Source organism: Myotis daubentonii, chromosome 18, assembly GCF_963259705.1.
Source record: "Myotis daubentonii chromosome 18, mMyoDau2.1, whole genome shotgun sequence".
Lineage (NCBI taxonomy): Eukaryota > Metazoa > Chordata > Mammalia > Chiroptera > Vespertilionidae > Myotis > Myotis daubentonii.
The window spans coordinates 27853366-27986767 of record NC_081857.1 but is presented as its reverse complement, the minus strand read 5'-3'; the positions used below and the strand labels follow the sequence as shown (position 1 = coordinate 27986767).

Below are 133402 nucleotides of genomic sequence, written 5' to 3'. Positions count from 1 at the left end.
ATAAATGCTTAAAGATCAGCATCTGGGCCCTAGCCGGTTGCTCAGTGGTTAGAGCGTTGGCCCCAGGACAGAAGGGTCTCAGGTTCCATTCCGGTCAAGGGCATGTGACTCAGTTCCGGGCTCCATCCAATCCATGTGTCTCTCTCACATTGATGTTTCTCTCTCTGACTCTCCCCCTCCCTTCCACTCTCTAAAAATCAGTTTTAAAAAAAAGATCAGCAGCTGGAGGCGGGGACCGGACAAAGCCATCTCCTGTCCCCTTCTGCTCAAGGGGGTCTCCTTTCCCCTCTCCCCCTTGGAACACCACTGCCCTTACCGAGTGGCCTGAGGCTCCTGTCAGCATGGAGGGTGCGCAAGGCCCCTCATCCCCAGGCCTGGGCCCTGCCCCCCTCTCCCTCACCCCAGAGCCAGGGAGGAGCAATCTCCCCCCGCCCCCAGCCCCATCACTTTCAATCACCTGCCCAGCTCCTGCAATAACCCACGTTCCCCACAGCTCCTCGGGGCTAATGGCATGGCTGCCTCATGTCCCTGGGTGCACAGCTCTCCCGCACGGTGATTCAATCTGGGTCTTATCACCCCTAGGCCTAGCCCAATGGTGTCTGCCTCTTGTCCAGGCTGGTTAGTGCTAATGGAGGTCTGATCAGGGCTGCAGGCTGATTGATGGGAGGCCTGGCCGCTGAGGGCAAGTTCTCAGGCCTCTCCTGCCCTGGGGTGGGTGGGCTGGTGTTGCGCTACCCCAGTGAGGGAGGCTTCAAGCAGGTGGAGTCATTGGGAGGAGAGGGGGTGGGAACCTGGAGGGAAAAACGGGGGAATAGACCTGACAGGTGAGCCTAGGGACAGAGAGACGGTGCAGACAGATGGGGACAGGACCTACAGGTGTGGAGGCACGTGGAGACTGCAGAGAGAGACAGCAAACAGAGTGGAGATGGACATACACACGTGGGTGGACAGAGGAGGGACAGAGAGACAGATGAGTGGACAGCAGCAGAATCAGAGTGTCCTGGAGAACAGCATGGACTCCCGGGCACTTTATTTCACCTGCACTCCCACCCTCCCCGCCTCTTCTGCCCCTTGAGCCTCTCTTCAGGGTGGGAGGTGCGGTGTGTGTGGGGGGGGTCGGGGGGGGGGGCTACCAGCCTTGGAGACTCTGTGTTAGGCTCAGGGGCTCTGAGTTTCAGCCAATGGTTCAACAGGACTGAAGCAGAGGGGATGGAGGGCAGGTAGCAGAAGGGACCTGCCAGGGCCCCGGTAGCATTCCCAAGGTCAAGAGCCTCAGAGACTTAAAATCACAGCTGGAGGTCTTGCTGGAAAAGCTGGGCAGGTGAGGTGAGGGGTTCACTCCAGGAGAGCCTGGGGAAGGAGCTGGGCAGCTGTTATCTATCTGGGAACAGGAGCTGAAGCCGGTCACTCCGCCCCCTTCAGGCCATCTGGGCCCAGAGCCTTGTCCTGGGTGGTGAAGAGGGGGGCTAGCACCCACATGACCAGCTTCACTGATGGACATGCATAGCATAGCCACAGACACTGGCCAAGCCCACACAGCCAGGCTCACACACACACAGCCCTCCCCCCTCACTCAGAGCTGGGGGGTTGGCACCCCCCGCCCCCACACCCTATTGTGATGCACGCCCCCTCCCTGTTAGTTACCTCCTGGCTGTGCCAAGTCCATTAGCTGCACCCCCCCCACACACACACACAGCAGGAGCTGAGCACCAGCGGAGATGGACCAATGGAATGGATCAATGAGGACCCAGGGGGAGCTGGGACAGGACCTGAGGCTGTGGGAATCAGACACCTGGGTCCTCTGGGCCTGGAATCCCCCCCCCCCCCCCCCCCCCCCGCATCCAGCTCTTCCTCTCAGAAATGCTGTCCTGGAGGGAAGGCAGAGGCTCAGCAAGGGTGGTGGGCACTGCCAGGCACCCAGCATCCAGGACAGAACTCAGAATGCCTCTCTCTAAGGAAGCTCCTGCCAGCTCCCCCACACCGACTCTGAAGAGAAGGACTCGGTGCAGAAGCCAGGGGTTCCCCAGCCCCCCACATGGGGAGTTCCTCTAAAGAAGCCAGGGGCTCCCCAGCCCCCCACATGGGGAGTTCCTCTAAAGAAGCCAGGGGCTCCCCAGCCCCCCACATGGGGAGTTCCTCTAAAGAAGCCAGGGGCTCCCCAGCCCCCCACATGGGGAGTTCCTCTAAAGAAGCCAGGGGCTCCCCAGCCCCCCACATGGGAACAGTTTCCCTAAAGAAGCCAGGGGCTCCCCAGCCCCCCACATGGGGAGTTCCTCTAAAGAAGCCAGGGGCTCCCCAGCCCCCCACATGGGGAGTTCCTCTAAAGAAGCCAGGGGCTCCCCAGCCCCCCCACATGGGGACAGTTTCCCTAAAGAAGCCAGGGGCTCCCCAGCCCCCCACATGGGGAGTTCCTCTAAAGAAGCCAGGGGCTCCCCAGCCCCCCACATGGGGAGTTCCTCTAAAGAAGCCAGGGGCTCCCCAGCCCCCCACATGGGGAGTTCCTCTAAAGAAGCCAGGGGCTCCCCAGCCCCCCACATGGGGACAGTTTCCCTAAAGAAGCCAGGGGCTCCCCATCCTGCCCCAGAGGACGGACAGTCCTTCCCAGGCAGCCTGGCTTCCTTCCTGTCCTGCTCCCTCAGGGCTGGATCCCGACAGGAGGGCAGAGCTTCTGCTCTGGTTTTCAGAAACCGTGTGGGCAAAGCGCTGGGCAGCCTGGGTAGAAAATGTCCTGAGCCCCCTGGGACCCCCAAGGTACAAAGGGTTCCTAGAGAGAAGTCCAGTCTCCGTGGGCCCTGGGCGCTCTAACTACAGCTGGAGAGAGCCCCTCTGGCCAAATTCCTAAAGTGAAGTGGCCTTGAACAGGCTGCTGGGGAGGAGGAAGTGAGCCCGGGAGGAGCCAGGACTCGGGAATCCTGACTTTCAGCGACTGCCAGGAGGACCCACCAGGCAGCCGAGCTCCCCCACTGCCCTTTCCCCGGGAATGAGGTGACTCCATTACTTGGAGCACCAGTCCCCTCCCAGACTGTCTCTCTCTGTCCCCCACCCCCACCCCAGCTCTGACAGCCTGTCCTGCTAAGACGGAAAAGTTTGAGCAGTGTTGGCTCTGGGGCACTGGGGAGGAGAGAGGTCTGGAGCCAGGAAGGACAGAGACAGACAGGGCCAGAGCTGCAGGCGGGGCCTTCAGAGGGGCCCAGAGCAGCGCAGAGGAACAGATTGTGCATGCAGAGGGCACGGGGCAAAAGGGAGAGAGCGCAGGTGCAGAAGGGCAGAGCCGTGGTCTGTGGGGGCAGAGCCCAGGGCAATACTCTGAGCCCACCTCCCGCTAAATGGGTGCCTCCCGCTAGTTCCTGGCCTGGCTTCCCTGGAGGTGAAGCCTCTGGACTCTGGAGTCAGAGTGCCTGGTTCTGCACTTACCAGCTGTGTGATGTCAAGCAAGTTACTCAACCTTTCTGTGCCGCAGTGTCCTCTACAAACTGAGGGGTGAGAATAGCACTAACCTCATCGGGTTATGAGGTTTAAACAAGTCCCCTGTGTAGAGCTTCTGCAACGGGGCCTGGCCTGCACTCTTTCCCACTCCTCCTCCTCCATTTTCCTTCTCCTCTTCTCTGTCCGACTCCCAGTCCAGGCCCCAGCCCTGGTCTTTGGAGAAGAGGCAGGACAGGCGGGCAGGGGTATATTTTGGGGGGATAGGGCTCCCAAAAGAGAAGCTCGTGCCCCCTGATTCCAACCACCCCCTCCAGCTGCAGCTGCTTGGGAGAGGACTTGCCTGGTGGGGAGTGTGAGGTGAGGAGGGGCTGCAGGTCCCCCGGCTGCCCCAACAGACCCTGTGGGAGGAAGAGCCCAGGTACTGCTGGGAGGGCAGGGCCAGAGTGCTCCCTCTGGTCCCCTCCATCAATTCCGGTCCCCTGACGCCCTGATTTTTCCCAGTGGGAACTTGCCTCCCAGCTCACCTCCTCCGGGGAGCCCTCATGGATTAGACGCGGATTTGGTACACTCGTAGGTGCTTCCCAGGTCACAAATCCTCAGACTCTCAGGTCTCGAATGCGTCCACCCAGGAGTGGGAAAGATCTTCCGAGGGTTCTCTCCCTAATCCCCGTGGCCTCCCATTCCTGAGTGTCAGGAAGTCCTTGCTGCTATCTCCCTCCAGCTTCCTACCTGGATCTGAAGGGGTTAGTCAGCTCCAGCCCCCCTCCCCGCCCCCCACCACTGCAGGTCCCAGCTGCCTGGGGCCTGTGGTCAGAGCTAATGTAGGTGAGAGTTAGCGGACAAGAAGGGATAGAGTTATTAGCGTCTTTATCTTTGAGGAGTATCGATTGTGGGGTCTCCAGGCTCGCTTGGTCTTATAACGGGGCTCACGGGGGGTGATGGGAGGGGCTCAGGAGATCCTCCTGGAACCTATGGCCCCTGTAGTGGGTGGGAGCAGGGCTGCTGGGTCTTCTCAAAGGAGGACACAGGGAGACAGACACATGTGGGAGGCAAGGGCTCCGGGAAGGCAGAGGGACTGAGGGGAGCTGGGTCTGTTATCCTGGGCAAGGCGCACACACTGGGGGGGCGGGGGGCGGGGGGCAGACAGCTGAGGTGGGCGTGGCTTGGTGTCATTTCACTACACTTTGCTTTAATAGATGCACACTCATGTGCGTGTGCGTGAGAGACAGAGAGACAGAGAATGCTAGAGAGATTCAAAATGGCAGCACAAGCGGGGAGAAGGCATGGATCCCTCCTCCCGAGGCTCATCTATATGCAAGTGACCCCCAACCTCCCCCCACGGAGGCGGCCTCCACAGACTTGGATGCTCTGTGCCCCTCGCCTGTGCCTCTCCAGGCAGCCATCTCGGCACGTGGCGGTGGTGGCACCTCACGGGGAAGCATGTCCCCTTCTCACCCCCAGGGTGACTGGCCCCAGAGCGTCTGGTTTTGTGTTTGCAGGCGACAGTCCTGCGTGAAGGTTTGTGCAGACTTGGCTCTCTGCACGCGTCTGTGCAGATCCCCATCCCCAAGCTGCAGTCGGAAGAGATGTAGGCAGGGGCGGGCGCAGGGCCCTGGCCCCTTCCCAGCCAGAGGTTCTCCAGCTCCGGGCTGACCGCTGCTTCCCGGATGGAGCTGGGGATGGAGCTTGGGCTGCAGAAAGTCTCCACGGGGTGAGCACCTCAGAGAGGGAGGTATGGGGGTGCTAGAAGGACATGACCGCCCCTCCTTCCTTCTCCCTCCCTCCCTCCCTTCCTCCCTTCCGCTGGATTCCTCTCTTCCTCTCTTTTCCTTCGGAAGTTGGGAGGAGGGGGCAGGAGTGGCTTCTTGGGCAGGGGGTCAGGCCCAGTGCCTTCTGCCCCAGAGGAGCGACTTTCCCTCTGCGGCTGGAGGAGCGGTAATTAATGACAGGGAGGCCAGGAGGGGCGTGTGTTCAGGGCTAATGTTGGTATTAATGAGGAGCCGGTCCCTAGTGAGGGATAGGATTCAGCTGGGGCACTGTGTGTGCCTGTGTGCGTGTGTGCGTGTGTGCATGTATGCGTGTGTGCGTGTGTGTGTGTGTGTGTGTGGCGGGGGCTATGGGGAACCAGGACTCCTGATGTATCCAGTCCCCTCCCTCCCCTCAGGGCCCCAGCACCCCACCCCTTGCCTTTGTTTATCTGGAAGTCCCTCCTGCCATCTGCCTTCCAGCCTCCTGCGGAGGGAGGGCCAGGATCCCTCCCCAAGTCCAAGTCCACCCTGGCTGTGGGAGTGGGCAGCCCCCTCACCCTTCCTCAGTCCTTATTGTGGTCAGGGGAAGGGGGGACGCATTAGGTGATTCCCAAGGCTGTCAGCCCTGCTAATTGCCTCTCAACCTTCCCCTCATCACCAGGGCGCCCCCCACGAACTCCATTAGCCTCCCCTTCCCCTGATAGCCCCTAAATCAGCCCCAATTATTCACAGGAGGGGGGTAGGAACTGAGCTGTGATTACAGCTAGAGTGGAGGGGGTGAGGGATGGGAGCTTGAGTGCCAGGAAGACTGGTGGGCAGGCTGTAGGCGGGGCTGGGAGGGGGAGAGGAGGGGATGGGGGCCTGTGGGCAGATCCAGGCCAGGGACCACTAGGGGCAGGGACTGAGAGCTGGAAATAGGGAGGGGAGGCCAGGCGGAAGGTGGGCAACTGGGATTATAGCTTGTGTTTTAGCCCCGCCCCCCTACCCCCCAACACACACTTAAGACCCAGGAGAGTTAGGGAGTGGGTCATCCTGACCATTGGCGTCATTGCCAAGTGCTTATGCCAAGCTTATGCCAAGGGGTGGCAGCAGGGATCTCTATCCCAGTGGTTCTCAACCTTTCTGGCCCTTTAAATACCGTTCCTCATGTTGTGACCCAGCCATAAAATTATTTTCGTTGCTACTTCATAACTGTCATGTTGCTACTGTTATGAATCGTCATGTAAATATCTGATATGCAGGATGGTCTTAGGCGACCCCTGTGAAAGGGTCGTTCCACCGCCAAAGGGGTCGCGACCCCACAGGTTGAGAACCGCTGCTCCAGTGGCTTCCCCTCTGAGGCAGCACAGACGCTATAGCCGGCCACAGCTGACAAGGTCCTGCAGGATCTGACCCCCATCACACCTCTGTCCTCAACATCTCTTACCAGTTCTCCTCACTCACGGCTCCCAGTCCCCTAACAGGTCTTTGAACATGGCACATGCTCTGGCCGCAGGGCTTTGTACTTGCTCTTCCCCCCAACACCTGTGTGCCCCCCTTCACCTCCTTTAGGCCTTCACCTGGAGGTGACCTTTTCAGCAAGGCTTTCCTTGACCACTTTTCCACACTGCACCCCAGCACCCCTATCCTCTTCCTATGTTTTGTTTTTCTGTATTTTTCATGATCAGACTTACCATCATCTAAGGTGTCAGTTTATTTAGCATCTCTCCACCAGCACCACCCCTGGAATGTAAGCTTTATATTTTACTTCCCATATTTGGAAAGAGATTTTTGTCTATTTCACTCATAGCTATAGCTCCAATGCCTGCACATAGTAGGTGCTCAACAAATCTATTCAATGAATGAATAATTGATCCTTTCCCCCACTAGCATGTGAACTCTTTGAAGAAGGAAACCTTTATTTTTTCCCTAAATAAGTCATTAAATATAGACATCTTAAAAGAGCTAAATTAGCCTGGCCAGTATGGCTCAGTAGTTGAGCTTCAATCCATGAACTAAGAGGTCACTGGTTTGATCTCCAGCCAGGGCACATGCCCAGGTTACAGGCTTGATCCCCAGCAGAGGGTGTGCGGGAGGCAGCCGATTGATGAAGTTTCTCTCTCGTTGCTGTTTCTATCTTTCTATCCCTCTCCCTTCCTCTCTCTCTAAAAATCAATAAAAACTTTTTTTAGAAAAAGTTAATAGTTGGCATTAACATCATCAACTCATTTTCTCTGTATCCTGGACATCAGGTAACTACAAAGTGAATACTTGTTGGACAAAAGCATGAATGAGGACCTTGGGCCCCCTGGTACTTCCCTCGGTCCTTCTAGCTAGAGGACTGGACCCAGGAGCGTGTTGGGGTCCAGACTGCTGGAGGAGCATTGCACAGTGGCATCCATGCCCTATAATGTCCATGGAGCACTCACTTTGTGCCAGGCCCTGGGATTGCAAAGATGACTTCAACCTGGCCCCAGTCTTTGAAGAACTCAGAGTACAGGGAGAGAAGCAAGTGAGACTTTCATTTGCAGGTGGGGTGGGGAGGGAGACGCAGAGGCTGGAAACACTCCCAGAGAAAGGGCAGTTGAGCTGAGTGTGAAGGATGAGAACAAGTGAGCCAGCTGAAGGCAGGGAGGAGCTCAGGTTCCTTTTCTCCGATCCTTAGTCTTCCCATTTGCCCCTTGAAGGTGATGGATCACGACTTTCAAGGTCCCTCTGGCTTTTGACATGCTGCAACTCTATGGTCTTTGGCCTCCGGATCCTGGAGCTATGCGCTGGCTTCTGCTGCCCCCTGCTGGAGACTGTTGGTGGCACAACAGCTAACCTTACCTTTTCCTTTCCTTCCTTCCCCAAAGTGGCCAACACCATCCAATCCGCCACACCCTCTCGAAAAAAAACCTCCCACCTCTCCAATAAGAAATTAAAAAACACTTGCTTATTTCTCATATAGAAAATATTTTCAGTACATATTATTTTTTAAATCTTTATTGTTGAGAGTATTACAGATTCTGCCCCCATCATTGGCCCCCTCCACCCGGTTCCCACCCTACCCCAGGCCTTCACCTCCCTATTGTCTATGTCCATGGGTAATGCATATATGCATATAGGATCTTTGGTTAATCTCTCCCTGCCCCCCTCTTCCTCTGAGATTCGTCAGTCTGTTCCATGTTTCCATGCCTCTGGTTCTATTTTATTCATTATTTTATTTTTTTCATTAGATTCCTTGTTCATTTATTTTGATTTTTATCAATTATTGATAGATATGTATTTATTGCCATTTTATTATTCATATTTCTCCTTCTCCCCCCTCCTCCTCCTCCTTCTTCTTCTTCTTCTTCTTCTTCTTCTTCTTCTTCTTCTTCTTCTTCTTCTTCTTCTTCTTCCTTGCTCTTCTTAAAGAATATCCTTCAACATTTCATGTAGTACTGATTTGCTGATGATGAACTCCTTTAGCTTTTTCTTGTCTGCAAAGTTCTTTATCTGCCCTTCAATTCTGAATGATAGCTTTGCTGGGTAGAGTAATATTGGTTGTAGGTCCTTGCTATTCATCACTTTGAGTATTTCTTGCCTCTCCCTTCTGGCCTGCAAAGTTTCTGTTGAGAAATCAGCTGACAGTCATATGGGCGCTCCCTTGTAGGTAACTAATTGCTTTTCTCTTTATGCTTTTAAGATTCTCTCTTTGTCTTTAGCCCTTGGCATTTTAATTATGATGTATTTTGGTGTAGGCCTCTTTGGGTTCCTCTTGTTTAGGACTCTCTGGGCTTCCTGGATGTGTAAGTCTATTTCTTTCACCAGGTAGGGGAAGTTTTCTGTCATTATTTCTTCAAATAGATTTTCAATATCTTGCTCTCTTTTCCTTCTGGCACCCCCTCCCCCAGAATTTGTCCCAGAGGCTCCTTACACTATCTTCATATTTTTGGATTCTTTTTTCTTTTTTGATCTTCTGATTGGGTGTTTTTGTTTTGTTTTTGCTTCCTCATATTTCAAGTTGTTTATTGAGTCTCAGAATCCTCTACTCTCAACCTTCTGTTGAATCCCTGTAATATATTCTTTATTAGTGCTATGTAATTCTTCATAGTTACTATGTCTTTTCTCAAGCTGTTGAGCATCTTTGCCATCATTATTCTGAACTCTATGTCTGGTAAATTTCTTATCTCCATTTCATTTAGCATTCATCTTCTGGAGAATTATCTTGTTCTTTCTTTTGGGGATTGTTTTTTGTCTCCCATTTTGGCTGCTTGTTTGGATTTGGGTTTATGTATTAGATAGATCTGCTATGCCTCCCAATCTCTGGTGCCGGACAGCATCAGACACTGTTTCTGACGGGCCCTGAGTACTCTGTTTGGTGCTGTCAGCAATCCATAGCTTGTGGCTCCCTCTGCTGGGCTGGGTGCCTTTGGAAAGGATCAAGACGTACACCAGGATCTGCTTTTCCTAACCCAGGCCCAGAAGAAGACCAGTCCAAGACTCAAAGCCTCCAGAGATCCGCCTCTGCCTGCAGTCTGATTGTTATTCTCAGTCTTAACTTGCTTGAGGCTATAGACCACAGGATGGGGCAAGAGGTCTTCCAACAGGGTGGGGCAACTGCCTTCTCCCCCGGGCAAAAGCCACCTGGATAGCAAAGGTCCTCAGAGAAAGATGTTCTCCGCAGCATGAGAGAACGGCTCAGCACAAGTAACTGGGATGCCTGCCCTCTGAGCTCCAACCCCAGGGCCCCCAAACCTGGACTCTCCCCACACAGCTTCAGTCCACTCTGCCCTCCCTCTGCTGGAGCCCAAGATGCGTGGCTGCACATAAAATTTTGTGCATGAACTCTTTAAGAGCGTGCCTGCATTTCCAGCCATCTCTCGCTGTCAGACAGCAACCCTGCTGCTTTTCACAGCCATATGTTCTGTGGGCTCCTTGATCAGTTCTGGTTTTCAGGGCTGGGGAGCCCAGCTTGGGGTTTAGACCCCAGAGTTCTCCGTGGGAACCTCTACTGCTGAGCTATTCCTCCGGACCTTCAGCTGCTGTCTGTGGGAGCCTGGCCAGCCCTTTCACACCTCCGCACTTCCCACCAGCCTCTATGCGGTCTCCACTTTCCATCCTTGGTTCTCAGGGTTCTCTCCAGCGAGTCTTCAGTGGATTTTTCAGGGTGGCTTTTCTGTACTTTAGTTGTATTTACAATTTGGTCCTGGGAGAGTGTCCTTGTAGCTTCCACTTACTCTGCCGCCATTTTTAATCTCTCTCTCGATACATATTATTGACAAAGGACTTAAAACCAGACTACATAAAGAATTTATAACCATTATAACCCAGCAATCCCACTCCTAAGTAGCTACTAAGATAAAGAAACATGTATGTCCACACAAGCTTTTACGCAAATGTTCATGGTAACTTTATTCATAGTATCTTCAAATCGAAAAACAACAAAACAGTGCCCACCAACTGGTGTAAAGATAAAACAAATTGGGGTAAATTCATACAATGGAATGTCACTCAGCAATAGCAGCAACAAACTACTGAACAGCCGTACAGTGAGTGAAAGGAGCCAGCTAGGCACAGATGTGCAAATATTGTATGAACCATTTATGTAAATTCTAGGACAAACAAATCTACAGTATTGAAAAGCAGATCAGAGATTTCATAGGGCTGGTTTGGGGAGGTGAGATGGAGTTGGGGTGCAGTGTTATCTGCAAAGGGCCAGAAAGAAGTTTTGGGGGGAAGGGAGTGTGGTTTAAAAAAATATTTTTATTAATATCAAAGAGGAAGGGGGAGAGAGATAGAAACATCAATGATGAGAGAGAATCATTGATCAGCTGCCTCCTGCACGCCCGTGGGATGGAACCTGCAACCCAGGCACGTGCCCCGACCAGGAATCAAACCGTGACCTCCTGGTTCATAGGTTGATGCTCACCCCCTGAGCCATGCGGGCCGGGCTTGTTTTTTTTAATTTTTATTGGACTGGTGGTTACACAGATGAACACATTTGCCCAAACTCATCAAACTAAGTGAAATGAGCCAGACACAAAAGGACAAATTTGTATAACTCCACATTTTAGGTACTCCGAGGAGTCAAATTCATAGAGACAGAAAGTAGCATAGACCTGGGGGCTGTGGGAGGAGGAATGGGGAGTTACGGTTTAATAGGGACAGAGTTTCCATTTGGGATGATGAAAAAGCTCTGGAGGTGGTGATGATGGCTGTTGCACGCTATGAATGCACTTAATGTCACTGAACTGTACACTTAAAATGCTTAAAATGGTAAATTTTATGTTTTGCCTATTTTACCACAATAAGAAAAATCTAAAAAACCATCATCAGAGTGTACACTTTTAAGTGGTTACTTTCCCATCATATATCTATTTTACCTCAACAATATAACGTTGATCTTTAAGAGCCGCCAAGGAGGAGCGTGCCTGTCTTGCTCTTCCTGAAGGATTGCAGACTTTTCTGTCGCAGGCAGCGGTCTGCCCTGTAAACAGACTGACCGCAGACCTCGCTTCAGATTCTGCGTCTGCCACTTACTGGTGTTCTAACCACTCGGGACGCGGGTCCCGTCTTCTACATGCAGCAGTCTGGCTTTTAGGATGAAATGAAGCAGTGCACTTAGAGGGCGGATGATGAGGGCAAATGTTACAAAACTGTCTTTGTCCCCTCAGAGGGCGACTGAGAAGGGAAAGGTGCGCTCGGACGGGCGGGGGCAGGTTGCCGACCTCCGGAGCGAGCACATTCGCCCGCCCAGGTCCGTCGGGCGGGCTGTGCAGGTGGCCGCCCGCCGCCAGGTAGCGCCCGGCCGAGGCCGCAGACCAGGAGCTTTCCAGCATCGCACCTGCCCAGGCGGTGTCTGGGGGCGACCGGAAAGGAGAGCCCTCCCCTGCTGGTCCTGACCGGGGTCACGGTGCGATCTCACGGACCCTCCTCCGCAAGCCCACTCTGCAGACTGGAAGGCTGAGGTCCGAGAGGTGCAGCCGGGAGCCCTGGCCGCCCAGCCGGCGGGGGGCTGCTCTCCCGTTCTCATCCCGGTCTGCTGCTCCGGTCCGGTCCGGTCCGGTCCGCCTGCCGGGGCCTCTCAGTCCCACCCCAACACCGCTTTCCCCCTCCCGGGCTCTCTGGGCTCCCGGCTTCCTTGTGAAAACTTCCTGCCGCGGCGCGGCCCGAGTCCCACCTCCTTCCTGCCCCCCGCCCCTCCGCCTCTCCCCGCCCTGCCGGCCACAGCCTTCGGCTCCCGCCGCCCCGCAGTTGGGCTGGGGCTCCACGCGGGGACCCTCGTCCCGTCCTCCTCCCTGGCGGGCCCCCCAGGCCGGCAGAGAGGTCGGACCCCGGGCAGGTGAGTGACCGCGCCGCGCCCCGGGGAAGGGCGAGCGCGCTCTGAGGTCCCGGCTGGACTGGAGCCTGAGCCCCCTGGGCGGGGAGTGGGGACGCGGGAGAAAGCGATGCGAGTGGGTGGTTGCAGTAGAGGCCCAAGGGCACGGGTACCTGACAGCAAAGGAGGCTGCTGCGGCCGGTGAGTCCAGGGCAGCCTCCCCCCGCCCCTCCCCGGGTGCAGGGACAAGTCCCGGGTCCCTCTACTTGGCTGAAGGGAGCGGAGCGTCAAGGGCCCCGCAGGGGAGTCACGGCTGCTAAGCTGGAATCGCCACTCTGCTCCCGACCAGCTGTCGGACCTTGGTCAGGAGGCTAAGCTCCGAGCCTCAGTTTCTCTTTTCTAGACACACAGCCGACCTCGTGGGGCGGTTGTTGGCTGGGAAGAGCTAAAGCATGTCCCCGTCAGTGTTTATAATATCAGTGTGTGAGGAGGCTGTAGGGGAGGGACGAGGTTGCAGGTTTCTGGCGCTCCCGGCTTTGCCTGTTTGGAGGGCTTAGGAAGTCGACCGGAGGTCACAGGCGCTGGGTCCTCAGAGGACCCTGTGGGCTTGGGGTGATCTGAGGTAGTGCCAACAGCAAGACGGGTGGGTGCGGCAGGTCCGGCTCCGGGAGACCCAGCAGGGCCAGCCCTCACCCCCACCTCCAGCGTCCAGTAGTGGACTCTCTGCTCTCCTGGCCTTTTAGGAGTGGCCTCTCCCGGGGCTGGCCTGCGCTCCCAGTCCCCGGGGATGGGAACAGCTTGTGCTGGCCTGAGGTTCCCAGGATCAGCCAGACCTCAGCTCCAGGCAAGATTGGGCAAGGGGTCAGCTCTGGACCCTGGCCGAAGCTGGGCCTGGGGGGCAGGGAGCTGTTCTCTGAACCCCCTCCCACCCTAGTCCAGGATACAGGACCTGTGTGTGTGTGTGTGTGTGTGTGTGCACGCGTGCACGTGAGCCAGGGTGTGGGCTCAGCTCTCCTGTCTCCTGCCATCTGTCCCCTGCTGCTGCCCTTCCCACTTTTGAGGTCTCCCCAAGTCTCCTCATCATACTTGCTGCTGCAGTGGGGGCTACCTTCTCTGCCACCTGGCAGCTGGCTTGGGGGCCAGGCTCACCTCTCTGTCTTCCTCTTTGCACTGGGAATGAAGCCGGTGGTTGGATCAGTTTCTCCACTGCTCCCACCCCCGCCATTCCCTATCAAACTTTCCCAGAAGAGGAAGCTCCAGGCAGCCCCATCCACCAATCGGAAACCTGGATAGAGATAGAGGTCACTGGGCTTCTGTCTGCCCCCCCCCCCCCCCCCCCGCATCAACACGTGCTGCTGGGGAGGGAGCCGGGCCTGCAGTGAGGTGCTCCCCAGCCGCTCCTTCCAGAAGCCTTGAAGCCTTGAGAAAGAGGACTCCTGGGAGACCGAGGGGTTCCGGGGCCCATTCTAACGGGAGGAGGGTGTTGGCTCCATTCTTGGCACATGAGCTTTGGGAGGAAGCCAGCAGGAGAAGGAAGAGGAGGCAGGGACAGAGAAAGAGATAGAGAGACATAAATATGGAAATAGAGAAAGAGCCTTAGAGACTCCCGGAAACAACAAGGCTCAGAGCGGGTCGGGGGTGGAGGGGAGGCCAACTTAGAAAAACAGAGCAGAGACCAAGAGGAAGAACAAGGCGGGGAGACAGAGGAGAGACAGAGAGTCCGAAGACCAAAAAGAAGCCACAGGGAGAGAAGGGCCTCAGGGGCTGCCCAGGCTGGTCCAAGCCCAGGGACTCCGCGTTCTCACCTGGAGCAAACTCCTAACCTCCCTGGAATATTTCTTCACCTACAAAATGGAAGGCATAACAGCGCCTGCGTTCTAGGATTGCTGCGAGGATGAAAAGCGAGGATCTAGCCCACAGTATACATTTAACAAGGGATAGTGATTGGTATTGCCGCACCCACATGTGGCAAGATAGAGGTTTCCAGAGAGGAACCGCATGTGGGGGGGCCTTAAGGCCTCCTGGGTCCCCTCTCCTGCCTCTACCCCCTCCCCGCCCCCGCCCCCGCAAGACGTGGCCTCGAGCCTCTTCCCTCTGTTTTGGAGGAGGTGTGGATGGACAGTGAGGGGACATACGGGTGACACTTCCTCCTCCCCAGGTGACTCAGTGCTACACTGAGGAGCACTCATCCCATAGGAACTTGGAGGCCAGCCCTAAGGAATTCCTGCTAGAGGTCAAGGGGTCAGGTCTGGAGCTGCCTTTCACTTTGCAACAAAGGAAGTTCTTTCTGAAAGTCCACCTTCCGTCGTCTTGCCAATGCTGTGTCTTGAGGGCCCTGAAAGGAGGGCCCAGCTCCGCTGTCTGGTGAGCCAGGGAGAAGCCACAGCTCCCAACCCCTCTCCCTCGCTCCCCTTCCCCACCAAGGAAGACCAGGTCTTACGGGAGAAGGAAGGATTTCGGGGCTAACCAGTGAGATGTGTGGTGACGGCTGGCCGGTGCCCGCACCCTGGGTGCATGCATGTAGGTGCTGGTGGTGCTGGGGATGCCGTGGAGAGCACGGTGGAGAAGGACCCTGACGCCTCGCAGCTCCTGTGGGGGAGACTTTCCTGTAGCAAAAGCATAATGACTGTGGGATGGGAGTGAACATCCAGGGGGCAGTCGCCGACACACTGATGGGGCCTAGGAGAGGAATTAGATAGGAGGGGGGTCCCAGACTCACAAACCAGCAATCGCAAGGGGGGTCTCATCACCTGACCGGTCCATCAGACTTGAGGTGTTCCAGGGGCTGTGAACTTCTGGGTGGGCCTGGGATAGACCCACCTGCCCCCAGAGGAGGGATACCGGTACCAAGCCTTTGGCTGGGGTCTCGGGAAGTATTGACCCATGTCCGGTTTGGAGTCGGCCTTAGGCAAGAATTGGGGGAGAAGAACAGCCAGTTCACCTTTGGGCAGGGGGACTGGTCGCGGGGGGCGGGGGCGGGGCTGTGCTGATGAGGGCAGGCAGGAATGGCCGAGGTCTGGAGCCACAGAAGGGGCTTCCTGGGTGAGGCCGGCCTGAAGGATGGGCAGGACCTGGGCATTTCAGAGGTGGCCTGGGCAGAGGCGGCAGTGTGGTGAGAGGCAGGTGGGGCAGCGGCCGTGCAGGGTGGTGGGAGCCCAGGGGCAGAGGCCCTGAGGCTGGACATCTGGTGGGGATCACCCCTTGGAGCCCTTTGCTGTGGTAGGGGGCGCATTAAGAGGGGCGCTGGCCAGAGCAGAGCGGCGCTCTCTGAGGGTACCTGGGGGTGGCGATGAGCACCCATTGGCGGTGGGCCAGAGGGGAGTTTTCCACTGGAAAGAGTGGCTCCCTGGCCCGTGTCGCCCCAGGGGTTACTCTCCACCCACTGCTTTGGTTTTTCAAGGGGATGCTGGTCCTGCAGTTGCCTCTGACAACCAGTCAGTCCTTGGGCAAATCATCCTACCTGAGACCCCACGTCTCACCGTGAAGTGGGGGTGACAGTCACTAGCACCTACGGGTGGTGGCGAGGGTGGGGACTGGCGCTGGCGCCAGCCTCCAGTAGGCGGGGAGGCGTTTGGTGAATCAGATCCCTGCAGTTTCCCTATTTCCTGATGAGTAAACAGGTCGGGCTGAGGACCCTCTAGCTTCTGTTTCCTGAGCCACAGAGAGCATAAGGCCAGCCCCTCACCCCTGCCCCCTTCCCGCCCCGCCTCTGGCACGAACATGAGCGTGCAGGCTTCCTGTCCCTCCATCCGGCAGACATGCCTGGTGTGCCGGCGGCCTGGCTTGGCTGGACATAGGAGGGGCTCTGAGCTCGCATGTGCAAGCGTGGGTATGTGCGCACTGAGCGGCGAATAGAGCTGGGTCGGAGCGCATTCCTGTGTGGGAGGAAGGGGGAGTCTTCAGCCTGGATCTCACTGAGTGGAGAGGCCTGAGGGTTCCTATCTCCATGGCAAAGATAAGTTAGGAAAGGGCACAGAGAATCAGACACAGAGACTGGGAGAGAGACAGGAAGACAAGAGATTCAAGGCAGGGCAGCCTGGGCCCCAAGCTAAGGCACATGGCTCAGTGAGCGGGTCGTGGCTGGAGTTCAGCTTCCGCCTCACAGTTGAAGGCACGTTCCCTGGTGCAGTGACCATACTGCACAACTGTACCCGGCAGCCTTGGTGTCGGAGAGGAAGGAGAGACCAAGAAACTGATGGAGGAAAGAAACCCTCACTGGGCCCTGGGACATGGGAGTTATTCTCCCACTTTACAGACAAGGAAGTGGAGGCTCACAGGGCTCAACTGCCGCCTGAGGTCACATCGCCTGTGACAGAGAGAGAGGGGGGGAGAGAGAGAGGAAGAAGGGGCCAGCAGAACCACGCAAGGAGTTGGAGGTGGTTTTCAGGGTGAGGGCTGGGGAAGCAGAATCTAGCAACCTGCTGGTCAGCGCCTTTGGCCTGAGGAGGTATCTGGTGGTCAGCCCATGGTTCTGGGGGTTAGGTCTGGGGGATCAGGGCAGGCTCCCCCACCCCCCAGTTCCTCTCTTCCTGTCAGCATCTAGGGTCCTATTCCTATTCCTGATCATGCTGGGGGTTCTTCAGAAAAACACACAGCTTTTCCCGGAATTAACACTCGAAGGGTATGACAGTGCCAGGGGACGCGGTGGGTGCAGGGCTGAGACAGCTGATGCTAACTGAGCTCATTATATATGGGCTCTCAGCGCATTATCTGCACTAACTCAGACTTCAGTCTGCCCAGCAACCCTACCAAGGGAAGAACTCTTCTCCTCCCCATGTTATAGACGGGGTTCATACCCAGGCTTGAGCCGGGTGGGAGGGGATGCAGAACTCAGAGGGCATTCTTTGCTGCGCCACTTCCCAGAGGAGAGAAGCGGGGAGGGACGGTGCGGAAGGTCCTCTTGCTGGCCTACTCCATCAGCCCCGCGCTCGCCGTTTGCTCTCTCTAGAAATGGATCCTCTGCCTGCTAGGAGCTCTCCCAGAGGCCTCGCCTCACCCCCCTCCTCCTAGCAGGGGCTGTGGCACAATGAGGGCAGCGGGCTCCCCGCTGGAGAAAATCAGGCTGAGCTTGGAGAAGAGCAGGGGAGGATGAGCTGGGCTGGGCTCGGTGTGGGTTTGGGGGTAGAGAGGGCAGATTGCGGGGCTGCTCAGACAGGACTGGGGCCGGGGGCCTGGCCCGGAGCCCCCGAGGTGGAGGAGAGACGTGTCAGCTCATTCTCGACTGTAAACACATCCGGTTCCCACGCCTCTGACTCGTCCTCGCTGCAGCCCCGTCCCCTTCGCCGCCAGGCTTCCCCGCTCTCCACCGCGGAGGCTTTTAAAAAAGAGATGCAAAGCCCCTGGGATTCCTGCCTGGGCTCCGAAAAGACTGGAACCAGCTCTGATGCGACTGGCTGTGTGGCTTTGGGCAAGTGACTCGCCCTGTTGCGCCTGTGGTTCCTTATCTGTAAAGTGAGTAATAATACCCACCCCATGGGCTGATATAAAGCTTTAATCAGCACCCCGCCTTGCTCAACACGGTGGCCCACGTGTGGGCTCACATTATCCTTCTTGTGAGGGAAGGGGCCTGGGTCCCTCAAACCAGAGGCACAGTGGAGGACGGGGATTACACGTGCGGGGGGGGGGGGGGGGGGGGCCTTCGGCATGGGAAGGAGCCGTGGCGGGTCCTGGGGGCACATCTCAGTGAGTGAATTGAGGGCCCCTGGGGTGGGATGGGGCGCCAGCAGTTCTCGGATTTGACCCCCTTGAGGGGCTCATGTAATCACATGGGCCCAGTGCTGCTGGGACTGGAGGGGCCGGGAGAGAACGGACCAGGGTCTCAGGCTCCCTTGCCCCTCGGGAACAAAAAGGCTCCGAAGGGAACAGTCCTGGGAGGCCAGGCTGGGGCTCTGGGCCCCTGGTCAGGCCTGGGCACCCTCCTCAGGGGCTGAGGCAGGTTCGGCCAAACCCTTCTCCCTTCCAGGCTCCCCATCCCATCTCCCCGCTCCCTGCTGACTACCCACTGGTCTCCCAGACCACACCCTGCCTTCCAGCCCCACTACCAAGTGGCTGATACACTCCCATCCTACCATGAGGCCCTTTGGCAATGCGAGCCCAGCTGTCCTCAGGCTCCCTGCCCACCTCCAGGCCTCTCAGAGCCCCTGGAGAGCCATCTCCTCTAAGGGTTGGTGGGAGGAGGGCATGGTGGGAGGGGCTGATGGTGGGAGGGGCTGATGGTGGGAGGGGCTGATTGAATGGAAGAAGGACTTTCTGTGGGACAGGAGCTCAGTCTGCAAGGCCCCTCCTCCTGCCGCTGTCCTTCCTGCTGCAGGTTTCCCCACCTCACTGAGGCCTCTAACTGGAGACAGATCCCAGCCAGGGGGAGCCTGGGGTCCTGGTGTGGCTGGAGATGAGGCTTACCCAGGGAAGGTCCTGGATCCAGACAGATGAGTTCCAGCCTGAGGACAGGGACCCCATGCCAGGGCCACCGTGAGGGCTCAGCAAGAGTGGAATGTGGACAGGGCGATGTGTGGAGGGCTCAGGAGCACTGGAGGGAGACGTGGGAGGTCAGCTGGGAGCAGACAGGGCGAGCCCTGGAGGTAGGCACTGGGCCGGGAAGGTGGCTAGAGCAGGGCAGGGGCAGGGACAGAGGGAGTAGCAGCTTGGGGACGTTGGGGGAAGGAGCCAGCTCTGTTTGGGAGGGGGGTGGTGCACTGGGACAGGCTATGGGATCTGAAGGACGCTACTGGTCCCGGAGGACAGGCCGAGTCCCCTCACCCACTCAGAGTGAAGCCACTGGAAAGAGGGATCCCCCACATCCCACCTGAGTGGAGGGCAGTGGGAAGATGGAGCCACCCCACTCCCTGCTGCCCTCCCCCAAATGCACATTCTGTCTAGTCTCCACTTCCTGTTTTCAGGCTCCATATCCTGAGCACCAGGGTCCCCCAGGACACTCTCTGGCCTTGAGGCCGCGGTGCCCTACCACACAGACAGCACAGTGCTGGGCTCACCTGAGTTCCGGGTGCTGTAGGGGCCTGGGGAGTTACTTGTAGTGAGTTAGTGGGCCCTGAGGCCTGGGGGGAGGAAGCACAAAAGCCCCAGGGGGAGATGTGCCCCCAGGGAGCTGATGGGACAGTAGCCAGGGTGGGGGTGGAGTGCTGCTCTGCGGGACCAGAGGGTGAGGGTAAAGATTGCCAGTGGGCTCTAACCGGTTTGGCTCAGTGGATAGAGTGTCGGCCTGCGGACTGAAAGGTCCCAGGTTCGATTCCGGTCAAGGGCATGTACCTTGGTTGCGGGCACATCCCCAGTAGGAGATGTGCAGGAGGCAGCTGATCTATGTTTCTAACGCTCTATCCCTCTCCCTTCCACTCTGTAAAAAAATCAATAAAATATATATTTTTTAAAAAGATTGTCAGTGGGAGGGAGGCCACCGGGAGGAGAGGTGCTGCCCTTGTGTGGGGTCTGTCCTTCCGGTGAGACGGAGGGAAGGAGGGCCGCCCTGACTGGAGCTGGGAGCAGCTCTGTGGCCCCTGGGAGTGTGTGGGTGGGGGGCATGGGGTGGGGCCAGGCATGGAACATTCCAGAGATACTCAGGGGTACAAGGGGCCAGCAGCCGACCTTTCTGCTCCAAAATCAGAAGCAGATGTGGGCGCCTCTGGGAGGTGTAGAGCAGGAACCAGGGCAAGTTTTAGGAACATTAAACATGGAATCTGAAACCAGCAGCGGGGGCGGCCACTCAGGAGCTCAGCCTCCCAGAACCGACTTCATCTGAGTCCTGACCCGCTTCCCACCCACTGGGCGAGGCTAGGGGTGGAGGAGATGGAGAGGAGTCCGTTTCCAGATGGCTGATGGGGGCTTTCCTTAAACCCGAGGCCAGGTTGGGGGCCCCCTCGGGTGTTTAAACCCAGGGCCAGGTTGGGGGCCCCCTCGGGTGACAGCTCTTGGAGTTGGGGGCAGTGATGCGCTGGCAAGAGTTTAACAACTGACTTGGTGTGTGTTTGTGTGCGGCCGGCCTGGTGTGAGCTTGCCAATTTCCATAGTGTAAATCAGGGGTCCTCAAACTACGGCCCGCGGGCCACATGCAAATACAAATACTGTATTTGTTCCCGTTTTGTATTTTTACTTCAAAATAAGATATGTGCAGTGTGCATAGGAATTTGTCCATAGTTTTTTTTTTTTAAACTATAGTCCGGCCCTCCAACGGTCTGAGGGACCGTGAACTGGCCCCCTGTTTAAAAAGTTTGAGGACCCCTGGTGTAAATAATCCCCCGTGCCTGACTTCAAGCTACTTAGATGACATCAGGAGCTGGGAGAGGAGCACCGTGGGTCCTCATGGGTCCATCTGAGCGGTGCCAACACACAGAGGTTGGGAGGGGCCGCCTTCAAGGTCGCCTGGGCCCAGCCTACCTCCTTCCATCCCGTAGCGCAGGAAGCCTGCCAGGACATCAGGGCGGTTGTGGCCTCTGCCTGCATACATCCAGTGATGGGAGCTCACCACCGAGGTTGCTGATTCCATTCCTGAACTGCTTTGACTGTTAGAAAGTTCTTCCTACAACTGAGCCCAAGTCGGCTTCCCTCGTAACCTGCCCCCATTGGCTCTAGTTTCGAATCTTGGTGTAAATATCCAAGTGCCCCGGGTAGGGCTGGGTTGGGGCTGGAGATTCGGAAAGAAAAGGCACTGGTCCCTGCCTCTAGGCCATGATCAGGAAATAGGCACTGGAACAGTGGTGTGCGTGTGTGTGTGGGGGGGGGGCTCCAGAAGGGATGGGTGGGGCAGTCTGCTAGTGAGGGTCGAGGAGCAGAGATGCAAGGGTGGCACTTGGGGCGACCTTAAAAGGTGAGAACTGAAGGTGCAGAACAGAGGGAGGACGGCTACGCAGAGGAGGCAGTGTGAGCACGCCCCCCCCCCCCCCCCCCCCGCCCCAGTCAGGAACGAGACCTGGGAGCTGGGCCAGGGGAGGCAGAGGCAGCAGCCTGTTCCCTTCTGCCACCCTGCTCAGGTCTCCGCAGAGGCTGGGTCCTCGAGGCTGTGGCTGCAGTGCCCCTCGCCGGCCACGTCATGTCGCAGGCCTCTGCAATGTCGCCACCTCTGCGCTCCCTCCTCCTGGCCCTGGGCCTGGGGCTGGCTGGAACCCTCAAGCCCAATGACCCCAATACCTGCAGCTTCTGGGAAAGGTGAGAGGGGCCCCTGCTGTACCTCAAGGGCTCCAAGCCCCCGGCTCCCCATTCTCCCCACTAGGGCCCCTCTTCCCTGACCTCCCGCCCTCCCTCCAGCCTTCACTTCCTGCCTGTTTCTGCTCTGCTCTCTCCTCCCCTCCATGGCTGCCTCTGACTCTCTCCCCCATCTCTGACCTTGTCTCAATCTCCATCCCAGCTCTGACCCTGTCTGTCCCTTCTTTATCCCAGTCCTTTGGTCTCGGTGGGAGTCTGGCTGCAGGACAGGGCGCAGAGTGGGAGCCATTTTCTGTGCAGGGGTGGGGTGGGGGTGGAGGGGGGAGCAAGCAGAGGGACCGGCCCAGGGGGTCATAAGGACAGTGTTGGGAAACAGGCCTAGGGCAGGATTCAGCCAGAAATGCTGAAACCCACAAGTTGGCGGTAGCTCCATCTCCCTGCATGGAAAGAGGAGGAAGGAAACATTGCCAACTCTGGTCCTATAGGGTGAGAAGGGGCTCTGATGGGGGAGTGGGGGGGTCCCAGGAATATTCTAATTCTGGGAGGATCCCTTCAGATTGGAGGGCAGGATGAGGGTTCATTCTAGGTTTGGGGGAGCAAGCCCAAATGTTGGGGTGGTGATTCCTCACTGTGGCCAAGCTTCACACCCCTGCTTCTCACGGCCCCCGTGCCAGCTCAGGCCTCTCCTGCCGGGGCCCTGACCCCTTCCTGTCTTGCAGCTTCACCACCACCACCAAGGAGTCCCACTCCCGGCCTTTCAGTCTGCTCCCCCCGGAGACCTGCAGTCGGCCCTGGCAGAGCCCCCACTCCTGCCCTCAGCCCACGTGAGTGCCCTGCCTCCCCCCCCCCCCCCCGGGCCGATGGGCTGCCCCTGCTCCCACACACCCTCATTCTTTTCTCTGGAGGAACCTTTAGGGTTTGGAGGGAGCATCTGGCCTCCGGGCCCTCAGGGGCTGGTGTGGTCTAGCTCTCCCAGCCCAGAGGGTTGGACAGGCCCCAGGCCTCCCACAGTTCGCTCTGTATGGGGGCGGGGGGGGGGGGGCTCCGCAGGGAGACTGACGGCCCTTCCGGGCCTCCCCAGGGTTGTCTACAGGACTGTCTACCGCCAGGTGGTGAAGACGGACCACCGGAAGCGCCTGAAGTGCTGCCAGGGCTTCTACGAGAGCCGTGAGGCCTGCGTGCGTGAGTCCTGGGTGGGGCGTGGGATGGGAGGGGCCCAGCCCACCCTTTCTAGGCCTTCCCTGCATCCACCAGGGCAGGGCCACTCCTCTGCCCTTTGGGTGTCCCCCTCCTCCCGCTCACCTGGCGTTGTCCCGAAGGACACAGCTGCTGCCGCTAGCTGACCCCTTTCCCCTCCCTCCTCATGCCCCTCAGCAGTCTGTCCTGCCTCCTGTCTTCCTGCGCTCTCCCTCTGTCTCTGGTCTGCCTGTGTCTCTCACTGGGGGTGGTGGGGGGGGGAGGGTCCTGTCTGCGTCTGTCGCTGTCTCTTCCTGTCCCTGTCCCTCTGTCTCTGACTTGTTGCTGTTCAGTCTCTCTTGTCCCTGCCTCCCCGCCCCCAACACCCTGAAACCCCCAGACTGGGGCCTGCTGTGCCTCTCTCTCCTTGCCTCACCTCTGGTCATCACCAGCCCCTGCCAAGCCTGACCCACCTGGGCCGCAGTCTCTCTCCGGACAGCATCCTGTCTAGTTGCTACCTGAGGACCCTCTCCCGTTTTCTCAAGGAAGGGGCCTCGAGAATTTCCCAGGGGGGCCGGGGAGCCCGGAATCCTTGTCCCTCAGCCTTTCTGCGTGTTGGAGGCAGACATGCTGCTTGGAGAGCCCCGGGCCCTGGTGTGGGAGGGAGGTGGGGTCAGACTTCAGGGTGTGAAGGTGGGTGCGGGCAGGCGTGCAAGCCTCTTCCCACTCCCCCGTCTCTGCCCCAGCACTTTGTGTCCAGGAGTGTGTGCATGGCCGCTGTGTGGCCCCCAATCAGTGCCAGTGTGTGCCAGGCTGGCGAGGTGACGACTGCTCCAGTGGTGAGTGGCTGGTGACTGCAGGGCCTCGGGCACACCCTCCTAGCCTGTGCCCGGGCCCCCGGGGCAGTTCCCACCAGAGCCCCTTTGGGATTCTGCGCCAGCGGTCGCCAACCTTTCGGACCTCACGGACCACCGGTTGGCGACCGCTGCTCTACGCTGCCTTTTCCGGGGATGTGGTAGAGTTTGGGCCAAGCCTGACATGGCGTCTGTGGGGGATGGGAGACAGAGACAGGGATTAACTGGAGGCTGGGGTGGGGGGTGAGACCCCTGGTAACCTCTTCCACCCTCCTCATCTCACAGACTGTCCCCCGGGAGTGTGGGGACCACAGTGTGACAAGCCCTGCAGCTGTGGCAACAGCAGCTCCTGTGACCCCAAGAGTGGGGCATGTTCCTGCCCCTCTGGGCTGCAGCCCCCCCACTGCCTTCAGCCCTGCTCCCCTGGCCGTTATGGCCCTGCCTGCCAGCTCTCCTGCAACTGCCACGGGGCACCCTGTGACCCCCAGACTGGAGCCTGCTTCTGCCCCCCAGAGAGAACGGGGCCCAGGTGCGTAGTGGGGGGCAAGCACACTAATGGGGTCACAGGCACAGGATCGCACTGGCACACGTGGGCATAGGCGGGAACTCCAACGGGTTCCAAATGTAGGGGTGGCGTCAAGGGGCTGAGATCCTAGTCCCTGCTCTGCCCTCACTGGTCGAGTGACCTTGAGCAAATCATTGACTTTGTGAGCTTGGTTGCTGTCTGTGCTGTGGCAGCAGCGTTATCCACGTGGGAAGGTTCCTGTGCAGATACCACGAGAGAGCCTGTGTGTGGAAGCGTGTCATAAAGTGGGGCTGAGACAGGGAGCCCTGCGGCAAGGCCAAGTACGGGGGGGGGGGGGGGGGAGCAGGGAGCCCCCGGAAGGAGAAGGTTCACTGGGTGGGAACCACGACCAGCTGCAGGGAGGAGCTCCGGAGCTGAGGCCCCCACACAGGCAGGGGCTCCCCCAGAAGGAACAGCACGCGCCAAGGGGGAGGTGGACCGGCGTCTGGGGCCTCCTGGTGGTGCTGTGTCCCCGCCATTTCCGGTCCTGGAAAGCTTTGCTTTCTGATGCCTGAGTCCCCTACCAGGGGAGCAGCGGGGGGCGGTGCTCACGGAGCCCTGAAGTCAGGCCTTAGGGGCAAAGGGGAGGCGAGTACTGCTTGCTCACACTGACCCACACTGACCTCGCCTGCTCTGCCCGGCAGCTGTGAGGTGTCCTGTCTCCAGGACACTGTTGGCTTCCACTGCCCCAGCACCTCTCCTTGCCACAACGGGGGTGTCTTCGAGGCCTCCCGAGGCTCCTGCAGCTGCCCACCTGGCTGGATGGTATGAAGGGCGGGGCCTGTTGAGTCGAGGTGGGGACCTGGGGACAGTCCTGCAGGAGGGTCAGATAGGGCTCGAAGGAGGGTATACGCCAGCGGTTCTCAACCTGGGGGTCGCGACTCTTTCACAGGGGTCGCCTAAGACCATCGGAAAACACATCTATAATTACATATTGTTTTTGTGATTAATCGCTATGCTTTAATTATGTTCAATTGGTAACAATGAAATTGGGGGTCACCACAACATGAGGAACTGTATTAAAGGGTCGCGGCGTTAGGAAGGTTGAGAACCGCTGGTCTACGTGAAGTGGGTGGCTTGTGGGCCCTGGAGGGGTTTGAGGGCTCCTGGTGTGGGAGTATTCAGGGTCCCAGAACCAGCAGGAGACCCGGTGCCAGGGAATCTGTCAACCTCTCGCTCCACAGGGCGCCATCTGCACCCTGCCCTGCGCCCAGGGCTTCCATGGACCCAACTGCTCCCAGGAATGTCGCTGTCATAACGGTGGCCTCTGCAACCCGTTGACTGGGCAGTGCAGCTGCGCTCCTGGCTACACGGGGGAGCGGTGAGTGGCTTTGTGAGGGCGGGGGCGGGCGGGACGGGCCAGGAGGGTGGGCGTGGCCAGGCTCACTCAGCTGGGCGCCCAGGTGCCGAGAGGAGTGCCCGGTGGGCCACTTCGGACAGGACTGTGTGGAGACGTGCGACTGCGCCCCCGGGGCCCGCTGCTTCCCCAACGGCGCGTGTCTGTGCGAACACGGCTTCACCGGGGACCGCTGCACCGAGCGCCTCTGCCCCGACGGCTTCTATGGCCTCAGCTGCCAGATGCCCTGCACCTGCGACCCAGAGCACAGCCTCAGGTGGGCCTGGGGCCTCGGCCAGGGACTCAGGAGGCCCGCGGGAGAGGCCTTGGGTGCTGACGCCACCTGAGTCGTGTCCGGGGCATAACCAAGGGCGGGATGGATGTCACCGAAGGGAAAAGCGGGTAGCGGGGCGCTCTGGGAACAGCGCCGAGCCTTCCTTATGGCCCCCTCCCTTGGCAACGTGGGCTGTCCCCCGCAAAGGGGTCTGGGTTGGCCCGAGGCCCCGGCTCAGAGCGCAGCGCCCGCCTCGCCCGCAGCTGCCACCCGATGAGCGGGGAGTGCTCGTGCCAGCCGGGCTGGGCCGGCCTTCACTGCAACGAGAGCTGCCCGCTGGACACGCACGGGCCCGGCTGCCGGGAGCATTGCCTCTGCCTGCACGGCGGCCTCTGCCTGCCCGACAGCGGCCTCTGCCGGTGCGCGCCCGGCTACACGGTGAGGCGCGCCCCGCGGACCGGACGCGGGTGAGGCGGGGCGGGAGGAGCGGAGGGGCCGCCGCTCACTAGTGCGCCCGCTGCCTGCAGGGCCGGCACTGCGCTAGCCTCTGTCCGCCCGACACTTACGGACTCAACTGCTCCTCTCGCTGCTCCTGCGAGAATGCCATCGCCTGCTCCCCTATCGACGGCGCCTGCATCTGCAAGGAAGGTAATGGGGTGCGTCCGGGAGGGGCGGTTTGGGGGCGGGGCCCCGGAGAGAAGGGAGGCGGCACGGTCAGGGCGGAGCTGCTGGGCAGCAGCTGGACCGTGGGAAAGCAGCCAGGCTACTTCCTTCCTGGAATCTCCACTTTGCTTTTTCTTCTGCTGCAGGAATCCCACTCCTCCTTAAAGGCCCAGTCCAGGAGGCCCCTCTTTGGTGAACCGTGTTCACCCTCAGCGATACATAACCAGGGCCCCCGGGATCTCCCAGGGGTGCAGGGTGGCAGTCTGCAGGCTGGGTTCTGACACAGGCGTGTTTTGTTTGGCTAGCTCCCTATTACTAGTATGTTTAACAAACCTCCAGTCTCCAGTTCCCACTCTTCCCTATAGTCTTGCACATGGTCGGGATAATTCGTTTAGTTACCTGTTGGGGCCTCTGTAAGCATTGGGTTTGCTGCCAACCCCCTTCATTTTGCAGAAGAGGCATCCAAGACCCAGAATGGGGTGGTGCGTGGCTGGCGGTCATTTAGCCTTTTGTTCCACATCTAACAGTTTATATGCTTGTCTCTTTTTAAAATATATATATATTTCTTTATTGATTTCAGAGAGGAAGGGAGAGGGAGAGAGAGATAGAAACATCAGTGATGAGAGAGAATCATTGATTGGCTGCCTCCTGCACTCCCCGCATTGGGGATCAAGCCCGCAACCCAGGCATGTGCCCTTGGCCAGAATCGAACCTGGGACCCTTCAATCCGCAGGCTGACGCTCTATCCACTGAGCCAAGCTGGCCAGGGCTATGCTTGTCTCTTGTAAGGGACCATGAGCACCCCCACTTCACCCCCAACTCATAGCACGGAGCCTGGCACAGTCAGTGCTTAGTGTGCACTCACCCGGGTGGGGAGCTGGGTCCCCCTGCCTACCTGCCCACCTCCCTTCTAGGTTGGCAGCGTGGTAACTGCTCTGTGCCCTGCCCACCTGGAACCTGGGGATTCGGTTGTAATGCCAGCTGCCAGTGTGCCCACGAGGCAGCCTGCAGCCCCCAGACTGGAGCCTGTACCTGCACCCCTGGGTGGCACGGGGTCCACTGCCAGCTCTCCTGTCCAGTAAGTGCCCAACCGCCTGCCTGCCTCGGGGGAGGGAGGGCATGGCATCCCTCAGCTGACTCGTCTGCCCTATTCTCCACTCCCTCTCCAAGAAGGGGAAGTTTGGTGAAGGCTGTGCACATCACTGTGACTGTGACCACTCTGATGGCTGTGACCCTGTTCATGGACACTGCCAGTGCCAGGCTGGCTGGACAGGTGAGCATTCAGGCCCCAGGCCCCTGTGGATTGGGGGTATATACCCCAGGAAATGTGTCCAGAAGAACCCTTATGGGAGGGGTGGGGCGGGCCAGGCTCACCCTATTCCTCTCTCCTACAGGTACCCGCTGCCACCTGCCCTGCCCTGAGGGCTTCTGGGGAGCCAACTGTAGCAACACCTGCACCTGCAAGAATGGGGGCACCTGCCTCCCCGAGAATGGCAACTGTGTGTGTGTGCCTGGATTCCGGGGTCCCTCCTGCCAGAGACGTGAGGCTCCCTCCCTCCCTCCCACCTGTCAGCGTGCGGCGCAGTGTAGTGTCAGAACCTTCTACTCTGCCCGTCTTGTTTTCTTCCACTGATTCCAATCTTTGGGCCGGTGGGCAGGAGGGAGGGAGATAGTGGCATCAGGGGCTGTTTGCCCCCAGTCACCAGGAGCCCTTTCCCCCCAGCCTGCCAGCCTGGCCGCTATGGCAAACGCTGTGTGCCCTGCAAGTGTGCTAACCACTCCTCCTGCCACCCCTCCAATGGAACCTGCTACTGCCTGGCTGGCTGGACTGGCTCAGACTGTTCTCAACGTACGTGGTGGCTTGTGTGTCTGCGAGCATGTGTGTGCCAGAGGGTGGGCTGAGAACCAGTGGCTTCTGTTCTCCTGCTCCTGGGTATAAAAGCCTCTGGACCTGCCTTGATTCAGTTAGTGACATAAACAACATACACAAAAACGCACTGCGCACCGCCTCCCTTCTGGGGGCTGCGGATGCAGCAAGGAACAGCCAGGAGAAACAACTCCCTGTCCTTCTCCGTGGGAGACCCAGGAAGGGCAGTACAGGGAAGGGGGTGAGGGAAGCCATAAGCTCATTTCTTTTTGTTTTGTTTTTTAGTGTTTTTATTGATATTTTAGAGAGAGAGGAAGGGAGAAGGATAGAGAGATAGAAACATCAATGAGAGAAACATCATCGCTCAGCTACCTTCTGCAAACCCCGCACTGGGGATCAAGCCTGCAGCCCGGGCATGTGCCCTGACCGGGATCGAACCGAACAGCCTCTTGATTCCTGGGTCACTGCTCAACCGTTGAGCTACACCGGCCGGGCCACAAGCTCAGTTTCTTATCCATTAATTAATTAATTTATGGCTTCTTTCTCATATAAATATATGAAGAACATCATGGAAAAGATTAATGCAAAGCAACCAAGTGAAATAGATTTTGAGAATGGAAATGAGAGGCTATTACTATGAAACAGGCTGGATGGAATCTCATTGTCAGGCCGGGTAGAGAAAAGTCATCCTGGTGAGGAGTTTTGCCATAGAATTCAGGAGTAACTACTCTCAGATTATTTGCTAGCAGCAGATACACAAAAATTATACCTTCAATAGCGTGAACATTTACTTCTGTCACGTTTTAAAAAGCATTTTTTTAAGTGTAGAGCTACACAGCGCAGGGTAGTTTGGACGGCTCTGGCCGCCTGGCCCTGCCACGCTGTTCGGAACGGCCATTGGACAGCCAAGTGCAGGCGTTAAGTAGGCAGCTGGGCACATGGGTCTGCCGGTCCGCGTTTGTGAGTCATCCGAGTGTAGATACTGTCCAAAGCCTTGGTGCCCCCGGGGAGAGAGACCAGCGCTGTGGGGAAGATTTCAGTGTTGTTGGGGCCCAGGATTCATCTGGTGAGTGCGGAGGAGGGCTGGGCTGGCACACCAGGCAGGCGCACCTTGTCTCCGCAGCATGCCCTCCAGGACGCTGGGGAGACAGCTGCGCCCAGCCCTGCCAGTGTCACCATGGCGGGACCTGCCACCCCCAGGATGGAAGCTGTTTTTGCCCCCCAGGCTGGACCGGACACCTCTGCTTGGAAGGTACCAACAGAAGCCGAGCTCCATGCCCCTGCGCCCAAGTCAGCCCTAGCCCTGTGTCCTGGCAACCTCTGATCCCCGCCTACCTCCTTGGCTCTCTCCCAGGCTGTTCTCCAGGGATGTTTGGTGCCAATTGCTCCCAACCATGCCAGTGTGGTTTTGGAGAGAGGTGCCACCCAGAGACCGGGGCCTGTGTGTGTCCTCCAGGGCACAGTGGTGCCCCCTGCAGGATTGGTGAGTTCTCCTTTGGGCCATTCATATCCCCAGGGAACGAGGACATGGGCACCTGCCCGGGTCTCTGCCAAGATCTTGGCCCCTCACCTAGGAGTCTCTCCCAGGCATGTCCCCCAAGCTCACCAGCAGAGCCAAGACGCTGTTTTGAATGACTGCCCTACCCACTAGGAAGCCAGGAGCCCTTCACCATGACGCCTACCTTTCCAGTGCCCTATAACTCACTGGGGGCCGTGATTGGCATCGCAGTGCTGGGGTCCCTGGTGGTGGCCCTGGTGGCATCGTTCATCGGCTACCGCCGTTGGCAAAAAGGCAAGCAGCACCAACACCTGGCAGTGGCGTACAGCAGCGGGCGACTGGACGGCTCTGAGTACGTCATGCCAGGTGAGCGTGCCGGGGGCAGGGGACACAGCCCAGTGGCTGGCTCATAGGCCCGGGGCTCCTGGGTCTCTCCCTGGACCTGGAAGATGGGAAGTGAGGAGTGGGAGGGAGGAAGGGAAGTCAGAGGGGCTGATGGCTGATCTCCGGGGTCAGAATAGCATTCCTGGGCCCAGGCCTGTCTCTGACTGGGGGGCTCACCCTGCGCCTGGGTCTGTTCTTGCAGATATCCCTCTGAGCTACAGTCACTACTACTCAAACCCCAGCTACCACACCCTATCCCAGTGCTCACCTAACCCTCCACCCCCTAACAAGGTCAGTGCTGGGGAGGGCGCGCTGGGGAGAGATGGTAAACACCTGCTTCTCTGGAAAGCTCCATCCTCGCTCCTCCCCCGTCAGGTTCCCGGCAATCAGCTCTTTGCCAGCCTCCAGGCGCCTGAGCGGCCAGGTGGGGCCCATGGGCCTGACAACCACACCACGCTGCCTGCGGACTGGAAGCACCTGGACAGGGGTAGGGGCCTAGAGGCCAGGCCTCGGGTGAGGGCGGGTGTGTGCAGCACCGCGTCCTGCTCCGTCTGAGTGTGCGCATCTGCAGAAGGGGCTTCTGGGCACCAGGGTTAGAGGAGACGGAGCCCAGGAGTTTGATGGCGGGTGGCCTCCTCCTCCTCCTCAGGTAGCAGCCGCTTGGACCGAAGCTACAGCTGTAGCTATGGCAACAGTAATGGCCTAGGCCCATTCTACGGTAAAGGTATGAGCGCAGGGGCAGGGGTGGGGGGGTGCGTGAGGGAGCTGCACGGGTTTGTTTAGGAGCCAGTGCCTCCCCTGAGCCTGAATGCTTTCCCCATCCTCAGGACCCATCTCTGAAGACGGGCTGGGGGCCAGTATGGCTTCCCTGAGCAGTGAGAACCCCTACGCCACCATCCGGGACCTGCCCAGCCTGCTAGGGGGCCCCCGGGAGAGCAGCTATGTGGAAATGAAAGGCCCCCCCTCAGGATCTCCCCACAGGCAGCCTCCTCAGCTCCCAGCCAGCCAGAGGCCGCAATACCCCCAGCCACAGCCACAGCCGCAGCCGCAGCCGCAGAGAGACAGTGGCACCTATGAGCAGCCTAGTGTTCTGCCCCATGGTGAGCCTCCTTCTCCGCGGGGGCAGGGGCTGGAGAGGTGGAAGGGAGAAGGGACAAGGGAGGGAGAAAGGGACAGAGGAAGAGAATGTGGAGGTGACATGCTGTGGCAGCAAGAGCAAGGCCTTGGGGGTCTGACGGGCGCCCAGGCCAGGCATGCTGTTGGGAATCACGGTGCCGTGTAGAGCCTGAGCGGTGGACCCCGCCTCACAGGGCTGAGGATGGAAATGGAGGTTGTGTAGCACCCGGCTTGTGGAGTCGGTCCCCAGACAAGTGGGGAACCAGGCAGGGGGTGAGCAAGGGGGCTGCATGGGCAGGTGACCAAGTGTCCTCATAGCCTGTGAGGTGGGCAGGTCAAGGTGGCCTCCCCGGCTGGCAGCTGGGAAGCCGCACAAACTGCCCTATAGCCAGGCACCCGCTCTGTTTGGGCAGAAGCGTCTGGAGAGGGGAGAGGAGGAGAAGGGGAGGAGCCACCTCCTCCTCATTCTGTCCCTTCTCTGTCTCCAGACCCAGACTCCGTGGGCTCCCAGCACCCCCAGCCTCTGGGCCCGACCCCCGGCCACTATGACTCGCCCAAGAACAGCCACATCCCTGGACACTATGACTTGCCTCCTGTACGGCACCCCCCATCCCCCCCACTTTAGCGCCGGGACCCCTGAGGGGCCAAGATGGTGTGCAGAGGCCAGCGCACCTGTTGTTGCTGCCCAAGGCTGGGGACAGAGCCGGCTGAACCCTGCCAGGAGCAGGGGAGGTCTGGCAGGCCGTGAACATGAACATGTTTATGAACAAGTTTAAGAGAGGAAGTGACGGAGAGATGGGAGCCTGGCTCCCGCCTCCACCCTGGGACCCTGGTTGGCAGGAAGCCTGCAGTCCCTTTCCCCAACCCACTGCCCCCCAAGGCTGCCAGGGCCTGTGTGCATACACTGGTGGGTTGGACATTGCTGGATAACTCTGATTTCATATTGATGTAAAAAAAATGTATACTGAGCACCTTTTCTCTGCACTCCCAGGCTGGGCTCTGTGTATGTGTGTGCTGGTATGTGTGCATATGTGAGCTTCTGCGTGTGTGTGTGTGTTTTCAGAGGGGTACCAGGGATAGGCCCTCTCCTATGGCTCTCACCATTTAGCAGAGAGGCAGCCCCAAGCCGGTTAACTGGCCGCCTGCATTCACTTAGTGCCTCTTCCAGCCAACTGCTCCAAATACAAGCTGATGGGGTGGCCGCTGTCTGAGAGTCTTCATGCTGTTCCATTGTTCCTGGCCAGAGTCAAACTGTTAAAGGTCTTAAGCCAGTGGTTCTCAACCTTCTGGTCCTTTAAATACAGTTCCTCGCATTGTGACCCAACCATACAATTATTTTCGTTGCTACTTCATAACTGTCATGTTGCTACTGTGATGAATCGTCATGTAAATATCTGATATGCAGGATGGTCTTAGGCGACCCCTGTGAAAGGGTCGTTCGACCGCCAAAGGGGTCGCGACCCACAGGTTGAGAACCACTGTCTTAAGCAAAGGCTCTGCTGGCTTCCTCCTGTGCCTTCAGCCTCACCCTGAACTGTGTTCGCTGTCACTCTGCCTCAGTAACTCTGGCTTCTAGGTCCTCCTGTCGGCCACACTTCTTGCTGCCACAGGGACCTCACGCGTCTGGCATGCTCTTCTCCCCCACTCACCTGTTAGCCTCCATTTGTCCTTCACACCCCCTCCTCTGGGAAGCACCTCTCTCATAGCGCTAATGACAGCTGCATGCATCCCCCCCCCCCGCCCCCCCCATGCCTGCAGAAGGCCTGCAGGGCACCAGGCACCTCTGTAATGTGTTGTTTCTTTATGTGATTCTTTGATGAATTTCTGCTTCTCCCACCAGTCTGTAAGTTCCCTGTGTTTATGTTCGACATTGGTTCCCCTTGGCACATAGTAGGCACTCAATAAATGTTCCCTAAAAGACAGAGTGGCTGAGTGAATTCAAAGTATCAGTCACACTGTGGTAAGTGCTCAGATAGAGGGGAGGTGGCACGTCCTGAGAGTTAGTAGACTGCACAGGTGGGAGCCTTCCCCAAAGACGGGCACTTCTCCAGGGGAGCTGCATCCGGGCTGAAAGGTGGGAAGGGCTGGGAGTGGCCCTGGGGCAGCGGAACTGATGGGGTGGGAGAGGCTGGAGGCAGGAAGGCGGATGGGAGAGGATATACTCAAACCAGGGTCCAGCAGGGTCTGGACTGCCTGAGCACTTAGAATTCAAGATTTCTAAAAAGCATTACCAGACGCATTAACTCATCAGCAGATCAGCTAAGTTCCCAGACCCAGAGGAGGCCAAATAGGTGCTGCGGAGAAAGGAACCCAGCTCCACACCAGCTCACCCCGGGTCTCTCTGGGCCTTTTCCACCAGGAGCCCCTCCCTACTGGCTAGGGGGGCAGGCAGACCCAGAGAGCGGATCTGCCCCACCCCGACTCTCCCCAGATTCCTCAGACACCCCATTCCTGATAGGCTGAACCAGCTCCCACTTTCTCGGGCTCGGTTTCCGGGGGGACTTTGGGTGGCTGGACGCCCGCCGGCCTTCGCCCCCACCCCTCGTTCTGGCCTCGTCTAGCCCTGTCCCCTCCCCCCTGGGTCGGGTGGGGGAACCTTGGCTCGCTCCCTCCCCAAACGGTTCTCAGAGCCGGACCCTCTGGGGCTCACCTGCCCCCTGGATCTCTGCCGCCCAAGTCCTGCCGCCCCCCCCCCCGCCCCGCCCCGCCCCGCCCCCGCACCCCCACCTTCGGCTCCGCCCCTCCCTGCTGTGAGTCGGCGGCGCCCCCTGGCGGCCGCGTGCCGCGTGCGCTCTGCGGTTGCCCCCTCTCCGCGGCAGCCCAGCGGGTCGGCGTCGTTGCCGTGGAGAGGGACGCGGAAGCTACGCCGCGGCCACTGCGGACACACCAGGCTGGCGGATGCGGAATAGAGACCCCCGAGCCGGCGTGTCCACACCTGCTTCCTCGCCCCCGGGGGGGTCCCCAGAGTCGCTGCGGACGGCACCGACATGTCTGTCGAGGGGGCTGCGCAGGGAGCCTCCCCCAGGGCCCCGCGTCCCGGGATCCAGAAGTCGTCGGGCACGGTGACCAAGAAGGGGGATCGCGCAGCCAAGGAGAAGCCTCCGATCGTGCTGCTGCCGGTGGGCGAGGAGGAGCCCAAAAACCCTGGTAGGCTGGCGGCGGCGTTGGGGGGTCGGGCCTCGAGGCCTCGAGGCTCTGTGTGCCACCACCAGCCTCTGCGGCTCCCATTAGCCAGGCTGGATGGCGCGCTGCTGTGCCAGGCACTGACCTGGAGTGCTGGGCGGGTGAGGCAGGTGATCCAGGAAATAATAATAGAATGTCTGGTGCCAAGAGGTGCTGTAGGGAAAGGGCTCCACCGGCTGAAGTCCATTGTGTGAATGTACCAGCTCCTGGCACATGCGAGTGTTATTCGTGGTCACCATCCTTAAGTGTGTGGCCGTGGGCACGGCTCTTCCCTGCCGCATGGAAATGTGAGTCATGCCCTGCCCATTGAGTGAGGAACAAGGAGCTGATGGTGAAAATGTGTTTTGTCGACGGCAAACTCACCTGTCCGTTCAACAAGCATGCATTGCACACCCACTGTGTGCCGAGCTCGCTGCTCCATCTTGGACTATGAATCCCAGTTTGACTCACATCACAGTCCTTGAATCTCAGCTTGGCAGACGTTTGAATTGAATTGATCTTAAAGAACCCGCACTCTGCGATGCTGACAAAGACAATAAGATGTGATAGGATGTATGAGAAAAGAAGGACCAGGGAGGATAGGAGGACCCCGGGTGGGGGGTGGGGTGGGGGGTGGGGCTCCCAGAAGGTGCCTGCTCTTCAGCCAGATGCAACACAAAAAGAAAGCTGGGCACAGCCCTGCGTGCATGGAACTTACATTCTCTGTGGTAAGAAAATCACGAGAAAAGTCTAGGTAGGAGTGTGGCTCTGTGTTGCACGTGGTAGGACCCCAGCCTAAGTTAGTGATCCCCAAAGGGGGGTTATTGGACGGCGTCTTGATTCACAGCCACAGCTTTGCCACCCGAGAGGGGCAGGAACTTGCTGTTCCCGGAATCCCCATAAAGCACGCTGAGAAGGGTTAGGAGGCCTTGGTCAGGTGCCATCTCCTGGTCAGTGCTGGTGGCTAAGGGGAGGCAATGATGAGAGCTGGAGAAAGAGCATTTTCCAGGAGAGAGAGGACAAACCCCCGTGCCATTAAACACGCACACACCCCACTCTGTATGGAAAATGGAGTGGAAGGGGAGAGAACGGAGGCGGGGAGATGGGTTATGAGATATTTCAAGAGTCCAGGTGAGAGACAGTGGTGGTTGGAATGGGGTATGAGGGAGAAGGGGTTAGGCTCCTGGGAGAACTACTTCAGAGGCAGAAGTAATAAGAATTGGTGTACTGGATGGGGTGGAGAGAAAGGAACATAGCAAGAATGATTCCCAGGTTTCTGGATTGAGGAGGCAGATGGAGATAGGAAAGCCCAAAGGAAGAGTATCTGAGGGAGGACCCAATATTAGAGATCTTTTTTAAAAAATATATATATATTTTATTGATTTTTTACAGAGAGGAAGGGAGAGGGATAGAGAGTTAGAAACATCGATGAGAGAGAAACATCGATCAGCTGCCTCCTGCACACTCCCTACTGGGGATGTGCCCGCAACCAAGGTACATGCCCTTGGCTGGAACCGAACCCGGGACCCCCCAGTCTGCAGGCCGACGCTCTGTCCATTGAGCCAAACCAGCCAGGGCAATATTAGAGATCTTAAAGGGGGAGGAGCTGGCAGGTTCTCCCATTTGCCAGGGGCCCCCCTCCCATCTCCGGGAACCACTTCTTCCTGGAGCAGGAAAAAGCAGGGTCTCTGGGGACGCAGCGCCTCAGGTTTGAGTAGTGGGATGCGGTGGGCATCTGTCTGAATGACTTAATATTTCTAAAGCTTTTGAACAGCGTGGGAAAGGAGTAAGTGCCGTACAAATGTTTGCTAAATACATAGAAGCCTGCAGCTCTGCTGGGCCTCGGGGTCTGTGGGTTGGGAGGGGAGTGAAAGGTAGTTCCTTCTTTTGCCCCATCAGGCCTGGCTGGGCTGGGGACACCCTGGGGAGGCCCCCCAGGGAGCTGGGAGCCAGTGGAAGCGCCTGACAGACTGGGTGGGAGGAGAAGCCAGCACATTTCCACTCCCTACAGTCCTTTCTCCCACGTCTTCATTTCCCGCTGTTTTCAGCGTGGGGCTGACATTTTAAAATGCCTGTAAGACCATCCACCTCAGGGGGGGCCCACGCACCCTGAGGCCAAGCCGGCTGCCCTCCCTCCCGCAGAGGAGTACCAGTGCACCGGGTCCCTGGAGACCGACTTCGCGGAGCTCTGCACCCGCCTGGGCTACTCGGACTTCCCCAAGGTGGTCACCCGGCCCCGGCCGCACCCGGCCTTCCTCCCTTCCTCCTCTGTGTCCGAAAAGCCCATCGTCGGTGAGTGACAGCGGAGCTGGGGTGCCCGCCGGGCCACCTCACCCATCCCCAGCCTCCCATTGCGCGGAGGGCTGAATGGCGGGGGGCGCAGGGCAGGGTGGGTGTAAGTGGGGGGGGGTGGCTTCAGGGGGCAGGTGGGAGTGTAGGGGAGTCTCCCTCTAAACCCGGCAGACCCCAGCCTGGCCCCAGCAGCGGGGGGGCCGCCAGCATCTCCCAAACCTTCCTCCCCGCCCCGCCCCTCACTGTCTCCCGGCACCTCTCCCTGCTAGACGACCAGCGCCTGTCAGGTTCCTGCAGCCTCAACAGCATGGAGAGCAAGTACGTGTTCTTCCGGCCCACAATCCAGGTGGAACTGGAGCCCGAGGACAAGACCGTGAAAGAAATCTACATCCGAGGTGGGCCCCCCCACACTGCCCTCCCAGCCCCCCACCAGCCCCTCCCCGAGGCCCGAGGCACCTTCTCTCTCTCCCTTCCCAGGCTGGAAGGTTGAGGAGCGGATCCTGGGCATCTTCGCTAAATGCCTGCCCCCCCTCAGCCAGCTGCAGGCTATCAAGTGAGGGCACGTGGGGGTGGGGGAGGGAGGGGCACTGTGGGGGACGGCTCAGGGGAGGGAACTGAAGAGACGGAAGATCTGGGAGGATGGGTGGGGAGGTGGGGGGTGAGGAGGGTGTGGCAGGGAGGGCGTGTGGGAAGGAGGCCATGTTCCAGCTGTGCTCCTGGCCGTCCACCCACAGCTTTTGGAAGGTGGGGCTGACGGATAAGACCCTGGCCACGTTCATCGCCCTGCTGCCTCTCTGCTCATCCACACTCAGGTCAGAGGGGAACGGCCGGCGGGGAGGCCCAGTGCCTGGCAGCCAGGCCGGTCGGTGGTCAGAGGGAGCCGTTTGGGGCGGGAGTGGCAAGTCCCTGTGGAAGAGGAGCGTGCAGCTGATAGCCGTCGAGTTTTGAAGCTCCTGTCTGACTCGGAGCCGAGTCCCTTTTCTGCCTCTACCAGCGCCTGAAGAGCCTGGCCTTCGGGGCCTCAGCCTCTCCTCTCCATCAGCCCTACCACCACTCTCTCCCCGGGGGGGGGGGGGGGGGTTTCCCCGATGCCTGGGGCCTGACGCTGTCCTAAGGGCTGGTTCTCGCCCTCCAGGACCTGGCAGTCCAGGGAGGGAGGGGGAAGGATGTAGGAACAGATGCTGCAGGGCAGCCTGGGGACTCGGGGTGAAAGAGTGGTTCATGGGGAGAGGGAGCGGGAGCAGAGAGGTAGTGCTACCCCATGGGAGGAAATTTTAAAATAGAGACATTTCTAGCCATTAGTTCAATTTGTGTTGTGACTGGGAAAAGGCCTCCGTCCTCTCAGCGCCGTCGAGAAGCACGGCCTGTGGATAGGACATACGTTAGTTAGTTATTGCTGTGGAACAGATCACCCCTGGATTTAGGGCGTAAAACAACAGACCTCTCACAGTCTCTGAAATGAATCGGGATGCAGGTCAGTGGGTGCTGCCGGCTCAGGGTGTGCGTGAGGTTGCAGTAAAGCTGTTGGCTGGGGCTGCAGTCATCGCACCTGGGTTTGGAGCATCTGCTTCCGAGCTCACTCAGTGGCTGTTGATAGGTTGCGGCGTGTCCACACCTGAGTCCCTCGTAGGCCGTCTGAGTGCCCTCACCACCTGGCAGCTCGCGGGGACCCAGAGGGTGCCAGAGGGCACCCAAGGTGGAAGCCATGGTCTTTTTGTAAGCTGACCTTGGAAGTGACATCCCATCACTTCTGCCACATCCCATTCATCAGGTGTGAGTCACTAGGTCCAGCCACACTCCAGGGAAGGGGGTTACACAAGGGCATAGACACTAGGAAGTGGGGGTCCTCGGGGTCATTCCAGAGGCCACCCCACCATAGGTCGCTAATTCTGGGGAGTGGGCCCTTCCCGTGGCCACACTTCTGGATTTTTAGTCTGGAGGATTACATATAATTTAGTTCTGATATAATTTCCTCTTTTGGGATCCATCCTTTAACTCTGTCTTCAAGCTGCTCCTCAGAGCCCCACACTTCCTCTGTCCCTTCCTTCACTGGCCTCAGGGGTGCCCCCTGGTTCTCAGACCAGCCCCACCCTCAGGAAGGTGTCTCTGGAGGGGAACCCACTGCCCGAGCAGTCCTATCACAAGCTCATGGGACTGGACAGCACGTGAGTCTCCTTCCCACCCCTTCGCTGGGCCTGCCCCCATTCCGAGCCAGCCTAGTCCCCACCCATCCTTGCCCCTCCTGCGCCTCCCCAGCCACCCTCAATTCCTGCCCTGCAGACTTCAGATCCCATGACCCTCCTCATGCCCCAGGCCCCGGCGTTTCCAGTGACCGGTCCCCTTCCTCTGCCCAGGATCATGCACTTGTCTCTGCGGAACAACAACATCGATGACTACGGGGCGCAGCTCCTGGGCCAGGCCCTGTCCACGCTGCACACCTGCAACCGGACCCTGGTCTCGCTCAACCTGGGCTTCAACCACATCGGAGACGAGGGCGCGGGCTACATCGCGGATGTGCGTGCACAGGAGGGAGGGAGGGACCCCCTGAGCCCACCGTCTGTGGGCTCACGCCCCTCCCCACCCTCAGGGCCTCCGGCTGAACCGCTCCCTGCTCTGGCTGTCCCTGGCCCACAACCGCATTCAGGACAAAGGCGCCCTGAAGCTGGCCGAGGTGGGTGTGCGGTGTGCCGGCTGGGCGGGCTGGAGGAGTGGATGGGGCTCACAGGGTCTGACAGCTGTGCCTCGGCCCAGGTCCTGCAGCCCTTCGAGCTGACACACACGGAGGTGGTGGAGCGCCGGCGCCTCCTGCTGGGAAAGGGGACCCAGGAGCACTTGCGGTCGGTGAGCTGCGCCTCCGCCTGTTTCTCAGCAAGCTGGCCCTGTCGCAGTTCGTCTTCTGTCCTGACTGTCCCCCGGCCCAGCTTCTGCACTGGCCTCACAAATGTTCGGGCTGTCACTGCAGAATCCCTCCATGGGCAGAATGTGTTGGTTAAAAGAAAGGAGAAGCCCTGGCCAGTGTGGCTCAGTTGGTTGGAGCATCTTCCCATACACCTAAAGGTCATGGGCTCGATTCCCGGTCATGGTGGGTGCAGTAGGGAGCTGATGGATGCTTCTCTCACATCGATGTTTCTTTCGCTCCCTTCCTCTCTCTCAAATCAATAAAAACATATCCTCGGGTGAGGATTTTTTTTTTTAATTAAAATAAGAAAGAGAAAGGAGTAGATTTAGACTGCTCGAACTTGAAATCCCGTGTGACCTTGGCACGTTACTCACAGGATTGTCGAGAGGATTAAATGTGTGTAAAACACAGGGAACAATGTGAGAGTCTGAGCCCCTGCCCCCACCCCCACCCCCGGGTCCCTCTGCCATTTCTCCCCAACAGCACCACCCTCCCCAGAAGTCCCAGCACTATTTTAGCCTTTAGGCAGGCAGCTGGGGCGGGGAGGGGGGGTGCTGCCTGGTGGACCGCCACCCAGGCACAAGGCTGCCCCCTCCCCCTGCTGGGGAAGGCGCGCTGGCTTCTGCCTCCATTCCCCCTGTTTGTGGGCACAGCCTTCCTCGTCTCGACACGGGGAGTCCAAAGCAGAACGGGAGAAGAATCTGCTGGTGGGAGTCAGCAGCGTCGCGCTGATAGACAAGGCGGACAAGACGCAGACAGCAAAGACCCTGAAGGGCCTGGTCAAGAAAAAGGAGAAGGCAGGGGTAGGTGTGCTGCGGGCAGGAGGGCCTTGGGCAATCTTGAGAGCAGCAGCGAGGAAACCTCACGGGACACGGGGGGAGCGGGAGGCAAGAAGGCTTCAGGCCCAGGGGTCCCACACTGGCCTCCTCCCAGCCGGCTCCCCACCCCCTCAGGAGGGAGGACTTTAATTTGTCTTCTTCCATCCTTCACAGGAAGTGGTGAAGAAAGAGGAGAAGTCGGGGTCTGGGCAGTCACCCATACAAGGAAACCTAAAGAAGGAAGACGCCGCCAAGACAAGCAAGGGGAGTAAGTGCTGGCACCCCTCTGAGGCGTGGAGGCTGTACCACTTCTTGGTGTGGAGGAAGGAGCGGGGGGGCAGGGTGCCGGAGGCACGCGCTGGTCTTCTGGGCACATCCCTTTCTAGTCCGTTTCCTTCCAGTCCCTTACCCTGACCACTGCAGCTCGCTTCCCTGGGCCCGACCCCGTGGCCTTGCCCTGAGAAGAGGACCCCCTCCAGCTGGGGTCCCCTCGAGCTCCGCTTCTGTTGCACCCAAACCCAGTTTGAGGAGTCGCCTCCCTGGCCCAGCCCTTCTCTCTGGGGACTCTGGGTGGTAACAGGCCCGCACTGTGCGTTCTGCCCTCTTCCTGCCCCAGAGGTGACCATCCCCGAGCAGAAGCCAAGCAGGGGGAAAGGGCAGAAGACTGGGAGCAAGGAGAAGCGCAGCATCCTCCTGGAGTCAGAGGTGGGCTCCGGGCGGGGGTGTGTGTGGTGGGGGTGGGGGCGGCGCGTCCTGTACTGTGGCAGCGGCCACTTCCACATGACACCCCCGTCCCGGCCTGGGCTTGCGGGGGACAACAGGATGCCCCTCCCTTCAGGCTTGAGGAGCCCCGTCCCCCGCTTTTTCCTTGCTCAATAGGAGCTCACACTTTTGATCCTGCCTCACCTCAGTTTGCTTCCCAAAAGGCCACTGACGGACCATCACCACCTCCACGTTCGCTGGGACAGCTGCCCTGGGCACAGGGCATCTATAGTCGCGCTGTTGCCCTACTGTGCGTGAGGCTCCTCAGACCCTCCTTGCCCTGGAGTCTCCCTTTCCCTCCCACTAGGACCAATTTGTTCCTTGCTTCCCAGACTGTCACCCATAGCTCCCTCCTGCCAGCCGTCCTCTCCGAGAGGTCGTCTCTGGCCATCAGGAGACCTTCCCTCTTAGGAGTCCTCTCTGGCATCTGAGACAAGACCTTGCAAAAGAGGATGGTCAGGTAGAGAAGGGGGTGAGGTGCCTCGCACTCCGTTGTCCCGTCTTGTCCAGGCTGCTGTTTCTCCCCAGGACTATGGCGCTTTCTTCTCCTCCTCTCTTCACCAGTCCCTCCCATCACTGCCCTCGGCACGCTAGCCCTTAGGAAACGGGAAAACCCGTGTGCCATGTACTGTTTCAGGCCTTTACCACCTGCTTTGTTTGCCTGGAACACCTTTCTTCTCATCTTCATCTGGTATCTACTGGGTACCATTCAGACTTCAGCTCACAGGCCACCTCTGCTGGGAGACCGGGCTAGTGGCCCTCCTCTGTGCTCCTGCAGTACCCCGCGCTGACCTCTGCCACTTGTCACGCACGCATACCATATTATCATTTCACTTTCTGCCCCCCACACCCCGTTGCTTCTTGAGGATATGGGCATATTTATTTCTGTATCCCCAGCACCTAGGACAGAGCCTGGACTATAGCCAGCCCTCAAAACATGTACGTTGAATGAATGAATGAGTGACCTGTTGACCAGCCTCTCCTTTGCTGCAATTACTATTCTACTTTAGCAGCTGATTGTTGAAGCTACCGAGATGGTCAACCCTCTCTTGGAACCCGTGGAACACCGAGATGGGAAAGTTTTCTTGCTTGGGAACAAGGTCCTTTTGCACCTCAACCTCCTCCGTAAGTGTGCCAACCAGCCCTGCCTCCTGTCCCAAGGCTACCTGAGGCCCATACTGCCCTGAGGGCGCCCCCACCCCCCCCAAACCTGGTTCTCCCCCGGTTGGAGAGACACCATCATGATGTCGGAGGCCCTTTTGAGTGAGAGGAAGTCAGCTCCTGGGTCGGGCAATTGAAGGGAGTGAGAGGGAGAAGCAGGGGTGGGGAAAAGAAAAAGGCTGAGGGAAGGCAGAGGAGTCAGAGCTGGCGAGCTGGGAGCGAGGCTGTGGAGGGTGTCCCCTGAGGGTGGTGGTGTAAGAGGCACTTTCGGCTCCTTCCACCAGGAAACCGCATCACCGAGGTGGGGCTGGAGGGCTTCCTCAACGTGGTGCGGTACCAGGCGCAGTTCTCCAAGTCCTCCAAGAGTGCGGCCAAGGGCCCCGTGGGGCTGCTCTGGCTGTCCCTGGCGGTGAGTCCCTTCACTGCCCTGCGCTGCTTCTCTAGTTCCTAGTTCTTTTTATCAGCACGTGCCCTCCGTCTGTCTTGCTCTAAGATCAGCACATACTCACTCTGCCTTTCGTCCACGTCCTGCAGCCCCTCACCCATCCTGACCAGAAGACTTTTCTCCCAGAAAACTCATTTCCATCCCTTTTGTCAGCCGTCGGCCTTCCTTTTCCTCCTTCAGAAAAACAACTTCTCCCCGCAAAGCCCCATGTACATCATGATGCAGGAACTGATGCTGCCAAGGGACCCCATCAGTAAGGCCAAGCACAGAGAGGAGGAGGCCATGGCGTCCGCCACCTAGGCCCCCCCCTGCCCCCCACCTCCCGCTCACAGGCTCTGGCCACAGAAGCATCTCCTGCCCGGGTGTGGGCTGACCTCCCTAGGTGAGATCTCAGGTCAGTAACAAGGCCACTGCTGTACTTCCCCCTTGAAATTGTCTAAAAACTTTGTTCTGGAAATACTTGGACCATTTGGACTCTTGAGTCTGTTCATGTAACGGCCAGGAACGGCGGAATCGCCCGCTGCAGTCTGCCGGGCCTTGCTCTCCTGCCTCCTGAGGGCCTAGCTCTTGCTTGCTCAGGCCACAGCACTCTCTCCTGCGCTCCTCGAGCACCTGCACCTACAGATGTCTGCAATCCTAAACCAGGACACCCAAATGGTGCGGGGGCCAGAGGAGTCAGGAGAGCTGGGGGCCCATCAGTGTGGCTCCCTGAGGACCTACTGACAAGGCGGAGCCACAGGGCTGGCTCCTGGGAGCCAAGAGCCACTTTACAGGGAGCTTCCAGGGAAGTGTCCCTCCTCCCCCCCTGGGCAGTTAACCTGGTCCACCTCCCCTCACTCTGTTGCCTCGACAGAGCTGTGCTCTCCCTGCCGAGAACGCTCTTGGTGACGTTCAGTGGCTCTCCAGGCTTCCCGGCCTCTGACCACCTGCTCAGCCCTGGGCAGCTGGCTGAGCTGCTGCAGGAAACCTGGCCAGCGTTAGATTCCCAACACGAGAACACGAGCGGTTACAGGTGCCCGGCGAGGCCTAGTCCCCTCAGCTTCTCCAGTAGTTCCTACCTGAATCCTTCTAAGGCAGTAACCTTCCTCATGCCGCGACCCTTTCATACAGTTCCTCATGTTGTGATGACCCCCAACCATAAAATTATTTTCGTTGCTACTTCATAGCTGTAATTTTGCTCCTGTTATGAATCGTCATGTAAATATCTGATATGCTATATGTGTTTTCCGATGGTCGCGACCCACAGGTTGAGAACCGCTGCTCTAAGGTAAAGCTTCTGTGAACCTTTCCGGCCCATTCTTATTCCGGCACTTAAGCACCAATGACTGTGCCCAACTAGACCATCAGCTCACAAGGTCAGCACCTGGAATCGTGATAGGTTAGCAGGGAGGATATATTAGGGCTGAAAGAGAATTTGTCTCTAAGGCCAACAGTGAAGGCAAAGAGATAGTGAAGATTTGGATGGTTGGTCAGAGGATGTGGCTGTGTCGGTCGTGGCTGGCTTGGGGGTGCAGAGCCTGCAGGGGGTGCAGGCTGAGATGCCCCTCCCCTGCATGTTTGCCTTTAAAGCCCTGCCACTCACTGAGGGCAGCTCAGGCGGTCTCGTGACTTAGGATCCACCGCTCCTGTATGTATGTGTGTGTGTGTGTGTGTGTGTAAGTGGGTGAAGTGTCTTTTTGTGTTTTGGCCATGGGGCTGTGTAACTTAGTTTGCCCAACTGTACTTCAGTGAGCACACCTTTGGAGCTTGGGAGAGAATATGGCAAGAGCTGGGTCTGGGACTGACATCGGGTGAGGGGGGGACATCCTTCTGTCCCTCTATCCAGCTGCAGGGGGAATAACCACAATACTTTTTATCATAGCAGTTCCAAGAATCACACACACACCACAACAGTTGAAGAATATTTAACTTTTCTTAAAAAAAAATCTTAATCATGAAAGGAAGAAAATAAGAGTATACATTATTTTAACAGCAGAACAGTCATTTCCATATCTGTATTTTATATATTATATATATATTTATATATGTATATATACACCTAGCACAGTGTGTATATTCTGTGAGTCAGTGGGGAGTGCCATGGACATGGTAACAGGGGCCAATGTTGCAGTGGCTCCTGGGGTGGTCCTGGGTGAACTTAGGGACTCCAGCATTTGAACCCCCTACTCTGGGGCCCACCCAGTTTTTAGCTCCGTACCTGATACACCGATTTTCTGTAGGGAAAGGGTGGACACAGGTGGGGTAAGAAGTCCCCTGAAGACGGGAAGTCCAGTGGGGAGGGTGTAGCTTGGCCCTGAGCCGCGGAGACCGGACTCCCGCGCTAGGTGGGCCCACAAGGGACTGGCTCGACCGTCAGACCCTGACCCAGGAGCTGGGCGAGAACTGGGAGTTGCACCTTCTCTCCCCTTGGCAGTGGCTCTGTGGCTGCCTCCAGCACGCCAGGAACAGAAAGGTCCAAGTTATTTACAACAGCAAAGATGCACGTACAATACATACATATTTATAGGAATCCACGTGACGGAGAGGAGAGGTGGAGGCACCCCCCTGAGCCTTGGGACCCTGGGGGGGGAAGGAAGGGGAAGAAAGTGCATTTACACAGGAGCCTTCCCCATTCCCTCGCATGCCTGAGGTACCCACGCGCACCAGTGGCACGCACATGTGGGACAAGGGGGCCTTAAAGATGCAGTCAGCATGCACAGGACCGGTGGCCTGAGGGAGGGGAAAAGACCCTGAAATTGGCCCTGGCCGGTGTTGATCAGTGGTTAGTGTTGGAGTCCCGGTCACCCGGGTTGCAGGTTTGATCCCCAGCCTCTGGTCAGGGTGCCAGCGAGAGGCAACCACTCGATGTCTCTCTCCCCCAACCCCTTTTCCACTTTCTCTTAAAAAAAAAAAATCAATGGAAAATATCCTCGGGTTGAGGATGAGCAAGACACTGAAACTGGACTCCCAGGCAACATGCGGGTCTGCCCCGGTAGATCCGTCTCCTGAACTGCCTCTATCTACCACGGGCGGAGGCTGGGTATCCCCACCCTGCGCCCTGCCCTAGGCCATCCCGAGCGAGGAGTGGGGTGCAGAGGACCGGTGGTGGGCACAGCTACAGTCCTGGGGGTGTGGCTGCGTCTGCCACGCTGTCTTCCCGGGGGCTTCTGGTGCCTGTGGAGGATGCAGTGATGACTGAGGAACTGACCTCTGAGATGACTCCTCTCATGTTTTGCCCGGAAAGTCCTCAAGCTCATAAGAATGGGGGGATTACCTGTACTCAGGGAGCAATGAGACCCCCCCCCCAGAACCCCTTTTTGCCTCACACTGCACGGCAGCGTGTCCTCACTAGCGGACGCTTCCTCCCCTGGGCTGGTACGAAGAGGAAATCAGCTTCACTCACTGTCCTCGGGGCAGGGCCCCAGCTCGTGGCTGTCCCAGGAGTCAGAGGGCGGGGGATCCTTCACTGGAGGGGACAGGGAGCAATCTGCCCACTTCGCCGCTTCTGTGTGGAAACTGCCCACAGGCGTGGTGCCGCCAGAGGACTCGCCCCCGAGGGACCTGAGCAGCTCCCTGTAGGCCAGCTCCATGTCCTGGAAGAGTGCGGAAGGTCCGGTTCAGAAGGTCCCTGGGTGCATCGAGGGGAGCCCTGGCAGGCCAAGAGCTAGGGCTCCCATGGACACACCACCAGTCCAAGCTACCCCCCCCCCCCAACGACTGAAAACAGGCTGCTCCCACTGCCTTGAGGGCCTGAGCTCCAGTCCCCTCACCTTGAGCTTGTTGAGCTTGAGGGTGAGTTGCTCAATGGTTTGGAAGATTATGCCCATGTCCTTGACGGCCAGGCTGGGGGGCGAGCAGCTGGGGCGCCTCGGCTCTCCATTGCCTCCCCGCGGCTGCGGCTCGGTCTGCCAGACAGGGAGGCCGTTGGGCTGAGAGAGGTCGGTGCTGGAGTCGGGGGGTCCTGCTGGCATGCTGACATAGAAACAGTTCCCTGTCCCCATGGCGAGAGGGAGAGATTAGGATACAAGTGCAGAGCAAGTGGAAGCCACCCTCTCGCCCTTGGCGCTTGCCGCGCTGCCTGACGGGGCCAAGGAGCCGGTCCTACGACGAGCTCGGAGCACTCCGCCTCCTGCTGCCTACTGCGCGCCTGGGCGCTCCTCCTCCACAGGGCCTTCTGGATGGCAATTCTGCTTAGCGTGTCCCATCCCCGGGGAAGACACTCAGTGTGACAGTTAAGGCAGGAGTGGCAGGGTTGTGTTTCATTTGGGAAATGGGGAAGGGCTCCCATTCCTAGAAGGAAGGGTAAGGAGGTGGTGGCTGGTTTAGGAACTTGTGAAAAGCCATGGGCAGTAGCCTCCCTGACCCTGCCCATCGGTCATTTACTTCACAATCCGGGAGATACCTCCACTCATCATTGGGGGTCAGGCAGCCGGAGGAAGGACGCAGAGGGTCCCTGCCCGGGCAGTAGGCATAGGTGGACGCCAAGGAACTGTGGTGTGGAGGGCACGTGAGCCTATGTCCACCGTGACACTGGAGTAGTGGCTGGTGTGGGCAAGAAGTGGCTCGCCGTCAGGCTCTTGGGTAAGGACACTGGGCACTGGGCCAGGCTTCCCACCCACATGGCAGCACAGCAGCTCACCCTCCTGCTCTGCAAGACACCTGGGCAGCTCTCGACAAGGGGGTGGCACAAGGCCTGTCCCTGTCTGTGGCCCAGGGCCCGGCTCTGCCCTCTGGGCCCCACTCTCTGGCTCCCAGGAGGGGTTCATTACCCGTAGCCTTTGCTCCGCCTTCCACTTCAGGTGGCTCAGCCTCTGACTGGCCACCCTCTGGTAGAGCAGGGACAGCCTTACTGCCTGCCACCTCAGCTGCACCGCCACCGCCACCACCACCACCAGGGAGAGCAGAAACCAAAAGAGAAGGGAAGGGAAGGGAAGGAGAGGAGGAAGAAATGGGGGTGGAGAGAAAGAAAAAGGGAAGAACACAGTGAACACAAGCTCACACGTGACTCTTCCCCAGGGAGCTGCGGAGAACTTTCCCACCAATTCACCAAAGGAGAGAGAAGGAAGGTCAGTTCCCAGAAACCCAGGAGAGAGGGCAGACCATGAGCAGATGAGTAATAAATGCTCCTGGAAAGGGAGGCAGAGCTGAGCGCGAGGGGAGGATCGGGAACTGGCACTGACGGGAATCCCATCCCACTCCTCAGGGGCGCCCTGGCCTGCTGCTCTCCTCCACCAGGCCTCCCTCTCCCGCTGACCCCTCCCCTGCCAGGGCTCACTGCTCTGGCCAAACCCATCCTGAGCACCATCCTGGCAGGCCCAGCTTTGCTGGTCTTAAAGCGTCCACCATATCCACAGCTGGGTGCCCTCCCTGCCACCTCCTTCACTCCCCACACCCCTTCCTCTCCGAGCATCTTCCCCGACTTGTCCGAAGGCCCCTCTCTCAGCTCAACCTCTAGTTCAGCGCTTCTCCACCCCCACAAGCCAGTGCCTTCATCTCTGCCACCTGAGGGGACGGGCTGCAAGCAGGAGTCCTTGTCTCTGCAGCCTGAGGCTCTGAGAAGAGCCTCACCATTTCCTTAGGCCTGGCAGACGAGTGAGGGACACCAGCAGAGACTCTTACTGATGGCTGGTCAGTGCCAGGTACGAGGCACTATCCTCGTATTACAGAAGGAAGTTCAGGGCTGGTTCCGAGTTTGCTCTAACGTCACACAGACATGAAGTGATGGAGCTGGGGCTTTGGCTCTGGGCTGTCTGACCGCAAAGCCTCTGCCCTCTGCATGCTATCAGCACGTCTCCTTCCCCTAGGACCCAGGCTGAGCCCTGCACACGTGTGGCTTCCAGAATAAGGTGGGGAAGGAAGCAGCCTTTGGAAGACTTGCCTCTACCCTAGCAAAACCGGGCGTTTGCCTCCCCAGTGGGCCCCAATTTATCTTACCTTTTCTCACAACTTTGTAACTTCCTGCTGCCTCTGTGCTTGAAGCCTCTTCCTCTGGACTCCTGTCTAGCTCAGGAGGCTCCCAGATCCCAGAATTTCTTGTCCTTGGAGGCAGGTGTTCCAGAGAACAGAGAGCCGCATCCTCCGGCTCTGGCTGGCCCCCCTCTGGCCCTGGGAGCTGGGTGTTCTCCCCTTCACCCTCAGTGGGAGCTCGTCCAGGGGAGCCTGGGTCCCAGGGGTGAGAGGTGATGCTGACGACGGAAGGTGTAGGTGTCAGGTCGTCCTCGGGCTCCCCAGCAGCCTGTGGTTCCCTGGGGTGACTTGGCAGCTGGCCCCGCAGGATCAGGTGCCGCAGGATCTCCACTGGAGGGAAACAGGGAGGTGGCTTCCCTGGCACAGGACCCAGCCAGCAGCAGGAAGAGTGCAGAGGTGGCAGGAGGGTGGCTAACTCCCCTCCCACCACCAACTCGGTGAACCTGCCTCCTCAGGCACCCGGTGGAGCTGGAGGGCTCTGGCCAGTTAGCGGGGCTGGGGAATGGGAGTGACAACTGTGTCTTGGCATCATCCTGCCTCAAACCAGGGAGAACCTTCAGGCAGGTGGAGGGTGCAGACAGCTGCCAGTTCACACTGCTCATGCTACTGGGGAACGGGGGCCGATGGCAGGGCCCACGAGGCACTCACCATCTTCTAGGGCGGCATCGGCAAGTCCTTCCATGAACAGAGGGCCTGGGAGGGGCAGGACGATGGGGTCTCTGGTCCTGCCACCCCTGTTCTCTCCATCCAGGGATGCGGAAGGGTGAGGCAGGGCACCCAGCTCTGTGGCCTCCATGCTGCCCTCATGCTTGAGGTCCTCCAGCAGGACCGAGTGCTTCCCTGTGACCCCCTGTTGGGGCCCAGTACCTGTGGTGGTGGAAGGTCAGTGTAAGGCTGGGAGAGAGGGAAGGCACGTGGGGGTTGATCCCATGCCTAGCTTCAGATTTAAGGGGCTGGGAACATTGGGTGACTCATCTACAATGTGTACTGAACACCCACTATGGCTTGGCACTGTCCCGGCTCTTGGCATACATCAGTTAATAAAGATCTCTGTCTAATTCAAGTGCAGGGACACAGAGGAATAATAAAATAAGCAAATCACTGAAATAAATCAGAAGGTGAGACATACTATAGGAAAGAAGGAAAACAAGAGCAGGGTATGGAGGATCAGGAGTGCTGGCCACAGTACTAAACAGAGGGTCAAGAAGGCGTATTGGTGCAGAGGTAAGACTTGAAGGAGGTGTGGACATTAGGAGGAAAAGCGTTTTATTTATTTATTTATTTTTTTAAATATATTTTATTGATTTTTCACAGAGAGGAAGGAAGAGGGATAGAGAGAAACATCAGTGAGAGAGAAAGGTGGATCAGCTGTCTCCTGTACACCCACTACTGGGGATGTGCCCTTGACCGGAATCGAACCCGGGACCCTTGAGTCCACAGGCCGACGCTCTATCCATTGAGCCAAACCAGTTACAGCAGGAGGAAAAGCATTTTAAGCAGAAAGAACAGGAAAGGGACACAGCCAGGTTGCCTACCCAGGGAGATTTCTCTCTAAACTCAAGACCCTAAACTAATGCACAAACTATCAATGAGAACTGTTTGGGGCCCTCTTGCCTCTGCCCATTTCATTCCAGTAACTGTCTTCAGCCCTTTGAGCTCCCACTCCTCCTGACGACCCCTCACAGTGCACGCCCTGATACACAGCTTCTGCCTGCATCTCGTTCTCCACTAGTAACCCCTGGTGGGGGAAGCGGGGGGTCCTGGACCCCCAAATATCCCTCTCTTCCTCCACTGCTCAGTGCCTATCACCGTGAGCCAGGGCCACAATCTCTGTTCAGGTGAGCTAGTCTACACTCCCTTAAGTCTGTTTTCCTTCCTCGTCCAGGCTCTTTCTTCCTCCCTCGATTCCCCTGATGGATCCCTCCCATCACCCCCCGCCCACCTTCCTACCTGTGCCTGCAAAAAATGGACTGGGGTTGTCTCCCACAAAGACCATCCAGGGGACTTACCTCCAGGGAGCACCTCTGGTTCTGGTTCCCTCTGAAATACTTCTGAGTCATCCAGTCCTACCCTGAAGGGAGAAACGGGCAGGCAAGCGATCACCTGCCAGAATGCTGGCTCTCCGCCACCCAGGAGCCCAGAGGTCATGAAATTCCACCCTGGCCTCCAGAGTGAGAATGGGCAAGGAGGGCGCAGGGATCAAGGAGGAAGGTGCTCGGTTTCAGCACCTGCTGTCGGACTGGCAGCCCGGAGAGGAGGATGGATGCCGGCCAAGCCTCTCCCGGTCCCGATTCTACCTCCCGCCCCGCTTTAGGTGCAGTCTCCATTACAGCCATGCGGGGCTGTTGGGGACAGCACACAGGGAGGGAGGGCAGAGTGTGGGACCGTCCCTCTGTCTGCCTGCTACCACCTGTCTGCTGAGGCTGCCCATCCCCAGAGGTGAAGGCTGAAGAACAGCAGAAAACAAGGGGTGTGGGGTGGGTAAGCAAGGGGCCTGGAGGGCTAAGTACCTGCTGGACCTGGGGCTCTGGCGGGCTGACTCCTGAGGGCCTGGGGGTGGAGGAAGGACAGGGGTCGGGGCAGCTCCTGGGTGCCTGGTGGCATTCCGCACAGCCTCTTCTAGGAGTTCCATCCACCTGCAGCTCGACAGGAGTAGAGAGGACTGGTGAAGGGAGCCAGATCCAGGCACACAGTGTCTCACCTGAACCCTGCCCAGAGCCCTGAAGCCTTCCCCACACCCTCTCCGGGACCCTGGGCCCGCAGGTCCCCACCGCCCCACGCAGTCCTGCTGGCTGCTGCTGTGCAGCTCCAGTGACTGAACACCAACCCTCTGTTATACTCTGTGCTGAGCATCCTGTATCTGTTCTCTCTCAAGAAAACCCTCAATACCCACATTTACAGATGAAAACCTGAAGCTGAGAAACTGCCTGACTCCTCCTGTCTCCTACTGGGCGCTGCCTAGTCAGGGGGTGGGGATGAGGGCCCTGAAGGCAAATATCGAAGAAGAACATGTGACTTTAAAACACTCCGCTGGGAAGGGAAGCAAACCCCAGCAGAAAGGGGATGGAGCCAGAGAAAGGAAAGGAGAGCAAAGTGGCTGGGAGACTGCTGGGAACTCCCTCGCCCTCCCAGTGCTCACAGAGCAGGGAGGGTCCTACAAGCGTCTCGATGTCTGTCTATCTCCAACTTCCTTGCCCAATGCCTGCCCTCCGACTGCTCTGGGGCCTGTCCCTGTCCTCACTGTCCTCATACACACCATCCTGGTCCCTAAGGGACAGCAGTGATAAGGGACCCTTGAATCAATTCTCACGTGTTCTTGTCTGAGGATGTCAATGCCACCAGCTCATAGATCTGGGGTGGGCCCAACTCGGAGGTGCAGATGATGAACAAGGCCCGCTTGTCTGTGAGGAACAAGGAGAAGGCATGGTGTTGGGGGTAGCAGAGGCCCGACTCCAGCTTGGGCCAGGGAGTCAGAGTGCGACTCAAAGCCCTGACCCTCAACATGGATGAAGGATGCAGCGTAAGACAGACCTGGGTCATCGGAACCACTTGGGACCTACTTACAAGGAACAGAGGCGACTCTGGAACCCCTAATGGCACCTTTCATGGCCACCCATTACACTCCTGCTTTCCTAACAACACAGGCTGATGTGTGTGGTGCTTGGGTTTATAAAACTTTTCATGCCCACCAGGCCTTTGATCCCCCACGTCAGGGATGAGGAAAGCGAGCCTGAGGGTGTGGCTGCCAGAGCCCTTCCCTGTGCACACGCCACTTCTCACGGAAATGTCTGTCCCCTGGACTAGACTCTACTGTGGGGCTTCGGTTTTTCCTGCTCCTCTTGCAGCAGGAAGGCTTGTCCTACTCCTTTCTGCCCAACCCTATTCTTCCCAATCCTGCCTCCACACCCTTAGCTCGTCTGGGTGCTCACAGCCCCTCCTGGTCCCCCATCCAACCCATCATCCGACCCCATTTGGGATCACATCCTCCTTAGATGGGTCAAGACAGGAGGAAAGGAATGCAGGTGGACCCATAACTCCCGTAGGCCCCAGACTGGCCCTGCATCACCCAGTGCTCACTGCACATCAGTAACCGTGATCATGGCCCTGGGGCCCAGGCCGGCGGGGCCGTCTGCTCACAGCACCTGTGGCCACGGAGCGGACGAGAACGGCGTTGAGCTTGAGCACGGGGCTGAAGGTCTGCTTGCTGTCGGAGGAGCCCACGGCTGTCTTGCTGTGGCACTTAAGCAGCAGCTTCTCATCCTGTTTGAGCAGCAGCACGAGCAGGTCCTCCAGCAGCAGCACGTGGAGGTCTGGGGAGGGGTGGTGCTCGTGAGGCATTTCCAGTTCCCGCCCCACCATCCACACACACGGCGCCAGGGGCTCTGGGACGCCTGGCCCTTTCTTCTTGGTACCCCCCAGGCTGTGCATAAGGAGTCTGAACTCTCCTAGTTAAGCTGCATCCCGGCTCCCTTTAGAGCACAGGCTCCAGGAGTCATGCTCCAGGGAGGGAGGTGCTGGGGCAGCCCAGCCCCCCACAGCCTTCCCCTGGCCCCAGCACCCCGCCCCCCCCATACCCAGGGTCTTATCCTTGCTGATCCTCCATGTCAGGGGCCCCTCATGGATCATCTTCCTGGTTGTAAGATCCAGGCTCTGTTAAGGAGAAACCATTTGTTCATTCACTCATCCATTCAACAAGTACTTGAGAACCTACTGTGTGCCAGACACCATGCTAGGTTGCTCGGGATCAGTGATGACAAGAAACAGTCCTCGCCCTTACCCTCTTGCGAGGGACACAGGCAAGTGAACAGGCCGCCATGAAGTCACGGGCCTTGTGCTGGACTGGGGGCTATGCCGCAGCTCTGGCTTAGGTCTCTCGTCCACCCCATTCCACATGCCATCCACCTTCCTAAGAAGATCACTGCTTCACTTACCCATGCCTTCAGCTTTATTCCCTCCCAAAGGATCTTGACACCTCACCTCATGTTGGAACTCCCACCCCCTGCTCTTCCCGGCCAAGTCTAACATCTAGTCTTTATTGGTGGAGCTGTCTGCCCACGTCTGTCTAGGGATGGACTGACAATGGTAACTGGAGGTATGTGTGTTCCAGGGCCCCACCACACCATCCTACCAGACAGGCCCGAGTCTCCTGCCTCCCACTCTTCAGGCACTGACCAGAGTTCTCTCCAGGGTGCCCCAGAAGTGTGTGCGTGCGCGGGGGTGACCATGCTGCCCCCTGCCTCCTACCTTGAATTCTGCTGCCAAGGGGTTGCTGGCCCTCTCCAGGGAGGTGGTGTCCAGGCGTTTCTGATAGCCCTCTAAACGGTGCCGGTTCTCTGTCTGCTTCACCGCTTCATTCACGTACTTGAGAATTTCCCGGCACTGATCCCGGGCCCGGCAGAGCTTCTCATGCTCAGAGGTGCCACCTACCAATCAGCATAGAGGAGACAGTTAGGAGCTCGCTCCTGCCCGAGAAGCCTGGAGTCCGACACCACCTGGCTACTCACACCGCACCGACACGCAGGTAGGGGTATAGATTCGCCACCCTTGCCTCATCTGAGGACCTCAAGTGTAACGTTATCTTTACTGAGCGCCATCGGATTTCAGATCATTGCTCTGAAGACACCGATAACTCTTGGGAATTCTTGCCTCGCCCACAACCAGCTCTGCAGATGTGGGGGCAGGAACAGAGACTGGGCGAGTGCGGTGACTGGGCCTCTAGGTTAGCTGTTAAGTTGCACTGAGGTTCCTCACACTGTATACCCTGACTCCAATATCCCAAATTTGAGAGGTAAAGGATGCTCAGGATCCCAGGAACAGTGAATAAGGGTTAGACCCCCTTATTCAGCACGGTCCCTACTCCGCTAGTTACCACACACGGTTGTGTCTTTTGTGCATTGCAGAGGCATCCTGTGTGTGTGTGTGTGTGTGTGTGTGTGTGGGTGGTGGTGGTGGTGGTGGAGGAGGAGGAGGAATGGGGACTAAAATCCAGCCATGGCCCTGGTGTGGAACCATGACCATCAGTGGAGCCAAGGTGCCCTCCATGGACCAGCCTGTGTCCACTCAGATGCTGTCCTCTGAGCTGTACAAAGGCCCCACACGGACTAGAGGTAGCCCTCACCCCCTGCCACTGCTGTGCACCTTACTTTCCCCAAGTACAGTGACAATCATTATCTTCTTTGAGACTGCTCATGACAAGGCGAGGATGAAGACCAGAGAGGTCCAGTGACTTTCTCAGGTCACCAAGTCAGTGCTAGGACTGGGGTCTGAAATGAGGGTTGCTGCCGCCCACGCTAGCCCCTCGCCCAGCCCTACCCTCCGTGTGCTTGATGATGCTCTCCAGCAGCAGCGGGTACTTGGTCAGCCGCTGCATCTCAGAGATGATGAGGTCCCGCAGCTGTAGCCGCCGGCACTGAGGGTGGCTCTCAGCCTCCTAGACGAAAGGAGGCACAGACAGGAAGATGTCAACCCAGGGTTAGGAGCTGGTTTACGGGCTCAGGACCTGGGTGGGTGTGAAAATGCCAAATAGGTCCCAACTCCAGAGGGTAACTCAGAACAGCGATGGCAGCTTTTTTCTTGAATATTTAAGGAAAGGCATGTGGGGGCAGGGAGACAGGAGCCTATGGGAGGGATATGGTCGAAGGAGCCATGCAGAGCATGTGTTACTCCCCCTTCACAGACAGTAAACGAGTGAGCGGACCTAATGACTGCTTATCCAGTGTTCCGTCCAGCAAACAGCAGCCTCTGCCTTGAGAGGAGATATATGTCAGTGTTTTGGGAGAGGTGGCGTGAGGGAGGGTGCAGATGGGTGTGGGGAGTTCGCATTATCCTCCCCGGTAGAGAGAAGGGCCAGGGGTACTTGGAGCTGGGGCCCAGGAGCAAGTTCAAGAGATCTGGCCCTACCCGTCTTTATTGAGATATGACCTGGCTAAATTTTAGTGGTGATGAGAGAAGGCGGAAGGAGGGCCAAGAACGCACCTGCATGAAGAGCTGGAATCGGCTCTCCTTCCGCTGCTTGGTCTTGATCAGCTCCAGCGCTATGGACTGGTACGAGCAGAACTGGGCGGCCACTTGCTGGAGTTCCTCTCGGGCAGGACCATCAAACTGAGAGGCAGAGTGGACATGGGCAAGCATCCTCACATCCCTACCTGGGACTGGTCCCTCCCCAGCTCCTCCTCTGCCACAGCCTCAAGCCTTGGTAATGACCCCCCTCTCCTCCAAGCAGGAGAAGTTTGCAGCTATACCCGAGCCAGCATGAGGTCACTGATTTCTTTGATGATGGGGCCCTCCTCCCGGAGCTTCTTCATGGCTTCACACCAGGAATCTGGGCAAGGGGAGAAGAAACAGCAAGGCCTGGGTGGCTGCAGAGGGTGTGAGAGCAGTGCTGTGGGGAAAGGTCTGGAAACCAGGATGCTCTGGGGGGAACTGGAATGCTGGCTTCAGGTGGTACAAGAGGATTGCCAGGACTTGCTACCCAGAGAGGTCCCAGCATGTGGGTAAAAGAGGAACAGAAGCCTGAAGGCTGGCGAGAGGGGTATGGAGGGAGGGGGCGGTGTGGGGGGAACAGCTCCTCACTGTGGATCTCTGTGAGTTCAGGGAGGTTGGGGAAGGGAGGGGGCGGTGTGTGGGGGGGAGGGGGCGGTGTGTGGGGGGGGACAGCTCCTCACTGTGGATCTCCGTGAGCTCAGGGAGGTTGGGGAAGGGAGGGGGCGGTGTGTGTGTGTGTGTGGGGGGGCGGTGTGTGTGTGGGGGGGAGGGGGCGGTGTGTGGGGGGAGGGGGGAGAAGGGGGGACAGCTCCTCACTGTGGATCTCCGTGAGCTCAGGGAGGTTGGGGAAGGGAGGGGGCGGTGTGTGTGTGTGTGTGGGGGGGGCGGTGTGTGTGTGGGGGGGAGGGGGCGGTGTGTGGGGGGAGGGGGGAGAAGGGGGGACAGCTCCTCACTGTGGATCTCCGTGAGCTCAGGGAGGTTGGGGAAGGGAGGGGGGCGGTGTGTGTGTGTGTGGGGGGGGCGGTGTGTGTGTGGGGGGGAGGGGGCGGTGTGTGTGGGGGAGGGGGGGGGAAGGGGGGACAGCTCCTCACTGTGGATCTCCGTGAGCTCAGGGAGGTTGGGGAAGAGCCGGGCCAGCTCCTCCCGGGGCAGCAGGTTCTCCTTCTTCATCCGCTGGTAGAAGACCAGGTCCAGCACCCGGAGCGTGCGCAGGTGGGAAGCCTCCGTCACAAACAACTCTGAGCGGCCGTTGTGACGGGAGGAGAAAGACGGGGAGAAAACGTGTCGGCAAGTATCTAGTCACTACCGTCCAAACCACTTTATTTTGGGGAACTGAGTACTGTTTTCAAATTGTACATGGACTCTCTCTCACCCAAGGGTCAGAACTGAGTTGTTCCTTAGGATCAACAAGGACCTGGACCTGTCCCCCGGGCCCCACCCTGTTGGCTCCCCACCACCGATTCCCACACGAGTGAGAGTAGGGACGGGGTGAAGAGGAGCACGTTCTCACCGTTGATGACCTCCTGCCGGTCGATCTCCCTCTGGGTTAGCCCCGCCACCACATCCTTGCCCACTGTGTGCTGCCAGTTTTGGGTGTCTGGCTCTAGCTCCAGGTCGGACAGCTGGCCCAGGTCATCCTCTAGGAGGTGGGGGAGGAGGACATCTGTGCAGAACCCCAGGCTGGGGGACTCAATGCTCCTGGGAGAAAACGAGCAGCTTAGCTTTATTTGGAGGAAAAATGCACACTTGGGGTTTGTCCCTCCCCCTTCCTGCCTGCCCGGTGCCCACTGGAAAGCAGCAGGCCATGGAGGAGATGCACACCTAACCAGCCACTCGGGGGAGAGGCACAGCGGAACATGCTGGAACTCAGACACCTAAGAGAAGTGCTACTGCGCCCATCACTCACCTGCGACCCATTTTGGGGGTGAAGGGAGGAGTAGGGTTCTCAAGAGACCTGTGGAGAGAACGTTAACTCTCAGAACCCTCGGCTCCTGCCCCTGCGCTATCAGCGGGCTGAGCCACGGAGCCCTGCCCACCTGGTGGAGAGGCTGGAGGCAGACGACGAGGCGGACTGGTGGAGGCGAGCAGCCTCCGCAGCTGCATCCATGTCAACGTCACTGCGAGAGCGGGGCACATTCTCCGTCTTGCGAGAGCGCTTCAGCTCCTCCCGGCCCTTCAGGCTCTCGGAGCGGCCCAAGCGAATCTCTGAGCGCGAGCTGGGGGAAAGGGCGAGAGACCTTGGGATCCGACGTCCTGCCTGGCCAGCTTCACCTGCTGCCCCATCTCAAGGACGCCTCAGGGTGCAGGTTCTCCACCCATCCCCACAAAAGGCCCAAACACCACGATTCACCCGAACACTAACATTCCTAGAGGAAAGACTTTCCCACGATAAATGCTTCTGCTGCTCTATAAACTTCTTCCCTCCCGGCCGGGGAAGGACAGAGCCTCTCGTCTTGCTCAGGACGGATCAGAAAGCTATCCTAACAGGAAAGTGAAATCTGGAACTAACAACATCAGACTTGCAGTGTGTCCTCATGCCAAGGAAACCAGGCCCCGTCAGGAAAGCCGTGGACACCAATTAAACTACCAGGCCCCACCCTGGCCACCCTCCGCTGCCCCATGGCCAGTGCCACCCCTAACAGTCAGCTCCCACTGTGGACCCTTCCTTTCACAAGATTGTCTACGAGGAAGTGTCTTCACACACTCAGTCTAGCATGTTCTACACTGCCTGCCAGACATTCTATCTGCTGACAGAGCACTGCCCTCCATTCAATGCAGATCTCTTCCATTCTTCACTTCATGGGGTCCTTCCCAAGCTTCCATTTCCTTTCTTGGAAGGAGAACAGCTGGGAAGCTCACTTACTGACCGTCGGAACCTGCTTCCCCGCCTGCCAGGCTTGGCCACTGAGCGCCTCTGGGGCTGGATGAGCCGCTGACACGTGGGTGTTGCCCTTTCGGGTCCTGCAGCACACCTGCCTGAGGCAGCCAGCATCCCTGGGCCCTGGCTTCCCAGGATGTCCTCCCCCACTACCCTGCTGGGCTGCTGCTTTGTTGACATTACTAACCCCACATCCTGCCATGCACCCAGGACCACAGGCCTGAAGAGTTTGCAGAGCTCTGAAGAGCACAGCACACTGCTGCAAAGAGGGAGCCAATGGCTTCGTCTCCATTCATCAAGAGTCTCCATTCTGCCAGAGGGTCTTCATGGGGCCCCCACCCTCAGCATCCTGAGGGTTTGTCCGCAAGGTCAGAAACCACACTGCTCACTGGTCCCCTACTGAACTCACCCCTGAAATCTATTAGAACAATTCCAACCCAGACTAACTCAGAACACTTTCACAGTGCCCCCCATGGGTCACTTGAGCATGACAAACTTCAGTGAGGTTACTGGGGCTGCAGAGCTAAGCAACTTCCTTCAGTGCCCATAAGTGAATGGCACTCCCACCAAGAAGTGAGGCACATAACCCACCTCTGGTACTGCCTTCTAGAATCGGGGGCTTCTCAGACCTTCTAAGTATCGATGACAACCTCTGACCCACTGTGCTGACACTACTTCTCAGGTTGCCAGTGAGCTTAGTCACCAAATGCAAAGGCTTCTGTAAATCTAGGATCCTGGTGAACATCTTAGGGCAAATACACCCAGCAACTTCCAGAATACAAATTTGCAATTGGCCTCAAATATTCTATCAAAATATTGATATATCTTACAATTGTGTATTTGATCATCTATATGACTATGCCTACCCCAGCAATTAACATAATTTGTATATTTAATTTACTCAGTAATATGAGAACTCAACCTCATCCCAGTACAAATCTAACTTTTATCTTCCCTAAACCTTTGTTAATTCTCATTTGGCAAAATCATTTAACATGTATTAAACTTAACAAAAAGGAGTAGCTTTGCACACAAGAAGGAATGTCTCACATATGGTTTGATCATTATGTATTTCAGTGGTAAATGGTTCGTCTATGGAAGTTGCTACTTATTGGGTTGCCTTTGTGCCTGCTTTATTTAGTCCAGTCCAGTGGCTCAGACTTGAGTGCACACAAGCATTATTCATTATTCTCGTATACATAAGACCACACTACTATACCTCAAGGGTGACTTAAGAAATTTGCAAGGACATTTCCAACTACAGGCAAATTTCATTTAGGCATTGACTGTAGAGTCACGCCGCAGTCAAGAACAAGTCCTTCCTTCCCCTTCACAGTTTCCTCTAGCCTTGTCACTTAGGGTTTCCTGATTAGCTGCTTCATAATATAATCTAGCTCATTCTTGGGATGAAGGCTGCTGAGAAGTCAGGGTTGAATCCAAAGGAAATTTTAAAGGCCTGTGGTTCCTGGGCTGGAAGGTTGGGACCCTGCTCTCTCTTCTGCTGGCCTGAGTGCCAACACCTATTACGTCTTCCTCTGAAGATACACAGATGGGAAGGTTGAGGGAGGGAGAGTCTCACAGTCTAGTGCAGGGGCTAAAGCAGCTGAAATTAAGCTACCCCCAAACCCTGCCCATGTGCCCCTCCTTGGGCAGCTCCCATCCGGCCTCTGCTACCTGTCGCTCTCCAGCAGGTCCTCGGGAAAGCTTCCTGTTGATAGTCGCTGCATCCCAGGCTCTGGGGCATCATACTGCTGGTTGTTCTCAAAGTGCTGAATGATGTTCCTCACGTTGCCTGGTTTAACTAGAAGCAGAAAGATCATGGAGGGCACTCTGCTTTCTGTATAAGGATGACGTCTCAGGACTCTCGCTCCCCTCTAACCCAGAAGACAGAGCAATGAGCAAGCATGGATGAGAACAGTGTGGGGCTGAGAACAGGAGGCACATCTAGTCCTGGCTCTTCTGCGGACACGAGGGGGGCCTGGGCAGTCCCTCTACCTTTCTGGGTTTGCTCTTTCTTCTCTGCAAAATGAGGGTTTAGAAGTACATATTCCATGGACATTTCTTTTGACTCTCACATTCTTTATCACAATGATTCTTCTGCTTGAAAACAGAAGACTAGGTTTTTCTCAAGATCCACAAATAGGTTTAAAAAATACGTAGGAGGACCCAAAAACATATCTACATGTCATCTGGCCATGGGACCAAATTATATCAAGCACTTTTCAAATTTATATTACTTTTAGAGTTCATGATTTCTGTTCTTCTTTGACTTTCCCTTCCTGTTCTTTCTGCTCTCCACGCCCCCATCCCTGGTCTCCGTCATTATAGAATCAAACCCTTTATTACCAGTGAGGGGGGTCTTAGGAGGAACAAAGGAGAGATGTCATTTCTGGCATTCACATTCCAGCCCCTTTTCAAAGCTAAGACAAAAGACAGCTATTCTCGTTCAAAGAAGCAGACAGGGCACATAAGAGAGTAAAAAGGCACATATGGTACCATGCAGAGACCTGAAGAAGACATTTCTGGCCCAGGGCTCAGTGGCTCTCATCTTTAAAGTCAACCAGCTCAGCTCCAAGTTCAGTGATATCAGAACTGGAGTTGGGCCAGAAATGCTGCTCTGCCTGAGACCAAAGGAAGGATAAGTGGGACTGGGGGGCAGAGGGAGGGGGGGGAGACAGATACCCCAGGGGGCAGGCCCTGATCCTAACCAACTGACTGGTGTCCCGCCCAAGCTTCAGATTCTGTATCTACATGTACAAACTTACAAATCTCTCTATGTATCGAAATTCTAGTTTCATAAGAAAATTTCCAAGCCACAGGAAACATAAAAAACATTTAGTTGGTCTCCTCAAAGCGCACAACTTCATATCCTCTAGGCAGGTAACTAGAGTAATATTTTTCTGAAACTGTCTGGCAGGTGGCTGTGTGTATGGCAGGAGCAGGGGATGACCATCAGCCCCATTTCTGAGCTCAGGGCCAGGGCTGCCCGTCCCAGGCTGTATGTGCACCTGGGCCTGGGGCCACGGCAGCAGCCAGGTCGGCTGTGCAGCCACAGCCCGAGCTGCCCTGGCTGGGTGAGGATGGAGCCCGCTGAGTCCACTGTTCCCTCTCCCATGGGCCACTTGGAAAATGCCTTCTGTTCTTGGGATATAGTTATGTCCCAGCTGTGACAAGAAATAGGTGTGGCCCTGAGATCGCGTATAACTGAAAAACCCAGAGTACAGGGGAAAGTTGGTGGGAAGTAGCACATTTTTAAAAAGAGCAAAGTTTGCCCAGCTGGCTGTGGATCATCACAGCCAGCATCAACCTATGAACCAGGAGGCCACAGTTCTATTCCTGGTCAGACCACATGCCTGAGTTGTGGTCTTGATCCCGTGTGGGGCGTGCAGGAGGCAGACGATCAATGATTCTCTCTCATCATTGATGTTTTATCTCTCTATCCCTCTCCCTTCCTCTCAGAAATCAATAAAAATATAAATAAAAAAGCAAGGTTTCACTAGTAGCCTTTGTTCTCCTTCTCCATTATCTGAATGACAATAAAACTAAATAAAGTATACTGTGCTACTAACAATCAGATATTCTCACTAATAAACGGGCAAGAGTTGATCATCCTAAGTGGCAAAACTCAATACTGAGATTTTTCTAGCTTTGGTGGGTATGTGGTCTTTAGATATGAATATAGATATGTCTGGTGTCCTGGGAATTTGAGAACACAAACCAAATCATAATATCATAATGGAACGCTCTGACTCAAAGAGATGGTGAACACCCAGCATCCTGATCCTGCCCCAGATCAGCAGCTCCACCCTGGGCGTTCCCGTCCCCTTGCAGGTGGACACAAAGCACGCGGCTTGGGCAAGGTGCTCGTCTCTATGAGCCTGAGGCTCGCCTCACGCCTTCCTTGGGCAGGGCAGATGGGATGAAGTGTGTGTTAAACCTAAGGGCCTGGGTTTCAAGGCCATTCTTTTGTTTTTTTTATATTGTTTTCTAATCACCTTTTCAATAATTATTTTTGTTGTTTAAAACAGCCTAATGAATCTAGGCATTCAATTTAAAAAATTTTATAGTTTGTAGATCATTATTTTTAATTGCCACTTTTACATAGAATGAATTCTAGCAACAGAATTTCTTGATTGCATCCTACTGCTATCTTCCTCCATACATTTATTACAGAACCTATAAATATTAATCACTTAAATATTCCCTCACTGATGGGAAATGAACTTGTCTAAGTTCTAGCTTCTTTGGGTTAATGTGTATTATGTATATATATTTTAATACATGTTTTAGAAGATGAATAATAGGTACTCTACATATTAGGGTAGATATTAGGGTCACTCTTTTTAAGATATACATTTTTTTATTGATTTCAGAGAGAAAGAGGGAGAGAGAGAAACAGCAATGATGAAAGAGAATCACCGATCGGCTGCCTCCTACACGCCCTCTACTGGGAATCGAGCCCGCTACCCAGGCATGTGCCCTTGACCAGAATCGAACCTGGGACCCTTCAGTCCACAGCCCGATGCTCTATCCACTGAGCCAAACCAGCTATGGCAGGGTCATTCTTTTTTAACTGTTGTAGTTATACAGTGCTGACAAAATTAAGAGTAAAAAAGATGGAGGTACTATACTAAAGGGGTTAAGCAAAGTAGGTGATATAAATTAGAACTACCCCCTAAAACTGCTGGAGACCCATTATTTATTTTAAAAAACCCAAAAAAACCCATAACCTTCAGAAATGAGGATTTTTGTTATTATTTTGCTTAAAAATAAAAATCTGAGGAACTTGTGCAGGACATTTCAAGGTGCAAGGGTTTCCCTCATTTCTGTAAAATCCTGGACAGTTGGCACCTCATCCATGGAAAGGTCAGAGTGAAAGAGGAAGGCCTCGGACTGTGGGGCAGTGGTGAGGAGGAATGTCCTGGCCCCTTTCAACCCTGCAACAGGCAGGCGTGAGGTGGGAGCCTCCTGGGCAATGTCTGTGTCACAGAGCAGCTTTAGCAACAAGGAGGAACGTAGAAGAGATGTGGAGTAAGGAAAGGGAGGGAAGACGGGCAGGACAGGAGGAGAGGATGAAGAAAGAAAAGGGAAGGAAAGATGGGATTTGGGAAATGGAAACTCAACGCTAATGCAAAGAAAAATGTAAAGAAAATGGTCCTTTTACCTTCCACAGGGGACAAGGGAATATGAAATGCTAAAAAACAAACAAAAACAAAAGTAAACCATGAAAAGTCAAATTAAAATAAAAATTACATCAAGCTGGAAAATGGAAGTTGTGGCAAAAATCAGGGCTGATCTAGGAGTCCCCTCCCCCTCCCCCAGCAGCAATTTCAGCAAAGGTAGCAGTCCCACCCCATGGCCCTTCACAGATTTCCAGGACTAGCACTGGTGGTCTTAGGAAATACTGCGAGGGCCAGCAGCAATTTCCAGACAAACGACACAATGGGGAAGAAATCAGCGACAGGACCAATTGAGTTGGGTTACTGATGGCATTAGGGGAACCTCTGGGCCCCAAACCTGCCCTCTTTCCAACTAGTTCTGCTTAATAGTAACTCAATTCCCCATCAAGGGCCCATAATTGCTCCCAACACACAGGCCCTCAGGAATAGATGAAGGTGAAGGCGGCACTCGGTGTGAACAGAGCAGCACGCCAGGGGGACTGTCCCCCGCAGGGCTGTCCAGCAGCCACGAGTGGCTCTGGTGCAGTACCTGCTCCTCGGGGAGCCTGCGGTGTGTGGCCAGGGGAGAGCGCAGTAGCACCAAGAGGAAGCTGCACCTCAGAGTTTGGCCTGTGGCCCTCGGAAACCCTGGACGCCCGGCCATCATTCTGGTCAGTGAGGGGGCTGAGGCCCCCCAAATACTCACTACTCTGGGATGAGCTTTTGGGCTTCCCGATGTATTTGAGGATGGGGTTTCGCTTTTTGTCTTCCAAGGCATCCTTTTCTTTCTTGGGATTGCTGCTCTGCTGAGAAAAGAGACATGGGGTTTGGAGAAGATCCCAATGCCCTGATTTGGCCACTAATCACTCTGCCGCTGCTCCAAAGACTGGCCCTAAATGAGAAACTGGAGAGCAGGGTCATGCTTGTTCCCTAACAAGGTTTGGAGGAAGGGAGAGAGCTGCTCTAGTGTGAGAAGTTTCACCACGGCCACAGGTGGTGGGATGAGCTAGATCAGTGGTCGGCAAACTGCGGCTCGCGAGCCACATGCGGCTCTTTGGCCCCTTGAGTGTGGCTCTTCCACAAAATACCGACTTCTGCACATGGGCCACAAAGTTTCAATCGAACTGTATGTGCACGCCCGCACGTGGTATTTTGTGGAAGAGCCACACACAAGGGGCCAAAGAGCCGCATGTGGCTCGCGAGCTGCAGTTTGCTGACCACTGAGCTAGATCCTTCAAAAGGGCTTTCCCATCTGCCTCAGTGCAGAGAACTGTTACCTTCTTGGTCTTCGGGAAGAAGGGCAGCCACTTGTCCTTGTCAGGAGCAGCCAACGGGGCCTTCTCGGCCGTGCTGGAAGACCGTGCCTCTCGAAGCCGGATCCCAGCATGGCTCATGTAGGTATTGAGGGCAAAGTCCATGGGGGCACTGAAAGACAGCAGTGGGGTGCTGTCTCAGAGAGCTCAGTCATGTCTCTGCCAGCACAGGGAAGGGTAAGAATGCTGCTTTGGTTCCTCACCACCACCCAGTAGGGTGGTAAAGCGGTAGGTAGGGGCCAGGGCAGTCAGAGGGAGGCCTGAAATATTCAAACAGGGCAGCAGGCAGAAGCTGGCTAGAAGTCTTAGCTGCCATGACTCCCAGGAGAAATTGTGCTTTTCCTGAGCAGAATTCTTCCTAACACAGGGATAGTGGTCAGTGGAAGGACATGCCAGTTCCCTACAATGGAAGCAAACCAGCCGTGGGAAGGCCTGGGGGGCCAGGGGAGGCCCCAGTTCATGTCCTCAGGCACTTACTTGGGGGAGGAGTGGCACAGGGAGGGGGAGAAACGCCAACTGGCCTCTTCTAAGGCAGGCTGTTTTCGCCACCCTCCCTCAGCCAAGTACAAAGAGAAAAGACGGAAAGGAGCTGTCAAGTAGCTTTCAGTTGCCACAGATAAAACTGTCCAGAGCTCTGTGTTTAAAAATGGATTTGGCTCTCAATTTGGTAGATTATCCACTTTGTGGGTTCAGTGCAGCAAATGCTGCTGCCCTGGTCTTCCTTCCTCTTAAACAGAATTCTAACCCCATCCCTTCTCCCTTATGAAGTGTGCATGCTCAGAGCATGCAGGCTCATTTTAACACTGGCTGCTGAGAAACAAAGATCTGTATCCAGACTGCAAAAAATAATCATAGTATGTGCCAAGAGAGAAAGCATGCTGTAGCTCAGCTCCCTTCTGTAGGCGCTGCTTTCACAGGCCGTCCTATCACCCTTACTTCTCTAGGTAGGTTAGGAGAAAAAAGTGGGAGGGAGACCAGGGCTAATTTGGGTGAAGGGATGCAAGGTACGGGAATACTGTGTGCGATGGCAGCTCAGCGTCTTCACACTGAGAAGCAGACACCCATCCCAGGCAGCGACCCTGAGCATTAGGGGCATGGACCTCATGAGCTGGCTGCGTGGTGGTGACACAGACTCCTGGGAGAGGCGGTGACCCTACAATGCTGGGGACTCCCCTGTGATTGGCAGGGATGGAAAAGCACAGCAGCTCAACCCCATTCCTTCCCACCTTGAAACTACACCAGACTCACTCACCTCCTGTCTTCCTCGTATTTGAACCTGGAACAAAAGAAAGAACAGATGACTCAGACTGCAAGGGCAGCGGCTCCTCCGCCGGTGCAGGCTGGGAGGAAGGGAGAGTGGGGAGGAGGGAGGAGGATGGTGACTCTGGGCCTCAGCTCTAGAGCCAGTGTGGGCTCAGGAGAGGATGAGGGCCTCCATCCACAGCTTTAACAACAATGTCCTTCTAGCTACCGGGGAAGGGGGATGTGCAAATCCAGCCTCCTGCCTGGCACCTGTTCCAGCCTCTGAAGTTATCGTGGAGGAAGAGGCGCTTCCGATTGTGTCCACCTAGAACTAAAGGAGGGGTTGGGCTGACAGAGGTCAGAGGAAAGACAGTGAGAGAGCAAGACAATACCTTAGGACTTGACTCAAAGAAACCTATTTAAAAGAGGTGAATGAATAGTAACCGAAACTTCCATTTGAGCGTTAACTATGGGCCCAGCACTATCCTAACCTACTGACAAGTATTAACTCATCTAATTCTCAAAATAACCCATGAGTAGGTCTATGTGATGAGACTGAAGCTCCATTGCTTTAAATGGAAACCATTAGAAGTGGGGTACTTATGCTGTCTGTAATAATCCCAAATAATTTCGTGGTGCTCCAACCTCAGAATGGGCTCAGTCAGGTTTTCCCTCCATCCCTGGACTGGTTGGGTGATTGCTGCCATCTGACTGTGAGGGACGCTAAGGCCCAGGAGGATTCAGGGCCTGGCTGAAGGTCAGAGGGCTGTTTTCAGAGAATATGCCTTCCCTGTCTGATCTCATCTAGTCTCAACTCCATCCAGCCCAGACCTCTTATCAAATACCAGCTTCATAAGTGCAGCTGCTACGCAAATCTCCAGTTTGATGCCTAAAAACATCTCCTGTCCATCTGTGCCCCCAACAGTCCATGACAAAACTGCTCCACAGTCGTCCCTGTCCCGAGCGATGGCTCCCTCCTCAGTCCTTTTAGTAGCTTAGGTTAGAAAACCATGGAGTCTTCTTTGACTTTTTAAAAGAAATCCTGTTTGCTCCACTGTCAAAACAGACTGAGAATGACGCCTTTCCACAACTTCCATGGCCGCCACCATGGGCCACGCCCCCACTGCATGGCTTTGGGAACTGACTTCCCTGTCTGGACCCTTCCTTGCCCTCCCACCTCCCTCCACCCACTCGAGTCTCTCACAGCTCCAATGGCTTCCCAGTCACAGGTGCGAGGTGGCGGACCCATTACCTCTCGGACTTTAGCACCATCTGAATCTGCTCTGGCCACACTGGTCGGCCGTTCTTCAATTACGTCAAGCACATTCCTACTTTGCCCTGGCTGCTGTCTCTGCCTGTGACGCTCTTTCCACATGTCTTCAAGGATAACTCCCCACTTTTTTTTTTTGAAGTGAACACACCATGATTTTGTCATATAATCAAACAAAATATGCAGCTTAGAACTGAATCACTTGACCCTTTCTCTTATCGTCTCCCAGTTCAAAATGCTTACATCTCTTAATAGCCAGTATTCTCTTACATCTGCAGTTAGGCTCAACGCATTCAAGCCTCAGCACAATCTTCTTTGTAGTTTTAGCCTTTTTTCAGAAAATCGGCTTAGTCTGCCCACCATAGCCACTCTCCTTCCTGTCATAACGCCGCTTTCCCTGTGCACAGAGAACCCTTGCCCTTCTTGTGCTGTGTTACTTTGTGGGGTTGATGCTTGCCACACTTCTTACAGAAAGTTTGGCGGGTTTTAGGAACATTCACCATGTCTGCGAGAGCTATCAGCAGGGAAAGGGACTCCCCACTTTCTTAAAGACGCGCCCCCAGCTCTGGAGCTCCTGCCCCCTGGAGCCTGCTCTATGCCCCGCCACCACCCAGCACCTACTATTTTCCAAACTACTATATAACTCACTTACTTTTTACATGTGCTCTATCTTCCCACTATAACAGCGCCACAAGAAGCGTCGTTTGGCTTACTAATGTATCCCAGGAGCGTAGAACAGTGCTAGGCACACAGTAAAGACTCCAGAAATAGTTGCTGAACTGAAAAGTCAGTGTTAGTAGAGACTATGGAGATTGTCTAGTCCGACTTTTGCCATTTTATAAGTGAGACTAAAGGAGATGAAATGGCTTGAACAAGGTCACACGACTACTGAGTTGAGAAGCAGCACTGAGGTGAAATCTGCCTCTGAGCCTGAAGTGTCCCCACAAAGCCAGCACAGGAGCCTGCACACTTTCGAAAAGGGGACTGGAAAGGAGCAAGCACAGCAGCTCTGCCAGAGGCTCTTTAATACGTTCAGTTAGGCTAGCCTGCTGTAAGCCAGCTCTATCCATCTCCTCAAGTGACATGATCCACTGGAGACTCAGCGTGCCTCTTAGGCTCAGTCAGATATGATCGTAGGGACAGGAAGGGGGACCAGTCAGGCAGAGACCTGGGAAGGAGAAGCAGAAAGCTCACTGCCCAGCTGGTGTGGCTCGGCTGGGTGTGTCCAGTGCACCAAAAGGTTGCTGGTTCGATTCCCAGTCAGGGCACATGCCTAGGTTGTGGGCTCAATCCCCAGTAGGGGGCGTGCAGGAGACAATCAATAGATATGTTTCTCTCTCCCACCCTCTCACTTCCTCTATCTCTAAAATCAATTAAAAAAAGAAAGAAAGAGGGAAAGAAAGCAAGCTCACGGCACTCCTAGAGCCCGTGGTTTGTCAGAGCCACCCCATGACTGTCAGAACCCTGGATTCTGCAACTCCCTTGAAAGACCATCAGCCCTCAGCCTGTGAAGTGCAGCCCCGTCTTTCAGCGGAAGGAGAATCAGACAAGAAGTGAAAGAGGAGAGGTTGGTAAACAGACCCACAAAATGTCAACCTAGCCCTACCTGGTTTGGCTCAGTGGCTAGAGTGTCGGCCTGCAGACTGAAGGGCCCAGGTTCGATTCCAGATCAGGGCACATGCCCAGTGTGGGGGCTTGATCCCCAGTAGGGGGCATGCGGAAGGCAGCCGATCAATGATTCTCTATCATCATTGATGTTTCTCTCCCTCTCTCCCTCTCCCTTCCTCTCTGAAATCAATAAAATTATATATAAAAAAAGTCAACCTATTCAGGGGGTAGTAGTGGAACTGGAGACTCACAGAATATCTCCCAGGGCAGCCAGCTGCTTCTCAGCCACTTGGCGCTCTCGGAGAGGGTTCCCATCCAGGTCCAGCAGGTCATTTTCACCGTACAGGCTGCCCAGTCCCAGAGTGCGCTTCGTTCTGAGCCAGAGAGACACAAACGTACACAAACGCTTGACAGACAGATACCAAGAAATGTGAGACAGGCACACACACACAGATACACACATCACAGGGGAAAGAACAGGGGTGAGGAGCAGAGGGAGGAGAGGGTCAGGCCACCTGTAGTCCTGGATCTGCTCCTGGATCTCCGGCATGGCTGCCTCCTGAGCCTCACAGAGAACGCAGCGTAAGTCCTCGCCACTCCGCAAGCGCAAGTCTGTGGTGGGAACCAGAGACAGAAATGGGGAAGGACGTTGGGGAGGAGGAGATTACATTAGTAGAGCGTGTCCAAGGGAGGGAGGCACAGGCGGGAGGCTAGCTTTCTGCCCTCCTGTTAGCCAAAGGAAGCGGGGCCTGGACCTAGCAGGCATCCCCGAGTTGAGGACTAAAATCCCGATGTGCAAGACCCAAGGCAAGGACGAGACCATTTTTTGGGTGTTCTGCGCTCAATTAAGTGGAGAAATAGTAAAGCCCCGCTCTTGGTCTGCGTCTAGACACCAGGGCATGCGTTTGAGAGGCTCACACTCCTCCTAGGCCCCAGGGCCAGCTCACAGCACTTCATATGAAACCCATTCCCCCCAGACACTGCACACGGTCTCTCCTGCCCTGGCATCTAGCTTCACGCAGGCATGGCCAAGTTCCTGGCAGTGGTGGCTCCTGTGCTTTTAAAGAGTTCCCCAAGCGATTCTGATGCCCGAGCAGGCTTAGGCATCCCTCACTGCATCCAGTTCTCTCTGTACAGCGGACCCAACTGAGGCCCAGGAAGGTCACATGGCAGGTGGCAGAAATGAGCCCAGGTCTCCTAAGCAAGTTGTGTCTTCCTGTGACGAGCTCCACCAGGCAGCGAGCTCCGGGGCAGGGCCTGTCCCGTTGGTGTGAGCAGTGCTGCAGGAACTGTCATCCCCCGATCCGAGGGCAGCTGCTCGGGGCAGGGACTGGGCCCCTCTGCTCTGCAGCCGCCCGAGCACCCAGGACAAGACGGACACTAACTGACCAATGAGCCAACTTACCAATTTCAGCCTGTAACGCCTCTGGGACCTTCACTCTCAGTGGCTAAAAAACAGAAGAGGGGGGCAGAAGTGGTGAGGTCACACCCCCCAGGGGATGTGGGAGACAGCACTGCCTTCTCTCCCTTTCCCTACATCTATCCGGCACTCCTCTCACCATCCCCCAACCTGTACACCTGAATTCCAGGCTAGGGCTTTTGGAGAAATGGAATCTGAGAATGCAGAGTAAGCCGGTTCTAGACTGAGGGTGGGACATGCAGTTTCCTCACTCTTATTTCAAGGACATCAGAGTGCATGGGATGGATGTTCCAAAAAGTGACTGGTGCTAACACAGCAGCAAGGGAGACCCTTTATTAGACTGTTGGATGGACTGCCCTCCCTGCGCTCCCAGGGAAATCAGTCTTATGTCGCCCAGTCGTCCTCTGAGCATGTTCTGGCTTTTGCTATGAGTACCTGACAGCTGGGGTGGTTCCACAACAACCACCAGGGACCAACCTGCAGCTCTAATCTCCTTATTCAAGATCCATCTAAGGGGCAAAAATGAAAATCTTGAGGAAAAACAGTTCATTTCTTCACTCATTCGTCGTAGCAGCCAGATGAGGAAAGTCATGTTGGAATTGGCTTAATCAGATCAGAAGGTCTAAGATGGGAGCTGCCGCCAGCCGCGTCCCTGCAGCATCCTTGGGAACGAAGCCCAGATGCGGTGTTCACCTGTCCCCCGTGCTCTGGGCTGTCCTCCCTCTGGACTCTGCCTGAGGGCGGTCAGAGCAAGTCAGGCTGGCTCATCTCATGTCTCTGGGCCTATTTCTTAATACGAGGGATGAGAGAGGCAGGAAGGGCAGGGGGCACTATTCCAGGAGGGAATGTGTATTACACTGTGGTGCATGCGGAACTAAAGAGGTTTCCAGAGCAGAGCAGCCCTGAGAGGGCAGAGCTAGAACAGAATCCGGGAGTCTCAACTTCTCAGCCCACACATCTCTTTAAGAACATGTTTGCAGCCCTGATCGGTTTGGCTCAGTGGATACAGCGTTGGCCTGTGGACTGAAGGGTCACAGGTTTGATTCCAGTCAAGGGCATGTACCTGGGTTGCAGGCACATCCCCAGTGGGGAGTGTGCAGGAGGCAGCTGATTGATGTTTCTCTCTCATCGATGTTTCTAGCTCTCTATCCCTCTCCCTTCCTCTCTGTAAAAATCAATAAAATATATTAAAAAAAAAAAAAAAAAGAACCTGTGTGCATTTGGCCTGAATGTTTTGCTGTTTTTCCTCTGTCTCTGAGTGGTCCAAAGAGTATAATAAAATTGTAATCCAACCCATGACTGCCATACCGCATTTTTCTCTAGGAAAATATTCCAGATGTCTTTTCCCAAGCTTCGGGAATCCTTGGAGTTTGTCTGCTGATAAACTTCTGCACACAAGTAAAAAAGCTAGAGGAGAGGAAAAGATGGGTTAGAGAAAAAAAAAAAAGATGGGTTAGTCCTCAACCAGGAGGGACTCGGCCCCCAGGAGGCCATTAGCAATGCCTGGAGACACCTGAGAGGTGCTACTGCTGTCTTGTTGGTAGATTCCAGTGAAGTGGCTAAATATCCTGTAATTCACACGATAGCCCCCCACAGCCGACAATTCTACAGCTCAGAACGTCAGGCAGTGCGGAGGTTGAGGAACCCCAGCTTAGGGCGTTTCAGGAGCCTAAGGTAACCCCCTCTGCCTTTGCATGCACCATAGTCAACACAACTGCCTCGACTCTGTACCCTTCCTACACGGATGCTTTGCTCTTGCACTTGCTGACAGACGGTTTCCTAAGGGCCCTGCTTTCTCGCTGGGACGGATGCGCTCCATCTTCATTCAGGAATGTTGTTGAGACACCTGGGACTTACACACAGGTACTCAATGACATCTGCTGAGGACTGGCTACTGACTCTGGCTTCTGAGAGTGGTGGCCTCAGGAAGGAAAACCACTGCCCTTGCCTTGGGCAAGAAGGTCATTCTGCAGAGCCCGACACCAAGCTCTCTCCTTCACTCCGCTTCCTTCTGAAGCAGCTGAGCAGAATGAGAGCAGCTGGCAAGGCTGCTGGCTCTGAGCACTATCCCAGGGCACTCTGGCCTGTCACCTCCTAGTCCTTCTTGTCACCTCCAGATCCAGGGCCCTCTACTGCCTTGTCCCTCTGCCAGGCTATCTTGTAGTAACACCGTATATTTCCAAGGGCCACTCCCAACTCCCCTGCCAGTCTGTATCTACTTTCGTTCAAAAACCTCTAGCAGACCATCCCTTCCAAGCTGACCAAGAACGAGTCGTCCTGGCCTTGCTCTTGCTGCTCCTCCCTACGCTGTTGATATGCTTAGCAGTGAAGCCTCCCTTCCACTTAAGTTTCACCTCCTTTCATATTTTATCCACGTCCTGAGATGCCTAACGGTGCCACGGAGCAGGGCCAGAGGTCATCTTCATTCAGGAATGTTGTTGAGACACCAGCTCTGCTGGTGAAGCACAAGCAGGCACCCAGTCAAGATGGACCCTCCTGACTTACCAGTGGACTGGGGTCTGCCTGAGAGAAGATGTAACGTAGAAAAACCCCCAGGTGAGCTGGCCGTGACTTAAGTTTCTCAAGATCCTGGAATATGATGTCGCTCTGGAAGGCAGAAGGAGACTGGCTGGGGGCACAGTGGCAGGGTGCAGCAGCAGGGCCTGTGCCAGCTTAGTGCCATGTTCTCGGCCTCCCAGGGTTTCTAAGTGGTGGCTCCCTCCTCCACATTCCCTCCCAGATGGTGTAATCAAACTGCCCCCAGTCGAGAGCAGCCGGTATGACAAAGAATAATGAAAGGAGAAAACCAGGAAACCGTTACCTCGTTGTTGAAATAACCCGGGTCATAATCTTCTTCTGGGCCAATAATTAAAGGCTTTGGGCTTTGATCTACACCCTGGGGGAGAGAGCCGAGTTGTAGAGATGAGAGGTTAGAGGACAGGGGATCCAATCCCTTGATGGAGCCTGTTTACTGAGAGCACAGGGCTGACAGGGAAAGCCACATGTGTCTGGCAAACGCTTCCATCTCACTTCTTTCCCCAAATCTCAGAAAACAGAAAACATGATTTCCACTTGCAGGAAGTCAAGTGCATCTGGGGGGGGAGGGGGGGGCAGAGCCGACTCAAAGGAGCCTGGTCACAGGACAGATGAAGATGGAAGTGAGAGAATGTGCTCTCTTCCTGTTTGCCAAAGAACTGGAGAGGGAGTGTCCGCCAACAAAATAAGAACCTAGCTCCCGTTGGGTGCGGGCTTTGATGTTCTCCTAAACAGCCACCCCCACACTGAACACCCCCTGCAAGTCCAGCAGCTGCCACACTGCTACTTGACAGTTACTGTGTCTACTGGGTAGTTACTGACAGCACCTGCAGCTTGACTTGTCAGGAGGGCCTAGCAGTCCATGTCTACCTCCTTGAGCAAAAGGGGATGGAGCCCAGTTTCTCCAACACTATTTCCTTTGCCTGTTCAAGATCTATGGCAGACGTCCATTACCTGTCTAGAATCCCAAATTCTTCGATTGGCTTTTCTTTCTCTCCCCCTTATGCCAATTTTAATCACCTCTCTAACTGGTATGCCATCAATATTAGGTATGATGAGATTTCATATTGCATACACTGTTCAGATGCTGCAATGAACAAGGCTTTCTCCTACAGGTTCCTTGCATGTTCAAAGCTTTTCTAACAATTACATTTTTCTCTCAATTTAATCTACCTCATTTCTAGCAACTCCCCAACAAGGGCTCAGCTTCTGGAGCCCACCTAGATTCCTCAGGCCCAACCCTTTCCAGGCCTCAGATACTTGCTAATCACTGTCTAGGGGGGGCTTTCCTGACAGTCCCTCCCTGTTACTCCTCATTCATCTGTGTTCTCCTGGGTATGTATAGACTCTAAGCCCAGAATCACTGAGTCACGAATGTGAGAGACCCGGAAGACACCTCAGAGCTCAGAGTCTAGCAACTCATTTATAAATGAGAAAGTGAGGCCCAGAGAGACTGAATGGAAGTGCAAAGCTGCAGAGTCAAGCCTGATGGGCTATATTTGTATATCTCAAAGGATCGGGGGGCGGGGATTGGGGGGAAGATAGGGAGAGGTGCTAGATGCCTCTACTTGGCTCTCAGAACCTGAAAGCACCAGGAGGATTTTTTTCTTTACATCTTTACAAAGATATAGTTTTTCTGATTACAGAAGCAGAATATGCTTATTATAAAATAACCAAACATTTCAGGATTATGTAACAGAAAGTTCCCTTTGATCCCATGCCCTGTTGCTGACAGTTTCATGGATAGTACAGGTTTCTCCAGACTCTTACTAACATAGATTATTAAGAAATTGAAACTATACTATACTTGCTCCTATCACTCAACAATAGCAATTTAAATAGCTTTCAGAAGATGAACAGGTTCAGAGGAAGAAAAAATGGACTCCAAGACTGATTACTGCTCCTATTAGCCACCGACCAGAAACCCTCCCTAAGAACAGCATGTGAACCCGAACTCCCTCGGACCCTAACTTGGTCCTGCAGTGCTACCAAGGGAGTGGGGAGGGGCACTCAGGGAGTGGCCAGGAGAGGAGCAGCCTGGGCTGGGGCTCAGAACTAAATTCTTGCCATTACCAAGCTGAGTCCTTGAACAGTCCCTTGGCCTTTATTTGCCTCACGTGTCTCATTTACAAATGGAGATACTAATGCTTATTTCCTTTCCTGATGGGGAAAATTAAATGAGGTATTTTTTCCTACAGGATCTAGCACAGGAGCTGGTGTGCTAGGCATTTTAATACAAGGTAGGCCCATTTTCCCACCATTCTCCCTCCATGAGCTAGAAGTAACCAAACTCTATCCTACGGGTATAACTAAGGCATTAAATAGTGTGTGATACTGGTTTTAATGTAAGGGAATGACAGAACTGCTTTAAAATAAACTCAAGTATAAACAAGTGAGTTAGCTTAAGGAAAAATATTATGTAACATTATACAATTGGCTTGAGACTATGGAAAAAATTATGGTGGTAGCAGATGAATTTTAAGAGACACTGTTTTACAAAACTCGTTCTCTTTGCAGCGTCTCTAACAGGCAGTGACCTACCTTCTGCCTGAACAACAAACAATTCCCTGGCTCTGAAGTCCGCCCATCCCATTGTCAGACAGTCGATTCCTGGAAAGCCTTTTGCACTGAGCAGAAACCTGTCTTCCTGAAACCTCCCTGGAACCCAGCTCTCCCCTTCAAAGCCGTGGCTTTAGGTCAGGCTTTGCAGGAGCTCAGGCTCCAGGGAAGTGCCCCTGACGGTGAGGAGAGGTTAGTCGGGAAAGGTCCCAGGGTATCTGAGCTTTTATTTGTTCTCCATATTAGGGTGGCAAATAATAAGATCATGTTTACAAAAAGGACTTTGCTAAAGAAAGAGAAATGTGCTATTACTATTCTGGAGAAACACTAAACAACCCTATTTCCTGTTTTATACAGACATTGACAGATTACCTATCCTCTCCTTGGACATCACTTCACTTCAGATGTATTCACTGACTCTTCACACAGAACTGAGATAGTCTTACTTTCCTGCCCTCACTGATACCATGTTCTTTCTTTACTATTTATTCTCTAGGTAAATGTCTATCTCAAAACAGAGGTTTAGTTTGATTATTTAAGACTATGTACTGGTGAACCAGTTTTGGGAAAAGGGAAAGGAAGATTGCAGGGTGGCTGTGAATCACTCACCTGGTCGCTGGTGGGGGCGGCTGGTGCATCCGGGCCCTGCCACCTATGGTGCTGGGCCACCCTGGCCATGATCACAGGGGAGGTTCGAGGACTGTCTAATCCAGGGTCTGACAGCACCGAGTTCCGATTTATCAATGACTAAAGGAACAGAGAATTCTGTGAGAAGGAAACTCATCCAAAAGCTCTCAGCCCTCAGCTCACCTGGTGGTAACACTCATCAGCTAGTATGAATTCAGTACTGATTCTGTGCCTGGCACTGTGTTAACCTTGATTATATAGTACCTGACTTAATTCTCACGACAGTCCTCTGAGGGAGACACTATTATTCCTCCTACTTTTCACACAAGGACACTTTTCACACTTGGAGCAGATATAAGACTTGCTGAAGGTCAGATAGCTACTCATGTGGTATTCCCTGGCTTCCACCTGGACAGTCTCATCCCACAGAAGGGGTCACTGCATTAATCAAGCCCTCGGCACTAAGCTATGATGCCTCCCAGATGTCGAACCCTCAAGATAATGTAGATCATTTAGGACCCTCTGGCCCCTCTTCATGTCTTTCCTATATGCTGGTCCTTTCACATACTTGCATCATCTTCCCCCAAAATGGACAGGAGCAGCAAGGAAAGAAAATTCCAACTCTTATTTAAAATGAGGTTTTAAACATGTTTTAAATGACCGGTTCACATAATTAACCTGGTTAAGTATATACTTTGCGAACATCATTATTACATCTTTCATTCACTTGTATTTTTATATGCAAGTTTATATTTGCGGTTTACATATGCAAACTGAGGACACCTGGAAGAGGAACCTTGGAGGCCAAAGGGTGAACTCCTCTGACCACTCCAGGAAAGAAGAACAGAACGCTCTGAGACACAGAGAGAGACAACACTGCTTCTGCTGGCAGGGGTCCCTGCATTAATCGAGGACAAGTTACTGGTACTTGCAGCCAGGCAGAAATGTGTTTTGGGCCAAGTCACCAGTTTTAGATTTCTGTCTCTGTTCTCTTACACTCAAAGGCTTGCTTGCTACAGATAATGAAATGCCTCTCTCTCCACCCTACCTTTTTGTTTTGTTTTGTTAATCCTCACCTGAGGATATTTTTCCATTGATATTTATTTTTTAAAATATATTTTTATTGATTTCAGAGAGGAAGGGAGAGGGAGAGAGAGATGGAAACATCCATGATGAGAGAGAATCATTGATTGGCTGCCTCTTGCAAGACCCCTACAGGGGATCAAGCCCACACCCCTGGCATGTGCCCTTGACTGGAATTGAACCCGGGACCCTTCAGTCCATAGGTCGACACTCTATTCACTGAGCCAAACCAGCTAGGGATTTCCACTGATAGAGAGAGTGAAGGGGGAGAGACAGAGAGAAACATCGATGTGACACATTCATTGGTTGCCTCCTGCACAGGGATCAAGCCTGCAACCGAGGTACATGCCCTTGACTGGAATTGAACCCAGGACCCTTCTGTCTGCAGGCTCGCGCTCTATGCACTGAGCCAAATCGACTAGGCTCCACTGTACCCTTCATAGCACAGAGCTATGATGAAGTAGAAGCCAGATTTGATGATCTTTCATGTGGGATGCATTTGAAATCCCTTTTTTGGAGCCCAGAGCAGAGTGACTGAAGTCCTTAGAACGGGAGCTACCGAAGAGGCCCACAGACAGGACAGAGGCCTTGGCAACCGGAGAAGGAACACTGAACCTACAGTTTCCAACGGCTCACCCCGCTGGCACTCACCTCACTGAGGGAAGGGAAGCGTTCTGTCCCAGAGTCCAAGCCACTGTCCCCGTCCTGTGAATCCAGAGAGAGTCGGCCTGACAAGGAAACATAAGCGGGAGCTGTGGTTTGGGGAAAGGAAGAACCTTAACCGGGAGCCTGTGCACAGGGCAGACGAGTGAACCTGCCATCTCCCTTTCTCTCCGTTTCCCTTTGTCTCTCCTATCTCATGATCCCTCCAGTCAGACGCTTTACAACTAGCTTTCACCTACCTCTACACCTGTGCCCAGCCATGTCACCTCCTGCAGTAACACTCCAAAGCTCTATCTCACAGTCACCTCAATCGCAACTCTCTCTGGTTCCTGTTCATTTCCTCCTTGTCAGTCCTCACCGGAGGATATTTTTTACATTGATTTTTAAAGAGAGTGGAAGGGAGGGAGGGAGAGTAGAAGGGAGGCAGAGAGAAACATTGATGTGAGAGAAACACTGATCCCACACATGGGATCAAACCTGCAACCCAGGTATGTGCCCTTGGCTGGGAATCGAACCTGTGAACCTTTGGTGCACGGGCTGATGCTCTAACCACCGAGTCACACCGTCCTGGGTGCAACAGTATTTCTTAAGCTCCGAAGTGCCAGGTGCTGGTAGGCAAGGTGGCATCTGGGCCATCATTATTCCAGTTCTCTTCCTGGCACTTATCTACCCAGTGCTACTGGCTATGCGTTCATTTCTACTGAATGAATTATATCCAATTTCCCTGTGCTCTGGTACTGCTTTTTCTCACGATGCTATTTCCCAGAGGCAGATACTATATGTTTTAATTCCCTGAATCTGCCTCATGGAGAGGGGACAACGGATAAGAAACCTGGACTAGCGACATGCCAGAGAAAAAAGAGTGGTGGGGGGGACTTACCCTCTGATGATCTCTGGCTGATGTCACCGTATAGTGGAAGTATGTCCTAAAAAAGAAAGATCCAGAGGGTGGGCAAATTCTATTAACCTCCCTCCCTACTATTTCCTTCCTCCAATCAACCCTTCCCGTAGTCTCAGCAGATACAATCTGCTTACAATTAGTGGCCTCTTTTGCTTTATTGCCTTAAAAATGCCCAGCTACAAGAGCTATTGCTTTCTTTGTAGTTTCAGGAGGATGGTGACCCCTAATGGCAGAAAGAGAACTTTACCATCAGAAACATTTTAAAAATTTGCTTGATCTCAAGTAACCATGACCTCAAGACATCTACTGCCTTAGTTGGGCTACACACAGAAAGAACTTCCATCAAGTGGTACGAAACACTCAAGCAGATGACTGAGGCACATGTGAAAGGCCCCTCTCTAAAGATCTTTGAGGTGCAGGTCTCAGGCTGGCTGACCAGCCGGTGTAGAGAGAATTATATTCATAGCGCTTCCCTGTTTATAAAGCCCTCTTTTCTCTCTCTCACGTAGTCTTTCAACAATTCTGACGTTGACCTCATGTTATAAATGAGGAAACAGAAGCCCAGCGATCTCAGGTAACTTGCCCAAGCTACCCAGCAGTGAGCTATAAAGCCAGGGCTGCATTCAGATTCCACGGGGAGCATTTCAGCCTCGCACCTCACAGGGCACACGAGTACACAGGCAGTGGCAGCAGCAACATGCACAGGCCCTGTGCTGAGGACACGCTTTAACTCCGACAACAACCCCGTCAGGCAGATCCTGTCTGATCTCCACCAAGGCTCCCGGGGATTAAATAACTTGTCCAAGAGTCTCAAAACTGGTGAGCACTGAAACTGGGGTGTGAATCCAGATGGTATTAAATCCAGAACCTGAGCCCTATCAACCATGTGACACTGAGAAGTCCTTCAGAAAATAAAACAGCTTAAATTTGATTAGCCTGTTTCCCAGACTTGTTTGATCTGATGTTCTAAAGGAGAAAGTGGATAATCCTCAAATAATTTCTATTGGCCTTGGCAAATATTACTCTTGGCGATCCTCAAGTTTCTGGAAAGTTACTTCCTATGTATCCAAATAATTAAGGCCTGTAAGAGATAAGACACCACTAATAGCAAACTCCCTATTAGAACAGATAAGGACCTGGAGTCTCCTCTCTGGGATTTTCCACAAAGTAGGGTTAGCTGCTGCTATAAAAACCTCTCAACTGACTGGTAATCCTTTCTTAGGCTGACTTTTAAAAGTACTTGTATTTCTCTGAGGAGACCTGAGAAATGAGTGTTGGAAAAGTTACCCGATGAATGCTGAGTGAAGGCGGTGTAGGAATATATATGTCACGATGAGGAAATTACCCACAAGGAGATGGATAATTAGGAGACTAAAGCCATTTCTTTCCATTGCAACCATAAGCTCTTGGAAGGCTTTTTCTTTTCTGTCTCCAGCATCAGGACAGTGCTCAGCCTCTTTGGCTCTAAATAAAAAAAGGCGGACCTTTGTTTCCTGGTTGTATACTAAACACTTCCTAGCTCAGCCTTGGGTCCTGGCATGACTCAGGAAGCGTCTGCCTAGCTTTCTCCCTCATTCCACCCAGGCCGCCTGCAGGGTGCCCTCCTAGAGCTCTGCCTACTATCACTCACCACTAAGCCACCCGTCTCCTGCTGGATCTTCAGCTGCAACTGAGTGACTCGCCGCCGGGCAGCTTCGATCTGCTCCTCCAGCAGGCTGGTGGGGCTCCGGCTATACATCTCACAGATATGCTGGTGGGGGGGCGGGGGGTGAGGAGGGCAGGGAGGAGGGGAAAAGGCAGATGGGGTGGTTAGTAGAGAATGGACAACTCATCAGTGAGAGGAACAGGCAGTTATTCCCAAACAAAGAGAGAGATCTTTGTGTTCTAGTAGACACATGCTATTTCACGATCAATTAGGAGCAGAAAAAGTATAAATGGTGAGAAACAGAACACAAGGCAACTGGAGAAAGAACACACAACACAAAGGCCCATCCTAATCTGACCCATTCTTCAAAGGTTGGCTTAAGTCCCACACCCTAAATGAGGTGTTCTTGGACTACTGTACTACTCGTGTGAGATATAAGTCACTGTCCAGATCAGCACACAAAAGGTGCCAAAGAGGAAACACAGTGAAAAGCACCTGCGATGAGAGAAAGAAGCATGGACGAAGGAGCCACCATCTGCAGCTGGGAAGCAATCTGACACTGATCTAGCACTCCTCACAGCACACAGGGAGTGCAGCACACACGCGTACAGCTGGGGCTGTGCAGTCAGGGAGTCCTGGCTTTGAATTCTGGTACCCCCACTTACTAGCTGTGTAGGCCTGGGCAAGCTTTCATCTGTCCTCATCGATAAAAGTACCTGCAAGTGACAGTACCTGCCTCTTGGGAGAGCTGAGCTATAAGGTCTGAATAAGATTATGCATGTGAAGTGCTTAGCAGACGTTCTGGTGCTTAATGACATTACTGAATATGGCTGGCTATTATTACATATATATATGCCTAAGTGACCATTACGACTGCATGACTGGCTGACCAGTCACTATGATGTTCATGGACCACCAGGGGGCAGACTCTCAACGCAGGAGCTGCCCTCCGGTGGTTAGTGTGCTTCCACAGCAACCTCCCTCGGGCAGCCAACCTCCTGCGGTCCCTCCCTACATCAGGCCCTGGCCAGCAACTGGCAGGCCCCCAGGCCCTGGCTGGCCCGGCCACAATCAGGACTGGGTGAGATACCCTGATAGGCCCTGATCGCCGGCCAGGCCTAGGGACCTCTCCCATGCACGAATTTTGTGCACCGGGCCTCTAGTTTCATTATAAAATAAAATCCTCAGTAAAGCTGTTTAAATAATTAAATAAAGACTGGATGCACATATTCTCTAAGCTCATCTGGGCCTCGCTGTTATCTGCCAACCGTTTTTACAAATTCCTCACACTTGTTTTTTCCATCTTCTCCAGGCCTAGCAAGCCTCCGACCCTTCTCCTAGTCTCAGCAGACAGTATCATCTGGTAAGAACTTTTTCCACTATTTCACTTCAAAACATTTGCAGCCATTCCTCCTTCCCCCAGAAGAGAAACTATGTCTAATCTTTTACAAAGTAATGCCTCCAACTGCCTCAGGCTCTTCTTAGGCACTAGTCACATATCTGCAAAGTTTTCTCTTTCCAATGGCTCCTTCTCAAGTTTCCAGTCTTAAACCACTACAACAAAACCCTTTCCATCAACTCAAATTATTATTATTTTTAATATATTTTTATTGACTTTTAGAGAGAAAGGAAGGGAAAGGGGAGGAGAGAGAAAGAGAAGCATCGATGTGAGAGAGAAATATTTATCGGTTGCTTTCTGTACACACTCCAACTGGGGATCGAACTGCAACCTGGGTATGTGCTCTAACCAGTAATCAAATCAATGATCTTTCGGTGCATGGAACAACGCTCAACTAACTGAGCTACACGGGCCAGGGCTCAACTCTGATGAATCTTCAAGCCACTGCCTCAGGTTTTCCTCCCTCCTTTCACAGCCACATATTTCAAAACAGGAGTTTAACTTACCCCAGACTGCTTTGCCTTCCAGTCACTCCTCAACCTAGTTCCTCGCTATTATCTCAAACAGCTATAGAACAGAATGACCTAATTGCCAAACCCAATGGTCTCTTCTAGGTCCTTCTCAAAATGCTGCCCTCTTTTGACTTCCTAACTCTACACTATCTTGGGTCTCCTCACACTCCTCCCCCAACTGTATCTTTATCCCTGCCTCATCTCTGAAATCCAGGTGAGCCTTCAGTCCCACAAACATTTACAGAGACGCGATATATGCCAGGTTCTGTGCCAGCTGTGCAAGAGATATATTCAAATGTAGAAATAGAGGCAAGGTCCTTGTCTTTAAGAACTTAGTCCAAGGCCCTAGCCAGTGTTGCTAAGTGGTTAGAGCACCTGCCCACGCACCAAAGGATCTTGGGTTCAATTCCTGATCAAGGGCACATACCTGGGTTGCAGTTTTGATCCTTGGCGCTGGTCGGGCATGTGGGGGGAGCAACCAATTGATGTGTCTCTCTCACATCAATGCATATCTCTCTCCCTCTCCCCCCCCCCCCCTTCTCCCTCCCTTCCATTCTCTTTGAAAAGCAAAGGGGAAAAGAATATCCTCGGGTGAGGATTAACAAGAAAGAAAGAAATATAACACCACTGGTGTGATGTTAGAGGTTGGTGCACTGTGCTACAGAGCACATAAGTTCCAAAATTCCATCCTCAGCTTTCTTCTCTCTCTCTGCATTGGGGCCCTGGGTGATATCATCTAATTTCCAATTTCAGCTACCACCTTCGTGCTGAGGATCTCCAAATGTCTATTTCAACCCAGGTCCAGCCCTGTTACCTCTGTATGTTCTGTGATAGTCTTTTTATCTGTGCTCCAGGGGCACCTTAAACTCAGTACACCCAGAGCTGACCTTCATTTCTTTCCCCTAAACCCTGCTTATCTCCCTGTCTCACTCTCTCAATGGAAAACCATCTACCCAGGCACCCAAATCCCAGGCTTTTATTCTCTCTTCTCCTTTACCCCTCCTTCCAACTGATAAGTTCTACTGATATGACTTCTGATATGTCTCCCATTGCCAGCCCCAACTTTCTGTTCTTATTTCTGCTGTTCGTGTTAAAGCTGTCATCATTTTTTACCTATTTCAATAGCCTCCTAGATGATTTCCTAATGTATCAATCCACTTAACACACTAAGAACACCGATTTGAAGATATGTTCACTCCCCTACCCCAAAATCCTTTGATCAATTCCTACTGTCACCAGAATAAAGTCCAAGCCCATCAAGGCCCAAAGCACTTTCCGGAGGGAAACAAATTGATCCCAACTCAAGCATCACCTCATGAAGATTTCTCTGATCATTGCATAATTAATTATTCCTTCTTTTGGGCTTCCACGGCGTTTAAAAATTTCACTAACATAAACGTCAGCATTTAAAAATGTACAATTCAGTGGTTTTGAGCATATTCCCAGAGTTGCTTCTTTCACTTAGTATAGTGTTTTCAGGGTTCTTCCATGTTAAGGCAAGACTTGTCTGATCTTTTCATCTCTGTCTACCATAGGAACTAAAACAATGCTTTACAGACAGTGGGCACTTCCAGATATTTGCTGAACTGAAATGAGTGAGGGGCTTGCTGCAAGCCACAGCTACTAGAGGAATCTGGTGACTCCACTCCAGCTAAAGTAATCTTATTACTCTCTATGCACATCATTTCCAGGCCTTAAGGACTCTCTGCATCCCATTCATCAACAGTGCGCCCTTCTCCATCAGCCTGGCTGGGCATTCACCTGTCCACCCCACCTTCCTTCTCCCTGATCCTTCCCGTCCCTGGAAATCATCAAGATCAATTCCAGCTGACTCCGATGTTCCTCAATTCTAATGTTCCCTCATTTTAATCTAGTCTACTTGTCTCATCACTGTTTGTGTTCTGTCTACGTACTCACTATTCTATGTATTATCTATAAGCTATTACCCTATTCACTCTATCGGTCACATTCTGCTTTAACAAATTCTTATTTCATTAAGGCAATGGCCAGTCGACCCTCAGCAGTGACCTTACCTGTAATTCTTTTTCCTCCTGCCTCAGCATATTCCTAAGGATCTGGGTGGCATGTTTCTGAAATTCGAGATCCTAAGAATGAAAAACATGACAGTAGTGAGAATTGGGTATCAGTTCGATTCTCTTCTACCAGCTGATTCGTGGGCAAGGAAAGCTATGAGAGTTGAGCCTGTGTGATAAATGTCTAACACTTGGAACCTTGCTAGAATTCAGTAAATATGTCATCTTATTTTGATTTTATCTGAACTTCCTAGAAACCTTGCTATAATCACCTCTGGTATCAAATTGCTCTCTAAAGTCTCCCAGGACTCGCTGGCTCAGCCTTCTTTCCAACTGGGAAATCCCATTCCCCGTTCTATCTGCATCTTGATCTCTTTTAACACCTCACACAGCTTCCCCTGGTCTTCCGGTTCTGTCCCTATTTGAATGTTTCCTTTCCTGACTCTCTCCCCCTACAGACTGGGCTCCATATTTCATTCCTCCAAGCAGGCTTTTTCGACAGGAAGCCTTTCTCTTACTCCTGCTCCACACCCTCCTGACAATGACAGGCAGTGCTGAACAGACGCCTCTGTCTGTGCTGCAGGTGGGCGGAGCACTCTCAAAGGGCCTCCTCAGAGTCTTCCGCATACTTTGGAAACGCATTGTATGTTGCTGTCTGATACAACTACATGCGCATTTACATGGAAGAACAGCTCTTTGGCTTGTCTGTTTACCAGCGTATCGTTCAATCTAACCTGCTTTCCCCCGATGGGAGTTACTTAGAGGGACAACAGCGTGAGGAGAGGAGCAGGAGGGTCATACCTGCAGAGGTTTGGGTCCTGTGATGCGCTGTGGAGGCGGCAGAGGTGGAGGAGGAGGTGGTGGTGGGATCACAGGGGCGACCTGGGGAGCTCCTGCTGGGTCTGGGTCCTGCTGGAGCCCAGAGACACCAACAGTTGAGGGTGAAGAGCCCAGGAGGGTCAGTGCAACATAGGCGCCAGCTGGAGGGACAGATAAAAGAAGGCTTGCTCGCATGGTCCTGTTCTGGACAGCAGACATTCAACCTACTAGTAAAAGGAAAGGGTTCTTTCCCCTTCTCCTCTCTTTAAGCTTGTAATTCTGTAGGAAAAGCTCTCCTCACTTACCATGCCCCCCCTTCTCTAATTCCTGCTTATCTTCCCTGCATCAACACAGGTACCTTTTCTTTCCCTTTCTTCATGCAGAGACCTCAACCGAAATTCCACCCATATGTACCTGGGAATTCTCCTGAGGGTCTGCCCGATCAGTCTCATTTCTTCCTTTGTCTCACTAACGTGGCCAATATAACGCCCCTAGTATATTGCCTGCTTGGCACATGGAAGGCACTCAAATTCTAGCCTTCTACCCTCCCCAAACTTCCCACACCCTTTAACTGTATCCTCATAATTTGTTGCTTCTGTTTGATTACCTGGGAAGACTCGATTGTTGCATCTTCCTAGCTGCAAATACAATATTTTTGCTTTCCTCGCCAAAATAAGAAATAAATGAGGAAGAATGTCTGTGAATGGGAGCCAATGGTATTTGAGTGAGACCTGGTCTGAGTAAAACATGGTCTAAATGTGAGTGCAAAGATGGGTGTAATAATTAAGATGAAGATGTTGATGAGAGACTAGCAGTGTCTCCACCTGAAATGATAATAGAAAGTTGTGGCTGTCTACGTGGGCCATTCCACATCAGGATTAAAGATGTGGCTTCAGCTGCTGCCCACATCTACAAGGGAAGCCTCCGGGGTCAACGGGGCCTTCCCTTTCCCTGTTCCCTCCTAACTCAGCTGCTCCCCTCAATTCTTTAGTGGTCAGTTCTCCCCAACTCACATTTGATAAGCTTCACCACCTCCAGGTGTGAGCTATTGGCCACCATGGTGCCGTTCACCTGTTGGGGGAACAAATGTTATTGAGTAATGGTGGTGGAAACTAGGGGATCCTTGTACAAGTTCAAAATGCCACTCCTTTGGGAAGCTATTTTCCAGTGTTCTTTAACCACCTCTGGTCCCTTATTTACTCAAATTCACATTATGAATGTATTCCTGTTCACATCTGCCATGTGTTTTGTCTTCCCAGCTAGTCTGTAAGTTTGCAAGGATAAGACCTGCAGCTTCATTCATTTGTTTGCTCGTTCATTCATTTTAAAATTTTTGGTATATATTATTTTTTCAACCATTAGCCTCGTACACATGTCAACGGACTTAACGGCTCTAGGACTCTATTCCAGAAGAAAGAGCTGAATGCACAGGGAAGATGACAGTAGTTTAGAACTGGCAAGGCCGAGACCGGTTTGGCTCAGTGGATAGAGCGTCGGCCTGCGGACTGAAGGGTCCCGGGTTCGATTCCGGTCAGGGGCATGTGCCTGGGTTGCGGGCATGTCCCCGGTGGGAGATGTGCAGGAGGCAGCTGATCGATGTTTCTGACTCTCTATCTCTCTCCCTTCCTCTCTGTAGAAAATCAATGAAAAATATTAAAAAAAAAAGAAAAAAAAAAAGAATGCCTGTTATAGACAACAAGGCAAAATTTAAAAAAAAAAAAAAAAAGAACTGGCAAGGACCCAAAGTCCGAATTGTATGGAGGACAATGAATAGCAATCCAAGAATCTGAAGGCACTGAGCCCTTCACTGGTCTCAACATCTCCCTCTTAATCTTGCTTTGGTCATTGGTGAAACGGGAGTAATAAAACCTATTCTGGAAGCATGGCTACTTTAGAGTCAAGAAGGGCTAGAATATTAGTCCTCAGCCACTGTCACCGTATACGACTGTGCTCACACGCATGGTACCGCTCCCTAACTCCGCGGCTAACTAATAGCTGGTACTGAAATGGAAATGCGCAAAGGGAAGGTCACTCACTTTGATGATGCGGTCACCCTCTTTCACACCGGCTTTCATGGCTGCGCCCCCTGTAAGAAGAAGGCCTGGTCAGCAGAGCCCAACGCCCTGCAGAGGTCACTGAGTGCACACCAAGGTCCCTCTTAGATCACTTCCCTCCAACATTTCTTCTCGCCTTTCTGTGTTAAGTACCTCAAATGTGTACATCCTACTTTGCTCCAGTGACAAAACCACTTTTAAACTAGAGTGGACTATACCAGGTCATCTCTCCCCCCCCCCCCCCTCTCTAATTCTCACCTGAGGACATGTTTAGAAAGAGGAAGGGAGAGAGAGAAACACTGATTGGTTGCCTACCATACGTGCCCCAACTGGAGGAACAAACCCACAACCCAGGTATGTGCCCTGACCGGAATAAAAAACCCGGTAACCCTTTAGTGCACAGGATGATGCTCAACAAACTGAGCATGTAGTCAACACTGAAACTTCTCCTGTTAAGACTCTTAGAAACATCTAGATGTGCTTTGTGAGAGTTTTTTTTTGATCAGATGAATGCAACTTACAGATTTAACGATCATTTGGGGACTGATTTACAAAAACACCTGATTTTTATGCTTCTCATTCACTTGTTTCAGTGTTAGTGTTTCTTGTGCTTCCTGGATATAAACTCTAGGTCATTTAAAACTACATAGTGGTCAAAACCACTGCAGTCTTCAGTCAAATAATTTTATAGCACATTCTGAGCTCTAGGCATTCAGTCACAATCTTAATCTGGTCCATTTGAAAGGAAGAAACCATTGCCTTGGTTGAATGTAGCCCTATGCACCAAGAGGTCGCTGGCTCAATTCCTGGGTTGTGGGCTTGATCCCCAGTAAGGGGTGTGCAGGAGGCAGCCAATCAATATTTCTTATTGATATTTCTATCTTTCTCTCCCTCTTCTTTCCTCTCTTTAAAAATCAATAAAATCATATTTTTTTAAAAGAAAGGAAGACACTGGAAATAGTTTAAAACAGTTCTTATGTAGAAAATAAAACCGTTATCATCTTTAATGAACCCCCAGAGTATTTTTATGACTTCTCAGCCTATGAGCCACTGTTTAAAAGCTCTTGTTTAAATCCTTTTCTCTATATTTCTGTTAGGAATCATTACATTAGCAATTATATTTAATACAGTAAACTCATTTTCCCACTGATAATAAGAAGTAACTCTTATTTGATCTTGGGACGCGTCCAGGAACATTTAAATAAAGCACACATATTCTTCCCAGACCCTGACCCTGGCCCTTCTGTTGTGGCCTGGCCTTCAGAAGTCTGGCATCTGAGCTCGGTGGAAGAAAGAGCCATTTTGCCAGAACGTATGAAACGCAAGTGACTTCTAATAACTTAGTGACTAAAAAAAAAAAGAAAGAAAGAAACCTTCAGAGTTAAGGAATCTATATATACTAGTATAAAAGGCTAATACGCTTAAGTGTCTGACCATCCAAACGGTCGCTATGACATGCACTGACCACCAGGGGGCAGATGCTCAAGGCAGGAGCTGCTGAGCTGCAGTGACTTGACAGCGGCGGTTCTCAGGTGATGCACCCCGAAACCAGAGAGGAGGGAGCCCAATTCCTCACAGGACCGTAGGATTCCACCTTCGGCTGTGGGTTATGTTGTTGCTGGGGCACTATTGGCCCCAAATCTGGTTTCCTGCTCACTTGCGTTTGCATCCCACACCCTGCATGACAGCAACTTTGCAGAGCGCCCTCTCGTACTCCGGGACCCCTCGGAGAGCTGGTTTTGGCCCATCCCCGCAGGCCAGGCTGAGGAACCCCACCTGCCGGAGGGACCCCGCTCACTCCACAGATACCGGGGAGGGACTGCGGGAGGTTGGCTCCAGGGCGTGTCCGGCCTATCTTGCCCAGTCCCACCCCACTGGCCACCTTCTAATTAATTTCCTTTCAATGTGCACTAATCTGTGCACCAGGTCACTAGTTAGAGCAGAAGTTCTCAGACTTAAGCACAAGAATCACCGGGGGAATTTATGACAAAGCCTATTCCTTGGCCCCCTTGCCAGAAAGTGATTACTTCTGAGGCTGGACCCAGGACTGCAGACTTCAACCTTTCTAGCTTCCAGGTGATTCTGATACAGGAAGAACAAAGACTACACTTTGAGAAAGAGTGAACCAAAGGAACCTAATATCTGAAAAGACAATAACTGCTGTGTTACTCTTGTGATTTCAATGCCAATCCAAATGAAGTCTCTTCCTCTCTCCTCCCCAAAATACACATACACGCACATATTTTCCAAAACTCCTATTTTGCTGTAACTCATCCTTTTGTTCTTTCCTCTCTGGGTCTGACTCTACTCAGGCCTAAGAGGAGGAAAAACTGAAGGAGTGCTGAATTCATATTTCACGAAGGGATCTCCAAACTTTCTGTATCAAAGAGACCACACAGGCAAAGTACAAGTTACTGGCAGTCCCACTAGCTGTTTCACCCAGTCCAGGAACCTTGAGAGAACAAGGGAAGCAAAGAAAAAAGTATCTTTTCAGAACTCTAGCCATGGATATGAAAAACAAACTTCCCACTGATAAGTTAAGGAGCAATAACTGTGTATGTTGTTGTATGATCCATTTACCTCATTTTGGTCATAAATTTGAAATTCTCTTTTTGTCTTTCCCATAAACAATCCCAAGTCTTTCCAAAATTACTTAACGTGTATTCGCCTTCCAGTTTGCGCTGTACTTAGGGTGACATGCTAGCCTGCTCCCTACCCCGTCCCTCCTATCTTCTTTAAACCATGTCCCCAGGTCCCTCTTTGGGACACTTGCTTTGCTCTCCCCTGTGCTCATTTCCTGTTTTCTTCAGCCTGGGTTACTAACAACAATGATTCTCTCACCTGACATATCAACATGCTTTAAATATTTGAAGTTCTTTCATACCTAATTGGTTACTCGATTGACTTGCTTTACCATGTCCTCCCACTCTTTAGTTCGTGGTGTGTTTTTTGTGTGTGTTTTGTTTTTTTTCTCCTCCCACTCTTTACTCCCCCCTCCCACATTCCTACCTGACAATGTGGTTTTCACTTCCATCTTTCAAGCTACTCCTGAAATCCTATTTTATCTATTTATTTATTTTTGTTAATCCTCACCCCAAAATATTTTTTTCCATTGATTTTTAGAGAGAAGGAAAGAGAGAGAAAAAAAGAAAGAAACATCAATGTGATAGAGATACATCGATTGGTTGCCTCCTGCATGTCACTGACAGGAGCCAGGAATTGAACCTTCTGTGCTTGTGTGTGGGCTGGCATTCTAACCATTGAACCACACCAGCCAGGGCAAAATCCTGTTTCTTTTAAGAAGGCTTCTGGAACTGATTAAAAGAAAAATAACGATCTCGAACCACAAATTTCCAAACACCATTTCCTCCCCTGTGCTGTCCAATAGCCATCATATATCTTTTGGTAACTTATTAATGTTCACTGTATTTGAAAATACATTGGGACCAGCGTGCCTATCTCACTGTAACAGGTGCAGAGGGTGATGGCCTGTGCACTGAGTAGGTGATGTGAGGGCGGCAGGAAGAAAGCCGGTCTTTGATTCCTCCTTGGCATCTTCTGACCCAGTGTGAAGAGCTCCCTTGGAGGGCAACCAGGCAGCTAACTGATGCTATTCTTTACACCTCCCAACGGGGGAGGGAGCATCCAGTGTCATCCCTAGACTCTGCCTGTGGCTTACCATTGTGGAGACCTTCCCAAATGCTCCTGGGAACCGGTATTTCCCAGAGTATTTCTCAGGCCCTCAGAGAAATGACATGTAAGTTCTCCGAGTTATGCAGCATTGTCACAAACAGGGTGGCTTTGCGAGAACTGCCCATGGCAGGAGGGATGCAATACTTACCGGGCCGCACAGACTGCACCAGAACGATGCGGTCCCCACTGACTGTGAAGCCGAAGCCATGCTGGTCCTTCTGGATGATGACACAGCGCTGAACAAGACCTGTGAGTGGTGAGGAGGAGAAAGCAGGGGGTTAGTGGGCACGGTCACTGGAAGATCAGTGCATACAGGCCAAGACCATCCCAGGACAGCCCCATATGCTCCTTCCTCCAGAAAGTCTCCATCCAGACGAACCAGATTCCCCAGCCTCAGCCTGTCCACATGCTATGGCGACGGCATGCCTCCCTCAGTGATCAATTCTGTACTCCATACAAGAAATCGCCTTCCCTGAGATACCTGTCTCTTGTACATGTCTGTCTCTCTCTGTCTGGGTGAGACTGGCCAAAGAAAGGGCAGGGCCGACTCCAGGCTGAAGACTAACGTTACAGAGAAGCAGTCCCGGACTGAAGCCCAGTGAGACTGCAAGTTTTCTATGAATTACATCCAGCGAATACAGCAGGTGGGACGCCAGGGCTTGTTGACTCTGCAGAGCTGGACAACTTATGCAGGGTGACCCAGGTCTGGCCCCTTGCCAAATCCAGGGAAGGATAAACGGCAAGAGAAAACCCCCTTTTCACATGTACATCCATACACAAACATAGAAAATGAGAAAGGCTGTGACTCCCACCTATCTCCATCCTTGCGGGTGTGTATTAGGCTTCGTGCATGTGTGCAGGTATGTGCGACTGCTTCTTGCAATGGATAAAGCATGAGTTCTAGATTTAAAACCCATTGGTTTCAGGTCCTGATTCTGTCCCTTACAAGCTTGTGCACTTGAGAACATTTCTTAACCCCTCTGAACCTCAGCTGCCTCATCTATAAAACAGATAATAAAATCTACTTTCTACAATTGATATAAGGACTAAATTTATATACAACATGTAATGATGCCTAGTACACAGTATGAGCGCATATAAAGGTAAGAAGTTTTACATGGGGTAGTTGTAGTGGGGTATACGGATTAGTCTGTATGAGTGTACACCTCTGTGTCAATGTGTTAATGCCCAAGAAGGAGGTTACCTGTTGTCTCAGAGGAGTCAGGCTGGCCGTGGTGGGAAGGGGACTTGCGTTCAGGTGCTGAATCTCCCAAAGACAGGCTACTTAACCTGGAGAAGGAATAATAAAAGCATATCAGTGAGGTGGGCAGGGAGGGACCAGTGTTGTGCTGGGAAAAAACCCTGTAAAAAGCAGCCCCACGTTTTGGGCACTAAGACACCAACCCTCTACCTGAAACCCACTCCACCTGGTGGAAGATTAGCCATGTCTCCACCAGGCAATACCACCTATTTGGCATCCTAGGCTGGCAAGGCTAACATGACCTCTTTAATACCCAGCAAGGTGTGAAGGGAAACTGGCCTTTCTGGAGTCAGGAGACAAAGAGACAACAGCAAGAATGGGATATGCACAAATACACACACTTGTTGGGTCTTACCAGGCTGCAACGGGGCTGATGGAACAGAACAGAGCACCAGAGAAAATGAATGCGAGAAAGACAGGAAAAAATAAACAGCTGGTTAGTTTTAGGTAAAGGAAGGGGAGGCTGGAGGGCAAGGACATGGCGAGTCAAAAACAAACAGAAGCCTGCATGAGCACAGCAGAGGACTGCAGTGGTAGCAACAGGGATGGTCTTCCCCACTTTAGTTTCATTTCCTCATCCCTCTCCCAGTGTCTCTAGGAGGGTAACTGGGTATTTGGTTCTCACCTGTTGGGTAACAGGCAACTTGTACATTTTTCTAGAAAGGGGGGTACAGAAATGACTCAAACCTTGGAAATTCCATTCATCTTGTGGGTACCACAGGAGAACAGGAATCTTAGCTATTTGGTGGTAGTATTCTAACCCCACATTCAGCCCCATTCCGACCACCTGACTGAGGCAGCTTGCTTAGAAACGATTAAGATCCTAAAACCTCAAGGTACCAATCAGATCATCAAACTAGAAGGTGTATTGTTCGGTCTCCTCTTTAACAGGACCCCTGCAGGGACATGAGAAGCTCAAATCATTGCTATGCCTCTCCTTTTTAGAGAAGTGTCCAAATGGCCAGTTCCTAATCAACAGTTGCTGCCCTCTGAAGGGGATCTCCTGTTTACGTCTACAGCAAAACCTATAAGGCCACTCGTGGAAGCACCATTTGCAGTGGCAAAACACTGGAAAGAATCTACATGTTCACAATGGGTGACTGGTTAAATAAAGTGCAGAATATCAATGTAATGACACAGTAGCCCGCCTACAAAAGAATGAGGAGCTCATTATATACCATAAGGAATGGTCACTAAGACATGTTGGTGAGTGAAAAAAGCAGGATGCAGAATTATGTGGACAGAAAAAAAAAGTGGCTAAAAGAGAAAAAAGGAAATTATTTGTTTGTATGTTAAAATATTTGCTTATACATATAAAATACCTACAGTATTTCTGACAGGGCACAAAATAAGCCCTTTGAACATCGGTCGGCTCCGAGGAAGGAAAACGGAGTGCCTGGGGCACAGGGATGGTGTTGGAAACTTCTCGTTATATTTTCATTTGTAACTTTTAAATCCTGAACCATGTGAAGGTGCTAGCTATCCAAATAATAAACACAATTCAAATAAATAACTGAAATTTAGAAGAAGGGGGGGTCTCCCCTCCCTCACCCTGGCACCCCTCTTACCTGGGCAGGTGAGACTGCTTTTTACTGGCTGATCTTTGGATCAGAGAGAGAAGGACATCAAGGAAGAGGAGAGCGTGGGACCCAGGAGAGAGCAACACAGGAAAGGGGAAAGAGAAAGAAAAAACAAAACAAGACATAAACTAGACAAGACACTGGAAATGGTTGGTTCCAAAGAAAAACCACAATCAAGCTATCATGGACCCAGGTATGGAAACTGACCACAATGGAGTGGCGTGAGCTTACTAAAATGCAAATCTGCCCTGTCATTTTGCTGCTTAAGACCTTTTAGAGCAGTGGTTCTCAACCTTCTGGCCCTTTAAATACAGTTCCCCATGTGGTGACCCAACCATACAATTATTTTCGTTGCTACCTCATAACTGTCATGTTGCTACTATTATGAATCGTCATGTAAACATCTGATATGCAGGATGGTCTTAGGCGACCCCTGTGAAAGGGCCGTTCGACCGCCAAAGGGGTCGCGACCCACAGGTTGAGAACCAGTTCTAGAGCTTCCCTTTTATACTCCAGAGAAAGGCCATCCCGTCTTCAAGCTAGGCCATTAACCACGGCATCTGACAGGCTGCCTGACGCTGGTCAGCCTCCAGTGCCTGCCACAGCTCCAGGCCCTGTGCTTCCTGCAGCGCGAATACCCAAGGCAACGGCTTGTCTGCTTGCCTGCCTGGTCTGCAGGCTTGTGCAGATGAAGCTGTGGATCCAGGAAGGCAGGGTGGATCCAGGAAGGCAGGGTGGATCCAGGAAGTCAGGGTGGCTATGGCTTCTGGCTTTTGTCTTTGCCCATATTGTTCCTTCTCCCAGATGTTCTTCCTACTCTGTTCCTCATTACTGTATCTATAAGCCAGACAAGAAGGTAAACTTCCTGAAGCTACAGCCTCTGGCTTTTTTTCCAAATTACCCTGCCTATCATTCCTGATCACACATCCCTCCTCTTCATTCAAGGCAAATATTCAGCTTAGTTCATCATTTAATAAGTGTTCTAGAATATATGGATAATAACAAAACGTAATATGATAATCATTTCACAATATACATAAGTCATGCTGTACATCTTAAACTTATGCAGTGCTGTATGTAAATTATATCTCAATAAAACTGGGAAAAAAAAGTTCTAGAACCTAGACCTGTGCTATCTAACACAATAGCCACGAGCCACATGTAGCTGTTAAAATTTAAATTTCAGTTTCTCAGTTGTATTAGCCCAGGGGTGGGCAAACTTTTTGACTCGAGGGCCACAATGGGTTCTTAAACTGGACCGGAGGGCCGGAACAAAAGCATGGATGGAGTGTTTGTGTGAACTAATATAAATTCAAAGTAAACATCATTACATAAAAGGGTACGGTCTCTTTTTTTTTAAGTTTTATTCATTTCAAACGGGCAGATCCGGCCCGCAGGGCCGTAGTTTGCCCACGGCTGTATTAGCCACAGGTCAGCTGGTTAACAGCTACCTATGGCTAGTAACTGCTGTACTGCACGGTACAGGATAAGAAACTGCCATCACCACATAAGCTCTGGCACCACTGAGCTTAGAGTGTCACATGGTGACAACTGGCTGAAGCTGGGTGGCATCAACCCCTCAACAGAGGTTCCTGGTCTCTCTGTCCTTACCTCCATCCCACCACAAATATGTAAATGAGGAAAAGGTCTAGAATATCCCTGTTCTGTGACAATAATGATTAAGTTCTTATTACCTACCAGGCCCTGTGCTAAACATTCGACATACATTACCTCACTTAATCGTCATAAGAGCCTGGTGAGGTAGGTAGCACATCCGTTTTCATACAAGTGAAGAGAGAGGTTAAAAAGTGGAGTTAAGGTGTACATAAAGGGCGCTCTCCTCCCCGGAGCACACCCATGTCTTTCCTTTCCTTCCCCTTCCTCCCCCCACCCCCCCTCAGGCACATCACAATTAGCTTCCTTACTCCCAAGCTCCAAGGACCCTTCCTTTATCTCTATAACTTGTTTCCCAAGTCCATTTCTTCTAGGGATTACTTTATCTACCTCTGTGATTACACAATAAATGTTCTCTTACAAAAAAAAAAAAAAAAAAAAAAAAAAAAAGATGTGCAAAGAGTTGGTCTGACTTCAAGGTTTGTGCTCCTAAACAAAAAGTTATATGATCTGTGGCCATGTGTAGATCTAACTGGTCTTTATTAGAACTTCTCTCCTATTTTCTTTTTAATATACATATATACACAGGCATGCACATATATATACACACACACGTAATTTGTGCACCTCACATGTGCACACACATATATGACATACATGATTTATGGAATACATATGGTAGATGTGTATATAAAAATACATAACACATATGACAGACAGAGATAAAAAGCACCCTATACAAAGGCTGGCCTAGGAGCAAAGTATTATTCCTGAGTCCCTCCCCAAAGCCAGGAGCAGCAGTTAACCAGGAAGGAGCTATCCTGCCAAGACCTTAGCTCCAGATAACATCCACACTCACTGAACCATGACCCAGCCTTACTGGTCTGGTTTCCCTTATCTACCAGGGTGGAGCTTTAAGCAGCCTCCTGGCACCCTAACTCCCCAAGGATTCTGCCCCTGGGTAGAATTTTCCCTGTGGTCTGAGGCTGGCAAATAGCCTTCTGGGCCTATATTTCCCTACAGGAAAGAGGCCTGTTTGCAGACAATCCCTGCTGATAGAACATGACACAAATGCTCCCTGAGAGCTTGTACTACTGAATACAATCCATATATATAAAAGCCTAAGTGACTGAACAACACGTCAACCGGTCACTATGGCCCACAGTGACCACCAGGGGACAGAAACTCAACGCACAGGATCGGGCTCCCTCCTGTCTGGATCAGGCCTGCGGGGATCGACCGAAATTGGCTATCCAACATCCCCCAAGGGGTCCCAGATTGTGAGAGGGCGCAGGCCAGGCCGAGGGACCCCACCTGTGCATGAATCCATGCACTGGGCCTCTAGTTAGAAAGAAAAGGACTCAGAAAGCAGTTTCAATAAGAACCAGAGGGCAAAGTTAACACTCTAGATCAGTGGTTCTCAACCTGTGGGTCGCGACCCCTTTGGGGGTTGAACGACCTTTTCACAGGGGTCGCCTAAGACCATCGGAAAACACATATATAATTACATATTGTTTTTGTGATTAATCACTATGCTTTAATTATGTTCAATTTGTAACAATGAAATTGGGGGTCACCACAACATTGGGAACTGTATTAAAGGGTTGCAGCATTAGGAAGGTTGAGAAACACTGATCTAGATGGAGTTATAGAAATGGGTTAGATTCAGGAATCCGGGAAATTCAGGAGCTAATTCCAGCTCTGTCTCTAATTCACTGTGGGCCCTTGACTTCCACTTGCGTCAGCTTTCTCATCTGTAAAACAAGGGAAGACAAATGGAGGGGAAAAGGTCTCTGGCAATGTGGCCAGAAAAGGCTCACCTCTCACCTGGATCATCTACTGGCTGAAGAGCAGTGTATGGATCACTGGAGGCTCCAACCCTGGGGGTCCAATTCAGCAGGTTTGTGGTGTGGAATCTATTTATTTTAACGAGCAGCCCATGTGATTCCTTATTCAGAGGGCCATAACTTTAAGGAACTCTCAGAATAAGTCCCTTAACTTCTGAGTCTATCAGAAGGAAGTTCTCATAGGGAAGTTTTCCCGATGAGACCTAAAACCCCTTGAGAATGAGGACAGAATCTTATTCATCCTTCTGTCACCAGGCAAGGTCCAGCACAGTGACCAGTGCGTGGTGGGTGCCTGCTCCAAAAATGTTCGCTGAAGGGATGGATATATAATACATGTCCTTTCTTTCAGAGCTGATGTGAGGATCAAAGAGGCAATGTTTGCTAAATTCTCTGAAAGTATTGTGGACCCTGAGAAAGAAGAGACCTACCGCCCTGACCGGCTTGGCTCAGTGGATAGAGTGTCGGCCTGCGGACTGAAGGGTCCCGGGTTTGATTCTGGTCAAGGGCATGGACCTTGGTTGAGGGCGCATCCCCAGTGGGGGGTGTGCAGGAAGCAGCTGATCGATGTTTCTCTCTCATAGATGTTTCTAACTCTCTATCCCTCTCCCTTACTCTCTGTAAAAAAATCAATAAAATATATTAAAAGAATATATATATATATATATTTTTTTTTTTTAAAAGACGAGACCTACCAAGAAGGACACCTGGTGGCTAACTGGGCTCAAATTTAAAACAACAACAAAACCCACAAAAAAACAGAGCCCAGCAGCCATCTCTAAACAGGGGCCTCTCACACATGCCACACTTCAGGGGAAAGCCTTCCCTGAACTGCCTGTCTACCTGCACTGTGTTCCTGCTCTCTGAGTCAACCCCTATAAAGGAGTTCCTGGAATTGTATTTCAACCAAAACACAGACTTTTCCTGTCAGATCAGAGTCCCATCAGAATTCTCACTGAACAATCAGAACTACTCCATTCTGACCAATTAGGACAGTGCTTTTTAGACCAATAAAACTGTGAAGGTTTGGAATCCTCATCTGCATGAGAACTGACCAATCAGGGACTGGAGGCAGGAACTTCTCCAAATATGTCAGCTCCCCTCTGGCTTGGAGAGAGCACACTTTCCCTTTCCACCAGAGGCTGTGTTTCCAGAGGAGAGCAGAGCAGGGGTCTCCACACCAGCCGGGAGGTGGGGCAGACTGGAGCAGAGCAGGCACCTCGCCTCAGGGCCATTTCACAGCTGTGCTGTTGCCTTGTGTTTCATAACTGATCTGTAACATTACTGAGCTGCTACACAGCTGTGCTGTATCACAACTCAACTGTTTGCACTGAATGAAGTTTCCTTCTTCACTATACCTGACAGTGAGAATGCATACTGACATTGAATTGGCACCAATAACCATCAGTTGGCAGGGTAAAGTCCCACGCAAATGGACACTCCATGGGGTGACCTATGCTCAACATGTGTCAGGGGTGGGGTGAGCAGGACAAGAACGAGTGAACAATAAATAGAAAGAGGGGACGACTCCTGGCGTGTTCTAAATCTAGGGAGGGCAGAGCCAGGAGTGCCTCCTTCCTACTGCTATGGAGGCCTCTTCAAGAAAAAGAGAGTTCAGGACTGTTTGACTGTCAGAGCAGACAACTCGGCGGCCAGGTGTGTGTGCAGGAGGAAGAGAGAACTGGTATGTTGAGAGGGCTTCATTCAACATTTAATACTTAGCATACAGCCCATGTGGTGTGGTTTGGCAAGTAGGGCTTTAGGAATAAAATACAGTAAGTCCTCACTTAAAGTTATTGATAGTTTCTTGGAACTACAGTGAAACGATGTATGACTAAACCAATTTTATCACAGACTGATCTAAATAACAGCTACATCTTATAGCATTTTATCAACATTGTAACCAAACAACAATTAAAGAGCTTTATTCAAGGACCTGCTGTACAGGCTCAAACTCAGCCCAGCCTCCTCCTGGATATGTCACCTTAGGCAAGTTGTCCAACCTCTCCAAGCCTACGTTTCTCAATGACAAACGTGCATTATCCCATTCTTCACCAATACCTCAAAGTAAAGTGTTCAAACTGAAATCTATCTCCCCATTCCAAGCCTGTTCTCCCATGCAAACGTTTCCTCTCAGGACACAATGCAATGCTCACGCCAGAAATCTGGGTTATCTCTGACATTCCCCTCCTCCAATCTAATCTACAGCCGAGACCTGCTGATAATACTCGTTAATATTTCTGGACTTTACCTACGTCTGCCTTCCCCATCACAGGCTGGAGCAAGACACCATTCTCTCTCACCTACAACTAGAGTCACATCTACTCCAGGTTCCACTCCTCCAGAACCCATTCATTCTCTACACAAAGTCAGAGTGATCTTTTTAAAAAAATAAACTAGAACATATATCACCCTTTAGTGGTTTCCCACTGTCCTTGTATAAAGTTCCAAATCCTTAACATGGCCTAACACAGTGGTCGGCAAACTCATTAGTCAACAGAGCCAAATATCAACAATACAACGACTGAAATTTCTTTTGAGAGCCAAATTTTTTAAATTTAAACTATATAGGTAGATACATTGTTATTAACTTAATTAGGGTACTCCTAAGGCTTAGGAAGAGCCACACTCAAGGTGCCAAAGAGCCGCATGTGGCTCACGAGCCGCAGTTTGCTGACTCTGGGTCCCCTGTGACATCCTCACGCTTACTCTTCAGTCTCATCATCTCTTGCCACGCCCCTCCTTGCTCACTATATGTCAACCCCCGAGGCCTTCTCCCCTGCCTTGGCCCAGGCAGCTCACTCATTCTTTACTACACAGCGTAACTACGTCTTCTTCAGTGAGGCCCTGTGTACACACTCTGACACCCATAGGCTGGCTCTCCCCCGTAATTTCCATTTGCAGTGCCTAACTCAACAGCAACTAATTATTTGGTGCTTTTTTTTTGGCTTAATGTCTGCTTTCCCTGTTTAATGATAAGCTTCATTGTCTCTTGTTCTCTAGAGCATGCAACAGCTCCAGAACCTAGTACACAGTAGATATTCAATACATATGTGTTGAAAGATGAAATCAGATAACTTATGCAAATAAACTTTGTAGACATCAAATATCCTAAACATACACTTATCAAGAGAAAATTCTGAGTAACCTCCATAATGCATGTAAGTTAGGATTAAATTCACAATTTCATAGTTTTAGCAAAGACAAAATGGAGTGGGAAGGGGTTAAGACTGTTCTGTAGACTTATAGCAGGGAGCAACATCTTAACCTGGCTGTAAGAACAGGTTCCTAAAGTCTTCAATCTCCCAGATTTCTAGAATTCGATTCTGTTCACACAGCAGTGAAGCATCCACTAAACAGAATAATGTGTGTTGATAATCAACTGAAGACTAGCTGGAGAGAACCCTGATAACCAAGGATGGAAAGTGGAGACCGCATGGAGATTGGTAGGAAAGGAGGAGGCACAAAAGGGCTGGCTGAGCTCCCAAAGACAGCAGCTGAAGTTTCAGAGAAATATCTCAGCTGTGGGGGGTCGCCACTGAGAAACAACCACCGGTTGCCTGCCGTATGCACCAGGGATCAAACCCGAAACCTAGGTCTATGGGACAACGCTCCAACCAACTGACCTACCTGGCCAGGACTGTTTCTCTTTATTTTTAATGTGGCTCCTAGAAAACTGTCGATAACACGTGTCGCTTGCATTCTGTTTCTATTGGACAGTGCTGGTCTGGCTTCCTTTGGTCACAGCTGTACCACAGTTTTTCTTCTTTCTCAGCCCTCAGACCAGTCAGAGGAAACTAGAAGCCTGCCCCGAGTGGCCCCTCCAATACCTTCTCTGTTTCCCATAGCACCTGGTACATATTTCTGCCAAGCACTTCCCACATGGTGTTGACCTTTCTCCCTTGCTCGCTGGACTAGTGAGCTCTTGAAGAGCTGATGCATGCTAAATTCATCTCTGTATCCCAGCAAGGCATACCTTGCTTTATATTTTGCATAAATAGAATTGTTATTTGAGTCATTTTTTATTATTGGCACAAATGAAGAATAATCTATAAAACAACCCAGAGTTAATGGCCAATCTAAGAAGTCTTCATTTGGCTCAGAAGATTCACGCTTCTAATTTAAGGTAGATTTTAAATTAGTTGCCTCCCTCAACTTCATACCAAAATTGACAGGAAATTACTTGGTGGCAGAGGAAAGTTAGTTTTAAAACTGCTGAGGATAAACCATAAAGCCAATACCTTGCGGTGGTAACCTGAGCAGGTGGTAGAATGGCTGCTCTTCTCTGCAATCCCTTTCCTACCTCAGGGAGGCAGCACCCTTCCTCCAGCTGAGATGCAAATCTAGTCACAACATCAGTAATGGGGGTGGGGGGCCCAGAGTGTCACAGGCTGCATGTCCCTACTTCAGGAAGCTCGACAGAAGCAGAGGAAAGGCGGGTGGGTGGAGGAGGTTCTTTCCCAGCCTGCAAAAGGCTCCCTACAAATTCCTTGTTCCATCCTTGTAAAAACTGCCTGGAAACTCCCATCCTTCAGGAAGCTTTCCTCAATTAACTCTCTAATGATGACTTAGGAGTAATCAACATATTCTTTGCATCCTTCTACCCCTCAAGCATTTGACTTGGGCTATAAGCACATCAAGTATTCTATCTGTGCTCTGTCTGATGAAATACCTGTTCTGAAGGAGGGACTTAGGTCTTCTATTTGACACAGTTGGGGTTAGGAAGCTGACAGAAGGCCAGCCAGAGAAAATCTGAGTCGACTTCCCTAACAGCCAGAGACCCCTGTAGCTGTCACTACGGTTTCATCACCATGCGACCCTCCCTCATCCTTCATGTTGACTGATGGGACTAAGACTGCTGGACAGCCAAAGCTGTTAAAACATAAACTCGCCTAAGACAACTCCAAGCAACAAACCCAGACACATTTCCCCAACAGGAGGTAGAGTGGCCACAAACCAAAAGAATGCTCCACTGGCCCTGCCTATCCGGACACTTCTGGGCCTGCCAAAGGAGCTTATACAAATAGAGAGAGTAAACCAGCTGCAGCCGTCTCCGCTGGGGGAGTGCCAGGACATTCTGTGGGAAGACAAGGGTTTTCAGAGCAGTGGCCCTGGCCACTTCCAGCAAGTGCTGCCGTCTCTCTACTTCTCCTAGTGAATTAAATCTTTCACATTGAGAGGGCTGCACAACAGCGAAAGCAATGTTAAGACAAAATTTACTGGTGCTGGGAGATAGACTTATACCCCCATTATAGGTGAAGAGAAATGATAAGCATCTGTCCTATGCAGTTACACTTCACAGCACTTGCACTGGCTCAGAGCTTATTGTTTATTATGTGGCAACACAGAGTAGTTTGAATAAAGTGTCCCAGGGTTTGAAGGTCTGGATTAGTTCTAGGCCTCAGTTTCCTCATAAATATAGAGTATGATCGGGTATGTGCGTGTGCATGTGGAGCAGAGTGATGGGGTCGGGTATGGGGCAAAGTGATGGGGACAGGAATGGATGAACCCAATTGTCCCTGCGGTTCCTTCCCAGGGACCTGGAAAATGTGCCCTGATTATATCCAGGCACAAATCACATTAGCATATTATATGGGGTTTTATTATGTCAACAAGGGGCCACCTAGGGCAGAGCAATAGAAGTATTGTAATTAGGTATTACCGGATTGCACGACATAATCTTTAGGAAACATACCTGGACTGACCAAGAGAAAAACAATGGCAACTGAGCAATCAATACTGATCATCTTCTCCATTGGGCCAGGCACAGAGTAGTACATACTCATTAAAAACTTGTTGACTGATGAATGACAATCTTAAAATTCTAACCCAACTCTAGCACTCTAAAGCACCCTTGCCCTTGGGCCCAGTTTCTAGGGCTGAACTCAAGTACACACTATCTTCTCTAGGAAGTTTTCTGAACTAGTCCACCTTCTCCAATGGTCTTTTCAGTAACTAAATTCATTTCTGCTGCATTTTGAATCCACACTGTATCTCTTACTTAGCACTTGTTTTCAAATTATGTCATTCACCCTGATCTTGTCTCTCGCTAAATAAATAATAAACTTAAGAGCAGAAAGTCAGCCACATGCTTTGTTGACAGAGACCACAATGACTAGCACGGTGTAAGCCAGTGGTTCTCAACCTTCCTAATGCTGCGACCCTTTAATACAGTTCCTCATGTTGTGGTGACCCCCAATTTCATTGTTACCAATTGAACATAATTAAAGCATAGTGACTAATCACAAAAACAATATGTAATTATATATGTGTTTTCCGATGGTCTTAGGTGACCCCTGTGAAAGGGTCGTTCGACCCCCAAAGGGGTCGCGACCCACAGGTTGAGAACCGATGGTCTAAGCTCATACCGGTACTCTCAGGAAACAGTGACTGACTGATAGTGGGATACCAATGATGAGGATAAGAGCTATCATGTTTTGAAGCACTTACTGAGATAAGATAGCATGGTTAGGTGTATGGGTTTCTGAGCCCCTTGCCCAGATAGATGTAAATGCTGGCTCTGACATTTATCAGGTATGTGATCTTACACAAGTTACTGAACTTTTCTGCGTCTCACTCTTAAAACAGGGATATAACAGTATCCATTTCATGGGATTATTAAGACCAAATTATTAAAAACATATAAAAATAAAGTGCTTAGACCAGGATCTGGTCCTCAGTAAGAACTCAATATTATTAGCCATTCTTATTTATTTTACTTAATCCTCACAACAGACCCATGGGATGATATAATAATGTCATAATTTTACAGATTAAGAAATTGAGCTACAGAAAGGCTGAGTAACTTGCTTAATTCATGCATCCAGTGAGTGAGAGGAAGCTGGTATTTGAACCCAAGCAGTTTAACTTCAGAGCCCTTTCTCTTCTAATGCATTTGCTCCCTGTCTAGAGAGTTCTCACCATTCATTTTACTTTGCTATATAGATCAACTCTTAATGCATGTCAGTGTTCTGAAATACCAGATCACAAATTCAAGGTGGCAGGGGTGGGCTGCTATTGCTCCTTATATGAGGTCAGATTCTGCTAACATGTATTAAGATCTGCTGAGTGGCAGGTATTGTGCTGAGCAGCTCTCATCTGATCCTCAGAACAACTCTGAACATAACATTTTATAGGTGAGGAAATTGCAGTTCAGAGAAGATAGAGGACTTGCCTGAGGTCCCAGGGTTAGTGACTCCAAGTCCAACAGCCAAACCTCACTAAGCCACTGTGGCTCTGGGTGTTTCCTGGCACAAGTGTAACACACAGTGCAGATTACCATTTATGTCTGATGGCCAAATGCACAGGTTTTGGAATCAAATGACTAGGCTGGTAATCCTGATGCTGACACTGGCTTTGTGATCTTAGGCAAGATATGTAATCTCTCCACCTCAGATTTCCTTGTCTATAATAGAGGTAGGGAACTACTTCACTAGATTGTTATAACATTAAGCACAGGATACACAATAAATGCGATGTACATTAGCTATTTTATTATTACCACCATGGAAAAAAAGGGACTTAAGTTGCTCCCTTATATTAGTCTAGTATTTTCCCATCAATTACTTAGGAATATCCCTGTAAAAAAAGACAGATGGCCCTGACTGGTCTGGCTCAGTGGATAGAGCGTCAGCCTGCGGACTGAAAGGTCCCAGGTTCGATTCCGGTCAAAGGCATGTACCTTGGTTGCTGGCACATCCCCAGTGGGGGGTGTGCAGGGGGCAGCTGATCAATGTTTCTCTCTCATCTGATGTTTCTGACTCTCTCTCTCCCTTCCTCTCTGTAAGAAATCAATAAAATATATTTTAAAAAAAAAGACAGATGTTCAAATCAAATGACAGATGGGGAAACTAAGGTGTAGGGACATTAAGGCCCTTCCTCAAAGTTAGAACTGATCTCCTAACTTCTAGCATATATATCTCTTCCCCAGATTCTGCTATCTGTTGCCTCTCTGAACTTTTCAAAAGTGTCCAGGATTTCAGAGTATACAACCTCTCATCCAGTCCCAAAGGAAGACCTGATAGTCCTGGCTATCTTAATTGTCCCTTTTGAGCTTTAGGAATTCACCCTATCTTCCAACCAAAAATGGGTGCTGGGCAAGCTGGTCCAAGCGGAAAATTCAACTCCATCCCCAATCTCCGCTGTCCCAGCAGATTTCCAGGATGCGCTGGCTCCCAGAAACCACAATTACAGTCAAGTTCAAGGCAGAGGAGTAATTAGGCCCATACCATTGGCTCAGCAGTCTCTTGGCCTCTCCCTTCAGGGCTGACTCCATCTCTCTACCGCTCCCACCCCCGTCACCCAAACCTCATCTCAACCACTGCACAGTAGAGAGAGATGCAATGGGAATTTCCATCCTTTCTCTCTTCCAGACCCCACTCCATTTCCAGGAAACTAAAGAAGGGTGGGGTGAGGGAGGAAAGAAGCCATCTCATGGATATAACACACTGAATGGCAGCAAGAGATGGAAATAACTTCGAAAGCGAAGCATTCTTGACTCCCCTCCCTTCATTACATTCTCTACTTCCCACAAAGATGACATTACCAGGGAGTTCCCGGGTAAGACCCCCAAATGTGAAAATGAAAGGGATCTGGTATAACCAGAAACGGCAACCTCAGTCTCTCCAGACAGGGAACAATCTTGGCTGGAGATGGGAGGAAAGAGGTGACACCTAGAAATCCAAAGGAATCTAGGATCCTATCTCTTATCTCCAAGATCCTGGAGGGGTCCTGCAGGCTATTTTCCCCTGTCACAGCTCCTCCTAATCTGGGCTAATGGGAAGGAATGCCCAGGCCTTGCCTTCTTTACTAAATATGCTGCTCTTCTATCCTGAAATATAAAACTGATGTTCCCTTTATTTCATACTCCAGTTCAGGAGTACTTTGTGCAGTACTTTCCTTCTTTCTTGTAGTGTTACTGTCTATTACTTGGGGGGGTGGATTCACTCAGGTTAGCTCCAATGACTGCCCTGGACACACAATTACAAAACAGAATATTGTCCTTTACTGCTCCCAGGGCTGTTCCCAAGCCCCAGGACCATAATGTTGAAGAACTTCAGTGGGTCGGAGTACCCTGTCATGTTGGACAGTGCAGAGGATAGGGAGGGGTTGACACCCTAATAGGGAGAGGACTTTCACATCCTATAGCAGTGGTTGCAACCTTTCGGACCTCACGGACCACCAGTGGGACCACTGGTTGGCAACCGCTGTTCCAAAGGTTTCCTTAAACCAGCAGTCCCCAACCTTTCAGACCTCACGGACCAGTGGTCCGTGGACCACCGGTTGGCGACCGCCGTCTAAAGGGCTTTTCAGAGGCCAGAACTGAAAGTTGTCAAGGCAATTTCTTGAGACCATTCCAGAGACCCCAGAATTGTGGCTGATAGAGCAGACTGAGCAATCTGCTAAATGAAAAGGATTTTCTTTTCCAGATCTCATTTAACTGGACCTCTCTCCATGTCTGACAATGTTGATCTCTCTTTCAGGCCTGCTGCTCTTACCTACATTCCCTTCGTAAGGGGACAATATTTATGCTGGTGCTTTTAGCCAGTTCTTTTAACACTGACTCCTCCCAAATCTTGTTTTCAGCGCTTAGTATCTCTCAAGTTTCTGACTCCTCTTGTAACTTGGGGAGGGTGGCGCCTCAACCTGTAGATACTCAAATTGAATGCACTGAACACCTTATCGCCGTAAACCCCACACCTTTCCTCTAGCAATCAATCTTAACTCTTCCTTCTCTCTGACCACATAGCCAGTTAAACAATAAATCCTGCCAATTTGATACAAATATTTACATTTCTCAATTTTTCCCCCTTTACTTCAAGACTTGCAAGAGACTGCATGTCATAGTGGTTAAGAGCAGACACTAGAGCCGCATTGCCTGCATTTGAATTCTAATTCCACAATTTACCAGCTGTGTGACCTTAGCCCTCTCGTTATCTTCAGTGTAAAATGGGAACACCAACAGTACTAACTCTCAGGGTTGTATGATTAAGAGAGTTATTATGTGCAAAGTGCTTACAACAGTGCAACCCCACTCCCTTCCCCTGCTGGGTTAGCTCTTTACCTTATGCCACGAACTCACAGTGAAAATCCCCACCCCCATCAGTGCATTCTTCATGCACTGTAGTTATCTATTTAATCATCTATGAGCTACCTGAGGCAGGGATTATTTTATTCATTCTTGCAGAATGAAGGCATAATGCCAAACTTGCATTCTAGGCACTCAGTAACATATAGGGCGTGTCTGTTAATAGTCATAAGATCACTGAGAGCCTTAACACATGTAACACAATTATGGGCAGGTCAGTTCTTACCAATGAAGGAGAAAGAAACACTGAAATAGAAAACTAAGTACCATACTACTTAGCATGCTGGCCTGATGGGCATGTTTCCCATGATGAGCTGGATACACGCATTCACTAGGTTAAGAACATATACTCAATTCCTACCATGTTGCTCTGCTATATTGGCCTTTGCCTTCTGGAATTCTCAGTTCAAAAAGAGAGATTTTTTCAAAATAAAGTGATAGCAAGAGTGAGTCATGGTTTTAGAAACAAATAGAGTGTGGATAACTCTAAGTTTTCAATCACTAGTGAAAAACAATGAAGGAAGACTTCTGATTAGGTTCTTAGAGTAGTAAATATGTTTATCAAAAACCACGACCCACCCAGCTACTCTAAAATAAGACCTACACCCCTGGTGCTTATGAAAATTGAATGAAGTCATGCATCCACAGCATCTATTACAGGCCTGGTACATAGTAAGCAATCAATAAAACAGTTACTTCTAATATTACTGTTTTAAACTATCTTCCTCTATGATAGCAAGTAAGATTCCTCTAAAATGAAGAGTGGTCTAGATTAGTGTTTCCAAAATTACACAATTTTACAAAAACAATAAAATACTGAATTCGGGGGGGGAGGGGGGCGGGATACTGATTTCACTACAGAAGTTATTTACTCTCTGGTGGCCTGGAGAAATTTCCTTACCTGTAAAATTAGATATTCTTATCTAATTATATTATCTGGAGGAACCCAAAGCCTGACAACTAGGGCTAAAGAGAAATTATACCAACATACACATTGTCTATTTTACACCTCCCACTTGCCAGACTCTGGTAAATATCCTGAGGCTACAAAGTCAAAAGCATGTTTCCCCCTCAGAATGTATATGGCAGGACCCTGCCTGGGTAGCTCAGTTGGTTTGAGCAGTGTCCGGATATGCTAAGATTACATGATCGATCCCTGATCAGGGCACATATAAGAGTCAACCAACAGGGGGGTTATGGTGGGATAAGGACACATATGTAATGCCTTAATAAAAAAAATTAAAAAAAGAGTCAATCAATCCTATATAATAAAAGCCTAATATGCTAAGTGTCCGGTTGTCTGTTCAACCAATCAAAGCATAGTATGCTAATGATATGCTAAGGCCATTCAACTGCTCGCTATGACACGCACTGACCATTAGGGGGCAGATACTCCGACTGGTAGGTTAGCTTCCGGCCAATCAGGACTGAGCAAGACAGGCCGGACATGCCCTAGAGCCCTCCCACGTCCCTCTCCAACCCCAATTGTGCACTGGTTGGGTCTCTTGGCCTGGCCTGCACCCTCTCGCAATCTGGGGCCCCTCAGGGGATGTCAGATAGCCAGTTTCTGCCCAATCCCACAGTCCAGGCCGAGGGACCCCACTGGTGCATGATTTCATGCACAGGGCCTCTAGTGAATGCATAAATAAGTAGAACAACAAATGCATGTTTTTTTTAATCTCTTTCTAAAATCAGTGGAAAAATTTTAAAATGTATATGGCAAGAGAAATATAAAGACCTCAAAGATTGCTATGAGGGGGGGAAAAAAGAGAATACAAGCTAAAATGTTTTTTAAAAAAGCGAAACACAACACTACAGAAACAGGGCAACAGTATCCAACTCATAGGGCTCTTATGAGTATAGCAGCATAAATTTTAGTACTAACAGTAATACCAGGTCAAATAGCCTTGCTTGAATTGCCCCTGGCCTTAGGTAAGTGAGATTTAAGGCTACATGCAAAGGCTGAACCATACCATCTATGATTAAAAGGAAAAGGAAGAGAAAAAGGAAGGAAGGAAACATCTATAAAGATGTATGTATTAAGCTGTAATGACTTGTTTATATGTCTGTCTCTTCCATTAGTCACTAGATAGTGTATTTAGCATACACTAAATATTCACTGAATGAATAAAGGAATGGATACAAGGATTTAATAATCTCCTTTTTATTTTTCAAGAATTCCTAATGAGGAAATCCAAAATCTGCTCCACAGGTCTAGGAGGTCTAGGAAAAAAGTTCTAAAACCCAGATTTTCTCCAAAATTAAAAATATATACAGATTAGAAATGAAGAGGTAAAACTGTCATTATTTGTCAGGCAGGCTAATTCTAAAATCTTAGGGAATTAACAAAAAAGCTACAGGAATTAATGAGTTAGTTTAGTAAGGTTACAGGATATAAGGTCAATAACAAAAATCAATTATATTTATATGTAAACAAAAAAATTGAAAATTGATATTTAAAATATTATTTACCCCCGCACCGAGTGCACCAATTTTTGTGCACTGGGCCTCTAGTAGTCTTAATGAAAAAGAGAAGATTGAAAAGGATAAATAAGGCATGGTTCCATAGAGGCTCAAGGTAATTCAGAATCCCTGATTTTCACATTAACTCTGTTTTCACAGCATGCAATCAAATCATCATCAATGTTTATATTTTTCATCCATTAATTAAGGGCACTAATAAAAGGTATAAAACTTAGGCCATGAAAATGAAAAAAAAAAAAAAAATATTATTTAAAAAAATGAAATATTTAGAGGTAAATCTGACAAAAGATACAAAAGACCAGTATACTACAAAATACAAAACATTGACGAGAGAAATTAAAGACTGAAATAAAAGGAGCACTATATCATGTTCATAAACTGCAGGACTAAATATTGTTAAAACGACAATTTTCTCCAAACTCATCTATGGAGTCAACACCATCTCAATCACAATCCCAGAAGCCATTTTTGTTGAAACGGGCAAACTGATTTTAAAATCTTTATGAAAATGAAAAAGCCCTAGAATAACCAAAAACAGTTTTGAAAACAAAAGAACAATGTTGAAAAACTTGTATTATCTGAGTTCAAGACTTACTATAAAGTTATAATATAATAACTAAACCAATGGGTTACTGATATAGATCAATGGAACAGAGTACAGTCCATACCACATATATATGATCAATTTTTAGCAACGGTGCCAATGCAATTCAATGAGGAAAAATACCCATTTAAACAAATAGTGCTAGGACAACTGGACATCCATATGCCTAAATAAATAAATAATCTTAAATTTTATCTCACACCCTATACAAAAAGTAACTAGAAATAAATCATAGATCTAAATGTAAAAGCTAGAGCAATAAAACTTCTAGGAGAAAATCTTACTGACTTTGAATTTGGCAAGGATTATTTATTAAATACAAAGAGTACAAATGATAAAACGAAAAAGCAATATATTAGATTTTATCAAAACTTAGAGCCTTTGCTCTTCAAAAGACACTGTATGAAAATTAAAAACAAGTTTTCAAAGACATTGTTACGAAAATGAAAAAGCAAGTCACAGACTAGAAGAAAATAATTGCAAAAACATATCTGACAACAAAACTGTATGTAGAATACACAAAGAACCCTTAACATTTAATAACTGAGTTAATACTAGGCAATTATGCCCAATTAAAAAATAAAGAAAAGACCTGAAAAAACACCTCATCAAAGAAAACATATACATGGCAAATAAGCACATAAAAATGTTCAGCATCATTAGTCATCAGGGATATGCAAACTAGAACCACAGTAAGACATTACTGTGCACACATACTAACAAGGTTAAAATTAAAAAGACTGACAAGAGGTAGAGCAACAGGAATTCGCATACACTGCTAAGTGGGAATGTAAAACTATAAAACTACTTTGGAAAACAATTTGGCAATTTATGATGTTAAACATACACCTACCATACGACCCAGCTATTTATATCCTCGGATTTACACAAGAAAAATGAGAACATATCCACACAAAGACTTGTACGTGAATCCTCACAGCAGCTTTATTTGTAGTAGCCCAAATCCATCAACAGGAGAATGGATACACAAATTATCCAGAAAATATAATACTATTCAGCCAATAAAAGGAACACACTATTGATACACACAACAGAGATTAACACCAAATAATTGTGCTGCATGAAAGAAGTCAGACAAGAAAAGAGGACATTCCATTTATAAAGAATTATAGAAAATGTGAACAAATCTACAGTGATAAAAAAGAAATCCCAAGGAGAATTCCCTGGGGATGCGGGAGAAGAGAAGACAGAGATTACAAAGCGACACAAGAAAACTTTTGGGGATGATGGGCATCGTTGCTTGTCTCAGTGGTGATAGGGTCACAGATGTATGTACACATATGAAAAAGTAATTCATTACTTTAATGTATATAATAAAGTAATTATATACTTTAATATATATTTTAAATGTACACATTGATTGTACATCAAATATACCTCCATAGAACTATTAAAAAAAATAGCCTTAAGGCAAAAAAAGTATTCTAGGCCCACACTAGAAACTCAACACTGCCCTTCTTAATTAAAGAGATGTAGGCACAGACTCTTTTTACTGGTAATACAAGTCTGTCCCAAGACATTCTGTTTATTATGCAGGTCACGGTGCTGCCAGATCAATGGCCTTTGGATTTAAAATAGGGGAAAGCCACAATATTTACACACACTCTTATATTCTATCTTTTTGTACATACAAATGATAGTTTAATCAATGAATGCACGGCTAGTCCCAAATACCCACATTAATGAAGAGACAGCATAAATAATCAGCAAAACCAGAAAATCCAATTGCTTTTGTAATTTAATACATGGTTTTGTTTTGCAGAAGACATTCTTAGGCTTTGACTAACATTAAAATGAACAGTCTTTTTTTTTTTCTTCTATTTTATACTAGAGCAGGAGCCAAGGAGTTCATAGATGGCAAGGGTAAATTACAATACTAACACCAATAAAGCAACCGAGTTACATGTAGACCTTGAGAATTCTAAAGCGTTCATACATATCTACCAATGTTACATACTTACAGTTAAATGTCTGCCCATGTGCTTCCCATTAACTCTTCTGAGCTGCCCCAAAGAGTTTTTCTGGTCCTCTAAATGCTTATACCTCAATGTAAAAGGTGTTATAGCTTTCCTATGCACACATCAGGAAAGGTGGAAAAAGCAAAAGATTTAATGCTGAGATTCTGTCTGTAAATTCTCAGCAATTACAATCTCAGACGAACCAGCTGTTAGGTAGGAAAGAGGTAGAGACAGGTGTGATGGGAATACAGTTCAGGTAGAAGAGAGCTGTTTAAGAGAAAGATACTGAGATTTCAGGCCACATGAACATTTAGCCAGCAGCATACACTCTCCTCAGACACTTTAAGGTGGGCACCATAGAGATGCATCCTTCCAATTCTAAAGCCTTAATTAAGCATTTACTTGGGCCCAGCAAATACTGAGTACTAAAAAAAAAAAAAAAAAAAAAAAATCACATATGTCTTTGTTCTGTAATACTCCTGAGTCAAAAAAAGAGACAATGACATGGACACATCTAAAATCAAATGAATAACCATCAAGGATATATATTTCATTGTCATTCAAAATGTATCCAATATTAAGCCCTAATTGTGTGGCCATCTGATGAGAGCATTAGAGAGACCACCCTCTGGGAGTTTTCAATCTAAGCAATAAGGATAAGGTTTCAAAGAAGGAAAAACAGCCCAGCCTAGGCCAGTGTGGCTCAGTTGGTTAGAGTGTCCTCCCATAGGCCGAAAGGTTGCAGGTTCAACCCCGGTTGGGGTGCAGAGAGGCAACAGATCAATGTTTCTCTCTCACATCGATGTTTCTCTCTCTCTCCACCCCCCTTCTTCTTCTTCTCTCTCTCTAAAATAAATAAAACAAAAACATCTTTGGGAGAGAATTTTTAAAAAGGGGGGGGGGGAGGGAGAAAAAGAGTCAAATAAATGAAACTCATACACAAATGTTCACACATTATTCATAACTAGAGGCCTGGTGTACAAATTCATGCATGGGTGGGGTCTCTCAGCCTGGCCCTTGATTGGGGCCAATCAGAGGGGCCAGCCGGCCAGTGAGAGGTACAGCGGGAGGTTGGCCAGCTGGCCAGGGGGAGGGACGGTGGGAGGTTGGCAGGCCGGTGGGAGGGACCACGGGAGGTTGGCTGGCTGCAGGAGGTTGGCTGTGGAAGCATAGTAACCACCAGGGGGCAGCTCCTGTGTTGAGTGTCTGCCCCTAGTGGTCAGTGCTTGTCATAGCAACTGACCGGTTGACCGGTCGTTCGGTCGCTTAGGCCAGTGGTCGACAAATTCATTAGTCAACAGAGCCAAATATCAACAGTACAACGATTGAAATTTCTTTTGAGAGCCAAATTTTTTAAACCTAACCCTTTGAGTGCCAACCAATATCCTAGGAACTATGCTAAAATTGCCAAGGCATTTTTGCTGATTTTCCTTAGGTGCCATCTGTCAATAAAGAGTGAACTACTAGCATCTAATAGTGACACTGCAGGAGGAGCGCAATAGCGCTCCCGGCACTCTAGGGGTTAAACTATATAGGTAGGTACATTGTTATTAACTCAATTAGGGTACTCCTAAGGCTTAGTAAGAGCCACACTCAAGGGGCCAAAGAGCCGCACGTGGCTCGCGAGCTGCAGTTTGCTGACCACAGGCTTAGGCTTTTATATGTACAGAATAGAGGCTTGATGCATGAAATTTGCACAAGGGGCTCAGCCCTCGCAGACCCAGCTGCCTCGGCTGGTCCTCGCAGTCCCGTCTGGCCCTCACAGCCCCAGCCGCCCTCGCAGCCACTCACAGCCTCAGTCAGCCCTCACAGCCCTAGCTTCGTCCAGAAGGTTGTCTGGACAGTTGTCCGGAAAGTCATCCGGATGGTTGTTCTGCTGTTCAGTCTAATTAGCATATTAGCTCTTTATTATATAGGATAGCAAGAAGTGGAAACAACCCTAATGCCCACCAACTGACAAATGGATAGACAGGAGGTGGTATATCCACACAATGGAATATTATTTGACCATAAAAAGGAACAAAGTATTGACACATATACAACATGAATGAACCTTGAAAATATGCTAAGTGAAAGAAGCCAGTCACATAGGCCCCATACTGTATGATTCCACCTACATAAAAGGTCCAGAATAGGCAAATCCAGAGACAGAAAGTAGATTAGTGGTGGCCTGGGACTGGGGGGGCACAATGGGAATGACTGCTAATGGGTACAAGGTTTCTTTATAGTGTGATGAAAATTTTCTGGAATTAGATAGTGGTGATGATTGCACCATTCTGTGAAAATGTGAAAAACCGCTGGGGCCGAAACCGGTTTGGCTCAGTGGATAGAGCGTCGGCCTGCGGACTGAAAGGTCCCAGGTTCGATTCCGGTCAAGGGCATGTACCTGGGTTGCGGGCATATCCCCAGTAGGAGATGTGCAGGAGGCAGCTGATCGATGTTTCTCTCTCATCGATGTTTCTAACTCTCTATCTCTCTCCCTTCCTCTCTGTAAAAAATCAATAAAATATATTTTAAAAAAAAAAAAAACCGCTGGGGACTTCTGATCAAGAGGATGAACAGATAAATGCTATGCTCATCTCCTCCCCTGACCACATCAAAATTACAACTAAATTACAGAACCACCCCTGAGACAACCCGAAGACTAGCTGACTTCTCGCACCGGTTTCCCACCTTTTCCAGCTTCTGGAGGTACCTGCGGGCCTTGGCCTGTGGCTTCGTCCTCCATCATCAAAGCCAGCGGCATAGCATCCTTCCACCCCCGACCTCATCTTCTGACTGCGGCCCTCCTGCCTTCCTCTTATAAGGATCCTTATGATGTCACTGTCCCCCCGGATCATCCAGGACCACCTCTCATGTCAAAATCAGGTTCACAAGTTCAGGGGACAAGGACATGGACTTCTTTGGGCCATTCCTCTGCTGACCACAGCTCTCCAGACTGAAGAACTCCAGCCATGATTTGAATAGCTGGATGGTGAGTAGCTCAACATATGTCTGTGCCCAAGAGTTGAGTTCTGCCCCAGGGCTCCTGCTCTGGGACTGCTGTGGGCTTTGTTCTAAGTATCCACAGAAACACAATTATGGTGGCGTTTTCCAGGGCTGAGTGTAAATCCATGTTTTTCTAAAATCTTTGGCACTTGCTTTGCTGGCAAACTACAGAGAGGATGGGTCTGCACTTCCGAAAAACAGGATCAGAAAGTCAGAACAGCCCTGCATGTGTGACAAGGTTCACATTCTTGGAAAGTGTGTGTCAACAGGAGACATGTTTGGGGTCCTGCACAGCAATGTTCCTGACACCAGTTGGGGTGACGGCATTGCTGACAGCCCATGGCTTTCCTCCTCACACTTTTCTTTAGGACTATATTTTATAACAAGAATGTCTTGTTTTTATAGAAACAATAAAATCATTATTCTAAAGAAAAAAAACCTGACTTCTCCCCTTAACTCATCTTTCTTTTTTTTTCTTTTTTTAAATATACTTTATTGATTTTTTACAGAGAGGAAGGGAGAGGGACAGAGAGCCAGAAACATCAATGAGAGAGAAACATCGCTCAGCTGCCTCCTGCACACCTCCTACTAGGGATGTGCCCGCAACCAAGGTACATGCCCTTGACCGGAATCGAACCTGGGACCTTCCAGTCTGCAGGCTGACGCTCTAGCTACTGAGCCAAACCGGTTAGGGCTAACTCGTCTTTCTTTAATCCTGTCACATATCCCCTCTAGCCTCTCTCACAGTTGTAAACACCGATTCTACTAAATTCTTTTATACTTTAGATCATAACTCATTGTTAATAACAATAATAATAATGAGAAGTAGTTGTTACATAGTTATCTGTCTTCCTTAAATAGATGAAGTTCTAACTATCCCCAGTGCCTAGAACATTGCCTAACGTTTAGTATGTATTTAATTAATAAGTTGAATGAATAAAAATTTCCCATATCCCACACCAACAAATGGGAAGTAGGATCTTAATAAGGGAGTGGTCTCTCCCCTATGCCTTGCCTAATCCTTTCTCAAACTGCCAGGCCTCAAGTTCAGGATTAGTGAAAGGCCTGAGCTAAAGTAGAAGCTGAGCTATTAGCCTTAGGCTAGGCACAGCTAAGAGAACTAGGGTTTCTTCTGGGTTTCTGCCCAGTCATCAGTCACCGGTGACTGACGCTATCAGGCTGGGTGCTTAACGTGTTAAATGATCCTAAGGCCTGAAACCCTCTGACACAGGCCCTGTTCTGCACCTACCATTATCCACTGACCCACACCTATGCCTCAGACTCCTGGAGCCACTGGTCTGGAGCAGTGGTCGGCAAACTGCAGCTCGCGAGATACATGCGGCTCTTTGGTCCCTTGAGTGTGGCTCTTCCACAAAATACCGACTTCTGCACATGGGCCACGAAGTTTCAATCACACTGTACATGCACGCCCGCATGTGGTATTTTGGGGAAGAGCCACACTCAAGGGGCCAAAGAGCCGCATGTGGCTCGCGAGCTGCAGTTTGCCGACCACTGGTCTGGAGGATCTAGGGCAGTGATGGCGAACCTTTTGAGCTCGGCATGTCAGCATTTTGAAAAACCCTAACTTAACTCTGGTGCCGTGTCACATGTAGAAATTTTTTGATATCTGCAACCATAGTAAAACAAAGACTTATATTTTTGATATTTATTTTATATATTTAAATGCCATTTAACAAAGAAAAATCAACCAAAAAAATGAATTCGCGTGTCATAGGTTCGCCATCACTGATCTAGGGAGTTTTCTAGAAATTATGAGAAGCAACCCCCGGATTCACAGGGTAAAAAGAAAAGTAGAAGAGGGCGAGACTAAGGTCAGAACACTTTTGGAAGCCTTGGTAGTGTGGTCCCTGAACCCCATTTCAAGACGAGTGACAAGGGCCCCAAGAATAGTAACTCCAGAACAGCTTGGGATCCCTATTCCTATCCCTTGAGCAGAGAAGCTATTGGTAGTGTGCGCTGCTGCAAGGATAGATTGACCACTCTACAGACATATGTTCTAGAGATGTCCTCTTTGATACAGGAACCAAGTTTTAAGAATCCTATTACTATTCTAAAAGGAATCAATGACATGGAAAATTCAGAACCTAGGAACAGTTTGGGGAACTGTATTAGGAAATTTATTCTCTCAATCCAAAACTGAATTACTAAAATTATGTATATTTGATTTTGACATTTGCTATAAAATTTGACATTTCTATAAGATTACTTCCTAACCTTTTGGGGGGGGGGGAGGTTTAGTTTACTTTAAAATGACAAAAACTCCTATAAACCCACCTATCCCTGAAGATCTCTAGTAGATAGGATTTATTTGCATCTATGCCAGTGATTGAAAGAAAAGGGCTAAACAAGGTTTCACAGATGTAGGGCCCAGAAATCCTCTTTAGTTTAGCTTACCTGTTTCGATTCAACTTATGTAACCAGTATTCGTGGACTGTCACTGTATGGGAGGCACCAGGTTAGGTGTCAAGGTTACAGAGTGACCAGCCTTTGCCCCCAACATGTTTACAATCCACTGAAGAAATCCACAACAAATAAAAGTTCTGTTATAAGAAGGTAAGAAAAGCTAAGAAAGAGCACAGATGTGGTAAGACCGTGGCTCTCCAAGGATGGATCACCTGGGACACTGTTAAATATGCAAATTCTCAGGCCCCAAACCCAATCCAAATTTAGTAAGAAATTTTGGGGGTGGGGAACAGCAATTTGTATTTTAACAAGCTCTCCAGCTAATTCTAATGTGTACTAAAGGCTGGAGCCTTTGATTTAAGGCAACCTAGCTCTACCTTGAAAAGATAAACTAAAAGTCTTACTGACAGGGACCAGGAGCTATTTTTTCTCCTCTTCTTTCTCACCAAACTCCACAAAAGAACTGACCACTAGACTGTTATCACCACTTCCCCTTTTCAACCCACTGCAAACTGGCTCCTGCCCCTCTTCACCTTTCACCTGGAGGCCATTACATCCTCCTTGCTACTAAGTCCAGGCATTTCTCTATCCTTCCCATCCTTCCCTCCTTTCATTTCTGAGATTCCACTCTGCCCTGGCTCCTCCTGCCGTCCCCCCACCCCCTTTTGCCTCACCTCAAATCAGTGCCCCTCGGGCTTCTGTCCAAGGCACTCTTCTCACTCTCCACACTTTCCCTGGACAGTCTCATGCGTCCACTACTCTGTTGAGATGGTGATAACCCACAATGTGATTCTCTATCCAGAACACTCTCCTACCTCCAGACCTAGGTATGCAGCTGCCTGCTGAACATCTTCCTTTGGCTCTCCCACAGCACGTCAAACTCAACATGTCCAAAGGCATGCTGACCTACCCCTTACTCTTCCTTTAGGGTTCCCTTCTTCATTAGTAGCCCAAGCCAAGATAAGGATGTCATCCTTGACCCACATTCTCCTCACGACCTACCTCCACATAACGTAACTACTCAATCTCTAATCCTTCATTTTTCACCATCTACAATGTCACTTCCCTAGTAGAGGTCAACTTCACCTTCTGCCCAGTTGACTAAGATGGTCTCCTAATGCATTTCCCCTCTTTTTTTTTTTAAAATATATTTTATTGATTTTTTACAGAGAGGAAGGGAGAGAGATAGAGAGTTAGAAACATCGATGAGAGAGAAACATCGATCAGCTGCCTCCCGCACATCTCCTCCTGGGGATGTGCCCGCAACCCAGGCACATGCCCCCGACTGGAATCGAACCCGGGACCCCTCAGTCCGCAGGCTGACGCTCTATCTACTGAGCCAAACCGGTCTCGGCCATTTCCCCTCTCTTTATTCTGTCATTCTTTCAAGCTAACCATCCACACTACAGCCAGGGAGATCTTGTATTCCTAAAGGCCCATCTGATCGTGTCACCTCCTACTTCAAGTCTTGCAATGGTCCTCCACTGCCCTCAGGATAAAGTCCAAACCCTAACATGGGGGATGACATGCCCTACGGCCCCAGCTCCTACCTGTTCCTCAGTTTCATTTAATTAACTGTTCTATGATCTTGCCATCTGATCAAAGCTCCTTTAAATTTCCCTCTCTCCACCGCACCCCCGCCACACACACACCATGTCCTTTCCTGTCTTCCTTCTGGCTGTGCTGTTTCCTCCGCCTGGACTTTCCCACTCAAGCCTGGCTGTCATTTTTAGGCCTCCACCAAAGGTCCTCTCCTCCAGGAAACCTCCTTTAATGCTGCTCTCACATGCTTCACAGAGAGAATCTGGGGTGAGATCACACAACTCCTGCTCAATTATCTCCCTCACAAACCACACTCTCCTTGCGGGCAGGGAACACAACTTATTCCCATGGAATCCAGTGCCCTAAAAGGCAACACCCAGTGAGGGTTTGTTAAATGGACCAATCTTCTTATATGATGGATAACGTGAATATCCCTAAAGCCCAGGCCCTGTTCCTGGGAAGGCATGGAAACCCTAGTGGGTTTTGCCCCTCTCCTTAGGGCTCTGAGGAGAAAAGGGTCTGTGGTTCTAGCCTCATAAAAGGTCCCATTCACAAAGCTATTTACTACACTCTCTCTAGCACCTCCGGCAGAACAACGGCCGCCTTTCTCTGCAGCAGCAGTCTCTGAGAGGGAAACTTCTGAGGGAAATAAATGGGGCCAGCTGGGGCAGGCAGGACAATAGCAGGGTGGGCCCTCTGCCCCTCGGACTCCTGCAGGGAAAAGCAGTCAGGAAACCAGGCTGCCAATGGGGAAATACCCTCAGCCCTGAGACGCTGCCGAGAAGCAACCCCAACAAGGCTGCTCTGTCCCTAGAAGGAATACCAAGTGCCCAGAGACCTAGCACCCAGGAAGAACAAGGGGGATTCTTGATCTCAGTTCCTGGCAGCGATGTTTAGAGTTGCTTTCTTGCAATCCCTTGGCTAGAGGCATGGAGGGAATTTGAAATGTCAAAAATGAGCTCGAGTTCAAGTCCGGAAACAGCCAGTAGAAATATACCACATATAAAGAGAACTAAACAGGGCACTAGAAGGCAATCCAGAAAAGCGAAGAGACATCACTTCTGAACCCTGAATAACAAGATATAATTACCAACATAACACATACAAAGAATGGAAGAGCACCAACATTTACTTATAATAGTTCACCACATGCTAGACATTCTATTAGAACTTTTACATAAATTATTTTACACAAACAAAAAAAGAGAAGAGTTGAATAGCTATATGTATGTGCCAAAGAAATGCTGACTAATAAAATATATAGTTTAATGGTAATGACCAAAAAAGGTTTCCTTGAAGGAAATAAGAGCCAAAGAGTTGGGGGAGAGAGAGAACACTCATGTAAAGGTGTGAAAAGAATGAAGTGGGCCCCGGAAGCTGGCTAGTCTACCTGAAGGAGAGTGGCAGGTGCAGTCATCAGACCTAGAATTAGTGAGATGTGGGCTGAACTGAAGGAAGGAATCATGAATCCCAGGCCAGGGAGGCTGGGCTGAGAAGGAAAGACACTGTGGGTTTCTAACAAAGCATTACTTGAGGATGAGAACTTATGCACCTGACTTTAACTACTCTGTGTGCTAGCTGTCACCAGAGCCACGCCTTTCAGTCCTTAGTTTAGAGTCAGCATAGGCCTGAGTACGCAAACACAGCTGAGGAGAGTTCAGGCCAATCTGGAGTCCTTGTCAAACTAAATGCCTTAACAACACTCACCATATGTTTGGCACTATCAAATTCACTAAACGTTTTTACACAAATCATTCTGATCACACAGTTAGTTAGTGGCTGAGCTGGAGCTCACACGAAGATCTCACTCAACGGTCCTCAACTCTTTACAATTATGCCACTAGGGGCCCTGGCTGGGTAGCTCAGTTGGTTAGAGCATCAGGTTAGAATTAGATCCTTGGTCAGGTCATATCCAAGAATCAATAAATGAATTCATAAACAAGTGGAGCAACAAATCAAAGTTTCTCTCTCCCCCCCCCCCACTTCCTCTCTTTTTCTCTAAAATCAACCAATAAATAAAAAATTATGCCACTATGCTGGTTTCTGCATAGATATTCCTTCAACCCTGGAGTTTGATCTGCTATGTGAAATCGAGGAATGATTAATCAGAATCCATCAAATATATGTTAATCTCCTCAAATCGATTCAAATCCCTAAGGGATATCCCAGGACTCACTCCCCTTCTCTCCCTCTCTTTAAAAGACTGCAGTGAAGAACTCTAAAACTATCTGGTAGACATAGCCTAACCTAAGGGTCTTGGCAAGTTAAGTACCATTTGATATGCTACATTCAGTGAATTGCTGGGTACCAGGGGAGACAAAGTGACTTTTTAATGATGGTCTTATTCTCTCTAGCAATAGCACTACCCTTCTCTCATCAGTCAGTCTCAACTTGGGAATCAAATTTGATTCAGCCTTAACATACCTTGATGATTTTCCTTCCAAACTGCCTTTCAAATCCTGCTCCTCTTCTTTCCCCCCACATTATCCTTTGCTAAGCTTGCTGCAAAAACTCCTCGCTGGCCCTCTTGGCCCCAAGATCGCTTCACATAACATCAAAATTCTCTCTTTAAACATGATTTTTATCACCATATATTACATAAACCTAACTGGCTCCCTTTTTCCTACCAGATCCAGTGAATAGCTTTATCCATTCTCATACCTTGACATAATTTCTCTCTGCTCAACAAAGACCATCTAGAGCAGTGGTTCTCAACCTTCCTAATGCTGCGACCCTTTAATACAGTTCCCAATGTTGTGGTGACCCCAATTTAATTGTTACAAATTGAACATAATTAAAGCATAGTGATTAATCACAAAAACAATATGTAATTATATATGTGTTTTCCGATGGTCTTAGGTTGAGACCTACAGGTTGAGAACCGCTGACCTAGAGACACTCCGTACTTGGTTCTGCCCCAGAACCTTTGCTTATGTTGTTCCCTTGTCTGAAATGCCCTCCTCAATTTCTTCCACCTAAATAATTTCTGACGACTCTCCCTGGCTATTCTCATGAACACCAACCTTCTACTCTTCTCTAAATACACCCTTTTGGTATACATCAAGAGTCAGCAATTATGTACTATCTTTTTATTGTTTTGTTAACACTTCCCAACAAGAATGCAAGCTCCACATTCTTACAAATTATTTCCCAGAACATCAAGAACTGAGCTGAGCATGGAGCTATTTGATAAATATTTGTTGTCCAACCAAATTGGGCATGCGCCTCTGACCGGAAACGAACCCAGAACCCCTCAATCCCCAGGCCAACACTCTATCCACTGAGCCAAACAAGCTAGAGCTAACTTTTCATATTTTTTTGTCTATTCTAAATGGGAAGACAGAGACTGATAGTACTTAAGAGCATTAAAGATAAATGTTACTCTAAGGGTGCTCTTTCAGAAATGCTTTTGAGTATCTAAAGTTAAGCTTAGCTTGCTCCTGCTCATAATGGATATTAATTGCCAAATGCTTCATCTACAAATCCCCTGCCATCTTTTATCTCATCCCCAGATAGGACAAGAGCACATTTTGGAGAGGACTCAGCATTTCAGGGAACTTACTGTTTGCAGCTCTGGATACCTGTCACTGTTCTGGGAAGCCAACCTTCTAAACCAGGTAGAAACTCAGGTGAATGGTGCTTTCTTGGTTCCAGGGCTCAATAAGAAGAACCTGAAGCATTCCAGGAACCACTCCCCACCCCCTGCTCAGATAAGCCATTTCTTCAGCCCCAGCTACAAACCTTCCCCTCAGCCTGAGGCTCTTTCCTAGGAAAGGCCTACCTACCATTCCCCTCCCTCTTCTGCCTTCTCTTTCTCCCTCCTCCACACACCTTCTATGAAATTTAGCCTCTTTTAGAAAAAAGGCTACAGACTAGAGAAAGGTTGCATTCAATCTCAGATCCCTGTTGCTGGTCTGGATTTATTGAATTAGGAAAAGTCATATGCTTCTAAAACAAGGAACATTCAGAGATCACAAAACGAATCTTTCCTATCCCCATCTAAAGGAGCCAAGATAGCTGAAGCCTACATCGAAATTCCTGGGAAGGAGATTCAATAACCTCCTCTCATATTCTTCTAGTATTATCACCCAACCCTTACCATTGCAAAAGCATTCCTTCTTTCTAACTTCATGCGCTTCTGCAACAAAAAACCCTGTTCACTCTGGTTAAATTCTTCAAAACAATGGGAAAGCTCTTTCAGTTACTCTTAATTTGTTTTGGGCTACTTCAGAAAGTAGTGCATGAAGCTAAATCAAATCCACGTGTTTACCATCTAAAATTTATATACAGTTTTACGATTTAGAACGCCATTTGAAATATATTATCTTATTTGATTTGCTCCTTTCAGCAGCCCCGTGAGAGAGATGCAATAAATGTTATAATCCTCAAATGACACACTATGTTTGTGAACTGGAAAGCATTTCATATGAATGAGCTATTGCTTTACATGAGGAAACTAGAGGCAGTATGTGACTTGCCCAAGGTCACATAGTTAAGGGGAATGCCAGGCTCAAACGAAGAACTCTTGGCTTAAATCTAGTACTTCTCTGTTTTGGCCCTCACATGAGCTAACTAACTCTGCACAGAGAAAAGCTGTTTTATGGGTGCAAATTTTAACCCATCTGGCCATCTCAAAACATTTGCCCTGGAAAATGAGGATATAGATGACAGTATATAATGACCAATGAGCACTTAGGAATGGTCATTACCATTCCTGTCAAAATAATTCAGTGTCATTACCTCTGCTTGCCATATCAAACACATTTTTAGAAACACCAGAGAAGAATATATACTAATGGGCAATAAGCTGTTCATGGACAAAATCTGAAAGGAACAAGAACAGGTATGCTTTAGTAACCCATTTTCCAGTAACAACTGATTAACACTAAAAGGTTAATCGCAAATACTCCATGTTTCTTTGAACCCAGGAATCACTCCCCTGGAAGGGGTTAAGGACTCTGTCAAATAAATATTCCAAAGCCCTCTTTACTTTGAGCCACAGTATCTCTCCACGGACATCATCCTCCATCATGCTGCTGACCTCCTAGAAAATATACATCACCTGGAGAGTCTTCTCTAATTGACTTTAACTACATCTGAAATTAATACATGAATGAAAAGTCCGAAATTGAAGAATTTATACTTGCTGACATGTTCATCCATTCTAACAACATTCATTTGTCAATATTTACTGAACACTTACCCCATACAAGGTGCTAAGCTAGGCACGCAGGATCTACCTGAGCAAACCAAACACAGTCTTTTATGGAGCTTGTAGCCTAATGTTGCTTTTAAGTGGTTTTCAATAGTCTTGGACCTTTCCTAGCTCCCCAATTAGAATGCATGCTCTTTGTGAGCAATAACTGCATACTTTAATTTTCTAAATCACTCTTATAGCACCTTATGCTACACTCTCTACACAGCAAAGTGGTAAACTAAGAGAGAACCCTTAACTCCATAAGCAGGGGCATTTACTTCCACTCAATCCCTCCAGGAATTATTTACTTATTTATTTTTCCAGCACAAATAAGTCTTTATTTATTCATTTTATTTTCCCAGGGAAAAGAGGGGACGGGAAAGGGTCAGCATATGTTACAAAATGATAGCAAATGGAAGTATCCAACACAGCAAAATCAACCATCAAATAAGCATCCCCAGTAATGGGGGTCATGAAAGTCCAAGGGGGGCTCAGTCTCCTACAGTTCAGAAATGAAGGGAGGGGATCAAGAAAGAACCCACAGGTACATGCTTTCCTGCAGATTGTGATTTAAAATCCACAGGGTCGTGAACCTGGAATGTCAGAAAGTCCAACATGAGTCTACAGCAAAAGGGATAAGATCCAAAGCAACCGGAGATAACTTGAAGAGGGCAAAGGCCCAGAACTGATCCTCTAATGGGGAAGGGAATCGGGGTCGGAGTAGATGAGAGGAGCACTCTCACTTTACAAAGCTGCATGATGCCACAGGAGAAAATGGGGCTTTAACCATAGAAATTACAGGTGTGAGCCCCCAACACTGTTAAAAAGTTCAAAGGAATGATGAAGAGCATCTTACCCCACTGACAAAAAGAGAATGAAACAGTGCCCCACTGGAGACAAAACTATTTAGACAGAGGGGGGGGCCATGAAAAGAGCCATGGATCCAGAATCAGAAGATCTGCCTTTGAGTCCAGATTCTGCTACGAGTCAGGCAAGATGGCACTGGGCAAGCCAGGTATCCTCTATGGGCCTCAATGACCTCTGTAAAATGGGAGTAATAACCGCTGCTTTATCTGCCTCACAGCAATACTGTGAGGCTCCGATGAGATCTGTTCCTATGAGAGCACTTAGGAGACTGTACTGTGCTCTGCAAACCCTGAGGTGACAGTGAGGATACACAAGCTCCCAGAGGAGCATCTCTCATCAGCCCAAGAACCCTCAATGCCTCCTTCTTGTATTCCCTCAACGCGCAAGTTTCCATCTTCTCATATCCCTGAATTCAGACAAATTGTCCACCATCCGCATCTCAAAAATGCAAATTCCAAGAGGGTGAAAAGGGCAGCATGTAAACCATCTCAACTCCTTGCCCTGACATGCCGGTTCTCCCTTTATAAGAGTCAAACTATGGAGTGTGGCTCAGTTGGTTGAGCGTTGCCTAGCGCACCGAAAGGTCGCTGGTTGGATTCCTGATCAGGGCACAAACCCAGGTTGTGGGTTCAATCCCTGGTCAGGGACATGTGAGGTCATTGTTTCCCTCCCTCTCTCACTCTCATTCTCCCTTTCTCTCTCTCTAACATCAATAAAAACATATTTTAAAAAACAAAATAAAAGGTAAAGGATGGCGGTTCAGACATACACTTTCTGTTCTTTGTGACTATCTGCCTTTTCCTTTGCACTGCAAAGTCAGTCCTCTGTCTGAGGACTATGAACTAATCTAAACAGGACTCTGAGGCAATAGGGGTTACTGTTGTGGGGAGAAAAACTATATGCACTTTAGGACACATCCCCTAGCAAAAAAACCCACAAAAAAACAACAACAAAAAACCACACAAATATTATTAGCATGAATTATGAGTTCACTGGACATGAAGGAAGCAATTACTCCCTTGCAAACAGTCTTCCCCATCTCTTTCATATTTTTTCCAGGCCCAGGCCTTCCATTTGCTTGTTTAGTCCTCCATCCTGTTAGGATGAATGTACAGTACCCACAAAACAACCCTCTCTCAAGATTCTCAAGGAGAAAGGTTAAGGGGGGTGGGGGGGTGGGGGGTAGGTTGAGGGAAAAGACAGACACCTTACAAAGTTGTAAACTGTATTGTGACCAATAATGGGGAGGCTGGACAGGCTCGGGATGGGGGAGGGGCATCCTGTGCTCAGACTCTAAGGGCCAGTGCATATCTATTTGCCCATCAGGCCTTGAGTCCCAAAACAACTCCTTCCGGCTCTAGGCAGAGGGAAGGCCCATTTTGCAGTCAAGCTTATTAAAAATGCCTCGGAAGATTAAATCTAGAGCATTAGCCAGTTGGCAGGTCTCAAGTTAAACCCTAACCTTGGAGAGGAAAAAATTCTAATGTGACCTATTCATTTGGGAGCCGTTATTAGCTACGTTAAAAAAAAAAAACAAAAAAAACCCAGCCCTGTTGGGGTGCAAAGGGTGTTTCTGTCCCATCATTCAGACCACGAACATCCTCCCCATTCTAGAAATGGGATCCACCCCATCACCAAACCCCACCATTCCACAACACCCAGTCCTGTGGGGGCCCTTTCCCCCAGCAGCTCCAACACCTACAGCCAGTCCCAATCCACCCTTTCAAATTCACATACCCTTACCCAGGCTTGCCCCCATTCCCTACCCTCTAGGCTGGCAAGTTAAGGACTCAAATTGGGCCTCTAGCTTGGCAAAAGCCAAAGTTGGCTGGAGGCATTTGCCCCTCCTCCCCACTCCTGGCCTCACTGTCTATTGCTTGTATAAAAAAACAACACACTGAATCAGGAGATGTTTCAAATATGGATACACAACAGGGAAGATAAACACACATGCCCAGACAGTCCCCAGAGATCAATGCATGCGCCTACCCCACCATTCCCACAGTCCGCCCAGGCCCTGCTTTTGCAACCTTTTACCAAAATGCAACACCCTCCCGCCCCGTCTTTCCTTAAGTGTTGAATATTGGCAAACCTACCTGTCTATACTCTGGGGTAACCTTACACTCATGGTTTCTCGGCGTCTCCACGGTTTCAGAATCTTGTAGGATTGATGTCTTGATCAGGATTGAATCCTTGCAATGTTTAAGAAAGATGAGAGGAAGGGCCTCCCAACTTGAAGATTCTTTTTCTCCAGCTCTCAGGACCCTAGTAACTGAAGCTCCATTCTCCTTTACCAGTTAATATGGTCTGCTTTCTTAGTCCCCTTTTCCCCTCCCCCGTCTTGGGGAAAAAAAAAAAAAAAAGGAAGAAAAAAAGGAAAAACTATGACCTTAGAAACCAAAAACTCAACCCCAAAATCTCTAAAAGGTTAGCGCTATAGACTAAAAAACGAAACACAAAGAATACGCCCTCAAAATAACAGTCTTACTACAAAATACAGATAAAAACCATCCTTTTAGTCCAGTTTTCCCAGCTGTCCTTCTGTTGGTAAGAGCTTCAAGCTCCAAGGGGGGGAAAATTTCTCCGTTCTTCAGTGCTTAAAACGACAACAGATCCATTTGAGAAAAGAGGGGGGCGATGAATAAATCCGAATTGGCACTTGGAAAAAAAATAACTTCCAGCTGATTTGCACAGCAAAAAGGAAAAAAAAAATTAAACCATACAATAGTATGTAAACAAAAGCACTCCTTCCAAGTCCAGTATAACCCTGGAATCAAAATTAAGAATTTCCTTAAAAACAAAAACAAAAAAACCCTTTTACACGAAAGGTTCTGAAATTCTTAAGTGAGCCAATCGCACCAGAAAAAAAAAAAAAAAACAATTAAAAAAAAACCAAACCTGAAATGCAATGCTTTTTTTTTACCTTTCCAATGGCAGCAATAACCACAAATCAGAGAAAACCTCCTCTCCTTTTCTTTTTCCTCTAAACTCGCATGCTTTTCCCCCTGATGCTCAGACCCAGCCGAGGTTCGGCCTTTTCCCGAAAGACATGCCCGGCGTGAGTTCTGCGGCTCCGCTCGCCCGCATCCAGGCTCCGGTCTTTTCTGTGGCCTCCGCCTCCATGAAACAGACGTCGCTTCCTCCCGTCCGCCCTGCGCGCCCTCTCTCCCGGCCTCAGCCGCGGCGCCCGGACGCTGCGGGCTCCGGACGGTGGTTGTGGATTTGCGTCCGGGAGGGACTTCCCTCCGCACCAGCCTCGGGAGAAGCCGGCCGCCGGCTCCCCTCCCGGCCTCTACGCCTGCCCGGCGCCAACGCGCAGCACCGGCACCGCTCGCCCCGCGCCCGACCGCCGCGCTCTGGCCTGGGCGGCCGCGGCTCCAGCTCGGGCTCCGGCCGGGAAGGCGGCGGCAGGCGGCTCGGGTGGGCGCCCGGCTCCCGGCGTCGCGGCTGCGCTCGCCTCCTTCCGGGCCCCTTCCCCTCCGGCTCGGCGCAGGCCCAGCCGGCCGCCCCCTCCGCGCCCTCCTTCCCCGCGAGCCTTTCTCCTTCCCTCGCTCCGGCGGGGGCGGGGCCGCAGGCTCCTCCTCCGCGCGGCGAGGCGGCCGGCCTTTCCCCTGGCGCCGCGGCCGGACCCGGCACGGCCCGCCGCCCGCTCTCCCTTCGTGGGGTCCTGCGGCCGCGGCTCCCGCCCGCCCGCCCGCCCTCCGCCCTCCGCCGCCGCCGCCGGCCGGCCCCTCCGCCGGGCTCCCTGCGCTCTCTGCCCCCGCGACCCCGCACCCGCACCCGCACCGCCCCTCCGCGGCCCCACCGTCGCCGGCCCTCCCCTCGGCGCGGCCTAGCTGGTCCCGGGGTTCACGGCGTCCGACGCTTCGCCCGGTCCGCCCCGCCCCCCCGCCGGTGACCCCGGCCCCGGCTCCGACCCCGCCGCCTTCTCCCGGCTGCGTCCCCCCGCCCCGTTACTGTAAGCCCTGCGCCCAAGACCCGGCCTTCGTCCCGCTCCCGCCGGCTGCCAGGCCGCCTCCCCACGTTCCAGGTCTTGCCTCGCCTTCACCAGCATCACCCTGCGCTCCCACCGCCACTGCTCACCCTGTCTCCACCTCTAGTTTCATCCTATTTTTCAAAAATGTGTGCGGCCCTAGCTGGTTTGGCTCAGTGGATAGAGCGTCATCCTGCGGACTGAAGGGTCCCGGGTTGGATTCAGGTCAAGGGCACATGCCCCGGGTTGTGGGCTCGGTCCCCAGTAGGGGGCGTGCAGGAGGCAGCCGGTCAGTGATTCTCTCTCATCATTGATGTTTCTCTCCCACTCTCTTCCTCTCTGAAATAAATTAAAAATATATATATTTTTTAAATGTGTCTCGGGCCCCCTTCCTGGGAGTCAGGAGCTCTTTGACGGCTTCCTCCCATTTGGGGGCCCTCCCCACTTCTAACACCCAGCGACTTTGGGGAAAGGGACCTTCACTTGGTTGATTTGGTGGGGCCTGCGGGAGGCAGCTACCGATCTGACGCTCTCTTATCCATGTGTCTCTCTTCTCCCTTTCTCTCTCTAAAAATCCATAAGCTATTCTTCAGTAAAAAGAAAAGCAATGACTTTCTCACTCATTCATAGACTGTCATCTTTAAGGCACAGATTACATAGATTTTTGTTGTTTGTTTTTGAAAGTAAGTGGTAGATAGGAAACTCTTGCCAGCCACTTCTAATCATAGAACATGGTAAAATAAAAACGTGTATCTCCTCTATGCTCAATATCTCTTTTGAGGCCTTTCCCCAGGAGATAACCAATGAGTTTCTGTAGAACAAAGATTTTTTCATGGTCATTCTCCCTGTCTTTACTAAGAACTGTAAAGTTTGTAGCAATTAATAGGCTTAATTTTGTCCAGTGGATGAACAAGCATTATGCAGAAAAGGAATATCTGTGCATGGCATTTCCACTGGTTCCTGGGAAAATCTCACATATTGCATGAGACAGATGGCTTGGCTTCTAAAGTAGTGACCCAGTAAAAGTGGTAGGCCAGTCTGTATGTTAAAAATTAGTGTTAATAAAGCTTAAATAATCGTTTTTACTATAGTTAAATACAATTGTAAATGCATTCTTAAATACTTTCCTCATGAACATCAGTGCATTTCTTTGTACACTCCACTTGGAAGCCTATGGGGATGGGGTGGCTTTAGCAGGATAGCTGGCTATGTAAGCAAATTGCAAATCTCAAGTTAAGGGGGAAAGGAGATTATATTGTGCCCGAAATTCCTACAACGTAGGAATTGGTCCATGGAAAGAGCACTAGACAAGGAGTCCAATGGACTGAGTGAATTTGTTTTGGACTGTATGCTTTCCTAGCTTTGTTACCTAAGGATTAATTAAGATAGAGCCTGGCCTCTGTAAACTATAGTGCCAGGCAGGAAAACCAGTATAAATGTTAAGAGGTGATTTTGAATTGACATAGTCCTTTCAACTTTTTTCCACAGAATTCTTCATAAATAAATCCTTTTCTCTGCCCGACATCCTGTGGTAGGACATTAGTCCTTACGGTCATGAGTTGTTATGGTAAGTTCATTCACACTCAGGAAACAATGGCAAAGAAGAATTTTAGGTGATTTGCATGAAATCTATTAATTGATAGAATTCATACCTCCTCATTTTTAAGAGTGAGAAGCAAAAGGAAAAAACGGGTATGGTTAACTTTTATTTGCTGAGACAGATTCTAGAAGCTGATTATTTAACCAAATAGCTGAGGGACAGCGGTGGGGTACGGGAATGGTTCACATTGTGAATTCTAGAGAAGCAGCTTCTCATTCATGGGTAAATATCCCAGCCCCAAACACATGTATTTTATAGAAAAACGGACTTCAGGTTGCTGTTATTTAGTTATTCTCCTTCTGGCATGCAGTTAGGGGACAGGCCTAGCAAAATAAAGTCACCACAGGACGAATAGTGCCCGTTTCTTGGAGATCCTTCACCTTCTTTAACTTTTATCAACTGGAAAAATGATGTGGAAAAGCTTGCTTAATTATCGTTTAGTCCTAAGGCTGAGAATGCTTCGTGGTTTATTTTTTTAGCTGATTTAGATTTCTCCAGAATGCTTCTAGGTAGCTGTAATAACGATATTAAGCCTGTGTTACAGACATTATTTTGTTGTCACTCAGAATATTCTATTCATTCAACCTGTTGGGTTCCCAATAAAATTTTAATATGAAGTACAGGCATATTTTGTGTTATTGCACCCCGATTTATTGTGTTTTGCAGATACTGCATTTTTAAATATATTTTTATTTATTTCAGAGAGGGAGAGAGAGATAAAAATATCAATGATGACAGAAAGAATCATTGATCGGCCACCTCCTGCACGCCCCCTATGAGGGATCGAGCCCGCAACCCAGGCATGTGTCCTTGACCGGAATCGAACCCGTGACTCTTCAGGCGCAGGCTGACACTCTATCCATTGAGCCAAACTGGTGAGGGCTAATTTTTTAAATTATTTTTTATCTAAATTTATTGGGTTGACATTGATTAATAGGATCATATGGATTTCTATGTTACAAGATTTGTATATTGCACTGTGTGCCCACCACCCAAAGTCAAATCATTTTCCATCACCATACATTAGGCCCCATCATCCCCAACCCTCTACCCCAGTGGTTCTCAACCTGTGGGTTGCGACCCCTTTGGCGGTTGAACGACCCTTTCACAGGGGTCGCCTAAGACCATCCTGCATATCAGATATTTACATTATGATTCATAACAGTAGCAACATGACAGTTATGAAGTAGCAACGAAAATAATTTTATGGTTGGGTCACAACATGAGGAACTGTATTTAAAGGGCCAGAAGGTTGAGGACCACTGCTCTACCCTCTTCCCTTTGGCAACCACCACACTGCTGTTTGTGTCCATGAGTTTCAGTTTTATATCCCACATATGATTCTTAGATTTTTCTGCCTGACTTATTTCACTTAGCTATTATTCTCAAGGTCCATCCATATTGTCACAAATGGCAGTATTTCATCTTTTCTTATGGCTGAGTAGTATTCCATTGTTTATATGTGCCATACACACACACACACACACACACACATGTGTGTGTGTGTGTGTGTGTATATGTATATATATGTATGTATATATATATATATATATATGTGTGTGTATGTATTTCAGAGAGGAAGGGAGAGGAAGAGAGCAATAGAAACATCAATGATGAAATAGGATCATTGATCGGCTACCTCCTACACACCACCCATTGGGGATCTAGCCCATAACCTGGGCCTGTGCCCTTGACCAGAATCAAACCCAGGATCCTTCAGTCCACAGGCCGATGCTCTATCCACTGAGCCAAACCAGCTAGGGCTATGTACCACATCTTAATCCAATCCTCTATTGAAGGTCACCTCTGTTGTCTCCATGTCTTGGCCACTGTGAACAATGCTGAAATGAACATAGGGACACATATATGTTTGCAAACACATGTTTTTTAGTTTTTCAGTACATACCTAGAAGAGGGATTGCTGGGTCATATGGTAACTCTATTCTTAATTTTTTTAGGAATCTCCAGACCATTTTTCATTGTCGATGTCCCAATCTACATTCCCACCAGCAGTGAATGAGGGTTCCCTTTTCTCCACAACCCCTCCAACACCAGTTATTACTTGTCTTGTTGTTAATAGCTATTCTAGCAGGTGTGAGGTGGTTTCTCATTATAGTTTTTATTTGCATTTCCCTAATTGCTAGTGAGGTTGAAA

At 51.2% G+C, this 133402-nt stretch overlaps 3 protein-coding genes and 1 pseudogene across 12 annotated transcripts; 2 read left to right on the top strand and 2 right to left on the bottom strand.

Moving 5' to 3' along the window:
* The first annotated feature begins 12334 nt into the window (after positions 1-12334).
* Positions 12335-32297, top strand: PEAR1 (platelet endothelial aggregation receptor 1). Of its 2 annotated transcripts, none has more exons than XM_059675688.1 (23): positions 12335-12462; positions 21417-21591; positions 22308-22412; positions 22670-22770; positions 23511-23603; positions 23904-24147; positions 24828-24948; positions 25368-25504; positions 25587-25796; positions 26057-26231; positions 26321-26441; positions 27371-27534; positions 27627-27729; positions 27851-27997; positions 28180-28305; positions 29447-29575; positions 29678-29806; positions 30014-30187; positions 30408-30496; positions 30581-30692; positions 30855-30929; positions 31033-31305; positions 31810-32297. In XM_059675688.1, exons 2-23 carry the CDS (start codon positions 21476-21478, stop codon positions 31944-31946), a joined length of 3081 nt encoding a protein of 1026 aa, XP_059531671.1. In that variant the 5' UTR covers positions 12335-12462; positions 21417-21475; the 3' UTR covers positions 31947-32297. The 2 variants fall into 2 exon arrangements, with proteins under 2 accessions (XP_059531671.1, XP_059531670.1); XM_059675687.1 differs by having other exon boundaries at positions 29975-30187.
* A 1848-nt stretch (positions 32298-34145) lies between these two features.
* On the top strand, positions 34146-44137 carry LRRC71 (leucine rich repeat containing 71). 2 transcript variants are annotated; one of them, XM_059673510.1, is made up of 15 exons: positions 34146-34468; positions 36626-36775; positions 37045-37170; positions 37253-37328; positions 37510-37587; positions 38872-38940; positions 39130-39289; positions 39363-39446; positions 39527-39616; positions 40328-40477; positions 40667-40760; positions 41109-41197; positions 42268-42379; positions 42700-42824; positions 43041-44137. In XM_059673510.1, the coding sequence occupies exons 1-15, from the start codon at positions 34309-34311 to the stop codon at positions 43158-43160; spliced, it is 1683 nt and encodes a 560-aa protein (XP_059529493.1). In that variant the 5' UTR covers positions 34146-34308; the 3' UTR covers positions 43161-44137. The 2 variants fall into 2 exon arrangements, with proteins under 2 accessions (XP_059529493.1, XP_059529492.1); XM_059673509.1 differs by having other exon boundaries at positions 34148-34468; positions 42265-42379; positions 43041-44136.
* Positions 44138-44749: 612 nt separating this feature from the next.
* On the bottom strand, positions 44750-129183 carry ARHGEF11 (Rho guanine nucleotide exchange factor 11). Of its 8 annotated transcripts, none has more exons than XM_059674075.1 (42): positions 127771-129183; positions 94033-94065; positions 92408-92493; positions 91352-91450; positions 87493-87542; positions 86470-86527; positions 85439-85617; positions 84638-84709; positions 80679-80798; positions 79028-79073; positions 78136-78212; positions 76384-76521; positions 73502-73576; positions 73186-73287; positions 71989-72087; positions 70666-70708; positions 69776-69872; positions 69512-69634; positions 66393-66416; positions 65105-65252; positions 64534-64633; positions 63833-63862; positions 60343-60469; positions 57827-58006; positions 57697-57744; positions 57301-57488; positions 56882-57028; positions 56048-56127; positions 55782-55907; positions 55119-55236; positions 54051-54229; positions 53381-53456; positions 52949-53116; positions 52117-52207; positions 51317-51442; positions 50816-50877; positions 49455-49673; positions 48774-49136; positions 47609-47704; positions 46610-46830; positions 46243-46432; positions 44750-46013 (listed from the first exon to the last, which is right to left on the bottom strand). In XM_059674075.1, exons 1-42 carry the CDS (start codon positions 127800-127802, stop codon positions 45955-45957), a joined length of 4695 nt encoding a protein of 1564 aa, XP_059530058.1. In that variant the 5' UTR covers positions 127803-129183; the 3' UTR covers positions 44750-45954. The 8 variants fall into 8 exon arrangements, with proteins under 8 accessions (XP_059530058.1, XP_059530059.1, XP_059530063.1 ...); XM_059674076.1 differs by having other exon boundaries at positions 64534-64630; XM_059674080.1 differs by lacking the exon at positions 47609-47704.
* LOC132220687 (large ribosomal subunit protein eL42-like) lies at positions 66578-69492 on the bottom strand (annotated as a pseudogene).
* Positions 129184-133402: the final 4219 nt, after the last annotated feature.

Bases quoted from the DNA above. Each gene is read 5' to 3' on its own strand.
- PEAR1 (XM_059675687.1), top strand. From the start codon at position 21,476: ATGTCGCAGGCCTCTGCAATGTCGCCACCTCTGCGCTCCCTCCTCCTG. The intron at 21,592-22,307 runs GTGAGAGGGGCC...CCTGTCTTGCAG, and splicing joins ACCTGCAGCTTCTGGGAAAG to CTTCACCACCACCACCAAGG. The intron at 27,730-27,850 runs GTGAGCATTCAG...TCTCTCCTACAG, and splicing joins GTGCCAGGCTGGCTGGACAG to GTACCCGCTGCCACCTGCCC.
- LRRC71 (XM_059673509.1), top strand. From the start codon at position 34,309: ATGTCTGTCGAGGGGGCTGCGCAGGGAGCCTCCCCCAGGGCCCCGCGT. The intron at 37,588-38,871 runs GTCAGAGGGGAA...CCCCACCCTCAG, and splicing joins CTCTGCTCATCCACACTCAG to GAAGGTGTCTCTGGAGGGGA. The intron at 40,761-41,108 runs GTAAGTGCTGGC...TTCCTGCCCCAG, and splicing joins CGCCAAGACAAGCAAGGGGA to AGGTGACCATCCCCGAGCAG.
- ARHGEF11 (XM_059674075.1), bottom strand. From the start codon at position 127,802: ATGAGTGTAAGGTTACCCCAGAGTATAGACAG. The intron at 92,494-94,032 runs GTAAGAGGGGTG...TTCCTTCTCCAG, and splicing joins AAGCAGTCTCACCTGCCCAG to GTTAAGTAGCCTGTCTTTGG. The intron at 58,007-60,342 runs GTAGCAGAGGCC...CCTTTCCCCCAG, and splicing joins GACCTGCTGGAGAGCGACAG to CTCGCGCTCAGAGATTCGCT.